The sequence below is a fragment of the Tympanuchus pallidicinctus genome, unplaced genomic scaffold (genome assembly GCF_026119805.1).
Source record: "Tympanuchus pallidicinctus isolate F22 unplaced genomic scaffold, pur_lepc_1.0 scaffold8, whole genome shotgun sequence".
NCBI classification, from domain to species: domain Eukaryota; kingdom Metazoa; phylum Chordata; class Aves; order Galliformes; family Phasianidae; genus Tympanuchus; species Tympanuchus pallidicinctus.
Genome location: NW_026294802.1, coordinates 52,990,903 through 53,129,285, shown reverse-complemented (window position 1 = coordinate 53,129,285; position 138,383 = coordinate 52,990,903). Strand labels below are relative to the sequence as shown.

The window sequence follows — 138,383 nt, the reverse complement described above, 5'->3', positions numbered from 1 at the left end:
CAGAACCACAGTGAGAGTGGGATGGTTTGTTGGTGTCCTGCCCTGATGGAACCTTGCCCAGGTGTGAGCTGATAGCATCTGCACAGATGTGCAGCACTCAGGGCCTGCTCCAAGCCACAGCCCTCAGCTCACTGCCTGTATATGGAGCTCCCTGCCATCACAGTCACACTGCAGCCAGCTCCCAACACAAATAAAAGAGAATACATGTTGATGTAGCAGCAAACATCCAATGGTTACGTTGCCCAATGGGCTAAACCTGAAGGCACCTTGCAGGAACGGTGCTACGTGTTGATTGCTGGTAAATACTACATGTGTAGGAAGCAATACTTCATACCGCCTTGCACAAAGAACAATGGATGAGATCTTGTTTTCCAAAAGGTGTTTTGCTGAGCTGCACCCTTAGGACCCCAGCACCAAGCCTTGCTTTGTCCCATATCAGCTTTGCCTGTCATGGACTGGATTTACCTTAGGAGAAACAGCGTGTGTCCCTCTGCAAGGGGACAAAGGGAACCTCTCCAGTGAGCGGTGGGGAGCCCAGGGGCCTCACTGCCTTCCATATATCAGGCTTGAAACACTCTTTGGGTCTGCACCACCCATGCAAGGCAACAGAGCCCTGCATCCATGGAGCCTGGCGCTGAATGAGCTGTGCCATGGTGTGAGCAGAGAGAAGGAGGCTCTGTGTGTGCAAAAGCATCCATCGCCCCTTCCAGCTGCTCTGGCAAGTGCTCAGCAGAGCTCTGCTTATGGGTACCCAGCTCTGCAGGCAGACGTGAGTATAAACAAGCTGATGTTTGTACTTGTTTCGCTCTGCCACGCTTGGAGCCGAATCCACCTCGTCGCTCCAGCGAACTGCTTTATTATTAATTTATTAATAAAAAGAATGGAGGGGAAATAATTCTCCAGAGAGAGGTAGAAATTTTAATTTAGCAGCAAAGGATTTGGCTGCGCCGGCTGGAAATTCCTGCTGTTATGAACATGAGGTCATTCTGACGTAGGTGAGATGTGAAGGTGGAGCACGTCCTCGGAGAAGGGTTCAGAGCCACCCTGGCACCTCAGGCTCTGCTCTGCCTTTTTCACTGTCCCCACATCCAAAGGAGCTCCATATTGGATCCATGTTTCTGGAGCTCAGCCCTCCCACCTGCGGAGCTCCAGGTCATCCACTAGAGTTGTCCACCCAGCCCACACTTTATTTGGGAACAGAACGTGGCTCAGGGGCAATGATGGCTTGTGCTGCAGCGCTGCTCACAAGACATCTGGTTAAAGGACTACATCTGAAACTTGTTCTGATTCTGATGCTCTCTGCATGACCTTTATCAAGCTGATTTCTGCTCCATGCCTGGGCTGTTTGGCTGTAATGTGGGCAAGTGGCTCTTTTCGTAATATTGTACACTATCCCAAGTTGGAAGGACCCACAAGGATCATCAAGCTCATTTCCTTATCAAGTCCATCACTCCTCTAATTCATATCAGATTTTGATCTAGCAGCTCTCTGTCCATCCATTCGTGGCTCTGTGGGTCCACAAGGAGCCCTCCAATTTCCCCTAAAAAAGAAGAGCAGCAGACAACTCACCTGCAGACAAAGAACCTCCCTTGCTTATCTCAGCAAAGTAGAGCAGAGGAGGCACAGCTGGGGGGATTTGGGAAGGGCTCAGGATAACAGCTACGTGGGGAGAAGAGCTTTTCAAGATGTGAGTTAGTTCTGGCATAGAAAGAAAAGGGAGGCACAAATAAAAGTCACTGGGAAGTTCAAAGCAGCTGAAAATGATGAGATGGCATTTGTGAAAGATTGGGCCTCTTTTGGCACAGTTTCCATATTGTGCTCCTTGACACTGAATACAAGTGTTGGTAGGATCCCAGGGACTCATCCTGGCATTGCCCATGATGGAGCAGGCTGGCAGCTTTGGAGGGGACAGCAGCAGGGGGGAACTGGGTACATTTTATTTTCATAGGATCACGGATTCATTAAGGTTGGATGAGAACACCTAGTCCAACAATCCACCCGTGATTAACTGAGAACCCTCTCTGGTGAGCCAGCAGCGAAGACTGCACTTACATCCAAAGTCCATTGCAGAGTTTATACATCTCAGCCAAGTATATGGATGTACTTATATTTGTACACATAGTGGTACAGAGCAGCGTGGGATCCTTCAAGTGAGGTTTAGGAGGGGCTGAGGGGTCCCAGCCTTGGAGACCTCCAGCTGCTGACCCACGGCTGTGGTGTTCCCACTCGTGCATCACTGCTTGGCACCAGGGAGGCAGCAGCATAACCTGCAGCTTCCTTCTCTCTCCAGAGCTGTGTTTTCCATTTACTACAAAAGCATCTTATCTCCTGTAACTCTAGTATAATAATCCCCAGGAACACCGTGTTTGTGACCGGCTGCATTGTTTGACCTTGCGGTACTTTCAGTTTAAGCTGATTTTTGGTAATAACACTTTTCTTTCTCCAACTATTCCCACGTTAAACCAAAGCTTCTCCACTTCTCAAACTGCAGCATGTTCTTGAAAACCTTTGCCCCAGGGTCCACTCCAGAACCCATTGGTGTCAAGGGGAGCTGACCCCTTCTGGGGTCCTTGCTTTGAAGCAGAGGATGCAGCCAGCCTGACCCAGCTTTGTGAGCTGACAGATGGAGAGAAGCATCCAGTTCTTGAGGAAATGAGAACCAAATAAAGCTTAACCACCAGTGCTGGGTCCAGGCTGAGTGTTTGGTCTCCAAGAATACCTACTGGCATGCAGAGCGGCCTGGCAGCTTTCCTTCCCGTATAACACGCAGCTTGGAAGTTGACAGCAGTGATAACATGGGAATCCTCAGCAGACAGCAAGTGCCAGGAGGGAGTGGGATCCACCCCTGTGACAGCTCAAGGGGTGATGGAGCAAATACAAATCGTGTCAGCTTGTGGCTGCTAGGTGGAGCTGGCACCGTGTGCCATCTATGGAGCACAGAGCCACAGACAGCACGAGATCAGGGCTCAGCAGGAGAGAATTGTTTCTGAAAGAAGTTGCGTGTTACATTCTCCTCGCTTGCTTGTGAGCAGCTTAAGGAGAAGAGCTACTTGAAATTGGATATGATGAAGCAGCACCACTTCCCTATTTGGTGTTGCTTCAGGAAATGTGATTTCTTTTCAGCCTGAAGAGGTGCTAGAAGAGAGAGGCAGCTCCAGCTGATGGAAGCCCCATCAGAAGACTGAGCGGTTGGGAAAAACTCCGCAGTCACACATCTGCACTGGATCCTAACGGAGCAGATCCAGCTGTGCTCACCCACAGAGCAGCTCCTGACTGAGGGTTTGGGATCTGCAGCAGTCAGAGATCACTGCTGGTGCTGCTTCCAACGCGCTCAGTGCTACGTGGTCCCAGTACAGGAGGAAGGATGCATGCTTCCATTAGCTCTTATGGTTAATTTTTGGCTATTACCCAAACACAGTGTTTAGAGAGCACCTCTGAGCATTCCATGCACCAAAACAAAGCCGCCCAAGTGCCGAGTCCACAACACAAACCCATAAGAGTCAACCCTCACCCCAGCAGAGATGCTTCCTAAACAGTGAGCTTTCGGCTTGCGTTGAGCCTTCCTGAATCTGCTTTTGCCTGTTTTAGTGGTGCTTAAGGCATCCCTTGGCCCATTCAGCATCCTGGTATGATGCCGAGTGCCCTGACAGCTAAAAGGACCAGAGGCAACATAGGAAAATAGAAAATGCTTTTCTTTGGAGAAAACAGAGGGTTTTACATGCACTCAATGCGGCAGCACAAGCAAGCAGTGCAAAATTCTGATTTTGATTAATTGTTGGCTGGAAATAATCTCAAACTATTGGGGATTAGGGAAACGGTCCTCCACCACTGAAACCTTGGAAGGGAAAATCTGCCTGTGAGCCAAGAAAGCTCAAGCAGCAACTTAGAAACAAAACAAAGCCAAATCGCTGTGGACAGAGTCGCCGTTGGTGGCAGAGGCATTGAAACCTATGGGGCTGTGTGGTGTCTGCATCGCACTCAGAACAGCTGAGGGTCAGTGCCACGAAGACAGGAGAGGGGAGGATCTCCAGGGATGGTCTCCCCCTGCAATGAGGTAGGGATTGGAAGTGAATAATGCTCATACCAACAGCCCAGTAACAGCTGCAGGCTTGAAACGATGTGCAAACCAGCAATGTGCTGGAGAGGAACCCACCGAGCAGCTGGAGCAGAGCAGAGCAGAGCTGAGCTGAGCTGACCGTTCGGAGCAAATCCCAGGCGGCACAGCGCTGCTCCAGCAAAAGGAAGGAGCTGCTGCAGCCCACTCTGAGGCTCCTCCAAGCAGCCAAGGATGCATGATATCCCTGGGGAATCTGTTCCGTGGTTTAATTGCACTCACTGTGAGTCGTGGATGCGTTTTTTTTTTTTGATGTTTATTTTCTGTACGCTCTTCAGGGCGGTGCAGTGAGGAGGAAGACGCAAAGTGAAGACCAGTGGGGATATACACAGAGCCAGGGCCCGTTTCTTCCCTCTTACATGAAAGTGCCTCGTTGAGCAGCACTGAGCTCCGCTCAGATCCTCAGCGCCGCGCTGACTTCAGCTGATTGCGTTTTCAGACAAAAATCTTTGCAGAACCACGTGCCTCTTCTCACCGAGAATCGGGACAATGATTTCCCTGCTGCAGCTCCCTCCCTACAAATAAATCAGCACGCAGTTCTGCAGAAACATTTGCTCACCCTCTCCCAAATACCTCTGTGATGACAGCAGCAGTGACAGGTAGTTTTAGTTTTCCGGTGTTCTTTCTTCAGAAGAATACAACCACCAGCAGCAGTGCTGGTTCCAAGCTGCCTGCCTCACTCCTGCACACCTTCTCTATTGGCTTCATCTGTGAACCCTCTCCAAGATGCAAACACTCCTCAGCAAAGCTGATCCTTCCTCTGCCTTGAGGAGTCTCACACAGCTAAGAGGGAAATTTGCTCCTTTGTCTTCTTATGCACCCCCAGTTGTAAAGCTGCTGCTGATGGGGCTTCTTTAGCTCGTTAGCTATTCCACGATGGCTAATAATTGTGATTATGGCTGCATATATTTGTGTTTAAGAAGGGATCCTTATATATTACTTTCCTTTGCTTCAGATATTAAAGACATATGCTTCTAAGCATGCAATAAATGCCTTATAATAAGAGAAGGACCAGATTTAGTAGCCTAGGTTTTATTCATTTCTTACAAATACCAGCCAATTATTGAAAACATGCTTGCTGAAACTTAGCAAATCTGAATGGAGTCTCTACCTACAGCACAGCTAATCCCTCATCCGTTTCTTTAATAACCCATTGACATACGTGCAGCCCATGGGAGCGGTGCTGGGGTCAGGCAACCAGCTGGGCTGCGATGCTGGCACTGTGTCCATCTGTCCATCTGTGGCTGTAAGGGGTGCTGAGGGGGTGCTGGTCTCCTCTCCATGCAGATTTATGGCGCAATGCCACCGCACCCAGCACAGCTTTCCAGCATTCACAAGGGACCTGTTCTCCCGTGTCACCTTTGGAACACAAATCTGGAATTATGGCATTAAATGGGCATCAGCTGCTGATGCTTCTCTCCAGGGCAGTGATTTCCATAAGGGCCAGCACCTGGTTGAGCTCAAGTGTTGCAGTGAAGTCCCCTCTATAGGAGCTCCATGTCCAGCAGTGCCCACAGCAGCAGGGACATATGGGGCAGAACCAGAGCTCTTGCAGCCACCTCTCCCCCTGCACCCAGCACTGCAGAATGGGCTGTGCCCAAAATTCCTGCGGTGCGCACGGATTTATGTTGGCCTGCTCAAAGCAAGCAGCAAGGGCCAAGGTAAACAAAAGGGGAGAAGTGATTCTAATTATTTGATGCATTAAGGGCAGTGACACTTCCAGAAAAAACACAAGAGGTGAGATAAGGCTTTTTCTTTTTTTCCCTTTCTCCCTCCTGTGTTACAATGCACGTCTCTTGTTTCTTGCTCTGGTACAAAGTATCACTTTGTGAGCTCCAGTGGAGGATGTGGGCAACCAAGGCAGAAAGAAGGGCCGACAGCTGAGGGAATGAGCACTGCTTCCAGGCGTGGCCAGGCGTGGGGTGATGCAGATTGCTTGGGGACCCTGAATTGACAAAGGAAACACTGCTCCTCAGTGCTGGGGGAAACGTGCTCTCAAAGCTGAGTGCTTTGAATAGGGCCTCTACAAAGCCACCATTAGATGTGCATCAGCAGGATTCAGCTGAGCTGGGGGTTTCCCATATATAAGGGTAGAACTCTACCTGTTGCAGCTTCTGGTGGGGTTTCAGATGCTTCTTTCTGCTTTTCTTTGCAAATTTTAGTGGGCTGCTCCGGCACTGTGTGAAGGAAGGGCATAGTGGCCAGCAAGAGCAGGTCCAGAAGGCAGAACAGCAGCCTGTATCTCCTGCAGTGCTCTGTTGTAGCTCTGTCTGCATTGCCCCAGAGGAGCTTATGCTGGAGCAATTACTTAGCAGAAGACAACGCTAATTAAAAGACTCATGAATAGGGTTAATAGAGAATCACTTTACAAGAGATCTCCCTTCCACGCATTAAGGGAAAAAGACAGAAAAGAGGTCTGAGAGCACCAAGCCCGTCCCTGTGGGTGCTATGGAAGGAAGGAGCTGTGGAGAAACTTCCCAAAAGAGGTCCAGGTGCCCCCATCAACCCTGCTGGACCACAGGATGAAGCAGAGATGGCTACAAAACCCAATCAGAGCCCTGAGAAGCAAGCTTAAAGAAATCCTTAATGCTGGACTGGTTATTAATATCATTATAAAGTGCTGTAGGCTGGAGGAGAAAGCATTAACTGGAGCTTTGCCAGGGGAGCAAGCATCAGCTGCTGCAAGAGACGGGTACAGATCGCCCTGTTCTGCATGCTGGAAACTGGGGAATTGGGGCACGATGCAAATAAAATATTCAACTGTTCTGGAAACAGGAAAACCAAGGAGAAAAAAAGAAAAAAAAGAAAGAAAAAAAAAAAAAAAAGGCTGTACATTGAGTTCTGCTGCATTGAGGAGCGTATGGTGGCTGCAGTAGGGAGATGGGGGTGGCCAGCTGGGCCCCAGCCACTGAGGAAGAGCTCACAGTTCCCTCGTTGCTGTCCCACGTGCTGGGTGAAGGCAACATGTTGAGCACGGAGGGAGGAGGTTGCAAAGTGCTGTTAGGGACACAGCTGGCAAGCCAGCGGGCCATGAAGGCTGACACAGCTCATTTTCCATGCAAAAGGGCCAGGATGCATTGGCCAGACAGCCCTGCCTGCAAGGAGCTGGGCGCAGACTTGAAAAATATGGCCTGAAGTTCATGGGGAGGTCATGTTTCTGGCATGTTGTATGGCATGGGCTGTCCACAGTGCCTCCATGGGAGCCAGGAACATGCATGCTGGAGCCAGAAGAGGAGACAAATCCTTGTGATGCTGTAACAATGCAGTGTTATGGAAAAGCGCTACTGCAAACGACCCTCCTGGGAGGATTTCCCTTCTTCCTGGGCCCTTTCTTGAGATGTTTCAAACTTTGGGAGATGGAGAACTTGGGAATTGGCAAAGAACAAAACCATAAGGAAAAAAAAAAAAAGAAATTTTTGACCATCCCTGGTTAAAATTACTTCTTCCAGGTTGCTCGATTAGATTTATTTATCACTGTTTCACTGTTTACATGGCTTCAAGTTGCTTTCTCACTCACATGCTTTCTCATTCATGACAAACGTGCTCCATCCTCAGTGCAACGAAGAGATGAAGTGGTGAGAGATCCCCACCAGCCCTCTATGCTCACATCCCACGCTGGCAGTGGAGGGAAGTGGGAAGCTGGATCCAAGGGAATGGGACAAGAAGGGGTGGAGAGAAAAGAAAGGGAAACATTGGAGTGAGAAGAAGAGCAGGAGAAGCAATAGGCAAGTCCCCACGTGCTGGAGGAAACACAGCCATCTCAGGTTTCTAAGAGAAATTCTGCATCATCTAAATGCAGCTTGTGCTCAGCTGAACTTTATCTGAGTCAGACCTTCCCATTTCTTCCCACAGGGAAATGCAGAACAAACAATTTGTCCTACAATGATGGAGACCACCCAAAGAGCTGCCATTGCCTGGCTCCTGTGCTCCTCTGCTGGCCCAGCTGTCTTGTGTGGGCAGAGCTTTAAATCCCAGCACCGTGAATAACAGGCACAGCCCTGAAGCTGGTTGCAATGCCCTCTTAACTTCCTATGTGCTTCCTGGGAGAGAAGGCAGGAATGAGAGCAATGTGCATGCACAGCTAAGTGGTGGGCAAAGCCAGAGCCAGCCTGTGCCACAACAGCATCTCCTTCTTTATAGGGGGCTAAGAGCAAATCTACAGCATGTTTTCCAGCAGAGAGAAGAAATCTGGACTTCCCTTAGGTTCACCCAATCGTGCAGGTGCCCACGTACTGGAAACTGCTGGAGAACCAAGGGTGGATTTTGTCCCTTCTGCTTTTCCCAGCTCTCATCCTATGGTACCTTCAGGAAGAAGCAGTAGCAGCATTAGCTCCGTCACTTGGATGGGAGGGAGGCTATAATTTTGCAATGACTTTTTCATGTCTAGCCAAAGGCTCACCACAGGCAGAACTCTTCAAGGGTCAGTGGTGACTCAAAGCTGAGGCTGCTCCTCCCATCCGCTCCCACACCCACCAGCAGCACAGTGAGATGCTGGGGCAGCTGTTGGCCTTTTGTCCTGCTTCTGCCCAAGGACAAACTCAGAAACCCTTTAACAAGATGCTGTTCTACAGATTCCTTCCCACCTCACAGAACAGAAGAAATGCCCTCTTACCAGCCTGCAGTTTGTACACCAAACTCACACCCCTTATTCTTCCAGAGGGGCTCCCCATCAGAACGGCAATGGGACCAAAGCCCCAAGCTGCAGAGAAAGCAAATAAATTCCCCTGCAATGGCATCACTGTGGGGACAGGCTGGGTGCCAGCTTTAGTTTTGCATTATGACTGATGCAGGGCTTTTCTCTCTGCTGCAGCCCGGTGTGCCCACATGCAATGGGTGCAAGCACAGCCCCAAGCAGGCACAGGGAGCTTGAAGGACTCTGGATCAGGCCTGAAGCAAACAGACTATGCTGCACATAGAAAAGCAGACATGCAGATTGAGAGGCAGCTTTTTGAAGCCTGGCTCTAAGGGCACCCGAAGAAGTAGGAGAAAAAAAGAAAATCACAGAGTTTGTATTTCATTGCTTCTGCTTGACTCTTTCACCTCCATGCTTTATTGGTTCACCAAAACTTTCTACATACAGTTAATAGCTGGAGTGTTTATCTTTGCAGTACTTATGTTTATGAAGGAAAGGCTCCTTTTTAATTTTGGCCTTTTCGTTTTCCTTCAGCTGGCAAGCAGCTCCCAGAAGCTCATACAGATCCTGATCAGATGTCTAAAACTTTCCACTGAGGATGCCAAATTAACATCACTAGGAGCAGAAATGGCTGTGGACAAACGTGTGTACATCTAGGAAAAACAAATGCTACAGAAAAGATACCCAGAGCTGTGCATGCAGGGGGTATGCCTCCACCAGAGCCTTGCAGAAATGGGAGATGGAGGGAGCAGGTGGGTGGGATAGATCTAGCCCTGTGCTCATTGCCCAGGGATGCCAGAGGTGTGGGAAGGGGAGAAGCCACATAGTGTGAAGGGAGGTCAGTGAGCTGCATCTTCACGCAGGCTGACACCGGGCTGCTGTTTCCCGAGGAAATAAACGTAGAAAACTCACCTGGAGCAGCAGTTAAGTCATAGAGTTAAAAAGGAGATATTTCTGAACATCTGTTACCTTTGAAAACACGTCCTTGGATGATGCTCTCTGCGTAGGACTCTCCGAAGCCCTGCTCTGATCCTGCTTGAGGAAGGGAACTGCAGTCAGGGAACCACGGTGCCAGGAGGACAGAGGCCATCCCCAACACTTTGTGTCCCTGTGAGCATCATGGAGAAGCTCTCATGGAACCTGCAACAAGTTGCACACCATACTCAGGAGCAAAGTAAATAGAAGCAAGGAATAAACCCTAACACAGCTGACCTAAAGCTGCTTGTTCCCCTTCTTATGCTGTGCCCTCTTATCAAGCCTCCACCTGCATCTTATTACCTCCCATCAGATCTCTGAGCTGGGATTGTGACAGTGCCCCTGGGTGCAGAACCAAGGCGGCTTTGTCACTGTTGTGCTGCTGTGTGTGATCTGAGTCTCACCAGTTCCCTGTGTCTGGGAGCCCAACTCATCCTCCTCTCGCACTCACTGCTGCTTGGCCAAGCAGGTGTTGATTAAACTGATGCACAGTGGGGAAATGTTACTCATCCAATGCTTGGCACCTTCCACAGAATGTCTCGTGAGGCTGTGGAAGGAAGAAAGAAGGCCAATCTATGCATGCAAACAGCAGCATCTCAGGGATGAGACAATATTCAAACTTGCACAGGCTTCCGCTGGAGGTGTTTGCTCAGCTCTCATGCTCTCAAAAAGAAAACCCTCTTGTTCCTGCAGAAAGTGCTCAACCCACAGTACCAAAAAGTCCTCCCCCTAACGAAGTGTACTGGCCCAATTACATCACTGCCTGCCTCAATCATGGCCCCACAAAGCCCCGGTGTGTGCATCCCTGGCTCCCAGCCGTGCCCTTTTCCCACTGTAGGACAGCAATGCCACGTCCCCAATGCGTCACCACTGTGCTCCATGTGGCACCTGCAAGTCCCAAAGCTTCAAATCAAACTCTGCATCCCTTCCCCTTCTGAGCAGCATATGGTTGGGGCAGAAATGCTCCGCAGCCAAGGTTGCCATCTGGGCTCCGTCCATCTGCACTGAAGTATTTTGCAGCAGCTGATGAAACACGAGGGCTGAATTTTCCAATATCTCATCAACATTGATCAAAAGTTCCCACTCTGTGCCATGCATTTAATAAAGGTTTGGGGTTGTTTGTTATTATTTTTTGTTATGTTCTGCATTCAGCACACAGCCTGATGTAGCATACAAACCAGCTCTGCTTTGAGTTATTCTGGATTTCTGGAGGCCATACCCCATACTTCTGCTTGTGCAGTACAAGGAGAACATGGCATGTCATTTTAATTATGGTTTAAAATGTATTTGCAAGTGGGCTGAGTGTCTGCTGAGTGATGGGCAGGTGTTTCCCAACATCGCATTGCACGTGCAAACACAGCAGAGTTCTTGCACTCAGAGTTTAGCTGGGTATGCAGAGGAAAGCAATGAAACCACGTTCACAGGGCATCCTCTCTGGAGAGTGAATAAAACATGCCTGTACCACCTGGTGCATTTAGATGCCCTCTAAAATCAGCCAAACCTGCCCCTTTTTCCTCCACCTCCAGGAGCAGCATCCTGGGAGGCACCCTGCTGGCAGCTGCAGATGTTTGCAGAGCAACATATCAGGGCAGCCTGTGAGGTGCTCGTTTTGCTGCAGTGATCTTGATGCACCAAGGCGGGATGCCCCCAGCTGCAGAGGCAGCTTCACTCCATTCACCTCCTCTGGTCCAAATTCAAACTGGAGCCAGATAGGGCAGAACTGCCCAGAGGCTGTGGTCAGGGTGAGAGAATGAACCTCCGTGAGGATGCTTTCATGGAGTCAATTGGAAGCTGGGGGCTACCTTTCAGCAACTAAGGATGCTGTTCACCCCGGGTTTGGTCATTGCATGCCATTGACTCTGTTTTGGGTGATTGCTGCTCCCATTGCAGCCCACTCTCAGCCTCCTGGATAACGCAGCACCAACTGTGCCGAAATGCACAGTGCACCCGCAGGACCCCACTGCAGCATGAAGGCCATAAATCCACTCTGCCCCCATTTACAGAGCTTTTTCTTCCCTCCACCAGCCCTTGCACTTTTCAAAGCACCCAGACAGCATTCCTCTGCCCCGTGGATGAATGAAGTCGCCTTTGCCACTGGCTGTCTGCAGCCCAGATGCAGATGGGGGGACAACTGGGCTCCTCTTTCCAGGAGAGCCTTTGATCTCTCCCTGAAAACGGACGCGGCATTATTATTTCTTTTTCAATATGCATTGCCATCTATGGGAGATGCACAAGGCAGAAGACATTTGGTTATCATAACACAGTGGTTTCAATTAGCCAACCCCCCCTCCCCAATTTTAAATCAAGGGGCCTGCCTATCAAAGCTGCTGTGATGGCATCTGGGGCACAGCTTGCGACTCTGAAGCTGGAGAGGTTCTGGGGAGCTTGCTCTTCCCCTTCTGCTCTGGGACTGTTCATTTGAAAACATGCTGTTTTAATATATTCCGAATTAAAATGTCGTTCAATCAAAGGCCTGATCATTATGGATGCCAGGATTTTTTTTGTGTAAGCAGAGGCCAGAGAAGGGTCATGGAAAACATTGTGGTTATGTTTTGCTTTGCTTTTTTTTTTTTTTTTTTATTTGTGCCTTTTTCCTTTCTTTTTCTTCACTACTATTGATCAAGAAGCTGATGCAGGATAACTCCTAAAATGCACAAAACCAGAAAAGAATGGAGCCAGCCACATGTAATGGCCATGCCTACGTTCCTGAGTGCAGAGCTGGGCAGCGAGCAGAGCCCAAAGGCTGCAATGGGATGCTGAAATGCTGCAGTGGTGGGATATTGGGATGCTGGGATGTTGGGTTGTAGGGGTGCTGGGATATTGGGTTGTCGGGATGTTGTGTTGTTGGGATGCTGGAATGTTGGGATTCTGGGATGTTGGTGTACTGGGATGTGCTCCATGCCAGCCCTTGGACCATCACCCACGTGCCCAAACCCAGTGCGTTGGCTGCTCAATTTCTCTCTCCAGCATATAGTTTTTCTTGCAGAATCTGCTTTCTTTTCCCTATATTTGACTTGGCATCCAGGAATTTCCTCTCCCTGCCCAGGCGCACCGCTCCCCCTGAGCAAACACCCGTATCAGCTATCCACAAGGCAATTTCCTCTCCAAACGCTGCTCTCTGGAGGGGAAGGCCACGCTGCCATGCACCAGCCTCCAGATGTACTCCTCCTCTCCCTTCCCTTCTTTACGCTCCTCTCAGGACCCGAAACAAGCCTCTTTAATCCCAGTTCCAGTTCCCCTCTTGCTGCAGTGGTAGCAGAGAGGAGAGCCCCGTCGCTCCCAGGGATGCGCTTTCAGCATCCAGGAGCCCCTGGAGAGGGGCAGGAAATGTATGGCCATGTGCTGCAGGGAAGCAGGGATGGGGAGAGGAGGTTCCCTAAATCAGTGTTTGCTTTGCAGCACCTACGTGATGCAACCACAACCATTCCACAGGCACATTTTTAGACTGTGAGTCAAGTTGCACAGAGGTTTTGCAATCGTCCCAGAAGCGCGTTTGATTTATCGTTCCTTTCCACCAGCGCACATGGAAGGACGCTCCGGCTCTGTTAATAATATCTGGAAACAGAGGCATTATGCAGCGAGGGATTCTCACAATATAAATTAAACCCAACGTCCACTTCACGTGCCTATTGCTTTCTGGAAATTGGAAGAAGTGGTGCACGCTGTGTTTTCCGTGTTACTTCCATCAAAAGGCCCTCAGACTCCAGTTAGCATTCATGATAAAATAGGAGACGGATAGATCCAGCCCTCAGGTTTAACTCCAGTCTGCTCAGAATGCAAACTGCCTTTATGGGGATGTCTCCCTGAATGCAGACATGTGCCTGTTGCTCTAATTACACCAGTTCAGCCTCTATTTCTAGGGAAGAAGATCTATTAAAAGTAATATGTCATGTTTACAGCAGGAGAAAAAAACGCAGCAGAATGCCCACCTCTGCTGGATGCAATCAAAGACATTGATGAATTGTTAGAATCAAATAGGAACATGACCCTCCCTTACTGTCCTTTCCTTCTGGCTCTAATGAAACAGACCCTGAAGGGCAACATGCTTACTGCACTATACAGAACCTCTCTGCATGCCCCTCCAGTGCCAAGCAATGGCCACTTTGTGTTTAAACAAAGTTAAGGGTGGATTTGAATACCAGACTGTAACAACCAATGCTGATTTGGCTTTTTTGGCAATTCAGAAACTGCTGGAAAACAATCAGACCTTGTTTTGAATACCTCCTCCTCCCCAGATGGAACACATCTGCCTGGCTTTGAACAAAGCATCCAGGTTTCATTCCAAGATTTTCTCTCTTTTTTCTTCTTTAGAAACTGATCCCAACCTAAGAGTTCTGGTATTTTCAGCCCATCCCATATATCAGCTTGCTGGTTCTATAGGTGCATCTCCAGCTATTTCAGAATAACTCGTAATGTTTTGCTTTCTCTACCTGATGCCATAGGTGGGTTTGATACACACTTTCTGAGCAGTCTGGTGTCTTTAAACTTGAATTTTGCAGTAGAAAAAGCTTTGTGAGAAAACATCACCTCCCTCTGGTAGCAATCCAATCAAATGAAGAGCTAGAAAACAGCAATCTAATGGGTGTGTGTGCTGCATGTGTGCATCTGTACGTGCAGGACATCGTGGGGGTGCTTTCATAGCTGGAGAAGTGGAGGGATGCTTCTAGGAAATCAAGGCACAGACCGTAAGGAACGCTGCTGTGAAAGCAGAGTGAAAACAAAATGTTGCACTGCAAAGGAGCAGTGAGGTCCTACCAGCATCCCCAGCTCCCATAGCAGGAGGGGGAAGCACCGGGTCCCCTCCACTCACAGCAAAAGCAGTGGAAGGGCAGAGATGATGTGTTTACAGAAACATCCCCAAGCCTGGATCATTTCCAGCGCATTACTCGGCACGATGGAATGTATGAAATAGCTTTTGGAAAATGTATGTTGAAATGCACAGCTCCATATGTCCTGTGTCACCGGCCCTATGCCATCATGCAGCTGCAGTTCCAGGTCTGAGTGGCAGAGCAATGTGCAGCCCTGATCCTGCCCAGTGCTGAGCACTGCAGTCTCCTGCTGCCTCTCCTTAGTGAAATTCAGCCCCAAGAGCACTGTATTTAGCAAAGTGTAAATGCAAACCCATTGGGATGCTGCTTCTGCATTGTGTGGACGGGTGTTGCTTGCTGTTCATGAGCAGGAAAACCTGCATCTAAGCAGCTTGGCCCTAGGCCTGCTAGAACAGGGTGGGAATAATTAAGGCTGTCTCTATAAAAACAGCAGAAGAAATGCAAGTCAGAAAGGTAAAGGAGCAGAGGGGATCCGAGCTGCCGAGCACACAGCGAGGCACCCAAATCGCCTTTCATTCCTGATGTGCAGCACCGTGCTGATGGACACGTTGCTCAGGGGCTGAGACACATTAAGTAACAACAGCTTCTTGCTGCGTGGCCTTTTTGCTTCATTAATTCCAGGTACTGGCTGGGTCAGCTCAGGTCGAGCAAGTGGTGCTGGTTAACAGCTGGCACAGGGAGCAGACAGCCATCGAGACACAGACTGGTCCTGGTGGGGCTGCAACATAGGGCCAGGATCTTCTCACCCTGCCCTGCTCTGGGAAGCTCAGCATGGCATTGCTCTGTTTTCTTCCATCAAGGCTTCATTGTACGCTTCATGCCGAGGTCCCCTGGATGGCAGCAATGTCCTGATCCAACCGTCCCCCACATCCCTCCATGGCCCCAGAGCACATGGGATGGGGCTGTTAGGGTCACAGGGACAAGCAGCACGGCTTTTATCCCAAATCCTGGGGCAAACTTGGACCCAGGGCAGCCACTCTTCCTTCCTGTTATTTAAACAACAGCCTCACACTGAGATCACGCCGATGAAGTCAAGGCGATGCTTCTCCAAACAGTGAGATAAAAATCCCTTCTGAACTTGCAGCATCTTTAGTTATCTGCTGCTGCTTCAGAGCTACAGACAACTTCAAATGGATGGAATTACAGTGCCTTTACAAGTTATTCCTCTGTTTCTTGACCGCAGAAATAAATCCCTTTGTTCTGTCAGCTAAAAATGTGCCAGAAAAGCCAGTCCTTAATGCCAGCTCCATGCATGGTTATTTCCCCAAGTAAACAAACAAAAAAGACGTTAAGGAAATACTTGTTTTCATTTTATATCTCATCTCTATTCACAGAACTCCTAGCGACGGCGATATCCTATTTGGTTTTGAGGGTTTCTGAAGATGTGTGCCTGCACCACACATCACAGATGGTGGCAAATGATGGCTCCTTGGGGCACAGACCCAGAGCACGGGGTGCCGAGCCAGGCTGTGTTTGACTGCTCACACACCACAGCCGGATTTGGGGTTTAAATTCCCAATCTGAGCTTTGCTGCTGGAAGGGTGGCTCAATGCAGAGCCCCACCGGGGTGCTGGGAACGTGCTGGGGGTGGCTGCAGGGTGTTTATGGGCAGCTGAATGTCAGGGGCTGCGACATGAAAGCGGTGAGGAATTTTCCATCAGGAACTTCTTTTGGTGCTGCTTTCTTTTCTTTCTCATCATTAAAAATCCTGGCAGAAATGTCCGCCCTGCTTCTTCCCTCGCTTTCTGCTTTGTCATCCTTTTCTTGCCTCATCAATGGGACAGACAGGGAGGGAAAGAGCAGTGGGAAAATCGCGATGAGAAGAAAATGAAATGAACCGTTTCCCTCCAGCTGACTTGTCAGATCCACAGCAGAGATTAATGAGAGCTGGCAATTCCTGAGCAGCCCATGGCATGACGTGTCCAACTTCCCAAGGAATTTGGGTGTCAGATTCCCCCCAGATTCCTGAGCAAATCACAGCCCGTGTGCCCATGGAAGCAGCTCTCCTCCTATCCCAGCAAACAGCAATTCTGCCCAAGGGTTAACGAGTCCTTAACTTCTACCAGCCAGATTGCAGCTTCATTTTACATTTCATCTCCATTCGCAGAACTCCTATTGATGTCAATATCCTGTTTGGGTCCCTTTTTTTTCCTTCCCTTTTGGTGTTTGATTTTCTCCTGCTGGCTGCGTGCATGTACAGAGGCTGATCACAGCCGATGACATGTATTTTAACGAGAGAGGAAAGGGAAAGGGATGTTTTGTCTTTCTCAGCACCCCCTGCCTTGTGGGACGAGGTGGCTGTCACAAGACTTCACGCATTTCACACATGGAGTGCACAGTTCCTTGGCTAACAACCGAGCTGTTAATTGCTGAGCGGTTCTGGGGGGGTCAGTGTTGAGGTGCTGAGATGTGGGACATGGCCCAGCCTGGAGTCAGCCACTGGTCTGTGCAGAATGCCACGTCACAGCTGTCTGCCTGCAGCAGTGCTTTGGAGGCTGAAGTCATCTCCCAGGCATGGGATGCTCCCAGTTGAGGCTGAGGAGAAGAGCTGCCTGCTGCTACAGCTTTGCTTTGATGGGTTTCCCTTGGGTGAGGACGATGTGCTTCGTCCTTGTACAAACACTCCATAAAGTCCATCCTTGCCCCTTTTTCCTGTGGCACAGGCACAGCAAAACACCACAGAATTCTTTTACAAAGCTGATATTGCTGTTGGCACGAGCTCTATGCAGGCAGAAAGAATCGGCCATGAAAAACTTCCTGAATTTCGTCAGGTTTCTTGGTGCAAATATTGCCAGCGTCGGAGCTTGGAATTGAAAACTTAGCTCCAGATTTCCTTGGGCAGTGAAATCTTCAGCTTTGGATGGGCTGATACAATGGATGAATGAGGGCTCACACTAAGAACATTCAGATTCAGCTCCGAATCATCCACACGTTCAACCCATCCCACTGCAAGAGATCCCAGCTCGGCCTGTGTTCCTCAAGGGCTGCTGCCTGTGGGGACAGCCGTGCAGCAGGGCACGTTCTAGGCATGCATGCAACACACTGCTGGTTGACTGTGTGCAACAGTGGGTGTTTGTTTCAGCCCTGCTGGAGGGGCTGAGGCAACCTTCCCAATGGCAGCTAAGCTAATAATAATTTAACAATGTGTAACTGCTCTGCTTACGGTAAAAAAGAATGCTGACCACATTGGGCACGACGGTTTTCCGTGCAATGTACCTCACTAGGAAAAAATTGCAGAAGCCACGAAGAACAACTGTAGTCTGCAGTTTTCCCAGTCCTGAAAGTGTTTTCCCCAGTAGCAGGAATGTTTCTGATGTGGCATTTCCAGGAGCTGCAGGACTCAGGGCTTCATTTGGGATCCCCCGCTGCAAGACATGCACGTGGACCAAAACCTCTCCTCTCTTGATCACAAAGAGAGATCTTGATCTCCCTACCCTGCACTGACATGGAGGAAAACATGACCCTTTAAATAATAATAATAACTGCAATGAGTAATATGAGAAATTGCTATGCAAATCTGCCAGCCATCAGGAAAGAATTTTACCGGATTCTTTCCACATTATGGGGTTTAATTAATGCGATCTATGGACAAACATGTATTTTATTTCCAGAATAGGAGCTGTAATTTCCTGGGGCCTGGAAACCCAGATGTTTTTGAGTTTAGAATATATAGGGATTTGTTTTTAAAGAGTATTTCAGTAAATGTTGGAGGAGGAGGGGCTTTCATTCAGTTCAAAGTTTACCTTCTGTGCTTTCAGATGACAGAGATGCTCACCGGGAGCAGGGAGAGTGGCGGGCTGAAGTATGCAGACAGCCACAGGTCAATGGCTACGGAAAGCTTGTCTGCCTCCCAAATGAGCTCCCCCATGAGAAATGCGACCATCCCCAGCTGGAAGAAGTATAGGATGCTGAAAGCTCGAAAGCGAGACCCAGATGCAAAAATAAAGCTCTCCTCAATGGCCTGGGCTGCCCTGCCCACAGCAACACATTGAGGTTCTGCTGGTTTAGAATGATTCCGCTGTGATGACAGAGGCAGAGAGCTCAGAGCAGCCACCCACAAGCAGAATGAGCACCTCTCATGTGCTCCCTCGGGTCCTGTCACCCTCTGAGGGTTGGAGCAGTGACTCACATCTTAAATGCATCGGACCCAACGTAATGGGCGATGGATGGAGAAGTCATTAAGGAGCTGACAACATCTCTAGCTCAAAAAAGTACTCAGTTCCCGCGATCTGAATGCAAACCACTCTGCTGTATCTCTAACCCAGTTTCCCACCCCCTTTCTGCAAGCTTGTGTTTCTCATTAAGTTTCCAAGTCCCACCGCCCCCACAGAACCGCTGTGAAGTGTTATTCCAGATGCACGATGCCATCCTCACCCTGATCCTGCTTTCACATTCAGGGGATGAAGTCCTCCTTAAGAAAGAGGCACTAAAGCTAATGGAATCGAAATCTTTTCAAATCCAAAGTCTTCACTTTTCTTATCCTGTCACCTTTTCGATACATCTGGTCATGGCAACGATTGCAAAGGGCCAAGAAGGTCCTCCAGTGTTGCACTTACAGCCCTTTTAGGAGTTCGTTCTGAGTCCATTTTCACTCGGTTGGTGTCTCCCTTCCTTCTCCTTGCTTCAGTTCCCCAGAGCAGAGAGCCTTTCCAAGCAGCTCGGTGGAAACCCGCTGCCCATGGTCCAGCACACAGCCCTGCCCAGCAGCTCCCTGCCTCGTGGCACTGCAGTCTGCTGCCACAGGACAAATACATTTCGGCAGAAGCAATTTGGTGCCCAAACAGTCCAGTACCTCTTTTCTCTGGATTTCTTCAAAATACATCCCAATGTCGCTTCCTGTTTTTGGTAGAGTCAGAGGGGTTTCAGTTCCTCTTTTCCCAACAAAGCCAACATTGCCTATCAAATGTGAGGGCAACAGCTGTAGAGTCCTTCCATCACACTGCGTCTGACAGTGAGCTCGCATTGCTTTGAGCCTTTGGAGCCAAATGCATGGCCGAGTGGTGCAAATGCCAAAAGCATTGGAGCTGATTGCCAGAGCTGTGATGGCAGTGGTTGGAAACTGCAGGCTCAGTGACAGCTTTTAGCGACAGGACTCTTAGGGAGCTTGATTTCCAAATCAAGCCAAGCACCAGTGATAATTGCAGTGGAGTATATGTGTGCCCAAGGCCTAGACTAAGCCTTCAAAAGTCATGAGGTGGCTTAGAATGCCAAACTTAATATCGTTTGTATGGGCCTCACTTGCTCTGCAACCACTAGAAATGAGTATTTCCTATTGTCACAGAAAAAGAGTTCTTCCATAGCCACACACGTAGCTGCAGTCACTAAATGTCCTGAGACTGCAGGTAAAAGTGAAGGCTGGCTGTGCCAGCTGTCTCACCACCATCAGAAACAACGGGTCAGATGTTGGAAACACTGTAAATCCCTTCTTACCTCGGTCCTCTAAATTAGGACTTAAAAAACACAGAAGGCTGTCTAGACATATTTTAATCAAGAGCTCATTCTCCTTCTGCCTGCTATTTAACCTGCAAGCACCATGGCTGAAATTTTCCAAACACAGAATTGCAGGGAGGATCTGCCACTGTCTCATTATCTTCCTAGTTAAAAATACACTCCATACCATGCAGAGTGCAGTGCCAGGAAGGGCAGCAGCTTCCAGAGACTGCCAGCAGCCAGAAGGGCTCTGCCCAAGGCACAGGCAGGCAGCTATGGGACTGCTTTTCCATCTTTCTTTGGTATTCCCTGAGCAAATGCTGCATCCTGGCTGAGAGACTTTGAGACTTTGAGACTTGGGCTGAGAAGCACAGCCCTATACATAGCTGTTAATTAACACCCATCTGATGCAGGCAACCTGAAGGATGTAGGTGATGTCCTACACTTGTGTAGCCAAAGCACAGACGAAATGCTTGGGGTACAAAATTCCTGGCTCTGTTGGATCAGAGCACACAGAGATGGTGTTGGGGCAAAGAATCTGATGGATTTTAAAGTTTTCTGGACATGTTTGCACTAAAACTGCCCCCAGTTTGCTGCTGCCAAGTCTTTGTGATGGATACAGCGGGGCTCAGGGATGCACTTATGGTGGTTGTGTGAGTGCCCAATGCCCTGGGATTGTTTCCTGCTCCCTTGAATTGTCAAAGTGAAACATGACAGTAAACAGCTCTATTTCTGCTTCTATTTCAAGCCAATGTCAGCTTGCTTCTGCTTATATTCAGTGCTGGAGCCTCAGACCATGAGCTAATTTGGCTTCCTGGAGCAGAGGCAGAAGCCAGATAGAAAGAGCATTAAAATGGAAAAGAAATAAAAAGCAAAGCAACAAGCTCTGCATTCTCCATAGCAGAGGGCTACAAGTGGCACCCGCCTGCTGCTTCCACCTTGTCCCATAGCAACAGCACCCTGCACTCTCTGTGATCGCTCCCTGCTCCAAATCTAGCGTGTGTCTGGCACAGGGCTGGGGCAGCTGCTGAAGGCTGACCACAGCCAAGAGAGTTTTTGTGAGTTTTCAGTCCCCTCTGAAGGATGCAGTGCTCAGGAATGAGAATATCGCAGCCTCCGTGAGCTGCTGTCTCTTCTCCCTCTGGAGGAACATTGCATTTGAGTGAGGTAGGATGCATTCAAAGGCAATGTGAGTGCAAGCACCCAAACATACAGCCAATTTTCCGAAAGAAAAGTAAAGCCTCAAAGACATTTAAGTCTATTTTGATGGGTCGATGTAGGGATCATCTGGCTTCTGCCTTCACTGCAGGCCATCTGAACATGGAAACTCCCAACATTTCGAGCAAACTTGATCCTTAATTCCCATTGAGTCATGCTGTGGAACAACTATGTTAAGAACCAGGGCTGAGAAAAGATAACCAGGCATGACAAAGGCAATGGCCACGCCAAGAGGAGCTCCTGGTGGAGGAGCTGTGCTGAGCCCCAATTCTCTCTTCATGCGCTCTAGTGGACAGACTGCGAGGAGCAGTTCAGATCCTCCCATCTCCCCGCATAAATTCAGCCTCAGCCTCTTGCCCAGGAGGGTTTCATTAACCATCAGCCAAGATCTTTGCAAGTTCTCGTTAGTTCTGCAAATTGGACTATCATCAGTTCCCAATGCTGGGAAAACATCAGCCCTGAACTGATGTGGCTCTTTGCTGTGAGGTGTTGGACAGCTGATGGCCATTCATAACTCCCAATGTTGCAACACAATCCCTTCTTTTCTATTCCAGGATGATTTAAGAAAAAGAGAAGAAAAAGGAAGGGAGAAAGTCTTTTAGTAGAGACATTTCAGCAATTCCCTTACTGGCTATATAAACAGGAACAAAATCAAACAGCAATTAGCCGTAATTATGCTTTAGCCTAAAAAATCCCACACATATGAAATGATTACCGTAGCAATTACTGAGGGCTTCTGTGCACGTTTGGCTGGCATAATTACACCTAGTGTGGCCTTTTGGAGAGAGCAAATTCCTTCTTCCCCTCGTGGTTGCTGGGTTTTCCTCCTCCCTCCAGACTTGCTTTTTTCTTTTTTTATTGCAGTGTCAGGACCTCAGCAAGCAGAGTGGCAATGGTAGCAAGGAAATAAGTAATTTGCAGCCCCTGTGTGCTCTGGTCCCTGGGCAATGGATTGTGCACCCTGCATTGATGTCAGGTACTTGGGAACCGAAATTTGGTTTATTCCACCAGGAAGGTGGGAGCAGAGCTGCAGGGAGAAGCACTTCTTGCAAAGACAATAGCAGTGCTGGGAGCAGGGACAACGTGGATGACAAGTCCAATGGAAATGTGTTCTCAAGTCAGCTCAGAGCTTTTCTCCCCTCAGGGGTGAATCAGACTGAGGCTCCTTCTTCCTCCAAAAGCAGCAGAAAAGCCTGCAGGCTTATTTCTATTTGGACCAGCACCACTTTTTAATCTTGACTTATGGAGGAAACATATGGAATGTATTGAAAAAAAAATATTGCTGTCTTTTCTGCAGCTTCTCTCTCCCTCTCTTCAGAGCAGAAATATGAAACATCTGCGACCCTTCAGCTCAGGCTGGGGCAAGCCCTCACCTCTTGACCCACTGAGCCCCTCCAGCAGCAAACACACGGGGACGTGGCACACGTTCTGCTCAGAGCAGCCCCAGATACATCACCTGGACAGGGGAAGCATAATCTTCTTCCTCAAGATATGGGAGCTGGAGGTGGAGGCAGAAACCATAGCTTCCTCTGTACCTTCCCTTCCACTCAGCCCTAGGAGCATGGAAAAACTCTGAGAAATTAAATGGAACTTCAGCACTGCACACAACTTTGCTCTACCTGCTTGGCTTTGATGAGCTGCAGCAGAGAAAGAAGAGAGAGGTGGAGATGAAGCCCACACTTCTCAGCAGCTGCCATAGGACAGAAACCTGCTGCCCACAGACTGGAACAGCAAACATCCTACCTTTGTCTCTCACTGAGATGCAGAGCTCAGCATTATCCCTCTTTTAACCCAGCAGATTTATGACTTCAGCATCAAATCTCCTATTTCTTGAATTCACCCAACAGATCTTATGTCAACTTAGCATCATTTCTGAAGTGCCTGCAGTGTTTATTCAGCCTGGCCACTGGTTTATTTGAGTTAAATATGTCTCGATTTGAAGCAGGTTCATTGCAGGTTAGTATTTCCCCACTGTGTATCATTAGGATAAAAAACCCACTTGACAGCTGAGTAAATGGCACCAATATGAGCTCTGGTTGGTCCATGAAGGAGCTGAAAGATACAGAGCAGAAAGCTCTGAGCTAAAGATGCTCCAATCTGTGTTCATTGTTGCTGTCCTGGCATGGACCTCTGCTGTCCTATGGCTTGAACTGAGGGTGAGCTGTACAGAATAACACATTTTAATTGGGATTGCTGCTCAGCATGAGGCATGAGACCCTCAGGATTTATCCCATGGAAAACATATCTGCGCTCCCTCCTGAAAGGGGGATGAGTAAAATTTTAAGGCTTAAAAAATGGGAGGACGTAGGATCCGGAAGGTTCCTTCATGACGTGATTGATTCTCCTGCACAGTCATTTCTTGGCTTTTAAGTTATGGAAGAAAAAGACACCAAATGCAGTGTTTCCAAGGACTTTGGGAAAGGTTTGGGTTTCCTTCTTGTGAGACTACCTGGGGCCACTTGCATCAAGATTTGGGGTGTGCTTTCAGCCAACCTAACTCAGTAAGAGACCTCTGAAAGCTTCTCCTAAGCCATGAGCAGGCATTGGGCTCAGCTCGGGCTGGGAATATTCAAGGGGAAGGATTTATTGAAGGAACGTTCTGTGGATGAAGCAGACTTCCAGAGCATGTTGATAGAAAGTGATTACCAACCTCATAAATATGAGCATTTGCGCTGGCAAGGGTGAATTAAGCGCGGAGTGCATTAAGAGTGTGGGTCATCTGAAGCCAAAACCTGAGGAGCAGAGCCTTCTAGCTCCAAGAAATGCTCGCATGCTCTCCATCCTCCCAGCCACTTGCAACACGCGCTGATGTGGCAAAGGGAGCGGAGCCTGTGCAGCTCGGGGGAGCTTTAAGCACATCAGCAGTTTTGTATGCAGGGGTAAAGCTGTGTTGGTACTGGAGGAGTGGGAGAGGCAGGGGAAGCCCCGGCTCAGTGCACAGAGACGGACAGCCCAAGGGATGGGGGGCTGCTCCCACTGCTGGGATGCTCCTCGGCCTCGCATCAGCTGTGCCAAACACTGAGTGGAACCATCTGATAAAAGCTGGACATGTATCAAAGATGTGCTGCGAGCGCCGTAACTCAGCTCTCATCTGCAGTCCAGGATCACCATCTGCTCGACATGTCCTGCCCTGCTTCCTCACTGCATGCAGGGCTCCGTGCAGCTCAGCACCGGTTATAAAACGAGCCCAGAAACCTGAGCCTCACCCTGCTGTGTGCCTTCAGGCTTTTATTTGTGCAGGGAGGAGAGATGTGAGCCCAGGAGGAGCCACACAGCCCCTGGAAATCTCAGAATACGGTCAGGGCCTTGGAGAGACTGATTTATGGAATGGGATTAGAGCCTGGGGGTAACACTTGGGGAGATGAGTTGGGGAAAGGGACACGATAGCAGCCTGGAAGGGTTTCAAGGCTGTGAAGACTGAGGTTTGGGATGGAATATGTTGGATGGTACAGCAAAGTACGAGTCAGAGCACAGAAATGATGTGGAAGAGCTGTGCATTACAAGGTGAGAGGGATTATCTTGTGGCCATGCTATCCAGGAACGGGTTGTGGGCAACCTGCACCTCCTGCTGCTTGGGATCATGCAATTCAACCCAAACACAGCCCACAAGCACTGCTCCACCTCCTGCATCCCTGCCACGCGGCCGCAGCTCTACTTCCAGCCCCTTGACTCATGGGCAGGAAGGAGAGAGGACATGGGGAAGAGGACAGAAAGAGAAAGTAAGGCAAAGCAGGCACAACTTTCATCCTGAAAAGAGAAAAATGGGCAATTTCACATTGTTCCTGTGAGAAACTGCTCTGGGTGTAAGTATCAGTTTTTGCTCCATCCCTGCACAGCATCACACACTGCAATTCTGGGAGACTGAGGCTCCTCTCTCAGTAAAAGCAAATACAGACACTAAATGGGATGTACAAAATAAATTGGGAACAAGACAGGATCCATAATCCATAAGAGTTTAGTCTTCAGCGTGTGCGACTGCAGGATCTCATGTATTTTTCATCTAAGACTGCACAAATCTCCATTGGCGTATGAAAAGAACTATCAGAGACAATCTGAGAACAGCAATATTTTATCTTAGCCAAAAGTCATTCATTTAAAAAAAAAAACAAACAAACCTCCTCGTATCCTTGCATCATGCATTAAGAAGCTATTACTAATTAGGGACAGATGAATCAATTGAGATAAAATTAAATCCTATTTCAACTTTTGCCCCAGTTTCAAAACCAGACCTTCTCTGCAGTTTGGAGAGGTTCTCCTGGAGGGCTTGCTGTCCTCCTCCCATGGCTGTGCTGTGCTGTTGTTGGGATGGGATGCCGACTGCCAGCACCATGCTTATGGTTTCTGCACCAAATCTGGGCGCTTGTGGTCAAGGAAGTGCGTGCCTACAGAGCTGCATCCAGGGGAAGACTTGTAGTGCCAACGTAAGCACATTTACTGCTGATTTATCATCAGGCACGTAAGCGGAAAATCAGGTTTGCAGAGATCAGATACCAGCGTTCCTTCCCCTGGCCGAGCTGAACCCCCCAGCTTTCTGCAATTCATTTATCACTGTGCTCCTTGGGAGCTGCTCTGCACTGAGCAGGGATGGTTCTGTAGTCCACAACTCTGCTCACCCGCTGCTGAAAGTGTGTAAAAGTCCTCCAGCTTGACCGGGATTTGCTCTTCCCCAGACACGAATCCATCAATAACACAGACAGCAATCTTTCCTTTTGGACAGAACGCTGAGGGCTCCTCACTAACGATGACCGCAGGTGACAGCCCTGTGACAAATCAGTGCCTGAGTCAGGCTTCAAGTTTTACAAGCTGATTTCCAACCCATTCATTTTCTAAGCAGGGCAGCTTGATATTTTTCCCAGAAAAACATATGCAAATCTCATTTTTCTGCTTCTTGCTAAAAGAATTATTTTTTGCTGCGTCACCCTCCTCAGAGTGTTAGCAGCTTGGATGATTTCAGGGGTTGAGAGGTAAAGAGGAGGACTCAAAAGAAGAGCATATCTATGTGCATGTCCCAACATACCCATTAGCCAAATCTTGATTAGTGCACTGTTCAAAACTGAAACGACTCTCAAACTCATATGGCCAATGTATTTCCTGCCATGTATTTCCTCTTAGGAGGACATCCATTATTTGTGCCATTGGTTGAAATATCCAACCGGAGCAAGACGTGAAATCCCCAGCTCCCACCAGCACAACCCCAGCTTGAAGCAGAGCATCTTTCCTAGGGCTGTTCTGGACCATAGCAGTCCTGGGGAATGCCTTCAGGAGCCCAGCAACCCATTTCTGCTGTAAAACAGAGTAGACCACCCTGCACCACCTCATTTCCAGCCACATCGTGCACTGATGCATCAGCAGGGGAAGTAAGAGCAGCGAGGTCAGGGCAGCATGAGCAGGGGCTCCCCTGCAGCCTGATGTGAGTGCAAGAGCAACAGTGTTCAAACTTACTTCAGAAGCTACCATGTGAACATGCAAAAAGAAACAGCAGCAGGCTGCTGGGTTCATCCATGTAATGTTTGCAGCTCAGCCTCAAGAAGGCAAAGGGAAAACAGTTCTGCTGAAAGGGCCAGAGATGTTTCTAGCAGTTCTCCACTTCCCATCTCATATGGGATGCACGCTGTTTAGGTCATCTCTAATGCTGGAGCTCTTCGTCCCCTCCAGCTGGAATCTGTTTTTCTAGGAATAGCAAGAATATTCCCAGCCATTGTGAGTCCACACCAAGGCTCCAAACAAATCTGTTTGCAGGTTCCTCACCCAGTAGTGATGAATCAAAGATGGAGGGAAAAATCATGATAAGAAAACTTTTTTTTGCAGAAATACTGTCTTGCAGTTATGTGGAGATTTATTTTACGAACACACTGGGCTTTAGAGGTGTGTTCATCTCCAGTTTGTCTGCAGGAATCAACATGCTTTTCCACAAGGAAGATACCAGAGCCGTTGCCAAAGCTTTCATTCCCAGGCTTGGCATGGATGACCAGCAGCAAGGCAGTGCTACCTGGACAGAACACTGCATCTCTGGGGGCAGCTGGAGGACACTCATCCATCCCTGGGCACAAGGAGGGAACACCTTCCTGCCCCAACACAGCTATGAATTAAATCAAGTAAAGCATTCTCAGAACAGCCTCCCCATGATATCACCTCACTGGTGAGTCAAGAGGAAGAGCACACAGAGCACATGGGAATGGGGCCACTACCACAGCATTTGATTCATTCTGCTGATGGCTTTTTTTGCACAAAAAGTCTCCCACGCAAAGGAAAGCAACAAGCTGAGATCCTTGCCTGGGTTTCTGATGGAGCAGTTAGCAGCTCTTCACGCAGCTATAGGGAAGAAATCCAACCTCTGAGTCTGCAGCTTAGGGAGAGGCACCATGTGAGCTCCTCACCACTCATGGTCCTCAGCTCGTGTCACCCTGAGGTGATGCTGGGGACAGGCAGCAGTGCACAAAGAAGGCACAGGGCTGGCCCTTATGCACAGTTCTGGCTGGGTGTTAAATCCTTACCCATTTTTTCTTCTCCATCACTGCCTACAACAGCGGAGAACCCATAGGACTGTACAGAGACGTGTGGAATATGTAGGGTTAAAAGCAGCCCCAGTTCTATCAAAAGCGATTGCAAAACCCTTCTTGGCTCGGTGAAGCAATTTTCCCACCACCATCACCCATTCTTCTTCCCAGAAAGGTACAGGACATGACGGGAAGTTACAGACAGAGCTGGGCAATGTGTGCAGCTGCTTTATTATGAGTATGTGTTGGTATTTCTGCAGCAAACCCAGGCCCGTGGCCCTGCAGTTCAGCTTTGTTTTTGCAAATACTCCTGGGAACTAATTTATAAAGCAGGTGTGCTCACCAAAACGTGACTGGTGCTGGTCCAGTTAGCTGGGAAGTGCAAGGTGGGAATGGGAAACTGTTGAGAAAAAGCACAGACATCAAGTGCCAGCAAAGCTATCCTTCTTTGCAACAGAGCAAAGGCTTTACCTCTGGACTTGCTTCTAGCTCTCCCCTGATGCTCTCCAGTTATCCTATTTTTGGTGAGGGCTGCAGGCTGCCCCGCTAACGTGACGGCATGGAGAAATGGTAATGAATGCAGAGAATCCTTCCAGCTGAGAAACAGACCCAAATCCTAACGCTGCTGCAATCTGGGAGGTTGTTTGTGCAAAACATCGCAGGGCAGAAGGGTTTGAATAATTTTGGTAATTAAGAAATTAGAATAATTATGGTCTTTCCTGAGAGAACTCCAAAATAAATGCATACATCAGTGTGAGCTTGGAGAGAGCAGGTTATTCCTTACCGTGATCATCTCAACAGCAGGAATTGGACTCGATGATCCTTATGGGTCCCTTCCAGCTCTGGGTGTTCTATGATTCTATCAGCTTCTGCTGGGCTTTCTCTGCTGTTTGTTGGGAAAAGCAGGGTGAGTTGTGGTGGGGAGATGCCACCAGACAGGAATGAGGGCATAGGAGGACAATTCTGGTCAGCTAATGCATTTATTCAGGATGAATAAACCCCTTGTGGTAAGCAGAGCTCCCTAATCTCCCTCTCCCATGGTGTAACGACTCCAGTAGCATCAGCTCTTAGCTGCACCCAGCGATTTTTCCTACCAATTACCCACTGGTTCCAGTCCATCTCCCTCTGAAATAACAGACAGGTCATTAACATCAAATTCCAGCCGGATGATAAGGGAATTTGTTGCTGAGATGATCACCAAAGCCACGATGATGAACGGGCTCAGAGGGAATTTAAGGCATTATTTCCCAGTGCTCACTGCTGGTTATCTCCTTTGCTCTGTGCTTTGTCTGCAGCCCGTAGGCCGACTCCTCAATTGCTTTTCAGTTCTCCTTCAGGGGTTATTTCTGTTCAGGGACTTGCATGTGTCTCCAGGCTCTGCTTTCCCTTACCACAATTCTTGTTCAAGGGACAAGGCAACGACAATTAGCCCCATGGAGGTGATGATGCTTTGGACTGGGCTTGTTGTACTTGGCACCCTGTCAGCAGATGGCTCTGCGATGAGGAAGGTGCTTGTTCAAGGGACTTCAATCATTCCTGGGGTGCAGCTCACTGCAATAAAAGAAGCTCCTTTGCTTTTGAAGCCGGTGAGGTGATGCAGTTTTAAGATGGGTTCCCCGCTGCTGCTCAGCTCCAAAATTGAGGTTGCTCGGCTTCCCCTCCTCGACGTGAGCTCGGCGGTGTTATCACAAGCTGTTTAATAGCAGAGATGGATCAAAGAGAAGGATTCCCAGCTGCAGCCCAATAAATTCTGAGTGCAGCTGCTGCTGAAGCAGGTTATCACCTGAAGAGCTGGGGCAACCCATGGCTGACTCTTAATAGACCCAGCCACTAGGAGCAGGAAGATGTGCAGCCTCTCTCTTTCACCCAGTCCCAGCTGGTCCAGTGGCTAGAAAACACAGAGATAAGGAGAAATCACCAAACTGCTGTTTCTGCTGAAGAAAAGGGAGAATCTGATCACCTTTAGCAGACTGACCATGCCTGAAAACCTACCAGAAAGCTCCAAACACTCCTCAAAGACCTCTCTCCAAGCCAAGTTCATCAGTGACCTTTTCTCATTCAGAATCTTCTGCCAGATTTGCAGAGGAGCAGTGATGCACAGAGCAGCCCCAGCAAAACAGACCACCCAATGTTCACATGCCATGCAATGGAAGAAAACCCAAAATGTAGCTGAGGACAACAGGTGCTCAGTTTTTGCAAAACTGTGGTTTTAAGATTTGGATCTCAGTGTTCCAGCAAGGAAAGGCAGGGCCACTTCCCAGAGATTATGACCAGCTGGAAAGTTGACCCCTGGCTGGTTTTCTCTTTCCCAGCAATACAATCACAGCTAACACAATTCCTTGCTATTGCAGCCTGTGTGGATTTTCTCTCTTGGGACAGAGAAGACAATTTCCCAATGAGAATGTTGCCCACTCCCCTCATTCTGACCTGGCCTGGTAGACTGCAGCTCCTGAACAGCTGAGCTAAAGCACAGGCTGGTTTTTACAGAGTTGCTCCAAAATTCTCCTATTCCACAGCAGGAAGGAACAAGAGCTATGCATGACAGTTATTTTTAGCTATGTTTTGGCTTTATTTTTTCCTATGTTTTAGCTGATTTTTGCTTTTGCCTCTGCAGTGGCACCATCCAGCCGCCTTGGCCACTCCATCCTTCTGCTCTCATGCTTTTCCCCTATAAAGGGAGCAGAACTTGATCTGCTACAGCTCTGCTCCACTCCACATGAAAGGCAGAGGGAGGAGAGCGGCCCTGGGATCAGCCAGCCCTCCCTAAGCAGTGGGATGCTGATGGTGAGGAATCATCACTCTGATTGAGCAGGGCCTCATCTATCATCTCTCACAGCAAAAGTCCAAGGTGTTTAGCATTAAGAGCCCCGGCTGAGTTTATATGGAGATGCAGCCTATGCTACATTTAAGATTGACCAGAGGGTAAACGTTAGATCTCCTTTCAGCCTTCCCCCCCCCCTTTCTGAAGACAATCACATTTGGGGATCTGAAGTCTGGATCTAATATATAGCACAGTATTAATAGTTGTTGGAAGTAGTTGCTACAAGCTATTACTGAGGCAAAGTAAAAGAAATCAGATGTTTACGTACAATTATGCCATTGTGCAGATCAGTGGCCAAGAGAGAGCATGGACAGTAAAAAGGAAAAGTGCCTTTTAGTATTTTGGGATGGCGTCAAGATGGACAGATAGGGAGGGGAAGGCATGAGGGGAGCTCAGATTTCCCTGCCATCCCTCTTTGTGGAGATGTGCAGGGGAGGAATGAGCCCCAGTCTGCAAGGAGGGTGTTGTTCCCCAAGCACGGTGGTATGGATGGAAGTGCAGCAGCACTGTGTGCCACCAGGGCCACGGTGACAGCAGTGCTTGGAGCAGCGTGGCCAACTGACCCCACTCTGCACTGATTTTAGTTCCAATAAAACAATGATTAGAGGTTTTGCTCCTGTAATCAGCCAGCTCTACGATCTACCCTACAGACACCGTGATTTCCTGCAAGCTAAAGGAGTACTTCACCTTCACCTTGACCTCAGGGCAGCAACACCTCTCCAGCCTAATTTCACTCCCAAGAGTGAACTCACACACATCAGCACCGTGCTCTGGGTACAGCCTCTCTCCAGACCCTCTAGCAGAGGGCTCCCCAGGCAGCTGTGGTGCTCCTCCTTGCATGATGCAATACCTCAGGGCACCCCAGTGCCTTTTGTGGGCAGCAGGACCTTAAGTGTCACCCAGCAGATGTGGGGACACTTTGTCCCATCCAAAGCTCAGCCCTCATGGCAGTCTGCATGCAAAAAATCTCAGCCAGCATCCCAGGAAAGTTCCCATCCTAGCCATCCACGCGGCCCATGGGAGGATGAAGGCAGCAGGGGGATGGGGGGGGAAGATAAACAGTTTTCTAGACAGGCATGGCTCGAGCCCATCTTACAAGAAACACATGGTCTCTGACACAGTATTTAGCCCTACTGTAACGTGGTCCATTTGGAGGCTGGTGGCTGTGTGGAGAGCTGTAGTAAAACATTCTTTGCTGGTAACACAGAGAGAGAGAGAGAGAGAGAGAGAGAGAAACCCACCCTTAGTAATAATAATTGTTTTAACTCCGTAAGGGCTGGAAGAAAGGATGGCACAGTGCTTCTCCTGGAGCAGGGATGTGGTTCAGCGCCAAGCAAAGTACCCAGCACTGCTCTGAAGCACTGCTCCCAATGGGCACTGACCCCTTGGCTCTGCCCCATTAGACCCAGAGGAGAGGAGCCAGCATCTTTCGGGTCTGGATTTGTTCTCTGAGCAGAGGAACAGCTGAAGGAACAGTCCTGGGAAGGATCGCAATGTTAAGCCAAAGAAAAAGGCTTTTTTTTTTTTAGTTTTATTCAACTTTTCTGCTCATTAGCTCAGGAACTTACAGTTGGAGCTGTCACTGGGCTCCTCCTGCCAATATAGTGCAGGGCTTCGAGCAGTTACATCATTTGGCTCTGCAGAGCAGCTAAGTGGAAACACATTTGCTCGTGCTCCTTCTTGATTCTCCCAGGTCTCACAGAGCATCAGAAGGCTCACAGGGCACCCAGCACCAACCTGGGACCATCCCAAACTACCCTGCAATGCGCCCAGCCCCACAGCCACCCCTGCTCTGGGTGAAACAGTGAAGGTTTGGGTATTTAGCAGCACCCTGGTTCTCTCTATTAGCAAACAATCCTTTCTGCCTCCTTATGCTTCCCCTTGGATTTCTCCTAGACCCACGTATGTCCTTCCCCACCCTGCAGAGCCCCACGGCCAGCACTCCTGACCCTTCCCACTCCTTTGTTTTCTGCTCTGATTTGCCCAGGCAGAAATTCTTTTTGCCTTCAGTTTAATCAGCTGCCTCGCTCCTCCCCCAGGAAGGGCTGCAATTAACATCAGCAAAGAAATAGCTGTGTCCAGCATGGTCCACTACTCTGGCCCTTGTTACTGAGACCAGGAGGAGGAGGAAAGAAGTCAGGGGCAATAAAGAACTGCTCCAGTTCCCAACTTAAACAAACTTAACTTTTTTTTATGTAACGTAACCAAAGGAGAAGGAAGTTCAGAGAGTTTTGCTTTTAATCTCCCCATTCAAAGAAAAGGCTTCTCATTTACAATGAACATTGGTGCATCTTTTACCTTACAGCCTCAGGGCAGACAGCAACGTGCATCCCAGCCCTCAGGGCATCTCTGGTGGGTTGTCAGCAGGGCAGCAACACATCCTCCCAGGACTGGTGGCTAAACGTAGTGATGGTCATATTCCAAACAGTGGGATGTGAATGGTGCCTGGAATCCAAGGAGAAAAACTGCTGCTGGTGGCAACTCACACCTGCTGAATGGGAAGAACATGAATGGCTACAGCAGAGAGCACCACGTTTCTGAGCTCCCAGGTTTGTGTCAGGTCCCTAAAGAGGCAAGGCAAGCTCCCAAGCCAACAAACAATGCCCATCAGGACCTGCTCCTTACCCAGCTGTGCTTCATCTGCCCAGCAGAGGCTGAGTGTTAGCACCTGGGGGGGGGGGGTGAGCACAGCTTCAGTGACCATCTGCAGCCCAGGACAACAGGGCAATGCAACCACACCAAGTGCTTTCCCCTATACTTATTATCAGATCAGTCAAAACTGCAGTGTCCATTTATGCCTTTTTCTTCAGAAAAATACCAATTGAAAAGAATGCTAACATCAGCTCAGTCCTTTTACAACCAAGGGCAAATAAGATGCTGCAGGAAAAGAATAAAAATAAATAACGATGCAGCTGAAACATTTCTGGCTATGACAGGATTGTGCAGTGTTCATGTTACCTACCATGGTTCCATTTGCTCCTCTATTAACCAGAGGACAAGGGTGGCTGGCAGCCAGCCATGCCTACAAGTACTCTGTGCCTTGGTGTCCCTTAGGCACAAGGATAAGGAAACTGCAGAAAGTTGGATGCTCTTGGACAGGAGATGTGTCTGAGCAGAATGCCCCAACACGGTTGGACTCGATGATGCTGGTGGTCTTTTCCAACTTTAAGGATTCTGTGAACACAAGTAATCGTTCTTCTTGCATCTCTTTCAGGTCATGACACCCAAACCAGATTTTCCCCTGTGCTGAGGAGTTGGTGGCAGATTTTAAGTAAATTTCTGATCTTCCTTCATTCATTCTCTATGCTGACATTTAGTCATGAGAATGCAATTTCTTCACAGAATGTCCTGAGATGCAGTGTGGCTCTGTTTGGGAGATGTGGTGCAGGGATGGCTGCAGTGACTCACAGCACTGGGAGGTGGAGGAGCCCAGTGCAGAGGTTGGCACATGGCAGCAGGGCACATCGTCCTCAGCACCAAGAAAGCAGCCACTTGGGTCTTCTCCTCCTCCTCCCTTCCTGAGCTCTCGCATGGGCCATCACTATATTGCTTCCATGGCTGGAGCAATGGTGGTCTGAAGGGTGTTTTTGTAGAGCTGGGAGGAAAAAGCAGAGAATTCAGTGAGCTGAAGCTTTGGCTCTGCTGCAGGCGCTCTGCGTCTCTTTCCTTCCAAGCAGAGCTCTCTGGAGACTTGAAATATCCATTGTATTGATGCCCCTTTTTTTAATTCTGCAAGAAAAATATATTTTTAGATGCATTTTTTCTCCATCTCTCCATCTATACAGAACTGAAACCCTTTGGGTGCCAGGCAGGGCGTGTGTGGCTCTTACTGAACACATTGGCTCTTGCTGGCAAGCATCCTTGGCTGGAGTTGATCTCCCCACTTGGGAACGGCCACAGCCTGGGCTGATGCCATGGGAAGGCACTGCCAACTGTCCCCCTGCTCACCCAAAACATCCCCACTCAGCACCCCTGAAGTGAACCAGCTCTATATGCTGTCCTCCAAGGGATGAGGGGCAGCTTGGTTCCCAGCTCAGCCCCGTGAGATATGGAGGTCTTTGTGCCTGGCAAGCAGTAACACACCATTCCCAGACACATTAGTTTAGTGTCTGGCTGTGACTGCTTATCAGCACTGAGTCAGCTGTGTGGGTGAGACCTTCTCATTCCTCCTTGTGCCCCTGCACCTCCTCAGGGCCATTCCTGCAGTGAGGAGGGCTTCTGTTCAGCCAGCTGTGCTTCAAGCCATGCCTCATCCATCAGGTATTTGGAGCGGGGTTCCCAAAAGCTGGCGAGCCTTGCATAAGAAGATCCTCACCACACGACATCTCACCCAAATGCCCAACCCCAGCAGTGACCTGAAAAATGTGTTTTTCTGCTCTGAGCTGAGTACAGGGATGTGTGTCCCCAGCCCATCACCAGCACAAGGAGCACCAGGAATTACAGCCACTCACCGCTACCCATGTGCAGATTTGATTCCTTGGAGACAATCAACCCACAGGCTTAAACCAATGCAAAACTGATACAGTTGAAGGAATGCAATCCCTGTGCCCCATCCTAGGCTCTGCACCCCTAAAAAGAGCAGCAGTAGGGAGGGCATAACACTGCAGGGACATTGCAGTCTGCTGAGCCTGGGTCTCTGCCCCTAGCTAGCCTGCAGACAAGCCGAGAGATGGGAATTGCTGCTATTAGTAACTGTGGCTATTAGAGGCTCTTGCCAAGGGCAGGCCAAGCATTGCCCCAGTCCATGGGTGCCCAGAAGGGCCCCCAGCATCACTCCTCAAGGTGCAGGCTGCAGGGTACCAGGCTGAGGTGGGGAAAACGCAAGCATTAGCACCATCTAGTGATGCTGGATGTAGGTTTGGTGCTTCGGGTGCCCTGTCCCAGGGAAAGAGTACCAGAGACTGGGAAACTGGGAGATCCCAGCCAGGGTAGAAACTGCAGGAACCGTGCTCACTGGGCTCACCACAGCACCCCATTCAGCTCTCATTCTTCTGCATTACAGGAGTCCCAGCTTTTATTGGAAATGTTGAAAAATAAGAGCTAAAAGAGCAGTAGTCCCTTGGAAACACGAAAAGCCAAGTGAAGGGCGCACGGCAGACACTGAATTTTAAAGATGGGATGCCAAAGGTCAACTCTACTTAGTAAAAGTTTGCACGGTATCAGTGGTGAATGCAGCCTATGCCATACCAAAACCAAAACAAGTTACAAGTCAGGGGATTGCCCAGAATAACTTAGAATAAGAGTGAGCATTTGGGAGAGGAATTTTATCCTCTCTCTTTAGGGTTTAAGTTGATCAATTCTTATTATAGATTGAGATAAAACTTTCTAAGGGAGGGGTCCCCTTCTCAAGCCCTTGCCAACAGCTCCACGCTTTCTCTCTCTGTTTCAAGGAATACACAGTGTGTTCCTGGGCTGACAACCAGTTCCCCCATGGCCAGGGGCCCACTGGCCCTTTCCTAGGTGAGGTAAGCAAGCACAAATGTCCTTTTAAACAACAACAGAGTGCAGACAGCTGGATTCGAATACACGACTCTGGTGCAGGCTCCCTTTCAAATGACTCATAAAAGTTCCTTGGCAGCTGCCTCTGTGTATCTAATTGGGATCAGGTTAGGGGCAATGTGGATAGCTGAGGATGGAAAATATGTGTCAAATTTACTCCTCTGTCCCACCACAGATCCGAAGGCTTGGGAACGCTCCTACTGGAGCCCTGCGCTACGCACCAGCTCTGCTTTGAGCTGCTGAGGGTACGGGGGCATGTTCTTCCCACTCCATGCTGGAGGCTGTCCCTCTGCATCCTAAATTTAACCCCAGGCAGAAGCACTGCTGTGCCACGTCGGCCAGGCACAGAGGCAGCCCCGGTGCTGGAGGAGCAGAGGAGGACAGCACGAGGGAAGCAGCCCCGGATGCCCCAGGCGCTCAGCGTGACTCACATTACCCAGGCCACAACAGAGGCGTGAGGATGGAGTCTTTTCCATCTCCTTTTTGTCTGGGATCAGCAGCACTGCTGAACAATCCCTCTCCCTCTCAGCAGGCAGAAGGGAGCAGCTGCAGCATCCTCCCATCCTCGTTCAGAGCTGTGCTGGTTAACAGAGACTTGGCAGAGCTCTGGCTTGTACAGAGCATGGCCATTCCCCTAAAGCAGCCCTCTGGTGCAAACCCATTAGAGTCTCTGCCTCTTAGAGACCCTAGGCTGACACAAAGTGATGAGCTCTGCCGTTTGCCTGCTCAGTGAAATCATTGCAATGGAAATGGGATGTGAGCATCTCGAGCACAGCATCACTTGGGTCAACGGGAAGCAAACCCAATGAAAAACACTTGGAGTTGTCTCTGGCTTGCAACCAAGCAGCAGGACCAGGAAGAATAACCCTGTCTGTGGGACCTACACATGGTGCCCATCACTGTGCTTTGCAGCTGGCTGAGAGCACAGCTCCTCTCCTCCTCAATGTCCCCAATGCTCTCCCCACACCCCCGCCCCGTGGACCCACAGCAGAGAGAGGAAGGATCAACACAAAGCTCTTGGAAGGAGATTCCCAGGAAGTGGATACACTAAATAGCTTCTGAAATCCTAGCAGAAATGGAGCTCTTGGCAGAGACCAGAGCCATGCTTTTTAATAGATCTGTCTTTGGTTGAAAGAAAAGCCCTCTTGAGAGCCTCTGCTCTCAAGGCAGAGGGCAGCACCCTGCTTTGAACAGAGCCTGAAGGAAAGCAGGGCAATTCTACAGAATCCTCCTCAGAGGCTGCAGATTCCCTCCTGCATGCTCTACCCAACCCCATAGCACAGCAGCTCAGCTCCAGCCACCTAACCCTGACCTTCACATGCCACAGAAAGCCACCAAGCTCTGATGGTAGCTTACCATCACCACCAGTAGGACAGACACCCTTCAGGCCTGTGGCCAAAGGTAAGAGCTGATTGCTCTTACAGCCACCAAATTGTTAAAGGGTTTGAGCAGATGCTCAGCATTTGTTTGGAGAGAGAGAGGATAACCATTTGGAACAAAAAGGACTGAAACAAATGCAGGGAGGAGCCACAGTTCTCTTGCTTTAGGACTGGAACCTCAAAGGAATGGGAATTTCTCAGAGGCAATGGGAGGTCACTGCTGCTTGGGCAATGTGGGTCATTGAATTCATCTCTGATCTGCTCAGCATTTGTATTCATTGTAAATTCCTGAAGTTTCACAGTGGAAATAGCTTCATGTTGACATGCAAAAGTAGAACTATTGGTTCTGTATTCTGGGGGATGAGGAGCACCAAGCACTGACTCAGCCCCCTGGGTCAGCACCAGCTCTCCAATGCTCTTCAGGAGCTATTTTGAAAGCATGGAAGTCAATAAATCTTTGAAGTTATTTCAGGATGTAACCCAATGATGTTTAATCAGAAGCAGATGCCAATGAAGGTCCACGTGGGGGAGGCATATGGGCTTTAAAATACGGAGATTATTGTTATGATACGTTAACATCCATGGCTTAGAAGATATTTCAGCCACGCACTTGGATGTGTCAGGGGGAAGCTTGCACCAATGGCAGGCAACGACTAGACATTCCAGAGCAGTTCAAAACCAGATGACAACACTGCTATCTGTGATTTATTTAGGCTCCACGTTCTTTCAAGGCCTGCTGTCCCAGGCAGACCCCATGGATGGATGGCAGGCAACAAGCAGTGGCCTTCTCTGTCCCTGGTGTCTTTTGGCTCATCTCCCCACCTGCAGAACTGAGCCGCATATTTCTAAAACCACTGCTCTGAACTTCCCATTGAAGGCAAGGAATAGGGGGAGATTATTTTTCCTACCCATAACATCCAGTAGGTGAGAACACTGCTAGCACCCTACTGCCACAAATTTCACTCTATGGAGCCACTAGAGGGCATGAGCTCGATATTTTTCCCCATTCGGAGAAACCCAAGGCAATTTCTGGCTGATGTTCCGCTTTGCTGTGCCCAAGTGTTACTGTGGGAATATTACCCCATGAATCCTAGCACTGTCAGAAGATGGCTTGGCTAATAACAGCAAGCCTGGCTTTCTTCTCATTCCTGTCATTGGGCTTTTTTTGTCCCCACCATGAGTTGAAATGTTAAAAACCCAACATGCTGCTCCCAACTGTTCCTGTGGCCACCTATCCTTGCCTCCAAAGCAGCTTCAGCTCTCCAGCAATACAAGTATTGAAATGGAAGCAGGGAAATGCAGCAATAGAGACCAAAGCATGTAACAGTGGGTCTGCTGGATTGCTTTGTAGAAGAGGAAGGCGCTATTGAAAATGTTACAGCTGCTACATCCATTCAGACTTGAAAAATAACATTTGGTCTGTAAGAGGTTGTAAAGCAGAACCTTAAAAAAAAAGAATAGAGGAAAAAAAAGAGGGGGGAAAAAATGCAATCTGGGGGCTCTCATTCACTCCCACTGACCCCAGAAAATGAGGGGATGGAAATATTGTCAAACCTGTCCTTAAGCTAATTAAGGACTGACGAATGAGCAGCACGGAAGTCAGCCCATAAGAGGGGTGAGTGATTTCCACCTCATTTCCACTCTGCAATTTAATATTCATGAAAAGGCCAACAAAGAGAAGTGACATCATCTCTTATCTGAAGTCTGGCTAGGAAACAAAAATTAACCCACGGGATTGCTCCATAGCAAATGGTCCAAAAGGCACTGAACCATGCCTGACCATGGGACCAATGTCTGCACCATCAGATGAAAGCTGAGATCTCTCTACTGAATCTTCTGCAAAAGCAGGGAAAAGGGAACACCTCAGGGTGCTCCAGTGCCACCTCTTCCCCTCTATCACAAATGGCCCAGCCGAACCATGGACTCAATGATCCTTACGGGTCCCTTCCCATGTGGGATATTCCATGGTTTTATGACAGGAGCTCCCCTAGAACTGCTCAAATCTCATTAAAACTGAGCAAATCTCTTCAGCCACAAGAAATTCAACCGCCAGCACCGCACACACGCCTGAGTGCATCTGCAGGTGTCTGGGAGAAGAACAGCACTGAATTCTCCCCACGAGAGCCCTGCAGTCATGGGGGAGGGCTGGGAACTCTGCCTCTCTTCCTTGGGGGATTTGATGTACTTCCAACCGATGGGGAGGCTGCCAGGTTCTCCAGCTCAAGGGGAAACAACAACACCACGCGTTAATCAGATGAATTTCAGATTCCTGCTGTCAGAACGTGGCTGTGGGACATCCACTTCCCAAGCTGACATCTGCCGTCATGCAAAGGTGCATGGATGCCAGCCACAGATACCTGCTGCAACCATCCCACCCTGAGCACACTGAGAGAGGAGGAAAAACCACCCTCAGCTCTGCAGAGAGGAAACATCCTGGTCCAAGGGCAGTCATACCTATAGGTTGTCCTTTCTCTCTGCCACCATCCATCCTGCAGACTGAACTGAGTGGCACAGAAAACCCCAACAGCCCTACGGTGTTGGACATGGGAGCCCTTGGTATCTTTTGCACTCTTCAGAGCTTCTTTTTCTCCTTAATATGATGTATTCTGAAGGCCAGATAATAAGGCTATTAATTCTTTGGCTCGTGCTGTGGACTATTTAATGGAACATGACAAGAAAACAGTGTTTCTTTCCTGGGAGTAATTATTGTTTGACTTTAAGTCTTTACCTACGGCAATAGCTGCAAGGAGAATAGCCCCATTAAAGGCAGGTGGGAACTCTAAATCCTTAGAAATGAGGACAGTTTTTTAACCTGAAAGACATCATAAATGACCGTAGCCGGGCCACTTAATTTATATCTCATTTTGGAACATTTAATGGGGTTTCTCTTCATTGCAGAACCAGGCAATCGGTGACTCTAATAGTCGGTGTTTTTCCACACTGTGCCTCTTCCCACACCTGGAGCCAGACCGAGCAAGCAAGCCATCCCTCATCACAGGGCTGCTCCTGAGGGCTGCCCTATTTTCCCAGTCATCCTTGGAAAGCCAGAGACCTCCCAGGCTTTTTGCTCATGACAGAGGCAACTGCAGATACCTAGAGGTTGTGAAAAACCTCTCCCCAGCCCCATCCAGGCCCCAGGCTTTCTCCTGACACTGTTGCCTCCCTCCCTTGGCCAAGCTCTAGCCCAGAAATCCCATCTCGGACCTGAAAAGCCCTTTTCCAAATAGAAGTGCAATCAGCGCCGCTTTGTAGCCACAACAAGTTTTCCTTTCCAAGAATCAGCGCGTTCCAACAGCAGTATTTCAGGCTGAGGGACTTTGCCAGGACGGAGCTATTGCCCCTTTCCCCTCCCCCTCCAAATAACAGCATTCAACACACATTCGAGTCCCATGGAGGGGCTTGATTCACAGCAACCCCACATGGAAGCACCATCCACACAAGACTCAGTGCTGCAGTCCTTGGAGGAGAACAGAGCCCTGACCCCAAGGCCACATCAGATGAATTCTTTGTCTCTACTTTCTCTCCTCATACCTCATTTTTTCTACCCTGGAGGTAACAACAGCTTCTGGAGGCCACTGAGAGGGCACCCCTCAGCATCACCACGATGTTACTGTGTTTGCTTTCCCAAAGCTATAGCACACTAATAGGGCACTGGGTGGCTGTTTGGCCACGTCTCCAAGCTGCCCAAAGGATGAGCTTCTCCCAGTGAGCAACAGGTAAATACAGCTGAGCTAGTGCCCTACTGCAGAATGCAGTGCAGCTTATGAGAGTCACCAGGATGGATGGACAGCCACAAGACAGGGGCAGCAGCAGGAGCTCTCCCTTCCAGAGCCACCCACAGCAAACAGGGCGCAGTGTTGGATCAGGATCCACCCATTTAGTGCCTTGTTCTGGAAACCCAGGATCTGGAACCAATCCTCCCTCAGTGAACAATTCCCAAATCTTCTGGCACATCCTTTCCCCGTAATTGCAGACCCTGCTGGAAAATCCTCATCAAACATAATGAGGCTAGATGGGTTTACTGCATAGGGTTATGAGAGCTTCTCCCTAGGTTTTATTATGGTAGGGTTGCTCCCGATTGCTAGGCTACATGGTGTTGCTGTTGGCAAGGAGCAGAGCCATGGTCCACATGCGAGCTGGGGGTGACTCATGAGAGCTGGCCTGAGCAGCTCCTGCTGCCTCTGCAGAGCCTCGAGAAGAACATTCCCTTCTGCTGAGGCACAGCCCAGATCCACAGGCATCAGAGAGCCCTGCGTGGCCCCACTGGGGATCCCAGCACTCACTGGAAGGCAGCCCCATAGGGACAGCCATGTGCACCCAGCTCTGGGGAATGAGGCGCCAGCTCTGGGACTGCCCTCTCCTCATCCAAACCTTTGCATTCTGCTGCAAGTTCTCATCAAAGCCCCAGTTCAAAGGAACGACAAAGAAAGAAATTGGGCACCCTCAAACGAGCTGCCCTTTGCTCACACAGCCCAAAGGCATGCTTTTGCCACTTTTCCTTATTACTTTCACATTGCTGCTTTTGGCAACCAGAGTGATGCTCTGTACTGAGCTCACGAAGTTCCTCTCTGCTTCCAGCCAGCAGCCCAGGAGCAGCATCACACAGCTCCCATCTCCTTCGCTTTAGCCATGTTTTGCTTCAGAAATCAAAGAACGAGTGGGAATCACAGCTCCCCACAGCTTCCCATGCTTGCTGACAGATGCACACCTGAAGCCCAGACCTCCGCAGCTCACTTCCCAGCTTTGCTGCTGCACCAGGCAGCCCACGGAGACACCGAGCGGCTAAAAACCTGCACTGCACATGAAGCAACGCTCATAAAGCTTGGGAGCTCCGTGCAATCCTTCTGCACCTCACAGCCTGCGGTGTTCCATGTGAAATGAGTGGTCCAGGCTCACGCCAGCCCTTCTCAGCCCAGTCAGTGAGCAGCTGCATTGCACAGAGCAGATGATGATTTGAAACTGGATGTACTAAGCTTTGTGCCACATCATTTGTCCCGACCTGGTGAAGCAGCCTGGAAACAGCAAACAGCAATGGGACTTGCTTGAATTGCAATGAGAGTGCAAAGATATACCTCTCATCCCATGGTCTGTCTGCAAGGAGTCCCTGCATGTCTCCAATGAGCCCTCATGTGCCTGCTGGATCCCTGGAGAGTAATAAAACTGGGATTTCAGCTTGCATGGATTTAATAAAAAGAGAAAGGAAAAACAATTCCTCAAAAGTCATCTCTCAGAAGCAGCTGTTTCTGCATGAGAAATCTGCATGAGAAGCCCCAGATGGTTCTGGGTTCATGAGGTGTTGCAGTGCAAGCAAAGCCCCTGAGGATGTCTGGAAGATGGCTGGCAGGGGGGATTTGGGGATGCATTTTCCTGCCCCGTATCCATTCACGTGGCTCTTTCCAGCTTGTGCTCTGCAGCCCAGAAAGGACTCAGGCATGGAGAAGCACAGGGGCTACACAGAGCTGAGCTGGAATTCTCTCTGCCTAGCTTGCAGCCCAGATCTGTGCCCATACAGTGTTCAGGACACGATGCACACAGTACACTGCACACATTCAGAACACAATGTTGGCACAGCTGTCAATCCTCCTCTAAAACCTCCTTGCCAACTTCTACTGAATTTGGCAGAGACCCAGAGCCCTGAGGGAAAGAATTTTGAATAACTTCTATGAATACACACAGATGGATAAAGCAGGAAAGCTCCTATATCTATCCCATCCCACAGAGCCAGCCTGCAGGGTGAGCACAAGCCTATGAGCCATCAGCGATCGCCCATCACCGCGCTGCGGGCTCTGAGATGGTATTCAGGTGCAGCAGCACAGCCCCAACCTGCCATCTAGTGTTTCCCTCCTCGCTATGGCTGCTTATCCCTGCAGCATCACCAATCACTCAGCCAGCTGCTGAGCGATTCCCAGCACAAAGTGCAGATGCAGACCCTATAAGCACACCAGCAGCAGCACCCGTGGGCAGTCGCCCATCTCCTAGCTCCTATAGAGATGCTCTACACCCTCCTCAGTGCTCCACTAGCTCCCCATGCTGCTCAGCATCCCACAGCACTGCAGAATCAGGTGCACACACCAGGCTGGGACTGGGCACCCCATGCCAGGAGGTGAGCCCTGCTTCCCCCCAGTGTTGACAGAGCACATGCTCGGCTCTGTCCTATGCTTGTCCCTGCTCCCGGCAGCCCCGACAGCCGTCAGAGTCCCCAGCTGACCCCAGCCCAGCATCTGGAAGTGCTCAAAGCTGCTCCTGCAAATGTTTCAGCAGTGGGACCCACACCGCCACGCTACTCCTTGGTCAGCCAGCAGGCAGGGTGAGCAGACAGCAGGGTCAGCGCAGAGGCTGAGGTCGGAAAAGGGCTTCTGAAAGCTGCAATGAGTTTCTGCCTTTACTTTCTTTCCCCCACCCCTTTGCTCCCCACATTCACATTTTTCCTCCCTACAGCAGTGCCCACCTACATTAGCAACAGGAGCCTGACTGTCACAGCTGCCCACCCCACATTCCTCACAGCCCTTCACCACTGCCTGCACCCTCAAGACAGAAACCCCGGTGTGATGCACATGTCACAGGGACACTTTTGAGGGACACTCCTTGCCACACTTACAGCTGCCATCCATCCCAGGACTTCTGCCAGCTTCTCACCCTGCTCCGTGCCATCAAACCCATCAGCTGCAGGCACCTTTCTCTCCCATGGAGGATCTGAGTTTTGTTCTTGGGAACACATGGAACTCGTTGCTTCTATCTGGCAAGAGTGAACCTGATGCTTCTGCTATGCAAAGGGTTGACCTGATGCCTCTACCACACTCCAAACTCCCTCAAAAGCCTTTAGCACAGCCACAGTGCCAGTATTTTAGTCAGCGGCCAGAGGATAATGCTGGCTCCTAACTCACTCTGACTGTTTACAACACTGATGCTGCCTGCCCTATTCGTTATGCTTTATTCCCAAGAATCTCAGACCCAAATTTCTTACGGTTACAGAATTGTCCAGATACAGCTTTCACATAGCGTTGTTGGGCAAGTGCCATACTGAAAGGAAACAGAGCATCTAGCTTTGCCTCGTGCTTGAAACTGTTTAGAAAAATCAGCAGTTTTGAAAATGGAAAGATTAAAGTAGTCCAAACAAAAAGGCCGAGCCTAAGCACTGCAGACCGTGCTGGAATGATGTCATGTAAACAGGGAAGGGGCAGCCACAGTCCTTTGCAGATGGAGCTGCTGAGGAAAATAATCAGGGCTGAGTTATTCTGCCCTGTGAGGATTTTATGGGAAGGGGACCAGCATTCCCAGTCCTGGCCCACATTGGGTGCAGGCTGCAGCCTCTCCATCCCTTGCCCCACAGGCAGAGGATTGTGCTGGGTTTGGACAGCCTGGGTCAAAGGGGGCTGAACCAACTTCCATTTGTTAACACCCCTCTCAAAATGTAAGAGTTTGACATCAGGTGGTAAATTATCCCTGGACCCTTTAGAATAACAGATTACCCATGCTTATAAGCCACAGTGGTTTATTTGTTTTGTAAACCAGGGCCTCTCCCACTGCTCCAGCACACATTTCCTCTCCAAGCTGAAATCCAAGCCCCCCACTCCAAACAGAACTGCTATTCATTCCCTGCCCCATCAATCCAGCCTGGGTAGAGACTCCACTGTTCTGCCAGCACTGCTCAGACAATGCAGACCCAGAGCACCCAGCCCTGTGCAGGTATTGGGCAGCTCTGGGGCACCCCAAGGAGAAGGGTGTTGGGCACACAGTTGAGGTTGACAACCAGTACTTTCGGATGCAACCCTTTGTGCCTTGATGAGGACACGGGTTGTTGACATGTCCCAGGGCATGCATGAGCACATAGACAAGGGCATGGACATTTGGCACGCCCCACGTCATGGACATGAGTATGAGCACAGATAAAGGCATGGGCTGTTGGCACGTCCTTGCTCTCTCCAAGTCATGCAACAAGACTTGGGGGAAAAAACAGGCAACCAACATTCTGCAGCACACAGGCAGAGAGAATGGCAGCCCAGCCAGCCATACCCACATTCCGGTGCTCTAGGTCTTGAACTGGAGCATTTCATGTCAGGTACACAAGGCCAAGGTTTTTCAGTATTCCATTTTGAGCATTTCTCTGCAGAAAGACAGCAGGACAAAGCTCCCTTGTCACCACACTCTCCCTCACAAAGTGGATGGAAGGTCACCAGGGAGGAGCAGAAGCTTTGTAGGAGATGGAAATCAAAACCAAATGGAAAGCAGCCTTACAAGATGCATTTCCCTCCTGAAACACTGATAAGGAAGGCAAGCAGACTGCAGAGCACAGCATATATTGAGACAGGGAGGACATCCCTGACCATGAAGCAGTAACCAGGTGGAGCTTGATTCTGCTGCAGCCAGCTGCCCCAAGACCTGCTTTCCCCATTTCTGCTATTGCTTCCCCTCTACTACTTCACCTGCATTCAGTACCAGCTTTAAGAAAGTCAACATCACACAAAAATCATGACTTTATTTGCCTATCATCTCCAGCTCAATCAACCTCCATCACTCCCATAAAGTTTCCCTCCACGGGGTGAGCAGGTTGATGTAATACTTTTGCCTCTTCCCACCCATTGCATCAGTGCTCTGTGCTGTGCAGCATCACGACGTGGCAGCTCCTTTCTGTGCAGTTAACTCTGAGCCCAGCTGGGCTCCTCACTATCCCAAATGCATTCCAGATGGCTGCAGAGCAGAGCGCAGCAGAACCCAGCTTTGCAAGGCTGGTGTAGCAACACCTCCTGCTAACTCTATGGTCAGACAATCACCTTTATGGATAGAAGATAAGTAGTGTTCAGCTTCCTTCTCACTTTCTGGTGCATGCAGCACTGCAGCCCATGCAGGTGTACCTCCCAGCACACATCCTCTTGCCCTAAATGCCATGGCACACCACCATGGTCTGCTGGCCACAGATGGGTTTGCAATCTGACAGGAGAAAGTGAGGAAGAAAGGTGTTCATACCCATGCAGCTGAGCAGAACCTGCACCATTTAGCAAAACCGTGCAGAACTGCAATGACTGCACTGAATGCAAAGCCATGTGGAGAGCTCTTTCAGTTCTTGCAGTTCATCAGCCAAGCATCTGAGCCATTTCTAACTCCAGCATCTCCTCGGAGGCTTTGCGCTGTGCAGCACTGTCATGCAGCCACAAAACAGAAATCTCAGCTAAGCTCCATGTAACAACAACAACAACAACGGAACGGGCTTACAGCAAATGGCCCATCTCACTCTGTCAAACTCCACGAGAAATCTGCTACCCACACCAAACAAATACAAATAGCCCACAGAACAGATGGGAGCAGCTGTCTGAGAAAATTGGTACTAATTGCTGCCTTGCTCAGAATTCACAGCCCACATTGAGCAGTCTGAACAGCCACCGACGTGCAGGAGCTGAGCCCTGAGAGCAGAGACCCAACCTCTCCAGCAGCACTTTGTACTGGAGCAGCATCACAGACACTGCTGGGGTCTTTTGGAGCTCAGGAAAGAGAGATATTATAGCCTCCTGCAAACAGCACAGAGATGACGGCACATAATTAAGGCCCTAACAGCAAGCGTGGGTTTAACCTGCCAAAAAGCCTCCTTTGTAACCTCCCTGCAGAGGTATAAAGTGCTGAGCAAACCTGGAAGAAAGAAGATGGGGCTCTTCATTTCCCAGACTGATTTATGCTGCACAAACAGCACCTCACGCCGTCGCTGACGATTTCATGCTGAGTTACTCATGCTGCCTTCCCAACACAGCGCAGCTCGCAGATGGGATGGAGATTCGGTACGCCTGAAAAAGGAGCGAGGGAATATTTCTGTTTGACAGCTTGTTTTATTTGGTCAGTGCATGGAGGGGGGTTTTAGTTCATTATTTCATGTCTGGGCACCATTCCCAGCCACCAAAGGGGTGGTGGAAGTCAGAGGTTTCAATAGAGACTGAAATACTTCTCCTGATTCTGCCTCAGCCGTGCAGGATGCGCTTTGGGATGGGGAGCCACTTAATCTGAGTCCTGAAGCCCTTTTCACTGGGTGAAAAAAAATACAGGAATTCAGGGCTTTTTGCACTTTTTGAGGGCTAGATGTCCTAAGTTGAGGGGCACTGGCAGCACCCATGGGTGCTCCGTGGGATCTGCAGCCCCAGGGAGGAGGAAGAGCTGCAGAGGGTGCAGGAGGAAGGAGCAGAGCAGCAGTGGCACCAGTAAAAGCACGCTGTGAGGTGCCCTGGCTTTCACCCCACCTGCCTAATATCCACTCATGATTTAGTACAAGTCTTGGCTTCACACCAGGAGGCTGGAGCTGTAACATGAGCTGCAATAGCACAGGGCAGTAGTCTGTGCAAAGAATAGAAGTGAAGGAATGATATTCTCACCCTTTGGCCATTAGGAAAGATGAGGTGGGTACTGGGGGGTGGTTATTTTTGCAGAGGTGCCCAACATTTGCAGTTGCACCAGGGACAGTTTGTCACCAGATTCTTGGGGCGACCTCCTGCCTGACAATGCAGATAGGTGGTTGAAAGTCCCGAATGCAGAACTGGGCAGTTTATTCTCCCAGCTCCTGGCACAGCCCTCACATCACCTGGTTGCATCCCACACTGCACCAGGCAGAGCTGCTGCCCCACAAACCACATTACAGAAAGACACAGACTCTTCAACAACTCTGCCTGTTGTTACCTCCTATACTCCTGTGTTCAACCACAACCTGATCAGCAGGAAAACATTATCTGACTGCTGTCACCCAGGTCTGATGTGTTGCACTTAACACTCAAACTCGTGTGACTCGTGTGCTTTAATACCTCTTTGGGGCCATTGGGACAGGAGGATCCCATGCACAGAGGGGGCTGTCAGCACTCAGTTGCATATTTTCACTCCTGTCTGCCCCCAAGGATTCACAAGAAGCCAGCAAAGCCATTCAGGATGCCGTGAGCGAGGCATGCTGGCTGTTTATGGCATATCACCAAAAGGCCAAAGCTGACTCTCTCTAAACATATCAGGAGAAGCTATTTACTGCCACAGCTGAAAATCCTGCAAGGCTTGCAGCCGTCAGCCCACAGACAGCTTGAAAAGGTCAGGCTGATAGAAACACACGTACTCAGAAGGGCTGAGGTGTGCACTGTACACTGGCTGAGATGAAACACGTGCACGTGGGCACTGAGCACGGACTGAGCTGGTGCTCAGCTCAATGGAAGCTGCAAGCAAAAGGAGACACCCAACATTTGCAGACCCCATTCCTCCTCTGCACCCACAGTGCCCCACTGCACGCCTTTGCTTAAACCCAGTACAGTTGTCACTGCGCCCATGTTTGCAATCCTGATGGATTTGCTTTCCAGGAACATTTGTTTTGTTGTTTCCAGCATGTAAGGAAATTGGTTTTGGCACTAATAACCTCCAAAAGCAGCAGAAATACCATTCCTTAAGAATAAGCCTGCTGGAGACAGTGAGAGATTTGCATTGGCTTGAGTGAGCTTTAATGGGGGGGGCTGGCTGTCTCCTGTAGTTACAGCACACTGCAAGGCATGGGGAAAGCACATCCAAGTGGACTGGTTGGGTCTGGGCTGCCTTGGTGTGCAGCATCTGCTTCAACACAGCCCAAAAGCAGTGCCAGAGGAGAGCTGGGCTCTGCAACAGTTCATGCCTCGTTTCAAACAATTGCACTTGAGAAGGAAGACGATGCTTTGCAAAGGCTCTGCAGAACTCATGAGCTCAGTGACTGAGCTTGCAATGCTGCTTGGCCTCAGGAAAAGCAAAAGCAAAACCAGGGATACCAAAGCCATGGAAAAGTCACTGCTTTTTGCAGATATCCTTTGCTGCTTCTCTCTCTCCTTGAGAAGAAAGGCCCTGGAAATGCTGCGTCCAGGCCCAAAGTTATTTTTACCTTATCGTAGTTTAATAACTGAAAAAGCTAACAGTATTTGTGACTGTGATTATCATTCTGGTTAAAAGTTCAGCCAGGACAAACGATGACACTGTTCCACCTGTCCAGAGATTGCTTTCAGCACATCTCAAGCACTGAAGGAACTCAGCCTGGTCACTCTCCCTAACCTTGAGCAGGTCATTTTACTCCACGCTTCCATCTTCCTGCCTATTTTGACCTCACTCTGGGCCACTCTGTGCTGGATAGGCAGGGTGCTGCCATCCCATAACATCCCTCAGGCTTCACCAACCCCATGGGAAGGCAGGAAAACCTTGCCTGAAGTTCAGGCAGGCAGGAGGTCTGGGGATGGATCCAAGGAGGAGCGGTGGCCCTGAGGCTCCCTCCCATCCTTGAGTTTTATGAGCTCCTGGATTTATCACCAATTCCCTCTGCACAGCCCAACTCCTGCCAGGATCGCTGTGTTTCAAACAGCAAAGAAGGAAAAAAGAAATGTGACAAGACAGCAGAGCAATGCCAGGAGAACTCCAGGAGGACCAAAGCTCAGCAACACCTCCCTGCATGTGAGCCAGGCATGGAGAAGCGAGTGCAGGAAGGACAGGGAGACACAGAGCCCTGGGTTTCCATCTGGACTCCCTTTGGGATTTTTTTTTTCCCCCTATTTCTCCTGATAAAACCCACGTTTTCACATTGGATACTTTCTTCCACACAACCTCATTTATTAACCGAAACATTCCTTGCCTTCAGTGTTGGGGAGCTGAGATATTTCAACCGAGCATCAGTAGCCAAAAGATTAGGAAATAATTCTCTTTCTCCCCCAGCCAAACTGCTGGATCATCTCCTGTGCTCATTTCTCCCAGCACATCACCCCAGAATGGCTCTGTGCACCTCTTTTGGCACTGACCTCCCCCTTTATTTGCTCACCTAATTTCTTCCCATGGGAGCTGCAGTACTTTTTCTATTATTCCCAAGCCTATCTGATGGCAATTTAACCTCCGCCAGCTGAAGGCCCAGCAGCCTCCAATGAAAAGCCCATTAAATCTGACAGCAATATCCTGATCTGCTCAGAACAGCTCTGTCCCATCGCTGGGCCCAAGGTTCCACTTAGACCCACATCCCCAGCTCCTGAAAGCAGCCCAGGAGGCAGAACCAGACAGGAACAGGGAACTGGAAGCTGCCTGGAAACAGCAATTCTCATGGTAAATAACAGCAAGAGATGTTTGTGTTGGGCTCCTGCAGACACAGAAGGCACTCCCCCCTTCCTAAGGGATCAGCAAGGCACATCCAAGCCTAGGAAAGCAAGGAAGATAAAGCCCATCTGGTTGCTGCCCTTCTTCTGATTCACAGCACTAAATAAAATACCAGAAACCGATCCTCTTCTCTCTTTTTTTTTCTTGTGAGCAGCCAGTAAGGCCTTCATATTTTCCCACTTACATCATCCAACGTGGTTTGAATCTACAGTGACTGGTAAAGCCTCAAAGGTATAATTGCTGTTGTCTTAGGAAAGTGAAATCATATGGTGCTCCCAAGATCCCCTCCCCCTCAGCTTTTTGCCTTCTCCTCTCTTCCCCTCCTTTTAACGTTTCTCACTCAGCTTCCAGATGTTTCCTGGGGAAAAAAAAGAAAAAGAAAAAAGCAAGATGCAAAGCAAGGCAGACAGAGGGTGCTGCAGTGGGAAAGGCCACGTGGCAGCAAGAGCTCCTCGACTTGGAGCAGCCCTGCTGCTGGACCATGCTCTCCATCCATCCCAGAACATCAACTCCCTCCATCTTTTGCTGTCTGAATCCATATAGCTTCACAGGAGGCAGTTCCATTACTTTATTTGGAGACCCATCTAGGTGCTGGTGGCACCTAAGCCCCTCCAACCCTCGCTTGTGTTGGAAGCTGTAAGTTTCTGACTGAGCTGCTGGTGACACAGCACAGCTCATCTGTCCCTGCAAACAGCCTCACTCCAAGCAGAAGTGCTCACCCCACAGTTCAGGCAAGCACAGCCTAGGCATGGTTTCAATTAGGGCTGTAATTCACTGTGTTGGATGGGAGGAGGGTAACGCAACCTCAAGAGGAGGTGCCTGAAATGCTGCCTGCTCTCTGCTGAGCTCCCTTCCCCCAAAGGGAGAGGAGAAGGAGTCACACCCTGCTGGAAATGCCTCTTCCTCTCCAGGAGCAGCCCATGGGGTATGGCAGGGCTGGGAAAGCAACCCCAGGAATGCCATGAAGACACCGTTTGACCAAAGGAACAGACCTTAGGGAATGGTTCAAATATGGTTTACCCGAAACAAATCAAGCACTTCCCAGGGACTGGAGAGTCCTGTGAACGAATAGCATGGGAGGGACAGGAAGAGACACAGCCAGCCAAGAATTGCTGAGAGTCTGGGTCAAGCTCATTTCTGAATCAACTTAAAGACCTCAGAATTAAGACTCATTCAGTGTCTTCAGAGCCTCAGACTCCTAATAACCAGGGGGTGTTTTCCAGCCTCTGTTGAGAGTGCAAACACAGCTCAACCAAACCCATTCCAGATGCCCTGCCCTTGATGGAGGGGAGGGAGGAAGCGCAGCTGCACCCTCTGGGTTTATTCCTGAGTTGTTTCAGGAATGACAACAAGTGCAATGCATGCACCCCCCTGCTCCAAACAGGTAACAGGCTGAATGATCGCTTGATTGCATAAAAGTCAAGTCAGACAGCACAAATGCTGGTGCAAAGGGAGAATTCAGCACACAGCAACCTTTGGGTCTGACACACCATGCAACTCCCTCCATAACAGCCCAGAGCATGAGGAAAGGAAAGAAAAAGGGACAGAAAGAGAAGGAAATAAGGAGAGGACATGCCTGCTGATCAGAGCCAAAGCACTCAGCCTGGCACAACTCTCTCTGCATTACATTTAATGTGGCTTTGGTGACTGTCTCACACCAGCTCCCCTGCTGCCATCTTACCCGACCCACTCAGGGCATGATTTTGAACACGTGGATGTCTCCCTGCCTCTGCCGATCCCCCAGGACAGAGTGCACGAACGGCAGAGCAGGGGAAAGGAGAGGCTCTGTTAGGCCCCAAAAGTGATGGGAGCGAAGGGGGGGGGCGGCACAGGATCAGCGACGCCGGAGCGACGCGCAGCACAGCCGATGAGAGGGGCGCGGCGGCGCTGGATGCGCGGTGTTACGGCGCCACCTGGCGGGCGCCTGGAGGCACGGCACCGTCGGAGCGCCGCCCCGGGATGGTCCCGATCACGGAGGGGGAGGAAGCGGAGCCCGAACGCCCCGACTCACCCATGGGCTGAAGGCACCCCCAGCAATCCTGCCCTGAGCAACCCCGTGCAGATGGCTTGTAAGGCAAAGCTTCATCCTGAAGCAGAAAGCAACATTTGTAAGAACCCAACTCTCTTCCTTAATCTCAACTGAGAACGGGACTTATAAACCCACCAGCTGACCATCTTGTTAACAAGCTGCAGGTTTCATCCATCCCTCCCCAGACTGCTCTCAGACAGGTGCAAGCTCTAACTTGTTCGCACCTGGAATCAAAGCAGATTGCTGAGAGCTGTGCTGTCACTGTGCTTCCTGAGAAACCTGCCTCTAGCTCTCACCCTGCTTTCCAGTGCTGCCTTCCACTCTGTTATTCCTCTTCGGCTCATGCAAATCATGTAAACGCACTGTTACCACGGAGGTTCCCCTCCCATGTGGCACCAATCTCTGGATTTTTCCTTTCAGGTTGACCTTTTCCTGTGGGAAACTGAAAAATGCTCTTTATTCAGCACTATCAGGAGTAGAAATACCCTGCACACACGCATACTTCTGGAATTAAGGAAAGGAGAACCAAAGTTCTTCGGGGGGAGGGGTTAAAATGTACAGCAATGGGCAGGCACAAAAACATTTGGACTCTCAATAGAGCAGAAGGCATTAGTGTAGGTCAGGGCTGGTGCAGGTGAATAAAGGAGCTCCTGTTGTGAAGTCTTAGGTGGGAGATAACCAGGTGTGTGGGCACGGGGAGGTGACTGGCAAAACAGAGCTCTAGAGCAGAGGGTTTGTATTTATGTAAAGAAGATAAGGGGAAAAAAAGGTCCCCAGCTGGGGAAGCGTTCTTGGACAGAAAGGGAGGCAGGTGATGCTCAGGGACCTCAGCTGAGCGCAGCACTGGGGGGAGCAAGAGAGTCACAGAGCGAGCCGAGTTAAGCAACAGCTGAGATCTCACTGATAAATAAAACTCAGCATCCGGAGCTGTCGTGTTTCCCACTACAAGATCGCGCAGCTCTGCTGTGCCCTTGTTTTCTGTGCTCAGAGCTCGTGCAGCCCCATGTACTGCAAACACTTCATGGTTTCTGCTCCCATGGGGGTCAAAGAGCTCCTCTCTCTTGCTCTGGTTTCCCCCCCCCCCCCAGCCCCTTGTCCTGGTTCTGTGCCCGGTTCCTCCATCAAAGCCTGAGCTCAGCTGTGGGTTTGTGGGATGGATTCATCAAGAGGGGCTCTGGGTGAAGATGCTGAGGCAGAGATAGCAGAACGAGGGCTCAGCTTTTGGTTGAGCTCCTCGAGGACCCAGATTTTGACTTTTAAAACACTTTTACAAAACTCTATAAATAAATCCCATTCTGTGCACTTGAGTCAACATTAGCCTAAGCCTCCTCTTCCCCCCCCCCTCCCCCTTCCTCACAGCTCGTGTCAGGCAAACAAGACAGGCTTGATAGCTGGAGAGAGTGATTTATAAAGGCACCATATGGGAGCTTGTCTAAGAGTTATAATTGATTAGTGAGCAACAGAAATATTGCCTTGGTATGGAGCACAGACACTTCAAGGTTTGGCTCTTTTGGGGAGAATGGTACTGTGGCAGCTCCAGCATTAAAACTCCCCCAGTCCTCCCAGCTCACCCAGGGCCGGACTGAGCATGAAGCTGCACCTCTCCCAGCACAGCCTGAGCATGAGGAGTGCTCTGCTTCAGATGGAAAGCAACAAATGCAAGGCTCCATCCAGCCAACGTGACCAAAATTCATATTTCTAGCAGCAGGCAGCATCCAGTGCGCCTTAGACAAGAATTGTTGAGTTAATTAGAAATGTATATTTGATACCCAGCCCGAACAGGGCTCTGCACGTTGCTAAGGTTTAATAATTGATTCGTAATTTATTTGCCCATTAGTTCTCCCTCTTTCAGAGCAAAGCCAAGAGCTCGTCTGCTCGTCCATCATCCCGGCCAGCAGCACTGCATCCCGGCACCGCGGAGCTGTCGGGGTGACAGACTGGAGCCTCATGCAGCCCGTAATGAGTTACTTACTTCAGAAGCTTTTTTATAGGAGCCTGCGTGCCTCTTGAGAAAGATTAACAAAGGGTTTATTTCCTGCGGGCTCGGGCCGCGTGTCAGCAGAGCGGAGGCTGCAGGAGTTATTGATTCGCTTTCCATAAGGTTTGCATTTTCAAGGTAAGTGATTTGGCTGTTACAGGCAGCCCGGCCCCAGGCCCCATCCATCACACACACAGCGAAGCGCCGCGAGCAGCTCAGGTTTAAACAGAGGCTGCAACACTTTCTCTTGCCCTGACCGCAGGAAAAAGGGTTTCCCATTCCCAGCTAATCAGAGAGAAACGTAATTAGGATCCCCAGGTGACCCGAGGCTCCTGGTCCCTCTGCTGTCATGGAATCAAGGGGTGTACAGGATTCCTCCTGTGCTCTCATTCCTTTTATTTGCCATGTGTTTTCTGAAGGCCGTGGTCTTCAAATGTTTCACCACAAAGCAGCTGAGAAGTCCCCATTGCTTTGCAGAGTTTCCCAAATGGAGATCCCATGGTGTTGGAAACCGGCTCTGTCCCACATGGACCCGAGGTACAGAGACACCCAGGAACAGCAGGACAGGGAAGGGCTGCACAACAACAGCTGGCGAGCAGACCAGTGTGTTGAATAGTCATGGTGGACATGCCATGGAGATAAAGATCTCGTTTTGAATAAGGAAACATGCAGATCACACTGGTTCTTGAGGGCAGATGTCTGCTCCGCTGCTGCAGGACAGAAGCAACTCCCTTCCCATCTCAGCGTGGAAAGCTCTGGCTGCAAGAAAATGGCGCAGCAAAGCCCTTGGGAGGGTGATGGGGCCCAGAGAGGATTTTGGCAGGAGTGAGGCTGTGGTGCAAGCCAGGCTTCGTGTGTGAAATCTCACAGAGAGCTGCTGCTATAAATAAGGCTGATGGATTGATGGCCATAAATCTCAGCCCTGCTGACACGGCAGGCAGTGGGGAGGTGCTGCGGCTGGTTGCTCTCCTTGGCAAAGGCAGGAGGCAGATTAGTCACCCGCTGTGCTTCCTGAAACCACCTCCTCCCTCCCCCACAAGAGGAGAAGGAAGGGTTTGACGATCAGATCCTTGTGAGAAAGACTACGATGGGTCTTGATCGTTGGGCTACCAGAACTCACAGGGCCAAGCCCTGGTGCTCCGGGGTGAAGTTGTTGCCATGAGCAAGGCTACTGCTTATTTTAAGCAGAAGAAAATGAGAATCCAGATCGTTTTGAAGTTAAAACCTCATTTCTGCTGTTTTTACAGTGAGTACGTGGCCATTCTGTCCGCTAGCCCAGACCAAGGGGACGTGCCTGGGCTCAGCCTGGGCAGCAACGAGGTCCCAGCAGCCCCATCAGTGCCCCCATCCAGCCGAGGGCAGCTCCCCTCCCGCCAACCCCTGACAGCCTCCTCTGCAAATGTACTTTTCATAAAGTTCAGAACATTCAGGGCAGAAATCCTTCTCCCTTCTGTGCTGCTGGGACTTTGCTCCTGGCTGTGTATTTTTAGATTTCAAAAATGTCACCCTCAACTGCTCGGAGCGCACGTAAGTACTGTGAGAAACAAACCATATAGACCTCTTGTCAATAACACCGGCCTCAAATGGACTCCCTGCAGCCCTGACGGGGTAAATTATAGCCTTTCTCCCCCCAAAATGATGGCTGGCTGCTTATTATTGGCTTTCATCTTTATTGCCTCTTAAGGTAAAATGGTTGGAGTGACAACAGCAAATAACCAGCCACAAACTGTCTCTCCTGCCAGCCTTCCACAGGCAGAGGTGTTTGGAAACAGCATCACCCACCAACAGGGTTGCAACAGGTTGTGTGCGCCCAATGGAGACATCCAGGGGACAACCCCAAATCCCACCCAGCCCTGGACACCCCCTCCTATCACAGTCCCTGCAGGGACAGAGCTCTCAGGTGAGAGCAACCCGTGTCAGACATCGGTTTATCTACAGCAGAATGGATGATGCAAATGGCTCTGAAGGTTGGGAACGATGCTCATGCCACCCCATTCCTTCCACCATCAGCAGAACAGCCTGGTTGGTGCTTGGGGACACTGTGCTGTGCAGCTTCAGGGCTAGGCTGAGCTGTACTGGAGGCTGGAACCCATGGGGAGCACTTAGGAGCTGCCTGAATTCCCCTTCAATGAGCCTCTTCCACGGGGCAGGGCTGAGGATGTGGGGCTGTTCAGCTTAGTAAGGTGGTTCCCTTCAAGGAAATAAGATCTATCAACGTGTGAAGAGCAGGACATCCCAGGCAGGGGTTAATCCATGGGGTCTTTTGGGACCCACCTCCACCCTCCAGATAGCAGGAAATTGTGCACAGCGTGTTCTTTGCCATAAGGAGGGAAACATTATTTGGAGCAGGAACAGACAGGCCGGAGCAAGCTTTTCCCATCCAAGTGGAGTCTGACGGGAGGATCCGGTTTCAAAGCATTAGGTAATGTCTTTGCATCGCCCAGGAACCCACGTCCTGCTGTGGGAAGGGAGCAGATGTTGGGGGCTGTGGACACAGCAGAGCAGACCCTGCAGCGTGGTGCTGCTCAGAGCTCGGGGGCACTGGGGACGACCTGCCCTGCATCCCAGCAGAGCCCTCCTGATGTCACACTGTCCTTGGGGACCTCCCACTCTGCCCCTTGCTCACCCCAACCCAGTGCAAAGCCACTGCTGGAGCAGTGGAAAGTGGTCAAGGAGCCCCAGGAAGGGGCTGCAGAGTGCAAAATCCCCAAGCTGAAAGCAGAACCAGCGGAGCTCCTGCTCTGCTCCTGGCTGCCCAGAGCTGAACGGGGCCACTTGTCTCCCACATGCTGTCCCATCCTGCTGCCCTGGCCCTGCTGCACGCTCCTTGCACAGAGAGAAGGATGCTCTGCTCTTCCTGAGGAATACGATGAGTTTATGCCAGAAATTGAAAGATCCAGACAAAATGAGCGCTGAGCGCCGTGTCCTCAGGAACCACAGTGACTCAAACAGAAGCTTTTTAGAAGAAAACAAATTAAACAATTGGGCTGTTTTACTCAGCACTCTGTTCTACCTTTACTGGTATCCTAGCAAACCCTTCTGCCTTCATTTAATTTTCTTCAGCCTCACCCCCACCGTAAAAGCAGAAAACCCATCCGATAGCAGCAGTGAATTTCCATCTGACCCTCCCCCCGGGTTTTGGGCTGAGTGTTGAGTGAATGAGCTTTAAAAGCATCTTTTCATTTAGGCCTCCACAGCAGAAAATCAGCGAGCCAAGAATCATACCTCACTTTGTCAGTAGAAAAACAAGATGTGGGCTTAGTGGAATTGAGTCGCGTTGGAGCACGGTATGGAAAATCTTGCCTATAAAGCCAAACTAGGTTTCGCTGCCAGTGCTGTAAGGGGGGGGGAGGGATGCTAAATTTTTGTGGCTAGTATTTCTCGCCTGTGCCTTGGGATCTCGAGTTCTTTGGGAATGAAGGATGCTCGTTTGAGGCAATGCTTTGCCTGCAAGCGCTGTGTTAACTCTTCATCGGACCACGAAGGAATAAGAAGGCATTTAGATGGAAAAACGAGTTAAAATCTTGATGGATGAGAGGGAGGTGGAGGGAACGGCGGGCGGCGGGGCCGGGAGGGGGCGGCAGCACTTTGCTCTTGGGCTCGGCTCGGCACAGTTCGGCACGGCACGGCATGGCACCGCGTTAACAAGGCACAGTTCGGCACGGCACGGCATGGCACCGCGTTAACAAGGCACAGTTCGGCACGGCACGGCATGGCACATCTCAGCATGACATGGCACAGCTCAGCTTGGCTCATCATGCCTCAGCACAGCCTGGCATGGCTCAGCACAGCCTGGCGCACCCCAGCTTGGCACAGCTCAGCTGAGTTTGTACCCAATACTCACCACACTTAGTTGTACACCAATAGACCCCAGACCCCACATCCCCTGAGCCATCCATGTGCTGCTGACCTCCCAGCACTCCAGGCTCTCTGCTCTCACCCAGCCCCTTTGCACCCATGCGTGGCCAAGGCACCACAAAATGCCATGCAAAGCCTCAGGAAATGCCAAAGGCTGAGGTGTCCCCTGCAGCCCCAGCACGAGGCAAAGGCTGCCCTGCCCCGTGGGGACCTGACCCAGCCGTGGGCCCAGCTGGGGTGAAAAGGCTTCTTTAGAGAGGTCAGGAGGAGAAAACTAACCTGCTTTTCTTTGGCAATTATGAAGTGACAAATGACCAGTGAAAGAGCTCATCTGTCTGTATTTATTTGTAGAGCCCCTCCTTGCTGCAAAGCAAAGGCATGGAGAGCGCTGGGATCACAGCCCTTCTCTTAAGGATTTCAAAACCATCTGCCGACACCTCACTCCATCTCTGTCAGCTCTGGGATGCGCAGGAATTAAGCAGCCAGCCCAGTGCCACTAAATGAGATGCATCTCTAAGAGAAAGCTCTACACCAGCCGGCACAGTATCCTCCACGCCATGCCCAAAAAGTATCTGGAGGAGCAGAGGAAGCTGAAATCCCTTCCTGGTGCCACCTGTCCAAGAGCTCGGGCTGTAAGCAGATCTGCCATTAGGAGATTAGAGAGCTCTGCATCCCTCTGTGCCATCCCTGAGCCCCATGTCTCCATGCTGCTCCCAGGGCAAGGACCAATCCTGCACACACCCAGCCCTGCTGCAAAGCAAAACCCCAACTACTGCACGTGCAAAGCATTCCATCTCCTTACAGCCACCTTCTGTCATCACGGGATCAGGAGGGGGGGAGCAGAACACACACCTCAACTCCGGTTGAAGCAGAAGAACCAGGCATGAGTTCACCAAAGGGCCATCCTCCTCCTCCTCTGTGCCACCACGGAGGGGACAGTGAACAGGGCAAAGAAGGAAACATCGGGCAGCTTGGCTTTCCCTTTCCTTTTCACATTAGCTGCTTTAAATGGAGAAGCAAGCCCCTCATGGTTTTGTTGCCAATGGGTGGTGGCACGAGGACGAGCACGGTGGGGAGCCTTGGCCACGCATCCCAGCTCATCCACCTCGGGAAGAAGGGGCAAAGAGGGAAAAAAAATAAACCTCAGGGAGGGAGGAGGTCAATATTTACTCTCCAAACACAAACTGCTGCCTGGAGGTTAACAAGACAAATAGCCACTGGAACAGCATCCAGCCCATGTGCGAGCGCAGCGCCCAGCGCCTGCGGGTGCTGCCCACGTGGGTCAGGAGGCATCAGGCAGTGTCCCACAGCATGCAGCAGCTGCCACCTCCCAGCACCATCATCCCTCATGTCCCTGTGCTTCCCAAACGAAACAACGTTGTGGCAGAGCTGGCAGAATGCAGATCAGCACTAACTGCATCGAAACACCCATTTGCCATCTCTGTGTCAGCGCTGGGGAGTTATCTCTGCTGTAAACCCAAGAGTGAGTTCAGGCTCATTTACACCTGGCAATGAGGGCAGGTGACACTCAAGGCACCCTGGTACCATGGCACTAGGAGGGGAGGGAGGCTGAGAACAGTGCTGTGCCCCAATGCATGGGAATGGCATTTTCACTGCGCCCGTCCCCATGGCTGGGTGCTTGCTGCTGCTGCCTGGGATGTGCCATGACCCCAGGACATGCCATGGGGCCTGGGGCACCCCCAGCACTGATGTCCTGCATGGCTCTGAGCTGTCCCATGTCACCAGCAAAGGAATGTGGAATTCTTTCTGCAGGGCTGAGGTGTGCAGGAGGATGCTCACCCCCCTATAGTGACAGAACCCCACAGGGGACAACCTGGGAGGGACAGAACCCCTCCAACGTGAGGAAATCCCCCTGCAGAACAAACGAGGACTTGCACTGGGTTATATTTTAAAATGCTCATATATTTTTTTTTTCTCCTTTTTTCTTTTTTTTTTTTTTCTCTTTTTTTTTTTTTTTCTTTTTTTTCTCCACAATTCTAATACAATTGTTCATCAAAATACTGGCGTTTCCAGCAGCAATTCTTTTTTCTTTTTTTTTTTTCTTTCTTTTTTTTTTTCTTTCCTTTTTTTAAAGTGAATAATAACATACGGTAGTGATTTCACAGTAAAACAGACCTGCAGGAACGCCAGATATACGTGTGACAAAAGACACCCCCAGACCAGCCCACCTCTCCCCCCCCCCCCCCTCCTCCATACACTTTCCCCCCCTCCCCCCAAAAAAACCATTTTTGGGAGTAGGGGGAGGAGAGAGGGGCAAAAAAAAAAAAAAAAAAAAAAAAAGAAATAAAAAGTTCGTTGCAAACAAATGATTTCAAAAAAGAAAGAGATCTGATATAAAGCCTTTAAAACACGGGCAGAAGTTCCTCCCTCCCCTATGAGCGCTGCCCCTGCGGCCGGACAAAGTACAGAAAGAGAGAGGGAGAAGGGGAGCAAAATAGAGACAGCCTTTATAACAACCTCTGTAAAAGAAACAAAACAATCCAGGAGGGGGAAAAAAAAAACCCAACCAAAATATATCCAAGAATACGTCAGGGATAAAATTACATTTGTACAAAAATAGATTTTTTTTTTAATTTTTTTTTTTTTTTTTTTTTACTTTTATTGACGCTTCAGATATTTTTTTTTTCCTTTTTTTTTTTTTTTTTTTTTTTTTTTTTCGTTTTTGTTTTTGTTATTCGAAATTTTTAACGTGTTTCGTTTTTGTTTTCTTTCAGCTACGCGACCCCCACAGCCCAGGCATCCATCGCTAAGCATCGGGAACGGCTAAAGCTATTCTTCCTCACCGCCACCTGCTGCTCCGAAGGGAAAACAACGGCAAAAAAAAGAAAACACCGAAAAAAAGAACCAACAGAACAAAACAGAAACAAAAAAGGCATCTTAAAATAGATGCATCTCCTTTGCGGCGAGTTATAAGGACTCAGGTTCGGCTTGTGCCAATTGGGAAAGGGGTTCGCATACAAAAACAACACGCAGGGGGAGGGAGGGGAAGAATCAACTTAAAACAACACCAAAAAATAAAGTCTGCCATTGCTACAGGTATAATATATGTATATGTGAGTGAGGCTATTTGTACAGTGTATATATCTACAGTACATACATGTATACACAGCACGTATCCGTGAGCCCAGGCCGTCTCTGATGGGGACAGCATCGCCTCTGAGCCCGGATGGTGGGGGCTGAAAAGCTGATGTTTGTGCTATCTTTAGAAAATTAAAGATTGTCCCACCAACAGCAAGAAGAACGAAAAAGAAAACGTAAAAAATACATATATATTAAAAAACAAAAATAAAAATAAAAAACGATCACCCTAATGGAAACCAGATGTTGGCGAGAGTACTAAGATCTGCTTAAATGAACGTCCTACCTTGCTAGTGGATAATGTGCCTTTTTTTTTTTCCTTTCTTTTACCCATGTATCACCTCTTCCAAAAAGCACGTAATACAGTCAGAAGAACTACAAGGGGGCAAAAAAAAAAATTAAAAGCCAAAAAGTGAAAAAGAATACAGATGAAAGAGCCAAACCCATGCAAGAGCAGGTTGCTTTAAGGCTGCTGTGGCAGGTGACAGCGAGGCACGGGAGCTCATCCTTCTGCTGGGGACAGCTGCCTTGGTGGCCCTGCATGGGGGATCAGGGCTCATCTCTGGGGGCTGAGCCCCAAAAGGCTGCTGCTGTGAAACAGAGAGCTATGCTGATTTACAGCAAGGTGGGAGCTCTCTTGACACCAGGACAACGCTCAGCCTTTCCCCAAAGCTTCCTCTGTAAGGGGCAGGAATCCCAGAACTGTGCTGCTCCAGGGAAACCGAGACACGGAGATGTGTCCTGATTGGGAACCCCAGCATGAGGGCTTTGCACCCTGCTGCATGCTGAAGGCAACCCGCTGCTCGCAGCATTTGTGTTTGTAGGGGTCAGACAGGAACCAGGGTGGGATGGGATGAATGGGATGAATGGGATAGATGGAAAGAGTGGGGTATGAAAGACGGGGTGGGATGAATGAGATGGATGGGACAGGGTGGGGTAGGATGGGAAGGACAGAATGGGATGAATGAGATGGATGAAATGGGATGGAATGGATGGGATAAGATGGAAGGGATGGGGTGACAGTGAAGGGATTTGACTGGATGGACGGGATACAGTTCGGTGGGATTGAAGAGATGGGATGAATGGGAAGGATACGATGGACAGGAAGGGATGGGAGGGGGGCACATGCTCAGCCATCCAACAGTGCAAACCAAAACAGCCCCTTCCAAGCAGTCAATCATTAAAAAAAAAACAAAAGCAAAAAAAGAAGTGGTTCTACCCAAGGGAGATAAACAAGGGTCCAGGTTTATTATAGTGCACAGCTGACCGACCCCCAGCACGCTCTGACCTCACTGCTGCCAGCCCCCAGCCTCACACTGGGCAGGCACCGAGCAGCCCCGTTTATTGGCACTCTCACTACATCTCATTTCTCTCGCCTTCTTTTCTTGGCAAATTCTTCCAGGGTGAAGCTGTTTAATAATATTTTCAGCGGCATGCAGGCTGCTGGAGAAAGATGGCCAAAAGATTTTCCCCACCTCTGTGGATTTGCCAGCAAGGAGATGGCCTGATGGGGATGGAGCTGGAACTTGAGCTGCCAGTGGGGTGAGAACAGGCAGGTGACAACTGTGTTCCCCAGGCACAGAGCAGCTGGTGGGATGCTCTGCAGGAGATTGCATTCTTTTTGGGACCACTTTGCTGTCTTACAGCAGACATAAAAGCCATGGGGAAGCCCTCGGTCCAGGGCCAACAGCAGGTACTCAGCCTTGGTTCCCCCCAACCCACGGTGCGTTTGGGACGCTCAGTCCTGTTATGGAGGGAGAAACCTCCAATGAGAGACTTCACTCTGATCTTCTCTCTCATTTTCTCCCCTGGTTAATGCAAGAGGGTGAGGTGAATGGCACAGGTCCTCCACCATTCCAATGAGGGATTTTCAGGGACAGTGAGCTCCATTCCTGCATCGTTGCCAATGAACACCCCAGGGAGCAGCACGGCTGAGAGCTCCCTCTGACTGCTGCCTTGCACCACAGCTACTGAAACACCACGCATGGGCTGCCGGTGGTTGCAGGGCTGCTGCTCCCTACAGTCTGCACATGGGGCATTTTGCTGAGCCCACCTTCTGGCTGGAAATGCCCCTGCATGAACTCGGGACTACAGAATCCAACAGGAGCACTGCTGAGCCATCAGATCCTGCTGCTCCAGCATGACAGCTCCTGCAATAAGGCAGCTCCTGTAGGGCTGTGCCAGGACCTTGGGCACAGCAAGAAGGGCAGGGGGCCCAGCAGGACCTCCGTGAGCTGCAGAAAAGTGGAACCACATCCCTGGCAGCCTTAAAACAAGCACTCCAGAGCTACGTGTCCCAGAGGAGCAGCATCACTGGGGACAGCAGAGGGGGACACAGGGCAGCCCCACGTTGTTCAGAGAGGGATTGAGCTCAGTCCTAAACCCCTTGCTTTGAGCAAAGAGGCTCCGTGCAGCCACGGTGACTCACTAATAGAGCCCAGTGAGAGCCACCCCTCCCCACAGCCTCTCCCTTTCGCAAAGGAACTGCTGAGACTACTAAGAATAGTTGGAAACCAAAAATAGAAATAATTTTCTTTTTTTTTTTTTTTTTTCTTTTCTCTTGTTCAAAAAAAAAAAAAAAAAAACAAACAAAAAACAAAACAAAACAAAAAAAAAACCAACCTAAAAACACCACCAAAAAAAAACCTCCATCCTCTGATAATAGCCAGCTGCAAATCCGGTGAGCCGAACCGCTCCCCCTTGACTCGTCCAAACCCCACGGCGGGGCTGGGATGGCACTGGACCGTCCCTGCTCCCATGCCACGTGCCAGCCAGCACTGATGCGAAGCCATCCGTCCCCACTCCTCTACATCTACCGCAGGGAAAAAAACAGCCATCAGAGGTCTTTAGATGCAGCAGTGACAGCGAACGGACAAAAAGGTCAACGTGATGAGGCGGCAGGGAGGTGCGGGTTCGGCCCGGGGACCACGCGGAGAAGCTCGGACGGTGCCTCCAGCATTTGGGGAGCAGAGGGAAGGGGCTGGGGCGGAGGAGGAGGAAGCAGAGGACGGAGCCCGCATGGCCCTGGCCGGGTGAGGGACTGACCCAGCGGCAGTTCTCTAAGTCATTTGATGGGGTGCTTCCAGCATTTCCATCAAGAAGGTGTCGATCGGCGTGTCGCCTATTAGCTTGAAGAAGAAGAGGTGCTCCAGGCATTTGAGGCCGATGGACCGCAGGGCTGGCAGGCGGAGCAGGAGCTTGGCGAACCTGGGGGTAGGAAATACGGTACAGAGTTAGAGGGCCTCAGCTGCACCGCGCGCAGGCTGGGAGCTCACAGGCTCTGCTGCTCCCAAAGCAAAGAAATCACAATGAGAAATCATTAATTACGGCCCTAGCTTTGAAGATCTGGTAGCGGATATTTACAGCAAACATCTGCTAAGCTGAAAGAGGAAAATAAGGCACGAAGGGCCATCCCTGGGCTGGGTGTGCTGTATCCATGCCATGCTTTAAATGCAGGGAGCAGCCTGACTTGTTTATGGGGTCCCTGCGGCAAAGAGAGTGCAGCAGCTCTCAGCTTGCTCAGGCAAAAGGGAAAGCAGCTGAGGAATTAAAAGGGGTCCTGTGGGGGTCAGCAGGACCACCCTGGGAGCCCCCACACTGCCCACCAGAGGGGAGAAAAGCCCTTGAACTTGGCTTTAATGCAGCACAGTCAGGGTTTCAATATGAACAGAGCCAGCCCAGAGAGAAGGGGAGCAGGAAACACACAGAACCACGCACGAACACACTGATGTTATACACGCATGCACACTTCTCTCTTCTGTTTCTTTTTTCTTTTTCCTTTTCTTTTTTTTTTTTCCTTTTGCTGAGCTGGCAAGAACAGCGGGAGCAGAGCCAGGAAAAACAAATCAGCTCTACCATCCCATTCAGGAAGTTTCACTTTAAACCAAACCAGATGATGGCTGCAGCCCTTGGAGATGTTTAACTGTGAGCACACCAGTCTTCAGCACAGCATGCTGGGGGGGGGGGGGGGGGGGGGGGGGGGAAGGACAGCCCTGCCTGCTCCCTGCAGCACGCACAGCCCGTGTCCTTCTTGCAGAGCAGCAGGGAGCATGCAATGCTCCACCACTTGATTCCAGCCCCAGCTGGGGATCACGCTGTGCCAGGAGCACTCTGAGAGCATTCCCTTAGGGGCTGTGTAACCCCAGACTCTCAGCCCAAGAGTTAACCCTGCTGAGCCCCCTGGGGCTTATTGCAGTGGGTCCTGTGTTGGGGCAGGGCTCAATGCTGGCCCTTGTGGGCAGCCCTACAGGTTTACCCCTAGAGGTTTTTGCAAAGCAGGGTGTGCAGACAGCACAAGCAGGCCCCCACATCTATTCAAAGCCAGCAAACCAAGCTCCAGAGTCCACACTGGTGCCAGCACGACCCCCGCTGCAGACTGTGAATGCCTATGCAAAGCTCAGAGTGCTTCCCACTGGGGGAGGGCCTTTATAACACCACAACCCAACCACAAACACCACAAAACCTTTTCACAGAACGTCTTTTTTCATCCGCCAGCACAATGATATCCCATAACCAGGTCCAATACACTGCCCACTGCATCCACTGCTGTAAGAGCATCCTTTTTCCAATCCACCCAGACCAGGAATGAAGGTGAGACACAAAGCCCAACAGCTCAGGCTGTGTTTCCCAGCACATTTTCCCCAGCAGCACTTTCAGTGCTCTGCTTGGTTTCTCAAACGACTGTCAGTCTCTTAACTGGCAGTTGCCAGCTTCAAGGCTGTAACTGGGAAAATGCGCCCACTCAGCTCCAGAGCGGTCCAGGAAAGCATTCCTAATTCCCCCTCCCATTCCCAGCTGGATTGGGGGAGGAGGGGAGGAGAGAGGAGCATCAATTGAGGCTTTCACTTCCCAGCAATGATGCTCATCTGCCACTGAAAATTAACTCCGTGTGTGTCTTGTTTCAGCTGTGGTTTGCTCTCCGTGGTTTCCAAAAGGGAAACGATACCCCTTACCTCTGTGGGCGTTACAGCAGAGCCAGGGCTCCTCAGGACCGCTCCTGCTGGGCTGTGGGGCGATGCCTAGCGGGGGGGGCAAGGACTTTCCTCCACTTCTCAGGGGGCAGTGTGGTAGGGCAGTGCAGCAGTGACTCACCTCCCAGGCTGGTCGGGGTATTTGTGCTTGCAGTACGCCTCCAGCGACGCGTACACCTTCTCCCTTAACGCCTCCACTTCAGCCGGGTTGGAGAGACCTTTTGAGTCTGAAGAGTGAGAGAAGGAGCATCAGTTACCAGCCCTGAGATGGGCACAAGGTTTCCCCTGTGCAGTGTATCACCACACTCCATTATCCCAACCCCAAACCATTTGCCTCACACCAGTGGTCACAGACCCTGAAAGCAAAAGGTTTGAAGCCTTCCAGGCATCAGCTTGGGGGATTTCTCCCTCCAACACCGAGCCCTGCAGCAGGGCTGTAAGAAAAGCCCCTGCTCAGGGTCCTCCTGATGTGACAAAGCCTGGCAGGGACAAAGTCACTGTACCCAAGCACATGCACGATGGGAACCTCTCCAGATTTGCCTTCTTTTACCAAATACGGCTAATCCCAAATTGCAGGCAACAAACTGCTGGTGATTATAAGAAGGGGAAAAAAAAAAGAAGAAAAAAAAAAAAAAGTGAAGCTGAAAAACGAAACCAAGAGACAGCACTGAACTCTGCTGAAGAGCCTGGCGTGGGATCAGGGAACAGGGACAACAATAATAACAACATGTTCTGACTTTGCCCTGATCCATACCTTTGTCTCTCTTAAAGACCCAGATCCACTGTAGCTCTTGTTTAGCAACACTCCCTAAAGCACCAGAACTCTGTACAGCTGGGATGCTGGGAATGGGGAGAAGGCGTACATGGATCAAACCAAACCCCTCCAGAGAGAGAGGGGAAAATGCCTCTTGGAAAGGAGAGGCACCGGGGGAAACGCATGGATCCGGACCCAGGCATGGGACATGTCTGAAAGCTGGCCCTGTTCTCAGCAGCGCACACAGTGAATTGCAAGAGAGCTCTATGGGTAATGAAAGGATCACAAAGAGCATCAGCCACAAGAGGAGGTGGCTGTGTGTACCGGGGTTGAAGAGGACGATGGCTCGCAGGCAGCCCAGCTCTGTCTTGTCCATCTGCATGTCTCGCATCTTCGACACGAGTTCTGTCAGTACTCTGCAAAAGGACACAAGAAGCGCAGGTGTCAGCATTAACAAGAAACAGGAAAAAAAGCAAGATCAGACCCAGAGAGAGGCACGTGTTTAATAAAGTCACGGGATAGGGCTCGTTTGTACCCTCATTTTCCTCCTGTATCCAAAACTGCTTGTCAGGAACATCGGTGGTTCCTGTGAGACAGAACAGAGATCAGCAGGACTGGCTTTGTGCACTCACTGTGAATTTGGCACCTGAGAAAGCCACCTAAAAATAATAATAATAATAATAAAAAAAAGTAATAAAAAAATAAGGCAGGTATCTAAAAGCAATTTCCTCTGCTGGTAATTTTTATTACTCCCTTTGCTCCTTCTGCAGGTGCCGGTCTTGAAATATTTTCCAGTGATTGCCCAGTGTTTCCTGTTGGAGCCTGCAGTGAAGTCATGCGCTTGCACTTATGACCTCACAGGAAACAAATGATGTCACCCAGCACCAAAGAGCAATTTCCTTGCTAAGTGAGAAAGCATCGGTGGTTTGGTTCCAAGTCAGTGCCTCAGGATGAGGCTGGAGCAGAGAAACCAGAATCATATCACAGAATCATAGAATGGCCTGGGTTGAAAAGGACCACAATGATGATGTAGTTCCAACCCCCTGCTCTGTGCAGGGTCACCAACCAGCAGCCCAGGCTGCCCAGAGCCACATCCAGCCTGGCCTTCAATGCCTGCAGGGATGGGGCATCCACAGCCTCCTTGGGCAGCCTGTTCCAGTGCCTCACCACCCTGCGTGAAAAACTTCCTAATATCTAACCTAACAGCCATTCCCCCTCCTGCTTATACACTCCAAGTACTGAAAGACCACAATGAGGCCTCCCCAGAGCCTTCTCTTCTCTAAGCTAAACAAGCCCAGTTCCCTCAACCTTTCTTTATAACAGCCACAGTGTGAGCGATGCCCAGAGCCACGCTGTTGCTCTAGAGCACTTTCCCAAACGACCGAAGAGCTGCTGGGATGTGCCTGTGGAACCCACTGTGTATTTCTGGTGCTTTTTCACTTTGACAATAAAACCACATCTCAGCCCAATTAGAAACAGAAAATAAAGAGAAGCCCCTCTTAACACTGGGAGGCATCTGGACCCTGTGGCAGAAGCATCGCTTTGCAACGGGCTGTGATCTGTGCGGCTATTTTGTGCTGCTGGCTCTGCACACCGAGGAGCAGCGACACGACGCGCTCATAGGATGCGCAGAAGAGATCCTCTACCAGGGGACACGGAGCACAGGGACAGAGCTGGGATTTCCCACTCTCTCCATTCTCCCACCTGTCAAAGATGGCCCCGACGCCGGCGCTGTGCGCGCTGTTGCGGTGCACGTGCAGCCCGGTGGCCAGCAGGATCCCATCCTTCACAGCTATGGAGCGGTGGGAGAAGGAGGCGATGAGGAGCTCATTCCACCCTGCAGAGAAAACAACAGCAAGGTTGTGGGTCAGAGCCACGCGTCCTCACAGTGAGGGAATCAGCTGCATCACTGCCCTGGCATCACTGGATACAATGGCTGAGATGCACGGCTCCTGTAGCTCAGAATTTGCACGAGCAACACTGTTCCATGGGCGTCCCATGTGGCCACAACCATGCCTTGGAAATCAGCTTGACCTTTATTACCAGAGAGGCATCTTTGGTAAGACGGCTCCTCTACAGTCCTCACATTTGCTGTGTGCCTGATTTACCCAGCCCAGACATCCAGAACACAGATTTGTACAGCAGGGCCCAGAATTCTCCATTTATTTAATTTTTCTATTTTTTTCCTTTTCTTTTTCCAGGCTAGAAATGCCATGCAAATACGTCTTCCACCTCCCCTCCTTCCACAGAAAAGTGCCTTTTCTCATTGTATGCAATAAATACAAGGTCCACGCGTGCTGTGTTTACCTACAGCTGCAGTGATGGGTTGTGCCACTAGAAATTGTTACCAGGGAATAAAGTTCACTGTTTCTTAAGTGGCCACAGGACGTTTCCACCCCAATCAAGGGACCGTTTATTTGGTTACAGGTTGGGTGAGGTCTGGCACTTGCAGAGGGATTGCAACACCAAGAAAGCCAAGAATGGAGAGTCTGCAGGAAGCTGGAGGGGACCTGGAGAGATGGTGTCTCATGGAAAGGTGCTGTGGGCTCAGCCCAAGAAAAGGAACCCCAACCAGGCTCCTCCTCTCAGCCCTATAAAATGTTACTGCTGTCTCAACCATAGCAGGTTTGGCACAAAGGAAAGCCAGGCAAAACAGCTGAAAAATAGTTGGGTTTCCTCCTCCAAAAAGCCCAAGGAGGGAAGATTTTAAATGATTCAAGACTGCAGAGGAAAGCTGCAGCCACCACCCAGCACCGCTCCTCCATGCGTGCTCCACTTAGTTTTGCCTCAGAGGATGCATGAGTGCACCTGAGGCTCTTAGCTAAGTTTTAATACTTAAATATTTCATGGGCAGCTGTTCTCTCGCCGCTCAATAATAGATAAAGCCACAGCTTAAAGGACCTGGGGGAGGTTATCTGAGGCCCCTGCAGAGATGCTGGGAGCGGAGAACCAGCGGGAGCTCCTCGTGCTCAGGAACCCATGACAGAACCCCACGATGGGGTCTGCAGCCCCCACCCTCCCCTCACCAACACAGAGACAGCATCAGGTCAGAACATCTCCAGTTCAGCCTTCCTCAGCCGCCTTCTGACAAACAGTTGCAGCAATTACAGAATCACAGAATGGTTTGAGTTGGAAGGGACCCTGAAAGGCCATCTGGTCCCAATCCCTGCAGTGATCAAGGATACCCACAGCTCCACAGGATACTCAGAGCCCCTCCAGCCTGACCCTGGCTGTCTGCAGGGACGGGGCATCCACCAGCTCTCTGGGCAACCTGTGCCAACGCCTCACCACCCTTAGGAACTATTAGGATTCACTCCAAGTGCATTTGGGGGAAAATATGGAAACATTAAAACCACTGAGGTCCTTTCCTTTCCAATCCCAATTTCATCCTTCCCACTGAGTTTGTCATTCGCTGGAAGGGATTTCCCACATCCCACCAACAACTTGCCTGCCCCTCTGTTTCAAGGAACAAAACTGCTGCATTGGCTCAAAGCCTTTGTACTCACTTCTCTGATGACGGGAGCTATGAGAAGAGCTTCGTGCCTATAATGCACCCTCACTGAGTCTGCTTGTAATTTCCTGCCCCTCCCCAGTCCTTGTGCAGGACCTGCCAGCAGCTGAGGCTTGCGTTTACTTGCTGGAAGACCACCTCCATCCCAGTTAACTGCCTGTAACCTCCCAGAGCCCCCGCTCCTCCACACCCCCTGCAGCATAAGGAAATTTAAAATAAACCCAAAGAACTTCATTTTCATCTTGGTGGGTGGGAGAGGGAAGGCGATATATATTTTTCTCCCCTGTCTGCTTTTAATTATGATCAAACATTGCAGTTCTATGACATTTCATACAGACCCAAACCCCCTTGTCTTTCCAGTCCCAGCTCAGGAGGATGCTGGCGCATCATGCCCTTGATTTCCTGAGCATCTCATTCATCACACAGAAGGCCAGGCCATTTTTCAGCCCACTGGCAGCTGGTGCAACATTCTGGATCCCATTCAGCAACACATCCCTTGGGGCTTTTTCAATCCTACTTAGCAATTGAACGATCTGAAGTTATTCCTCAGAAGCAGCTAAAGGCTCTCCAGTTGCCAGCACCCAAATCCCAGCACGACGGTTGAGGGATGCAGTGCATTGGGGCTCACCTGCTCGCAGCAGGATGACCTGGTCATCCAGGGGCAGCTCTGAGAAATGGGGGATCCTCTTGGCCCACTCCACCAAGGTGAAGAGCTGCTTGTCGGCCGCCTGGCAAATGTTTGTCACCGGGTCGTTGGGCTGCAAAGAGGAGATGGAAAGGTTTGAAGAAAGCAAGGAGGAAGGTGGGAGGAAGAGGGAAGGGGTTGCTGTCTGCTTGCTCCCCGAGTTTGGGAGCAATGTGTTCAATCTATGTGGGTATCATCTGCAGGGACCCTGCAGCGTGCACATTCCCATTGCTAGTACCTCCTCACTGCACCCCACAGCGTGGAGAGGGCATCACAGTAAGGAGAAAAACCCTCTCCTTTGAAATATTACCCAGTAACACAAACCATCTGCTCTCAAGGAGGACAGTCAGCCTAAACACACCAAATCCCTGTTTAAAGGAACTGCTAACAGCTCAAGTGGGCTTGTGATTAGGAATGGGAAGAGACCGTCTAACCCCAGCAAAGACAGACCCTGCCAGCACAAGTGTGTATATATGGTTTACCTCTCTGGACAGGGATGTATGAGCCCCTTCACATATCCCTGCAATCTCCACTGATACCTAGCAGCTTTGATTGTACAACTATTTCTCTTCTATGTCCTTAAAAGAACAGTTTCAAACTCAGAGAAGGAGCGTTTGCTGCACCTCTGCATTGCATGGGGCTGGGGCACGGGTTCCGTGCAGCCAAGGCAGGAGCTGCCCCATATGCACATGTCTGTGTCCCATGGTGTGCTCCTTCCTTCTCTCCTTTTCACCTTTCTGCCACCCACACTGCTGACTTCTCACTTTTCCACTCCTATTTCCTCAATACTGTGGATTTTGAGGTACCTGCCTAGCACACTATGGGATTCTGCATGCAATGCATGCCCCTTACCCAGTTGCATGGAGGGAGCAGTAGGTCGACAAGCCGTAAGGGATGCATGAGCCCCAGGAAATTGAAAAGGGAAAAGGTCAGAGAATAAAACATCGTGGAAAGAACCCTTCCTCTGCTGACTGCAGAGCTGACCAAGTGCTCACAAACCAAAGGGAGGTGAGAAATGCTGCTTTGAGAAAAGGAAAAAGCCCTACAATCCTGCCCAGAGCCACCCCTATATGTTCCCCTGTCTGGATGGCTCTGCTGTCCCCTGGCAGCAAACACCATTCTGTGTCTCAGTGGCCAACATCTCTCGTCTCCAGGCTTAAAATAACCAGCATATGGCAGGAGCAGGAGCACCCGGCTTCGAAGTATTCTCACCTGTTGCTCACAGAGATGGATGGGGACGGGCTGGCACTCAGCTCCACGGGTCAGGGGGGAGCATTACATGGAAGGCCCCCCAGCCCTGGTGGCTGCTCAAGAGAGCTTGGGCAATGCCCCATCCCTGGAGATGCTCAAGGCCAGGTTGGATGGGGTCACGGGCAACCTGGTCTGGAGCAAGCAGCTCACAGTATGAGTTGGGGCTGGATGTGCTTTAGGGTCATCCCTTCCAACCCAAATTCTGTGACTGTATGAACTCCCTGGGGAATGCCAGCACCTAGCTCTCACAGGTTGAATGCACCATGGCTGCTCTGCAGGCAGCATAATCTGCACTTGGCTTTTGGTGCTAATTCTGCTTCACACTGCAGTTCCTGGGACCACCACGGTGCTTCCTGGAAGAATTTTAATGTTGAGAGGCAGCTGAAGGCATCACCCCCTGTGGGCCAGAGTTCTGGAAGGGCCTCCAGGGGTCTGGAGCCCTCCAGGAAGGGCTCTGCCATGCAGTGCCTCAGAACTGTCCCATGCATGGAAAGCAAATCTCCCCCTGCAGTAAATAGCAAAGGCACAGTGCCAGAGTGTGACAGAACGAAAGGACAGGAGGGCACCTGATCCTGCTGGAAAACCAGAGCTTGGAGGCATCTTCCAGAAAATGGTGACTTGAAACCAGCTGCTAAAGGCCGGTTAAGAACTCATAGGGATAAAACCTCTCAGTTACAGGCTTTGCCTTTCAGCAGTCAGGAGCCCATCCAAGGCAGTGCTCAGGCTGCTGGGGTGCAGGGGCAGAGCCAAAGCCGCCCCTCCCCACCACAGGCTTCATAGCACGACTGCACCTACCTCCCCTGGTGCCAACTAAGGTGCTGGGACAGAGCCAAGCATTCCCCCCACTGCCCCCCCTTTAATCAGCTCCGAGAGCTGTGCCAAAGCCCTTGTGGCTGGAAGGTAAAACCACTGCCAGGCTGCAAAGCAAAGGTACCTCTGCTCCCAAAGCCACCCAGGGACGGCAGCAGGAAGGTGACAGCCACAAGCATGACAGCACCTAGCAGAATTTCACCTGGGTGCTGCTCCTCCAGCAGTGCTCAGAGATGCACCAAGGCGTGGGGCACAAACACAAGGACCCAACCTGCCCTGCTGAAGGCAACAGCTTGCATGCATCTATTCAGGACTGAATGTGCACCTTCGCCTCACAGTGGAGCACTGGAGGAGGGTAACACCTCCATCCCCCCTCACCATCACCATGCTGCTGATCTCATACAGTCACTAAACCTGCTACAGATGTCACCTCATCGGCAGAAGCCCGACAATAACAGGGCATTTCAACAAGCCTCCTGCTTCTATTTAGATGCAACACACATCCTTGTTCACAGTAATGCGTGTTGAATTATGCAGGAACCAGCTTCCAATTTGCTACAAGAGGCTGAGGAGACGCAGTGCCAGACGAACCCATTTATTTCACCTTGCTCTCTGGGGTTTGTTTTCAAGCCAGCACAATGCTGCCTCCAACTCCCCTCAAGTATTTCCACTCCTGAGAGCTCCTCCAGCCCTTCATTGGCCATGGCAGTGCTGGTCCCCCCAGCCAAGCTCCTGGCTATGGGGCAGCAATGCCATGCTCAAGAAGCTTCTGAAGAGTTTCACTTAGAAATCAGCTAAGCAAGATGCCTTACACGTCACTTAGCAAGCCACAAAGCACTCCTGTAGGTAAAAGCTAAAGAGAGCATCCCAGGCCTCACGTGCAGAGCAGTAGGAGATGTAATAGGATGTTTCAGCACATGTTCCTGCTGCTCCGGATGAAGCAGATGTGTGCTCCAGAACTCCAGCTGGAAGTTAAAGGAGGGTTGGACAGCCAAGAGGTGCCCTACAGATAGAGGAACATTGCTTCCATGGGAACTGAGGGTACTGAGGAATCAGCGCTGCATCCTAACTGCAGGGCTGTGAGTGCTGCTCTGCAATAAGGCTCTTTTTGAGGGCTCTGTCCTAGGAACCAAATTCCAGAGGATAGGTTGGCTCTCACATTTGGAGGCAGCTGTTTTGCAGCGAGGCTTTCTCAAAGCAAGGATGCTGATAAGGGAATTATCTAAGAAAAAGCACCAAGACAGTTTCCCTCTGACAGCTTCTCACTCTTTACTCTCCTCCTGCCAGCTCTCTCCTGTTTGCACAAGGCCCTGTGAGATCCCCGCTGCTTCCAGCAAACCCTACTGTAACACCGGCTTCCAATGGGAAAGGGATTTGAGAGCCAACTTCCACAGCTTTCCCCTTCTCACAGCCTCCCAGCTGCGTAATTCAGCACCCAAAAAGTCACGCCCCAATTTTGCAGCTCTTATCTCTTTGCACTTCAGCCACAAAGCTCTGTTTACTGCCTTGATTGGACTACGAGCTCTTCAGAGCACGGAGTGCCTTCCTGCTTTTAGCGCTAATGGCTGTTAACTAAAACAAAATCTCCGTGAGCCCTTTTAATTACACCTTGCAGGGTCTGTTCCTCTCTGCAGCTGTGGATGAGCATCATTCTCTATGGCCACCAGGCAGCAGAGCACCAGTGCTGCCAGTCGCACTGGGCAGAGGGGTTTGCTTTCCTCAGGCTTTCACCTGAGCTCATCTAGCAGCTGCATTGCAGAGCTCCGGTTCCCACAAGCTAACCTTGCCCTGACCCAAATACAGACCTGGCTGGGTTACTGCCATGCCAACACCAAGCCCCAGCTCCCTGCTGCGTCCCTGTGCAGGGACAGCAGGACAAAGGGACAGGACAGAAGGACCAAGGGACGGGTGCCTCACCGAGCTCGGCGTCAGGCCCATGTTTGCCTCAATGTACGTCTCTGTCTTTGGCTCCACAGCGAGTTCTGCTTCCAGGATCTTCTCCACAGGCATGTCCTCATTGGCGCTACTTGTGGACTCCACCTCGTTCTCGTTGCGGTCTTTCCCCCGCTGCCTCTCCTCCTGCACAGCTGGGGAAGGGAAGAAAAGGACAGCATCAGCCCAGGGCTCTTGACCACGGTGCCAGGGGTGAGCTGGGACCCTGGAGCTCCACGGAGCCTTGGACACCTTCAGCATCCCTACGAGCTGCAGAGCACACACACCTGCTGCCTTGCTCTCCAACCTGAGCTTGCCAGCAGTGTGCTCAGTGGGTGCGAGGAACGGATGGGCGCTGCTGCAGGGGGAGAAAACGAGGAGGTGAAGGGACAGCAGTGAGGAGTCCTAAAGAAAAGAGAAACGGGTCACTTTCACAGATAAGCCTACAGTCAGACCATTTCCCGAAGCTGCTGGTGCTGGATTCCCACGCAGGCCCCTGGAGCAGCAGTGGGGTTGTGCCATCACGCGCTGCTTGCAAAGCAGGACCCAGCCCTCAGTTCTGACCAGACGGGACAGACCTGCCCCAGGTCCCATGCAGGAGAAGCCACCTAGCCAGAAGCATGTCACATGCTGATGAGTCAATGTCTGAAGAGTACACAGATGAAAAACGCTCGTTAGATGCTAACAGCATTATTATTAATCATCTCCTTTTGAAGCCTGCACAAAGCTGTCGCTAAACCTGGAAAGCAGCTCCACGCAGACAGTTACACTGGTAACTATCTCTGTCTCAATCACAGCTCTGCATGCCCTAAATCCACAGTTCCCACAGGACACAGCTCGAGCGACAGGAGCTGCCACCAGGAGAGACCAGGGCCTGAACCTCCCCAGCTCTTTGTTCAGGGCTGAATGAGGCACTCAGCCACGCCAAAGCCTGCTATTTATTAACAATTACCCCAACACTTTCCCTCTTTGCTGAATCTGAACCTGGCTGTGCGATGTGAGGAGCAGCAGCAGGGGCGCAGGTGTTGCAGCAGTGAAACCAGAGCTGAGTGCAGCACAATCAAACCCTTCAGGCTGCTAAACCAACTGCATCCCAAGTGCAAAAAAAATACAAGCTAGAATATAAAACTTCTTCTTCAACAACAGGAAATTAAAGCATGTGCTATCCTATACAGATACTACTCCTATCAGCCTGGTTTGCAGTGCCTCCCTGCTGCCCAGCTCTGCATGCCAACAGGACATTTTGCTTGCTGGCTGAAATCTGCAAAAAGCAAGAGGTTATTTCTGCAAATTGCTTTTAAATGTAAGAGCTGCAGAGGCTCCTGAGGTTTGCAGTGTTTTCTGCCTGGCTGCCCAGGGCCAGGTAGGCTGCTGCTGTTAACACTCAGATTTGTGCAGTGCCTTTTGTCCATCTGGACCTCGTCTGGTTCTGGTTCTTACCTGTCCTTTCCCAAGCTAACATCACACCTGCTTAAATCTCTCCTCTCACTCCCATACGTTCTTTTTCTCAACCCAAATTCTCCCTGGTGACACAACCAACATGTATTTAAGAGGAAACAACCATGTTCAGCTCTGGAGACCACTTCTGCTCCCATCTAACACGTCCTGCTATGCAGGTGGACAAGAACAGGGCATGCAGCTCAGGGACCTGGAGGTCTCAGGACCATTCCCAGCCACACTGACATGAGTGGCCATAGCACAGCACTTGCTCAGCACTAAGAGCAGGAGGTGAAGCAGGATTTCTGCTTGCCATGCCTCAGTAACACTCCTGCGATGAAGAGCATCTGCCCCAGCCCCGTCTGATGGCTGTGCCAATGCTTTTCTTTTTCTTCAAGGAGATTCATATGGTTGAGAGGGCTTTTTTCTTTTTTTTTCCATAGTGTGATTTTAACAGAAGGGAAGGGCTTAAAACTTGCAATCCACTTGAGGAGAAAAAAGATATTGCAGTCAGAGCCTCGCCTCCTCCAGCTATGTCTCAGCCGTGCCAAAGACAGAAGCCTGTGTTTTCCATGGCACCTGATGAAGATGTGCTCGTGTTATTCCGCTTGATTTGGCTTCTTCTTGCCTATGGCTGCTTGCTGTCGCTTTGCATCTCGCAATCCCAAGCCCATCTGCACTTCCCCAGGACAAGCACAGCAGTGTATGTGCTCAGACCACTTCTTGGCAGCTTCTCCCTTGGAAAGCACCAAAATGGACTGCAGACAACACTGAGCTGCTCACTTGCCAAAAATGCAGGATCCATCCGCCAGGCAGCAGCCAGCTGAGGTGCCCCCAGCAGCAGTGCCATGGTTTGGGGAGGGCTCAGTGCCCTGTAATTATGGCTTACCCTGAGTTGATACAGATGGGCACACTTCTTTCCAAGATAGAAATCCATCCTTCCAGGAACAACACTGTGGACTACTGGCTGAACTCAATTTCTCTTCTTGAAGGAGAATAATTCCCCAGAACTTGACCTACTGATCACTGACCCAATGGGATCTTCTCCTTGGTCAGATGCCACAGGTGGGCTCTGCAGAGCAGGCAGCTTGCTCAACCCATTCCTAGGCAGAATAAAAGCCACAGACAATAATGGACAGAAGAGACACATGAGGGTGGTGAGGCACTGGAACAGGCTGCCCAAGGAGGCTGTGGATGCCCCATCCCCAGAGGCATTCAAGGCCAGGCTGGATGTGGCTCTGGGCAGCCTGGTCTGCTGGTTGGTGACCCTGCACACAGCAGGGGGGTTGAAACGAGATGATCATTGTGGTCCTTTTCAACCCAGGCCATTCTATGATTCGATGGCAATGACCCCTTCCAATCCGCTGCATTTGGGGTGGCACTGTGGACATCACCAGGGCACTGGGAGATGACACTGCCCTCCACCACGCTTTGGGATGCCCTTTAGAGACCCAGAAGGTCTGGTGGCTTCCAGGACTCAAAAGGTTTGTCATAGCCTACAGTGCATGGCTGTTTACCTACCAGGTGCTCAGGGAGGGTTTACTGGGAATATCCATTTCACCAGCAGTGGAATTTATTGGGCTCTGCTGTTTTTTTTTGTTGTTGTTGTTGTTTCTTTTTTTGCTGTATCTTAGCTGTGCATCTTGAAGTGCTTATGCCTCAGGTACCCATTTATAGTGAAAGTGCTGCCATAGGAAATCAGCTCTGAGAACATTTCTTCTGCTTTGCCCTCATGCAGCCATGCTTCCTTTTTTTTTTTTTTTCCCCTATGTTGCAGCTTCTTATTACTGTGAACAACCTCAAAGGCTGTGATACAGGAAATCAATGGCGCCGTTTTTTTCCCACATTTACTGAATCCCACATTTGGTTATTTCTTAAGATGGGCGAAATTCTGCTGTGATGCTACGAATGTAATGCCATGCAAATGGAGTGTTAAAAAGTGGATTGAAGTATTTGCATGAAATCAATCCGTGCAGGAATGGCTTTGGAAGACCAAAATCTCCAGGACACTTCACCCTCAAAACGTGACCACAGCCCTGCCAAAGCAATGAGAGAAAAGCACAAACCAAACCCTTAACTCTCAACCTTGGAGCATCCTCCAAAACAACAAACAAACCCAGCATCACTTAACCAGCTGGTTTAAAGAGCAGCTCTTTAAAAGGACAGAAGAAACAAGCTCATTAAGCTGAAAAGCATTTCCCGTCCCAAAATTACTCCTAAAAATAACTGTTGCTCTTGAACTCTGCCCCTTCACTGGGCTGTGGCCACTTGCCTGGTTCAGCATTTGTTCAGAGCAGTGAGATGGAGACCCAATTCCTGCTCTTTCTTCCCATATTCCTGCTCCTGACCCCCCTGAGGATGTCGGGGCGCAGGGATGGTTCTGTCATACAGCACAGCAGGCTGTGAACAGAGCCAGGCCACAGTGTGACATCCAGAGAGCAATGCCAGGGGGCAGATTTCTGTCTCCAGGTGTGCTGAAGGTTCCCTGGCGGACCAGCACCCATCCCATCAGGTACCATTACACATGCAATTAGTGAGGGCTGCAATTAACAAAGCTGCCTGGAGACTAGAAGGAGATGGAGGGTTGGGCTGAGCTGTGCTGGGTCCTTGTGGTGGCTCAAAAAGAGCATGGGAAAGGGCTCCTGGACAGCATATCCTGCTGTTGGCAATGCAGGGCTGGGGCTCCATATGGTGATCTGCAGCCACACAGGGACCCCAGTGCATCCCACAACCAACCTGTCCTACTAGCATTGCATCTAATTCACTTCCTACTTTTTCCCTTGAAACAGGAAGCTGCTGACACAGAGCTTTAGAGGCTCTGAAGCTGTTTAGCGAACCAAGACTCACCTCAGACCCTAATGGTTGCCAGATCAACCAGAGTTATACCTGTGGATGCAGACTGCCACCCCATCACAACAGTCCTTGCATTAGTCAAGGATCCTGATGGTAATCTGAATTTTGTTGTATTCACTGGGAGACAGCACAGAAATCAAAGGCTCACAAAGCTGGCAGTAATTTACAGTGGGAAAATGCTCCTGGTTGCTTATTTATCAGAGCCTCAACACCTCCAGAATCCACAGGGCTCGTACAGCATCAGGATGTGCTGTAATGTTTTTTCACAGGGAGCAGCCAGAAATGCAGACTCCAGAAGGAATCCTTTTCCTGCTCTAAGCCTGGATCCCCCAGACATGGCTGCTAAAGCCTCCACCCAAACCTGCTAAAGCCTCCACTCCCTCTGTCCTGCCCCTTCCCAGTACCAGGGTGTAGAGCAGTCACTGGAGAACCACTAAACAGTGACTCCTTCACTACTTAATTTAGAGGGTTTTGCTGTCCTTCCACGACATACAAACACATTTGTGCTACAAAAGAGATGCTTCTCAGCAGGAGTCTGCTCTGCATTTATGGGGCTATAAATTAGGTCTCCAGAGTGAGGTATTTTGTGAGGAAATGAGGCCCATTACCTCAGCTCTGTTACTTAAAAGAGGTAACGGTTTACACCAGAGGATAACAGCCAGCTTTCCTGTAAGCAAGCACTGGGGCAAAAGGAACCATTGTGCAGGATGCAGCCCAGAGCTGCTCCCAAAAGAGATGCTGTGGGGACGACTATGGCCAAGGCTCGGGGCTGCCAACAAGGGAAGGACAGCAGCAGTGGGATGGGTGCAATGGGACAGAGATCATCTGCTGGCAAATGAGGTGGATCAGCACTAATGAGCTGCTCAAAACCAAAGCACAGGGAGCTCCAGCTCCTGGGGGTGTGCTATAGCAGTGGGACATTTCTGCACTGCCAACCTTACTGCGACCTGGGGAGCGAGGCACCGAGCCCAGCTCTGCCTGCTTAGGGATCATACCTTATGCACCAGCAAAACCCTCTGCGTGCCATGCCAGCACCGCCTGAGCACGCTTGGAGAGTTATGAAGCTCCCATCTGTCACACTTTTAAATAATTGGCTGATCGTTATGAATTCATTTGCTATTCACTGCGATAATGTTAATCAAGATGAATTAATAGAGCCCTCGCACTGTACGGGCGCTCCCCAGGGAATTCCACCACCGTTTAGAGATTAATTAATAGAGCTGTAACTTCACTGGTGCTGCCCGTGCAATTGCTGCTGTTGGTGGGCACGGAGCAGTTCCCTATCACTGCTCACAAACCAAGGGGATGGAAAACCCAAGGGGATGGAAAACCCACTCCCCTGAACCACACTCAAACGAGGTCTCTGCTCACAGCCGCACCGGCCACAGCCACCTCCATGGTACAACCCATCCCTGGTTGCACCAGAAAACTCCAAAGTTTCCAAACACCAAAGTTCTGCAGGACCAGGGAGGGCACCTCAAGGGCTCTCCAGAGTGATGCCAGCAGGGAAAGGGCTCTGCCTGACCCAGTGAAGGTGTAAGGGGAGAAGGCAGCAGAGACCTGAGCAATGCTGCGGGGTCACTTTCCCATCGTGCCTGCTAAAAGCCCATTCTGCCAGCAGTTTCAGAGAGATGCAGTCAGCATTTAAAAAGAGCACTTCAAAGAGGCTCTGCCAGGGAGTTTTAGAGCCTTCATTTAAATTCCAGTAAGGGGAAGGGATATCTTTTTACAAGACTGAATTTCTTCTTTCTTCCCAATAAGAAAAAAGCAGCCAACACTGCCAGGGAACGCTCCTGGGTCAGCACGGCCCCAGCTATAGGCAGACAGGGCACAGCGTGTGCCTGTCAGCCCCGTGTGTCACCCCAACCACATGGCCAGGTGCCCACAGGAAACACAGCACCCCAGGGGGGCTCAATGCCTTACCTTCCCTCTTCATCCCCATGGCAAGACACTTCTGGTAGCGGCAGTACTGGCAGCGGTTGCGCTGGCGCTTGTCGATCAAGCAGTCCTTGTTGTCACGGCAGGTGTAGGTCAGGTCCTTCCTCACCGTGCGTTTGAAGAAGCCTTTGCAGCCCTCGCAGCTGTACACCCCATAATGTTTACCTGCAGACGGGTGAAAGGGCTCAGCAAGGGTGCTGGGTGCCTACAGATCCTTTGCTTTCCCTCGTCGTGGACCTGCAGATCTTCTCGAAAGGACCCTCCCAACCCAAAGCCGTTCCATGATCCTTCCCAGGGCAGCATTTGGGAGAGCCAGAGGCTCCTCGGAGTATCAGCAAGGAAGGCTTTGCCTTCATTCATCTCCATAACACCAGGATGCTCTGTGGGGCTACAAACTGCCCCAAGCACCCCTGGTTATCCATGCAGCAAGACTGGGGGCACCTCGCTACGACCCTCCCCAGCCCAACAGGATGAGCAGGAGGCATCCCCCAGGACCACAAAACTCAGACAGCAGGGCAGTAACAGAGCTGAAAGCTTTTAAAGCTGCGTGAGAATAAAGGGAATTAGCACATCTTTATCTCCCACCAGTGGAGAGACTCCACGAAGCACATCTTTTTATCTGGTGCTATGTGATGAGCCCAGCCATAGATCAAAGGAGGCAGAGAGAGGGACACTCAGCTAATGGCTGGTCCTCCCTGCTGGGGGCTGGGGATAAAGCACTGGATTGGCTCTACCAGGGAGCCTGACAAATTGTTTACTTCTCTAGTTACCATTAGGGCAGTGTAAAGGATGGGGAGGTCAAACAGCTGAGCTGTGCACACCTCACCTGGGAGAAAGCAAGCCTGGGGAGGCTTTTCCTTTCCCATTGAGCACTTTTGTCCCTAAGCAGGGGGATGATGCTAAGCTCCTATGTGCCTTGGCATCCATTGGCATCGTGCAGTGCAGGAGGAGCCTTACCTGAAGATCTGTCCCCGCAAATGGCACATATGTGCTTGGTGAAGGAGGCCATTGTTCCTGAGGGATGTGCTGGCACTTTGAGGACTCCATTGAGCCCCAGGGGTGGCTTGATGTCTTCTGAGCTGCTGACGGGGTTCATGGGTGAGTTGAGCTGTGAGAACACAAGCAGGGAGCACATGGGATCAGGTACAGGCAGGGAAACGTATGAAAGAAGGGACAATCCTCAAATGGGAACAAACAGCTTAAAACCCAGTGCTGAGCCCAGAGGAGGATGTGGGCACCTGAGCCCAAAGATCAGTGAGCCAGGTGCATCAAGGCCTGCCTTTGCAGAACTGCAGGTGTGGAATGCTTCCCTGCCATTCACAGCCTTCAGCAGAGTCCAAGAGAACTGGGAAATAAAGCAAAGAAAGCTGGAACAGAGGGGCTGGCACGGCCCCATCTGCAGCTCTGGGATTTCAATGAAACATTCCTGACTTGATTTCCACATTCCTGGCAGGACAGGATGGTGCTCCCCTCCTGCACAGAGAGAAACTGAGGCACGGAACTGTCAGAAAGCTCAGCCCTGGCAACGGAAACAAGCTCACAGCAACCTGTGCTCTGCTACCCTGCCCATGGCTGCATAGCCCAAATAACTCACTGAGGCGTGAAGGAAAGGTGTGAGGACAGAGCTGCAGCCCCAGCCTGCAGGTTCCAGGCTGCTGTCCCCATCACAGCAGCCATCTGCACCTTCAGGGCCTCAGTGATTTTCTCTGCAACAAGATTTTATGCTCAGTGCCATCAGAAAAACCCCTCTGCAAAAATGCTCTGTGCTGGTGTCACTGTGCCCTCCTGCATAGTCCTATCAAGAGGGGACAGGGATGCAGGAGGGACCCCACAAGGACCAAAGCCTAGCCCAGGGCAGGTATAATGGGGTCCTGCGTGGGCAGCCAGGCTTCTGCAGCTCCTGCCAACTACTAAGAGAAGGATTTGTCCCAGCTTGTTGTCTTTCTCTTCCTTAATAGAGACAGTGGGCAATTGCACTTGTCACAGATTAATTCAGGGAAGTTCTGGGGCTCGCGTTCTGTCCATTAGAAGAATATAGCCACTCCTCTGATTTTCAAGCCTCCAAGCTGGTGGCAATACTTGGCAGCCAGAGGGCTGATAACCACAGCACACAGCGAGGCAAACCCACCCCAGTGAGCAGGGGTGCAGCAGGAGCATCCCTTGGTGATGTGACACAACACCAGGGTGAAAGGCATGAGCCACACTAAGCTGCAACACTGCATATGGCTTTGGGGTCACTGGCTCTGGCAACACCCCCACAACACATTTTGGAGCTAATCATCAGGTCCTGCATCAGAGCTGGGGCAGAAGACTTTAGCTATCTGCTAAAATAAGCTTTTCATCATCAAGCTCCCCCCCTCCCCCCCAACCCCAAACTCCACGTGAGAAGCATGTGAGCATCTTCCCTCTGAAGGGTACCAGGACATGGGGGTGCCACCACCCCCATAACTCAGCCCCGCTGGAGCTGAGTCAGCCCCAGGATGGGAGAAGTCACCAGTTCCTCCTGCAGCCCCAGCCCCACGTGTGCTGTGAGGTTCCCACACCACTCTGGCGCCAGCCCCACTCCTTCCCCTATAGCTGGCGCGGAGCTGGGAGCACGTGCCATGGGAGTGCACCATACACAGCATGGAGCAGGGACACAGAACTGCTGCTCTGCTTCCCCAATGACGTGGCAGCCCCACGCGCCGGGACTCCTCGGCTCCTCTCTTTTCCCTTTTTAGTTCATTGCACGGGGGATCAAATCCCCTTTGGTCTAATGGCAACCAGAGCTTTCCTCTTTTTCCATCCATAACACACCCACATTCAAAAATCATTGTGTAAAGGCTCTAGAGGAGCCTAATCCTGCTCCTGATCCATTCCCCCGGTGCCTCAAGCTGCTTCCAGCGATGCCTCGAGCAGCACAAAGCAGGAGGGAGGAAGAAGCCTCCAGCACTGGAAGTCCATCCCTTCCATTTCTTACAGAAAATTATGCTTTCTTTGTTTTCACAGCAATTTTAAGTAAGACAGCTTAAACACGCACTAAATCCCAGCAAACAGACCTCTGGGCAGGCTGGGACTTTGCTCACACTGCTCAGGCTCTCTGCCAGCTCGTGCCCAGCTCAGTGCTCGTGCCCCCTCCCTCCCCACAGGGTCCCCAGCAGTCGCCTGGGAGCCGGTCTGCGTCTGGAGGCTGCGTGAGATCCCAGGCAGGAGGAGATGCTCGAGGTCAGAGCTGATGTCTTTTGGCAAAGCTCAGACCGGGAGGAGCTGGGTCAGAGCTTGCATGGGAAGAAACAGCAGAGGGAACGCAGCCGGGATTTTGGGAGCTGACATCTCCGTCCCACCCCGGCGCGGCTGCCCCACACCCTTCTGCTCTGTTGCCTTTCCAGAGGCAATGAGGCATGGCCTGATGGCAAGTGGCATCTGCCATCTGATGCAAACCACCTTCCATCAGGGTGATCCCCACCCGGCGGCTGGGGCCGCACGCCTCATTACCCCCGGCGCTTTGCCGGCCGGTGCACAATGGGGGGGACTGCACTCCTTTCTCTTCTTCCTCCTCCTCCTGTGCTCCTATGCAAGCCCAGGTAGGTGCATACTGCAGGGCCGGAGCCCTAATGCGCCCAGACAGGGGACAGATGGACAGGAGCCATTAGGCTGGAAACCTCCTCACCATCTCCTGAAGGAAAACCACTTAAGACAAGTCCGTGGTGCCGGCACTGTGCCGCCAGGGCTGGGAGACACTGTGCCGCCCGCTTGCTTCCATGCACCATCTGACCATGCTCTCAATTCCCCTTTTTACTCTGTGGTTGGGTTTTATTTCAGTTCCTCCAGTTCCTACGCCGCATCGTGCCTAGCAGCAGAGCTTCCTCGTTCCACCCCTCCCAGCTGGCGGCTCAGCCCCACCTTGCTTCCCACTCCTTCCCCATCACTTCAGAGCTGGCACTGCCCATTCCAAAGCACCATTTCGGTTCCCCTTCCCTTTGCCACGGGATAGGAGGCAGCACAGAGAGCTCCCCCTGAACCTACAGGGGCACGGGCAAACCCTACGCTGCCTCTCCCATTGCATCTCCATTGGGGATGGCTGACAGTGCCCGCACGGCACGTCCCTCCCCAGTCAGAGGCAAAAAGACCCCGTTATTGCTGGAAATAAATCAGGCCAATATTTAAAAATAAAGGTGCTGGCAGGTGCTTGACTCCCAGCGAGGGCTTGGGATAAATAAACCGGCACTGAGTGGCAGGTGGTAGCCAATTCCTTAATCTGCCCTTTTACTAAACATATATCGTGCAAGCAGCCAGCAACAGGTGGCAGGGGCTGGCCAGCTCTCCCCGATCTTGCTATTTTTAAAAAGAGCTTATCTCTTGCTAGTTGGAGTTTTTTTACATAATCTTCAGCCAACCAACACCAGTTCCTCCCTCTGTGAAGGGAAAGAGGGGCAGTGCGCAGGGAGGGGACAGCTGATGGATGGCTGTGGTCCTGCTCTACACCCCAGCGGTCCCCCATATGACATCGGAGCAGCAGGAAGCCCCGGGCTTCATTTCCCCCTTTGGGTTCTGCTTTTTGCCACCCTGTGGCGCCTGCCTACATCCCCATGCTGTCTGAAATGGGCTTTTGCTCCCTGTGCTATCTGCAGTGGGGTTTCAATCCTCAAAACCTGGCAGAACGTAACCAGAAGTGGGACTGGATCAAACCCCAAAACCACGGCTCTGCCCCACCAAACCAGCAGCGACATCCCTGCCGCTCTCCCCTCACCTGTGGGCTGCTGGTGCCGAATCCCAGGCTGGGCGTGGAGGGGACAGACATCGAGTGTGGGCCCATGGGGGAACTGATAACGGAGAAGGGTGGCCCCATGCCATTGATGGGTGAGCTCAGGGTGCTGATGGGTGAGTGCAGCTGGCCTGGGGAGCCCAACGAGGAGCCGATGCCCGGCCCGATGGACGGGTGCAGGGATGGGGTGGCCATGGGGCCTCGGCTCGTCGGGGAGTTCAGGGATGTGGAATTCACTTGGTTTGAGAAATCTGGAAGAGAGGAGAAGAGAAAAAGGCTTGAGTCTCATCTGGTATCGCCGCCAGACCTCTAGAGGCTGCTTTTCAACACCCCCAACCTCCCGATGCATTCTCCTCCACCAGCACCGCTTCCGAAATCCCATTTGGTTTTGGGTCTTTTTGGTGTAGAACCCAGAGATCACCAACACGGAGAGTTCCCAACTCCAGAGCTGTCACTGCCCTCCTCCCTCCTTCATCCCCTGTACCCAGCAGCATCACTCCCCAAAGGGTGCAGGACCAGAGGGTGTAGAACTAAGGGATGCAGGACCAGGGAATGAAGGACCAGCGCCCACCCTATAGATACCACAATTCAGATTTCAAAGGGATGCTAAAGGGAAGGTGCAGAGAGACAAACCATGTACGAGGAGCAGGGCTGGGGAGCTGTGCAAGCTGAGCCGTGCAGAGGACACAGATTGCTGCAGGCAGCACTGGGGGGGCTGCACCCGCTGTGCTCTGAGCAGCTCGGCTGTCCCAAGGGAGTGAGAGAGGGGTGTTTAAAAATAGCCAGCAATTCTCCCGAGAGGAGACATGGAGCCATTCCTGGCACGTTTCCTCCTCATCCTGTCACGCTGCTTGCAAAACAATCCCAGGCAAGGAAGAGGCAGGCTCGTGGCCCCCAGGCTGACTGCAGGGAGAGCAGCCGGAAGGCTGTGGGGTAGGGCTGTGGGAACCCCCCCAGGACCCCCGAGCTGCCTTGGGCTCACAGCAGCAAACACAAGGGCAGCGAGGGGCAGATGACAGCAAAGCCCCTTGATTGGAGTGCAAGGCTTTGTGGTGGGGTCTGAGAGCCACTGCCTTCAGCTGCAGGCTGCTGAAGTTCATGCTGTCCTGGGAAATGATGGCTTCTGTCACCCGCATGTGGTCAGGTGTCTCTCCAGTCCCACTTCTTCTTGCCTCTATGGGCATGTAGAAATGATGCAAAGGTAAGCAAGGCTCCGTCTCATCACTGCAATTCCATGGCTCCAAGGATGGGGTGGGGGAGGAAAACTACAAGCAAGCCTGCTGCCCCTAAACACATCTCTTGCCAAACAGATGCAGACCAGAAGGTTTTTAAGCAACAGAAGCATTGCACAGTGGGAAATGTGCTTGACAAACCCACAGCAAACCCAGCCCCAGCCGGCTCCCCCAGAGAGCACCAACTGAGCAAGGAAATCCCACCACGGGGAAGCGTAGATCCCCAGCAAGACTGCAATGCTCCTCTTGCAAAAGTATACTCAGCATCACACCACTGCACCCAGCATCCTACCTTGGACACACAGAGGGGACACAGGCCCTGACCGTATGCCCCAACCCAACGCCACCACCAATGGCAAAGCCCAGCCCTGGCACACATCCCCATGTGCTCCCTGGGGTCTTGGCCTCCTGTTGGCTCCTGCAGGATGTTGACTTAAAATAACCACCAGCCACTGCGTCATCTGCGGATGAGAGACACGAGTGCTGCACAACAGGAACCTCGGGACATTCCTCGAGGCTTCAGGACTGTTCTTCCCAGTTCTCTGCTTTTTGGCTTCTTTAAAGGGGTTGGAGTAGGGCTTGGCACCACAATGTTCTCTGAGGACATGGGATGAGAGCTATGCCTTGTCACCCTCCTATCCTTCACTCTCAGGGTGCTCAAAGCAAAAGGAGGTGTTTATCCTGCAGCAGGTTGTGCATTTGGGCACGGAGCCCTGCTCTGGAGGAGACCCAAAAACCGCAGCAGCTGGGGTCCAAAATGATGGATGGGGATGAAGATGTCCTGAACTGAGGACCAAGGCAACGGGTGGGGATGTCTCAAAACACAACCGAGGATGCACTGGGCTCACAGCCCTGAAGCAGCAGAGTGGAACAGGGCCCTCGTGCTGGCAGTGGGGCGAAGGAAGCACACGCAGCCCTGCCTCCAATGGTCCTGGGAATTTCAGGCGCTGCCGAGGCGAGGTCGCAGGCAGGTTACTGGCGAGCAGCCCGTGCCGACTGCAGCACGTCAGAGAGCAAAGCACGTGTGGGCTCGACTCGCCGTCCCAGCCCCTCTCCTGAAATAACCATCCCCAGGGCACAGAGCTCCCCAGCACCCATCCTGTTTACTTCGTGCTGAAGACACAAATCAGGGAGAAGCGTGTGCAGGCACAGCCACGCGTTGCGGTGCGTTCGCACCCAAAGCCCGTCGCCATGCACACGGAAGCAGCGTGGCTCAAGGCACCGGGAAGTTTCCACTCCTCCCCACACTCTTCCTTGTCTGCAGAGCAACAAGCAAGAAGGAAACGTTCGCCTCTGGCACAGGCAGAGCGTGCTCACCCCAAATCTCACCCAGCTGCAAGGAAGCAGGCAGGGAGCCCCGGGATGAGCTGTCTAACGAGCACAGCCCGAAGTGTTCATCTCTCTATGTTGAAACCCTAACACCCAGATTGAGGAAACATCCTTCAAATAAACAACTCCAAGCAAATAAACACCTACAATGAAGGATACATCTTTGGCTAAGCAAACTGGGGAGGTCACATCCCAAAGGCTGCTTTCAGTACAAGCAGCGTGAGGCGGTTCATTTTTCTTGCGTACTTTTGCCATTTAAAGCCACCGTGTGTGATTATCTCCTGACCAAAATAAACTCTGTGTCTGTTTCTAAATACAAGAAAGAAAAAAAGAGAAAAAAAAGCAGTTCTCAAAGCATTTCCCCTCTTGCCGCACCCATAAATTGCGGCTATTTTCTCTATGTGTCCTTTGTTTAAACACAACGACCTCTATATATCCTATAAGATGCCCCATGGCAGTAGGGAGAGAGAACTGAGAGATGCTCAGCAGCTGAAGAATGTGCAGCGAAGCTCTTTTCTCTCTCTAAATTATGAACCTGCAAGCCACAGGATCCGGAGGGATATTTTCCCAAAGATATGGACACAGAGGGCAAGGCCACGTGGCATGGGGAATGCAGCAGCCACACAGAGCCGTGCTTTGGGCTCTGCTCCGTGCGTCCCAGCATAAAGCATTGCACAGAGCAGGCAGGTTCTGATCCAACCACATGATAAGGAGCCTCATTCTGTCACAGGCTGGGGTTTTTAGGCCCACTTTGCTCATCACTGCCCTCCACTCATGCAATGCATCCTTTGGGTGCCACTGTTGTGGTTTCATGACTGGGGAAAGCAACACATGGAAGAGCCCAGTTGGGGGAAACCAACATACAGAAGAGCCCAGATTGGGTGCACAGTACCTGGCTGGAGAAAGTAAGGCATACAAGAGCCCCACCATCTTCCCAGAGTCACGCAAGAAAACAGAGCCAAAGCTGGGAAAAGTTCCTGGGCACAACAAGACCCTGGCAGTCTCTCAGCTGCTGAATCAACTTCACTTGTTGTTGTTTGTTTGTTTCTTTGTTTTGGCCTGATGCCTTTGTGCCAAGCAACGTTTATTAACTACTATTAGTTTTCAATAAGAAAACATCACTATAAAACATTTGCCCCCGTTCTCATCCAAATACATTAAGTCCTCAGAGCAGACCAGACAAGCACAAAACATCCCTCTGCAGCTTTGCACCTCTAATTTCCAATCCCTTTGGCACTCCCTGGGCCAAAAGCCCAAAGCTCCCAATTGCACCAGCAGCCGCCTGCAGGACGCAGCTTTCAGCCCCCAGGTTTGCTAAAGCACCTGAGCAAGCCAGCATCACTTCCTCCCGTGCACCACTCCCCCTCTGCATTCAGCGCTTGCATTCACCACCAGAGCTGCATTTCTCAGCGCTGCTCTGCCCGGTGAGCCCCAGCAGCCCATCGGCTGCTGACACAGCAACACCTCGGGCTGTGATTTTAACACTTCTAAACCAGAGCAGAAACAATTACAACAGCGCAGGGGCGATTTTTCCCAGGATAGCTCATTTGTACCAGAATAAACCGTACCAGCGTAAGCTTTCACCAGTATAATCTTCATTGATGCTTAAGAGGCTTTGCCAGTAAAACTACAGTGACCTAGCTCTGCTGGAAACCCTTTTCTGGTCTATCCAGGAGTTCACTGTGCTGCTAGCAGGGGGGAAGCCCCATAGCCCACCTCCAGCCCCCAGCCCTGCTGTCCTGCAGGTGGTGGCACAGCCCAGCATCCCCAGCACGACGCCCGCACCCCCACGCTTCCGTTATTTGCTTTTTTTTTCTTCTTCTTCTTTTTATTTTTTTTTTTCTCAGCACCTCTTCCTCTGTAATCAGCACGCAGATCAATTCTGGGTATTGCACTGCAGGAAATTCTAAATTTGGGAAGCCGCTCCCTTCCGGAGCGCAGTCCTTACACTGAAGGGCTGCAGTCAGAGAGGAGTCAGGACCAGCAGCAGGGATGGGGCTGTCGGAACGCTCGTCCTGCTCTGCTCCCAGGGATAACACTGGGGTTGGCCACGTGCAAAGCTCCCGCAGCCAAATTCATGTGAATCCACAATGCAATGCAAGACACCGAGTGCACGAGCACTCCTTGCTTCTTTTGGTGACTCTGCAGGTGGCGAGGTTCCCTAACAGTACTCAGCAGTGAAAAATCACTGCTCGTTTCTCTCGTGCCTCAAGAGCACAGCAGAGCCCCAGCAGGCTTTCCCCTGAGGAACCTGGGTGCAGAGATGAGTGCCTGCCCTGAGGCATGGTAGGACCCAATGGTTCGACCCCAGCTTTCACCTGGAAACTGCCATGGGAGTGGTGACCACCAGAGGTCAGATCCTCGCTTCGGTCCCTGATGAAAGAATTCAGGGAAAAGAGCACATTTGCAGTGCATGATACTCAACAGCCCTCAGCCTGGAGCGAGTTTGCTTTGGATTTACACCGGCACAGCAAGGTCCCCATCCTGCAAGAAGGCATGGCATGAGGTCCCATCCTGCCACCTCCAAGGAGGTGACAATCCCAAGCACCCAAGTCACGTCCAGCTTGCACCCACCTCCCCCAGAGCTCCATAACCTCCACTTACAACTTGCAAGAGAGAGAAGCCAATCAAGGGTGGCACACAGCACCGAACACACCTTGGGAAACCCTCCGCTCAGCAGTGCAGCACCCGTGGGACCAAGGAGCAAGAAGCATCCTGTAGCCAATGACACCAAACCGCACAGCATTCACAGCGCTTCGCCCAGCGAGGACAGGCGGCCCATCCCCCAAAACCAGGCACGAGGAAGTCGTGCGGTTTCACCTCCCCTCTCCCCCCCCCAAAAAAAAAAAATCACTTTTTTTTTTTTCCCCTTTCTCTTTCAGGCCCTCCCTAAAGCTGCACAGGGGAGAACGCATGTAAATATCTCTTCTTGTGGGTGTTAAGAAATCACAGCCTGCATCTGCTCCTCGGGGAGCCATCTCCGCAGCCGTGCGGTGCTTTCCCTCGAAGGGACGGCGAGGAGCTCAGTTTCACTGCTCACAGTGGGTTCCCCCTCCCCACAAGTTTTCACTTTGACCGAACTAAAACCTCAAAGCCACACAGCTCTGCTCTCCCATCTCCCCCACTTCCACAGGACCAGTGATGCCAGATGGGGGTGCAGACACGGTTGGGGTCTCCTCCTTAGCCAGAGGCTCACAGCACCCACCCAGGGTGCAGCTCTGCCAACCCAGCCCCTCTGCACACATCCTGTAAATGCAAGACGTTGCCTCCAGCCCACATCTCATCTTATGAGGCTGCAGCATTGAATCACAGCACCCGTGGGCAGCTTCTCCCTGGCACCCTGCGCATCCCCAGCCTCAATCCCTGGCTCTGCGCAGCCTCTGCTCTCCTCCTGAACATACCAAGGGCAGGAAGCGCAAAAGCACTCCATCCCTTTCAGTCTTCTCTGTCCTCTAGGCACAACTTCGTGGATAAAATCAAACCTCCCCACCGCCCTTGGAAGCACAACTTGCGGGGGTGAGGAAGGGCTCATCAACGTTTGTATTTTCGGCAGCCCACCCTAAAGCACCACGGGGGCCCTGCTGGGAGATGCTCAACCCGTGAGCACCCCATGGATTGCCAGAGCCCCGAGTTCTGGTGACCCCACACCAAAGAACCCACAATCTTGGACTTTCAGAGTTGGCATCCCCCTGATACCCCAGGGCAGGCTTGGAGCCCTCCTCGCTGTGTGCAGTGCTATGGGTGGAGGAGGCAAAAGCAGGAAGTGTGAGCAAGAGGAGAGCATGACCTATGGGAGGGGGGGAATGCTGCAGCAGGGCCGGGGGGAGAGGGAAGGGGGCGGGGGGGTGCACCCGGGCAAACAAGGATTCTGCTGATAAAGCAAATGTGACTCAATCACACGCTTGTGCAAAGATGTCACAACAGTCCTGAGAAATTACAGGCTCCTATTTCATCCCTCAAGGGCCGGCGCGGTCCCTGCTCTCACAATGCACTCTGTTCTGCTGTCAGCAGCTCCGAGAGCGCCCCTGATTTACAGGCTGGGAACCTGCGGCAGGAATAGGCGAGGAGAGGTGCGGGGTCCTGCTGGCAGCCAGGGCTGCAGGGCTGGCAGAGCGCTCTTCATTCTCCTCCTCCTCTTCATCATCATCCTCGTCATCTCATCATTAAGGTCCATTCCAACACCGCCCATCCTATGTTTCTATGACTCTGAGATCTCCCCATGCCCACGCTGACCTTCGCATCCTCCCTGACTTCATCCCTTTCTCCAAAACCAGCGCGGTGAGAGCAAAAGCGCAGCGGTCCCGCAGGTTCCTGAAGCTCGTTATGGCCTTTTAATTACATTCAATTGCAGTTTTATGAGCTTACGGGCAAATTGGAAGTGATCTAATTGTCCTTGAGGGGGTGCTACGCTCTGAGCGATGGAAAACCAAGCAGGAGGCAAAGAGATGCAAAAGGAGCTGGGAAGTATTAAGCTTGCTTTAGCTACAGCAAAAGGAGAAGTTTGGGGCTGTGTGCATGGCAATAGCTGTGCAGCACCAACACAGCATCACCTGCATCCTCAGTGCCCTTCCTACTATCCTGAGCACACAGGTCCCATCCCCATGCAGGGTCATGGACTCCCCTCCTGTCTCCATGCTTTGGGGAAAGCTACTTCATCAAGCCCTGAAGTCTTCCTCCAAAGCAGGCAAGGAGACAAGCAGCAAAAAGAGTGCAAGGAAGCAGCGCTGAGAGTTCTGGTTAACGAGAGCTTGCAGCTCCATCTCCAAAATGGGGCTGACGACCCACGTGTCTTGTTGGAGGGAGAGCTGTACCACTGCTCACAGATCATGGGATAAGACAACGCCGAATGCAAAACAGCAACAGGGAAAAGAGAAACACTCCAAGTTCATGTGGGTGGAAGGTGTGAATGGAAGACCTGGAGATCCAGTGAAAAAATACCTCCTCCAGAGCATCCAATGCTTTGCCAATGGCCGAAGGGAAGGATAACGCTGGTGCTGCAGTCAGGTTCTGCAGTCAGGTTCTGCTCAAGACAAGTTTGCACACCAACCTTGACCCAACAAACCCAAGGCAAACCCAGACCAGGTCTCCTGATCCCCCCCACTGCCCAGCCCTGGGCTTGGCACAACCCCTCCCTTCCTGCAAACAGATCTTACATGAGCAGAGGTGAGGACGCATGTGGGTAATGTGAGCACTGTGCAATCTTAACCCTTTAACAGACTGCCCACCCAGCCCAGACCCCAAAACTCTCAATATCTTCCCCGCAAGGATCAGACAAATCCTAAGGAGTGACTCCTGCAGCCCTCCTGCCCAGCAGCTCACCGTCAGCCAGACGGATTGAGTTACGGTGCTGCGCTCGTGCATTAATCCAGATTTGAGATAATTACAGTCATTCGTTTGGCATAATGGGCTTTAATTGATCCAATGCGGCTGGCACCGGTGCTCACCACCAACTTGCAGCCGGCATTGCAACATCACCAGTCACAACGTGGGCAACAAAAAAGCAATGCTGCAAAGTGGGTTTTCAGCAGCTGGAGGCGGTTTGGGGTAGCAGGGGAAGCTGTTAACAGGGGATGGCAAGGACAGAACTGCGTGGGTCTTCCAGGTGAGAGTCAGCACAGTGATGCATAGAGGTGGCCTTTGGGTAGAAGACATCAGAGCAGCCTACGAACAGCATTTCCCTTGGGCAAGTGCCCACCTCCAGTTCCAAGGGGTGCCCTGGGGTCCTTCCCCATCACCATTTCCGTGTGCCTGACAAGCAGCCAAAGCTGGAAATCCAATGCAAACCAAGGACTATGGGGTCCGGTCCCCACACTGCTGTCCCCAAAGCACAGCAGAACCATACTGACCCCTTTACCTCATCCCCACATCTCCATCCACCGCAGAGGGAGGTCTGGAGCAAGGAGCCTGGGAACTGGGTGCCTACGTGCTGCAGGAAGGCCTGATGAGATAGGGAAGGCAGCCACCAGAGCCAGCACGCCTTCAGTAAAAGCAAGTTCCTTCTGGACGCCAGACAGCACGTGCTGTTTTTCAAGGGAAAAAAGCTGCCTCCGGTTTTACATGACCCCCAGGGCTCAGCAGCAGGGGCTGGGCAGCAGGGAGGTTACCCCCAGATTGAGGCTTTTCTTCCCAGAATCAGCTGGCATGAGGAACAGATGGACAGACGGACAGGTTGGGGAAGGCTCTATCTTCCCAAGCTAAGAACCCTTTCTCAAGGTGAGCTGTAAGGAAGGATGCTACGCCTGAATTTGGGTTTCAGTTCCTGGTTGGAGGCCAAAGCTAATTAGGCTGCACACAGTCCAATCAGATAGCCTCGCTAATTGAGCTGGGTCAATGTCCAATGGGTCTCCACATTCCAGGCGTTTTGACAGCCCACAGATAACAGGGAGGGCCTGGGAAGGGGAATAACCCTTAAAAAAAAAATAAAAGTGTTCCTATCATGCACAGAAGGGCCAGAGCCTTTCCACCACAGGGAGCAGCCCCAGGTTAACCCCTTGGGCACCCCCAGCACTGCACCCCAGGAGCCCCAGCAGATGGAGGGGTAACACGGTGAGCAGCCCCCCATCTGGTGTGCACCTCTCAAGAGAAATGGGCACTGAATGACAGATAGAAGACATCAGAGGTGCCCCTTCCCTGCACAGGTTGCTGCTGTCTCCAATAGCAGTGCTAAAGCAAACCACATTAAAAAACCTCTGCTTCTTCCAGCACAAAATTCTATTTGTGATCTCTCCGTTTGCATCCACGCTCGCATTGTATGTTTATCTCAATTAGATATTCCCTTATCTCCTTCACTACGTAAACCACAGAGAGGGCTCTGGGTTTGGGTTTTCTCCTCCCTGCCTGCTCAACTCTCCTTGCTAAAACAGCAGTGAGAGAACATGCAGTGAATGAAGCTGCAATGAACCCCAGCAGCTCCCCAGCTCCTCTCCCACTACAACAAAAAGCAGTGCAGCCACCCAGCTCTCCCACTGAGCACCCTCACTGCGCTTTCCAAACACTTCCCACTTAGGATTTACTGGGAACCTCTCCAGCCCAGCACTGGGGCAATAGGTGAGGAAGTATGGCTTCCCATAGCTCCCACCACGGCCCTCTGGCAAGAAAGGCAACTGCTTGCACAGAAACCAAAGGTGCTGTGGAAGCACTGAGTCATTTTCAGCTATTCTGCTAGTGGCTGGGCTCCCTCCCCCTCCCACATGCCAGCAGCCCTTGGCAGAAGTTGCAGCTCTGGGTTCCTCTCCTCCCATGATGCCTTCATGAGGAAGATGCTCCTCCACCCTCTGCCCCAGCATCTGGCAACCTCGGTGCTGAGCGGGCAGCCAGCACCCAGTGCAATGTCACCTACACTGCTAGCTCAATGACTGTCACTGCAAGATTCTGGCATGTCCTGGAGCACACATTACACATCTCCATCCTTTGCGAGTCCCTGCAATGCACAAAAGCCCAGGTGGGTGAGAGCACAGCAGCAGAACTGTGATGCAGAAACCAAAGCATGTGGTTTCTCCACTTTGGAGTAGGATGCCCTCAGCAGCATCTTGATCCTGACTGCACCTAGCAGAGCAGGAGCCCACCACAGAGAGCACCAGGGAAAGCTATGGACCGTGAGAGCTTTGCACCATAGAGTTCTTGGCACTGTGGAGAGCTTTGCATCACAGAGAGCTCTGCACCATGCTCTGTCATCATGGAGAGCTTTGCATCACTGCAAGCTTGGCACCACGGCGAGCTTAGCACCTCAAAGAGCACTGCAGCACAGAGAGTTCTACACTAAAGGAAGCTTTGCACTACATGGAGCTTTACACCATGGGGAGCTTTGCAGAACCCCCTTCACACCTTCTTCCCTTCCATAGGTGCAGGCAGCACCCCCAGCCCCATTCCCACGCCTCACACTCCCAGGCTGTGCCTTTAAGAGGTGAGCAGGGAGCACGCGGCCGGGCCGTTTTCCGAAGGAACATTCATTTGCCAGCATCACATGCTCCGCAGCTGCAGCCTGGCAGTGATTTATACGCCTCTGAAGTTCATCAGAGGGAAAAGTACTTTCCAGGCTCTCTGTATCCCCCCCCCCCCCCGCCCCTCTCCTTTCCTCTGCCCATGGCCACAGCCCAGCTGAAAACCCGCTCCCATCCATCACCTCGTGTGCCACCTCCTGCCCTCACCACCCAGCCCAGGCACCCCTTACTCCTCCTGGCATCTGCAAGCAAAAGAAAACTTCCTCTGCCTTCCTCGCCTCCACAACCCACCCATGGGACAGCCATTAAGAAGGGGCTCTTCTATGGGGCTGGGGGCTGGTGAGCTTCCCCCCACCCCGTGCACCCCCAGGGCCCCATAGCCAAAATAAACGGCAGCCAACAGGCCGGCGACCCCTCCTCCTGCTGCCACCACCCACCCCCTGCACGCCGTCCTCCAGGGAGGTTCAAAAGTTCAAGATTTTCACATTTCCCTAACGTTATTTCAGGAAATTGCTGGAGAAAGGAAAGACGGCGCTGCCGAAAAAGCAGTCCGCGTGTGGATACAATAACACACAGCAACCTCAGGCTGGGATCACAAAGAGCCCAATTCTCACCCTGCACGGCCCCGCTGTGTTCTTTGGGCCTTGAGCTCTTTGCACAGCCCTGAGTTTTGCAGTTATTCCTAAAGCAATGCCCAGGCTCAGCCCTGGCTGCTCCAAAGCAAAGCCACAGCGGTGAGCGATGCAATGGGACGGGACAGCCCCATGCAAACCACTGGCGCTCCCTGCACAGTGATGGATGTTGAGTGGGCATGCTCCAAATGCAAACCAAAGTACAGCATGGTGCTCACAGTGGCTGGAAAACACCCGGTGGCACTCACAGCTTGGTGGGGGCTGTGCTGAGCCTGCTCTAGTGGCTGTGTGTCCCCATGGAGAAAAGCAGCTTGGGCCCAGATGTGTGCAATTTGGCTTTCCTAGAGCATGCACAACGCTCTGTGCAAATGGGCTCAAGCTCCAGCATGGCACAAAGCTCCAGATTTGTTCAAAAGCAGCAGAGATCGCACCTGGTTTTTCATCAAAAACAGCCTAAGCTGCAGCCTTTGCCGAAGGTTCATGGGAAAGGTTCATAAAACGACTGAAACCCTTTGGCAAACCTGAATTTGGGGTTACAATGAAACGTGAAACTCAGCTGCTTTCATGTGGTTTGGGGTTTTTTTCGTTGCAAAACGTTTGGCACAGCAGCTTCTGGCGAGAGCGCGACAATCAAATCTGCGACAGCACATCTACAGGAGCGAGGAATTCAGATACACCCCGATAGCATTCAGGCTGGTAAATGATTAACTCTGATTTGAAGCCTTCTCATTAGCACAGAGCCTGGCCCCGTGCCACCACGCGTTATGGGACGTGGGGCTGAGCCCTGGTTGAGGCGCAAGCACTGCAGCGACAGAGCCCAGCAGCACAGCAAGATGTGCCCCCATACAGGTGGGGTGGGAGCAGGGAGAGATGCACCGGTGGCACTCCCAGGCTCTGTGTCATCCCCACACAGAGCATCCTGTGCTTTTTTCCCTTTCAACAGTGGAAAAAAACAGAAAAAGTGCCACTGAGCAAAGAGCTCAGCACCCCCTCTATATGAACTGCCCTTCTTCTGTATCCCAGGGGATGGGTCCCCACGCATGCCATCAGCCAGCTTGTCACTGAGAAGCACACTGCTTCACCCCTTCCAAGCATGCAACATAAATCTTGGGGTCAGATTGGGGTCTTTTTTTCAGGTTTGCTGAGCTCCCAGGGCTCATGGAGTCTCATTTGGGTCCAGCTGGGGTTGCGCTCTGCATTCCCCATTCTCCTGCATCTAAAAATCACTGAGAACATGGGAAGTTCCTACCAACATCATAAGGGGGAGAAGGAAAAACGAACGGCTCAAAGCAGCCCCATCACTTCCAGTTGGGATCTATAGGCGATGCACACATGTGTGGCCACTGAAACCTACAGCCAAGGGCCCTGCTCACACCAACCCACGTCTGCACACCCAGCAGGCGCGACGAAGCCGACCCACTGCAAATTAGCAACATAAGCATCCCCGGATTATCGATTTCCTCGAAGGAATGCGATTTTCCCTGATGAGCTCTTGGCACGCATCCATCACCCCCATCCTCCATTAACCCCATGCACTTGCTATGCAGCAGCAGCCAACTCCCCCTGAGGGCTGCTTTCCACAATGGAAGTGCCTTCAGTGCTCTTCCTGAGCCATTGAGGGCACCCAGTTGTTGGGTACTGGGTCTACTGGGACTGCTGCAGCGCAGCACATCCACAGCAGTCCCATCCATTGGAGAAAAGGAGCTGCAGGAGTTACCCACGTGCATGGGGGGGAACACAAAGCTGGGCAGCCCGTGCCGCATGGTGCTGCTTGGGAGCTCACACAGAGCAATCTTCCACTCAAAGCTATGGCCCAGAAGGAGTTTGTGACACCGGGAATCGGGTTAAAAGAATGAAAGCCACCAAAATGAAGAGTGGGGCAGCTCAGAGAGCCAGCGCTGCGCATGGAAAGGGATGAAACGCGTCCACATCCAAACAAGAAATAATAATGACAACATCTGTTTCACACCGCAGTGCTTTCAATAAGTGCTGACGACTGCACTTGCAAAGAGCAACGCTGAAGATTTTGCGGCCATCTAAGGAGAAGGCTGCTTCCTTCCCAGAAATGCCCGAGTCACTCTGGAAAAGGAAACGAGGCCTCCTGAGCCACTTCAGTGCTGCGGAAACACTCCCCAAGCCTCTGCAAAGGGCACAGAGCAGAGCACCAGCAGGGACAGGGATGGGGATGCACAGCAGGACAGCGGGTGCCAGCACAGCATGGCAATGCTTTGCTGATGGGTTCATGCCTGGCATGCCCAGAGAACAGTAACCTCATTATTGATTTCTGCTCATCATTTTCATAACCTGAGCAGCACTCAGACTGCAGGCTGTGTCTAATCCCACTTTTCCATGCATTACCCTTTTAGCAGAGCTCCTCACTCTCCTCCCTTCCACCCCTTCCAGGGAACACCCAGGCTTGGGGACAAATGGTACCACTGCTGTAATGCACAGAGACCACTGCATGGCAGTGGGGTCCGTGGGGGCTTTGCACTGTCTCTGCTTCCAGCAGAAAGGCCAGAGTTATGGATCTGAATGACCCACACTGATGGCAATGGGGAGAAAAACAGGGCCACTCATAGGGAAAAAGCAGTGGGTGGCTGGGACCCATTCTCCTTCCCTGCTCATCCCAGAAAGGGGTCAGGAACAGACTCCAAGAAGGGAAGGTCCACTGACTTAAGTGAGGCAGATGCCATTTCCGAGGGGTGGGATACAGGGAGCACCATCGTGACATCTGCAATTACAGAAAGCCAGATAAAGAAAATCAAATCTCATGCTTCAGGGCATAGGCTGATGAGCACAAGGGTCAGGAAGGAATTTCTCTCCCCTCACACAGCAGTGCACAATTGGGTCAGTGAATTACCGGGTGGCACAAGCCCTCGACTGGTTTTCCCTTTTCTTTCCAAAGCCCTCACTTCTCACCCACGTCAGACAGCAGCATTTGAAGGTGCAATGGCTTAATCTAGTGTGGCAGGGCCAATGCTTCCCCTATCACCTACCTCGCTGAAGATCAGCATCCCCATTTCAGCTGCAGGACCACATGGGGACCCCTCCCATGGGCTGATGCAAAGCCAGCCCTCTGCCTCACAGCTCCGACACCAACCTCAGCCCTCATTATCACTGCTACACCCCTCTGAATGATCCCAGCCATTCCCCTGAGCAAGGACCTTGTCCCTCCCCGTGTTTGCACGGCGCTGTGTACACCTCTGGAGCTATTTAAATAATAATTGGCAGTAATAAAACCTGCAATGTTGGCTCAGAAAGTAACTGTGCTGGAAAAGGGGCTGAGCATAGAGAAGCAAACTGAGGAGTGCCAGTGGTTTTGTTCACAAAGGTCGGAGAATGCATGCAGTAACAGCAGTTGCTCCGCATCCAGCATCCTTTCCCTTCCTTAAGCAACTTCTGTATGCACAGAGCTGCTTAGCTGGGAGGATCCAACCACAGAGCAGAGGCTTCCATTTCCATCTGAAACCAAGCAAGCAAACAAATGCAAAGATTGCCCAGAACGTGTGTCTATCTGTGTGCAATCCTCCCTAAGCCAAACCACACGCTTCATAAGCCACACAAACAGTTGCTGGGCTTCTCCCACTGCCAAGCAGTATCCAGTAGCAGCTTTACATCACCAAGGGTTGAGTCTGTAGATGTACTCTGGGTTGTAGAAGAACCCAGGAGAGCAAATCCTAGCCAAAAAGGTTGACTGGCCCAGTTTGGCTTGGTTGGTTGCACACCTATGATTGGTGTGAATGGAAGTTTGGAAGTTTTGTTCAATGAATGCTAAGCACTGCCTGGCACCACGAATGCCCCCAGCTCTACTCAACACAACCATCACACAGGGCTGCACTTGGGGATCCTACAGCCCTAGAGGTGTCTTGGTCAGATTGCATGGCTTGGACTGTTGGCTAATCCCACTCCAACTCTAACCTTATCCCTAACTCTTAACATTAACCCTACCCAAGCCTATCACTAACTCTAATCCAACCCCTAACCCTACCCAACTCTAACCCTACTCCTAACCCTGCACCCAGCACCCAGCCATGCACCAGGCCTGAAGGCAATGACTCAAATCTGCAAGTTGCCCAGGATCCAGTCCCAGGACTGCCAGGGGAAGGTGAAATCAAAGGTACAGACGTGTTCTGAGCAGGGATTGGCATGCCCAGACTCAGTCCCTACAATCCAGAGGCAGAGCCAAGAGCAGAAAGCTGGTACATGGGGCTGGGATGGGGCAATGGGAGTTCAGTGCTGAAAACACAATGCAGAGAAGCAGGAGAACAACTTTGGGGGGAATATTTGAAGGAGCCTGTGGTGGCTTGCTTGGGAAAATGGAAAAAAAAAAAAAAAAAAAGGAGAGGAACAGAAACAAAAGGCAGAAGAGGGTGGCAGAGGCTGAGCACTGCGGTCACCAGCAGCACGAAGAGCACATCCTGCCCACTGTGCACTGCCAGCCTGGTGGTCACGGCTCCTAAACACAAACCAAAGAACTGGAAAGGAGGCCAGGAGGCTGTGGGAAGTTCCAACCACGGGATGGTGTTGCTAAAGGATGGGTCTCACCCCTTGGCATCATCACTTAGGATTCTGGCCATCTGTGTGCCTCAGCTTCCCCTGCAGTTGAAGGAACTGCCAAGCTCCATCCAGCTCCCCGCACCTCTGCTGCAGCACTGCCGAACCCCACCGAAGTGCAATGCTTCACATCACAGCACCCATTGCCACCACGTCCCAAACCCTGCCCAAGCAGCAGGGACAGCCCCATCCTGCTCCAAGATTCCTGCACTGACAATTCCCCAGCACAAACTGCAGCTCTGCGTGAGCTGGGGACAGCCCCAGCCATACTGGGAACTGAGCACAGCTGCATCACTGGCAGAGCTGGGAGTTCCATTTTTAAGCAGAAGGGATTGGGGCGTTTGGGGTTTTTCGTGGCTTTGCTTTTTCATCTTTAAACAGAAATGCCAACGAAACCAAGGCTGTTCCCAAGAAATTACACAGATGAATTTATTTCGTGTTTAGAGGGAAGGAGGGGGGGAAAAAAACAATGGTAATTGTCAAATGATCCCATGCAGACTCTTCTTTTTTTTTTTTCCCCAATGCAGTTCTGTACTGAAACAAACTCATGTTTTAAAACTGTTCCTCTGCAGTGCCGTGAGAAGCTTCACAAAGGTTGAAACCAACCCAAAACGTCCTGATTGCTCCTTTCTGGGTATGGGTCCTGCTCATTGCTCTGCCCTTCGTGCATCCCAGCACCCCCACTGCTGGGGAGCCCTGGGCTCCTGATTCCATGGGCTGGGGCAGAGGAGGTCACACATTTCTCATGTTCCCGTAACATCACCCAGGTGAGCAGCATCACCCAGATGAACTACGGTCTCAGGGGCACCAAAACGTGGATTACTGAGGTTCAAAAGATGAATGACCACAAAGAGAAGGGAGAACAACAAGGTGAGACCTGAGGCAGCCAAGGGTCAGCTGCTGCCATGGGGACAGCTTTGCTGCACCACTCCAACCGCATCCCCAAAACTGCATTCTCCTCTCTCCCACCACTCCCTGGTCCCCATCCTGGGTTCCTCTTAGAGCCCTCCAAGCTGCCACTCACCACAAACACTGAATCTGCTTCCAATTACCACAACAATGCCGGGTCCAAAACGGACACAGAGCACGCCTCCAATTCACTGTCATTTTAAGCCACCCCTACAACTGCACAGACATTGCTGCAGTATTTCCTCCTCCTTTCAGCCACCCCAGGAACTCTGCAGCCCAATAAGGGCAGGGCTGGCAGTGAGAAGGGTGAAGGCTGATGCTTTATTCCACATGCAGAGTCCCATTCGTTTTGCTTTGGGAAGGAACACATCCCCACCAGCAGCGCCCGCACCTGCGGAGCCGCTACAAGAATTAATTGATCATATAAGTACAGTAATTGGAACTTGCAAAGCGTAGATAATTACCTTTTATTAGTTCCTACAGATAATCCATTATGCACTGATTAGGCCTAAGTAAGGATCTTACAGCCCTATTTTGATTAATGGCAGATTATGGATATTAAACTCAAACTGCAATAGACAACTCACTCTTCTCTTCCTCGCCTCAGGAGAGCATCACACTGAATTACACCCAGGAGTCCTGCAGGAACCTGCTGTGCCCAGAGGGAAACTGAGGCACGTCTAAAATCCCACCTGCCCCCAAACTGCTCCAGTGACAGCAGGGATAGCACCCAGGGACACCGCTCACAGCCCCACACTCCATCCTGAAACCCCATAGGACAGGATGGCACGGGGGGACTCCAATGCTCCACCAATGTCACCGCACCACGGTCCCTCACCCGTTCCATCACCCCAGCACAGTGACAACAGCTCCCAAAGCCTCCAGAGTGATCGGCTTAAATCCCATCAGCTCACTCGCCCAGAACAGCTGTGTGTCACGCCAGGCCTGATTACCTCCTCAACAGGGTGGCTTTAGCCCACAGCAACTCATCACCGTCCCTCCCCAGCACTCCTGTCTTATCCCTTCCGCAGAAGGTCACGTTCTGTTTATTTTCAGTTCTTTTTCCCTGCAAGACAAAATATTTTGTGCCTGCTACCACTTGGCTTCGGGACTGGGCAGCGGGTGCTGGAGGAAGGGGAGCTGGTTTTGTTAAGAAGCAAAAAAGTAATGCATGGTGTAATGAGCTCAGCTCTCCTCCAGCTGCTGGGGTGGGGGGGGGCAATTTTCAAGTGAATAAACAAACCCGAGCAGCGAGCGGATGTGACATGCAGAGTCACAGGGACAGAGCCCTCCGTTCTTCCTGGCCAGATAACCCTGGTTATCAGCACGGAGAGGGGATTAAGGAGAGGAGGAAGGGAGGAGAACAGCGATCGTGGGCAAAGGAGGGCAACAGGGAGCGGGGTGAGGAGGCACAGAGCCCCTCTCTGCGATCCCATTAATCCCGTGTGCTCGTGACTGCCAGCACTGGGATGAATGAGATTTACTGCCCATTAAAATAAAGCCCTTTCTGTAGTTTATAAACAGCGCTGGCGCTCGGCGGGAGGTTGGACGGTTGAGTTCATTAAGCAGTGCATAATCTCCGTCACTTTTTATTTTATTTACAGGTGAGGCGTTCACCCTTCCCCCCTCCTCTCACCCTCGCTGGGGGATGCAGTGCTGGAGCTCCGAGCATCTCCAGCTAACATTACTGAGGCATTACTATTTGAAATAATCCTGTTTACGTATAAAACACAACCTGCATAGCAGAAAGAAAACTGTACCCGAATGTCAGAGCAGCACTGCCCAGCACAGAGGGGCTCAGGGTTGTCTGAGATAGAATGGAAGCCTGGGGAAGGGCAAGGGAACAGCAGGGTGCCCCAGCAGCACCATAGCACCCAACAGCCACGCAAACCAAAGCATCTGCCCAACGCTCCCAGCTTGAAGAGGCAGTGAAGACCTTCCCCTGGGCATCACCATAATACCTATGGGATGCCAGTGGAAGCTCTGGGACCACCTGCCCAGAGATGACAGCCCCATCAAGGAGCTCCACGTCCAGGTAGGAGGTGCAGGCCAACACGTTCTCACCTGCTGGCACGTGCAGCAGGGCTGAACCATCTCTTCCCTGTGCACAACCCCCACACGAGGGAGGGTCTCTCCTGTTACCTCAGTCCTAAAGCACTCCAGCAGCCAGCGAGTGCGTGAGCCTCTGTATCATCCGCCAGTTATCAAAAGCTTGCACAGTGGCACTTAATTACAGCCCCGGAAGCACAGGCTTCCTTAATAAATCAAAGAAATAAAGTCAGGGATGATGCACTGAACAGAGGGGGCAGGGTTGGGGGGGGTGGAATAAAGAGCTTACAGTTTCCCACTGTGTGTCCCCTTTAGATAACAGATGCTCTCTTCTTAACCTCTCACTTCATCAGATCAGCTCCAGCTGTGTTTGGATCAAGTGCACAGCCTGGCCCACTGCCAGCCTGCCTGCTCCCCATGCTGTGCCAGCTCCAGCCCTCAGCCTGGGGCCCGCCGAGTGTGTTTCACTCCATTTCTGCCATCCAAATCCATCCTAGGAGCATCTCTGGGACACGCTCAGGGTGTTGAATGCCAGGCTCACCAGCAGCTGGCCAGGCTGTGGATAAGGGTGCAAACAGCCCCGGAGCTATGAGACTGGAGTGATGTTCCCTTGCTCCCCATGCCAGGAGGTGACACTCAGCAAAAAGCCTCCAAAGGCCATGCTAACAGCTCCGCATTGCCTAGGCCATAAATCATGAGAGAAGACACCTGGGAAGCCCTCTGCCACCCACCTCCCTGTTTATTTGCAAGAGGCACCTCTTCTCCTCCCTCTGGCTTACAGCAGGTAAGAGAGACGCACAGATTCATTGTGCTGCACCAGCATTCGGCACTGCTGAGCTGAGAAGGATGCAAGGAGCCATCACAGCCCCAGGGCCTTAGAAGAGATAAAGCTCCAAGAAATCCCTGCTGCTCCTAATCCCTCCGCAGCACAAAAATAATGAAGCGTTATCCCATCAGGCCTTAACCTAGTAATTACCCAGGGGATGGCTTAATAAGGACGGGACACCCACCTGCCATACCCCACCTAAGCCTGCCATTACACAATGTGAGGGCATCTCTGCACGGGCATCCCTTGTGCTAACCCCACCAGGAGGGGACCAGTAGCAGCCTTGTCCCCCCAGCTTCTGGGATTGGGGACCAAGGGCATTCCCCTTGCTGCCAGAGCCCAACCACCATCAGCTCCAGCAAATCTCAGCCACAGGACTGCGTGCCCTGCTGGGATAGCAGAGCTGGAGCGTGAAAAGCGATCGGAGCACAGCGCTTGGGTTACAGCCCCACACAGCAGCTGCAGGGCCAGGCTGGACTCTGACAGCTCCTGGCTGCTCTCCGGGCAGTGATATCTCCAGATCTTTTACAAATAAATATCACTGCTCATTATCTCCGCATTAAAGTTACATGCTGGGCGAGATGGGCACCGAGCTTTCTCTTGCTAATCTCAAACGGATGCCAATGGTTCTATCATCAACCTCCCAGGTCACAGGCTCATCACCAGTCACACTGTCAACCAACCCAGACCCCACAGGAGCAACACTGCAGCCCTTCCCCTCTGCTCTCACTTCAGATGCATTGCCCTTGGGGAGGCAAAACCGTTTCCCTGCGTGAGGCCAGGTGTTTGCTGAGGTTGGGTATCACTGAGCCAGCAAAGGTGAGCAGGCAGCAGTGGGTGGGGATGGCTCCTTGTGCTCAGAGCATCCCTGAGGGCTGGCATTGAGCCTTCACTCCAAAATGGGCAGTGCCTACACACCAGCTACCCTGCTGTGATTGGGCCCCCAGCTCAAAGATAGTCTGAAAACCATTTTGCTTGTGCAAAATCAAGACCAAAAATCACTTGGTGCTTCCACTCAGAGAAGCAGGCCGGCCCCAGAGCCCTGATATCCCCAGCGGCTGTTTGTCAGGCGATGTGCCCTGCAAGGAACTGAGACATTCAGACCCAGCAGACCCACATCCTACACTCTGCCCTGTCCAAAGTTCCTGCCTCAGCTCCCAGCCCACCCCTTTACACCTTACCATGAGAGGTGCCCAGAGAAGGACCCCATGGGGATGCTCTCACCCATCTCAGAAGGGGATCTCCCCAGGCAGGGGCTCAGAGGGGTGGGACATCTGCCTGCAGCATCACACTGACTGAGAAACAAACGCAAGTTTCGACATCGTCTGCTCATTTCAACATCCCTGCTGCAAACCTTCCTCTGAAAGCACGCCCTGTCACTCCCTCGCAATCCTTCTGCTAACTCTGTTTTATCCAGAAGAGTATTTGTCACCTCCGAATAAATATTTATTAACCAAATTGCAGGTGTCTTGGGCTTCCCACCTCCTCTTCTTTCAACCGCACGTCTCGCTGACACCAGAACTCGGCTGCACGCCCAGATGTCAGCTGGTAACAGCTCTGGGGAGCTCTGCTGCCACTTCCTTTGAGTTTGCAGTTCAAATGAGTGCTCAAATCTTCTCATCGTGCTCAGCGGGAACACCCTGGTTAAGAGGCACCCAGTGCGAGCAGATGCAGGAGGGGAGGGATTAAAAAGGAGCCTGTGTTGGGTCTGTTCTCACTGTAAGCCTTGCACAGATAGAGGGGAGCACACAATCCAAATCCAAGGGTGAGTCCCAAAGGATGAAGGTTGGGCAATATTGTCCCAGCCAAAGATTGCTGTTACTCCCCACATACCCCAACCAAAGCTCCTCAGGGCAATGCCTCCTGGTGCTGGAGCATCATCCTCTGGGCTGTGGGATGCATCCACTGGCTTAAAGAAATGCCTACAGCTCCACTGCAGACCCTTGGTAAGGCCCTTAGACGCTCAGTAAGTGGACACTCACAGACAAAAGGCGTCTTGGATGTCCACACAGACATCTTTTGGAAATATAGCCCTGGATCCCATGAACAGCACAGGTAAAGGGAGATCCAAGCACAACCCAAAGGACTTTGGGGATTCTCTGCGGTGCTTTGGGACACTGCTGCAAGGTGGGAGCACCACCAGCCTCCAGCTAGGGAAGGGTTGCCCACTGTGACATGCAGCCCCTCCAGTCTGATCTTTTTTTGCTTTTTATCACCATTTAGTCCCAAAAAGACCCAATGACAGTAAAGAGAGCATCAGTCCTGCCTCTCCACCAAACAGAAGTTTCCCCTCCTGTCCTCGCCACCAACAGTCACACAAACACTCCGCTCATCTCTCAAGAGGCTCAGGTCAAGTATTCCTAGCACCTCTGTTCACAGACTGCCAAATAACAACTGAGCCACTCACGACAGGGAAGAGTTAAGCAGGTCAGCACAGTGCAGTAACCCAATGGAGCCAGGACCATTGCCTGATCCACCTGCAGCCCCAGGAGTTTCGTCTCCCATACACCTGCATGTGCCTCACAAACCCCATGAAAAACATCTCCCTGCAGCACTCTGCTCACCCAACGCCACGGCAAAAGCCCTGAGCTGCACAGAGCAAACAGAAGAGCGAGCGGGTGGGGTGCATAGCACAGATGGCTCCAGCCCAAGGAAAATGCCCTGGAATTCATATAAAAGCCACAGGATTTAATTATCAACTTGCTTTACTGAGCAGGGTGCTGTAAGCCTGTTCCTGTTCCCTGCCCTTTGGCCAGCCTGGACTTTGCCTCCCAGCTCAGCTGGGCTGCAAGGGGGAGCATGGGGATACCTGAACCCCCGGGGCACCCACAGAGCCCAGACCTGAGCAACAAGAGGAGAACAGGATGCAAATCCCCAAGACTTTAGAGCCAGGAGCATCCTTCCACTCACATGCTTTTGGGGGAGCATCGTTACCGGCACTGCTCCATTCCAGCAGCACAGAGCACAGGACAGCAGGGTAGATTCCAAGGGATACCATCACCAACTTTCCTCACACAAGGACCTTCAGTGCTAGCTCTCTCTGCCAGGTGACACCACCTGGTGCAGGAGGGAGACAGCAGAAACCAATGAGGCAGACTGCAACACCAAAGAGACAGAGGTTGCAACACCCTGAGGATTCCCACGTCCGGTTCCTGCCTTGTAGGGACAGGAACAGCTAATTTTAGCATGCTTAATTTCCATTCAGCCCCCAGGAGGGCAGAGTCCAAGGTCCCAGCGAAACCAGCCATGCTGTGTTTGCCCATCCATTGCCACGCAAGCACCGGGGCAGCAGCCAAGGGAGGGCTGATCCCAGGGTCCCACTCCTGGAGAGCACCAAGCACCCACTGGTGATGCACAAAGCACTGCTGCAGCTCTATGGGGATGGAGGCACCCGTGTGCCAAGCCATGTGCCTCCTGATTTTACCAGCAAACAAGAGCCACCAGGGTGATATTTCATCTCAGTGCAAGAGTGGGATATGTTTCCTTCAGGCATCAGCTCAGGGAACCATCGGGTCCCCAAGGACCAGCAGCCTTGGACCATTCACCACAGAGCCAACACGAGCACAGCAATGTTTGCCCAGTGACATCTCCCATTGACCACAAAAATCAGCACAGGCTTTGAGCTGGATGCAGCTCTGCAATGCCCCAGCAAACTGACCCGGCTGCACACCGATAGCATCAGCCGCTGTCAGTGCTGCTCTGGGAACCATTAGCTTTAATTAGCTGATGATGCTGGAGAGGCCACATAAAACAATGAGTGGGATTGATCCCTCGTGTAACACTATTGACAGTGGAGCTGCATCTGGGATCAGTTTGATGCCGGATGCATCTGTAGGGTCTATAAAACCAAGGCCTGTTTGCTTTTTCTTCTCTTTTTTTTCCCCTCCTCTTTTAATTTTAAATACCATAATAGTCGGCCCACCAGCTTAAAAGAAAAACCCAAGAACAACAACAACAAAAGATGACAAAAGCCAGCAGTCTGGGAACCCCCTCTGATTCCCACTGATGCTGACTTAGGGCCCATTTAACCACTTCCACCATCTCTCACTGCTGAAGACCCCCACGTGCATTGCACACACACCCATTTCGGTGCACAGGCCTGCTTCCAAGTCACTGCTACTTGCCTCACAGAATCATTAAGGCTGGAAGAGACCTCTCAGATCCCCAGAGCCCACATCCCACTGATCACGTCCTCTAATGCCACATCTCTGTGGTTCTGGAACACCCCTGGGGATGGAAACTCCATCATCCCCAGGCAAACAGCTGCTTCCCCCAGCGCTCACTCTAGCATTGAGATGACGACACCCCAATGCCTTTACAGCCCCAATACCCCCATTAAACATGAAGAAACCCACTGGGATAAGCTCACAGCTGTTACAAGCAAGCAGCTGGAGGCACAGAGCATCCCAACCCCACAGTATCTCCCCACAGGAGAAGGCAGAGAACCCCAAGCAGGGGGAGCACATGCCAGCCAGGCTCTGACGGCTGACACCCCGCATAATGCTTTCCAGATGTGGCTGCAGGAAGACAGAAGCAGAGCTGTTCCCTGCTGAGGAAGCTGGAAACGGGCTGAGATAATGTGGAATTCCTGAATGAGAGCCAACGCCTGCCGGGGCAAAGAGACAGCAAGGGAGAGGCAGAGCGCCGGGGCCGATACAGAACTCCTCTCTCTTTTGTGTGTGTGTGTGTTTTATTTCGGGAACCCTGCATGTAAAAGCCCTTAATTTATACACTGTGTGGGTTGACGGCCGTACCCAACAAATGGAACATTTTCTCCATCCCCTTGTGTGTGTGATAAACAGGCGCTGAGGAGAGGCAGGGAACAGAGCCTTTTTCTTTGCCGTGATAAATACGCTCCCAGCAGCTCCAGCTCTCTTGGCTGGCACACTATTAGTTTTTCCTCCTCCTATGAGGGGGAGGCTCAGCCCCCTTGCCAGGTAACTGCAGCACTGAGCACACTGCCCTGCCTGCACACCTCATGCTCCCCAGCAGCAAGGATAACCCTATTCCTAACCCAAGCTCAGCACTTTATCCAGCAGCAGCCCTAAAGCGAGCTGGAGTGAACAATGCCTTGCAACCTCACTCTTCCAGCACTGCAAACTCATGGCCACGCAACAGATACGAACATCTACCTATATATGCACGCCCCTTTCTCCATGCAACTTGCACTCCTCATTATTGAGATGGAGCAGGGAGCTCAGTGCTACCCATGCCTTCACAGAGCTGTGTTTGCACAGCCAGCCGTGCTGGGTGGACAGTTTAACTGGCAATAATGGACTTGCAGAGGGATAAAACGGATGTTTGCCATGAGGAAAAAAAAAAAAAAGACCTGAAGTCAGAGTCAGGAAATTCGCCTCTGAGTCAGCCATAGGAGGCTGACATGCATCAAAACCCACAGGCATGGTTGTTTTTGCAAAATAAAGCCTTACTTTGGCTGCAAGCTCCAGGGCAGCCCATGCACCATGGGACAGCCACCATGCTGCTCCCCAAATCCCCAGCAGCTCAAATTTGCTTCCTCTTGCCTGGGAAATGCCATGGTTGGTATGCACACTGCCAAGGGAATCCTGCTGCAAGCTGAACCAAACTCAGTCCATTCTGCTTCAGGCTGGAGGTGCCCAGCACAGTGATACTGCAATCACCAGCACTTGGCCATGCTGTGCCTGCTTGGTGCTCTCTCCGTCTGCAATTTGGGGTGAAGTGATCCTCACAGAAGCCTGACTGCCATCCAAGACTGGTGGCTTTTTTTCCCCCCCATTCCGGCCAGGGCAGGTATCTCAGACAAGCAGCATTTCCTGTAATATTTCAACACTTTCTTGCCTCAGATAGAGAATCACTTCTGCAATCTGAGAGCAGCTTCCAGGATCTGCAAAAGGCTATGGAGTGAACCAATGAGTGGAACCCCCAAAAGGACCTCTGAGGGTTTCAAGGAGCATCTATAAGGTCTCGGTCACCCAGGAACACCACAAGAAGAATGTCAACCATCTGCAGAATTGGCCACGTAGTGCCCAGTGGCCATTCCTGTTTGTAATCCATTGGAGGGACTCCGGCGCGCACAGCTCCAGCGAGTTGGTGAGAAATGTTTCCAAACCACAGGTGCACTGCTGCTTTGTCACCCACGTCCTTACAATGCTTCTCACATTCCCCAGGCAGCTGTGGCATCGCGATGGCTCCAGGTTGCACCAAGCTTCAGCCCCAAGGGATGCTCAGGGGCCCTCGTGGAGGCACAACTGGAGGTGCTCCAGTGCCAAGCAATCCCACACATTGCTGTTTCCACAGAGATGGGCCATGGGGAGCAGTCTCACCCCCCCCCCCCCAGCAATGTGCTCCTGCTCTGTTTGCAGGAAGCAAGCAGGTAGAAGCGCAGGGGAGCTTAATGAGCAGCTCAAGTGGCAGAGGTTAGCAGTAATGATTTTCCCAACAGATCCCACCACTCCCCTTTTAACCTCTGCTAGTGAGCCGAAGTCCCTGCATTACTCAGCCCAGAGCTCCCACCCAACCCTGCCCACATAACCCCTCCACTTCCACTCAGCCCCATGTACCCAAAGAACCCACACCCCCTGCTCATTCCCCAGATCAGCTCCTCATGTGATGAGAGGAGCAGAGAAGCCCCCGGGACTGCAATTTGGGAGGATGCACGGGGATGTGGGCAGCAACCCACAGCTCCCATTCCTCCCTCACTGCTGTAGAAACTCAGGCATGTGGCCAAAGACCAAGCACACATGTGCCCAGGTGCACAGAGAGCTCCCCATCACCTCCCTTCTGCCATCACTGAGCAAACCCACTGTCTACCCAGGGCAGGAGGAGCAGCTCCCATTCATTGCTGAGCTTCCCTAGAGGATCCATCAGCACACTGTACACCCCAAAGAGAGACCCAATCCTTCCAGACAGATAAAGGATTTGGCTTTGGATTGTGCCAAAGGGAGGGAGAAAAGCCGAGGGGGGTCCTGGCTGGAATGGATTGAGGAGAGGAAATCCAGAGCAGCAGTGGCACATGAGTAGGAAAGGGAAGGAGCCAGCATCCAGCACAGCCAGCCCTAGCCCTGGTCTCCCAACCTCACACAGGCATTAACCCTCTGCACTCTGACCCCAGAGCCAAATACAGCCCCAAGGGAAAAGCACAGGGCCAGGCACAGCCCAGCCCTCCTCCATCGCTGCCCTCTGGAGAGGATATAGAGAGAGAAGGGGGCTCCAGCCAAGCTGCTGTCACTTGTGATTTGTGGCATTAATATTTAAGGGCAGGGGGGAGAGAAAAGGTGACAAAGGTTGGGGACAGCCATCCCTGGGAAGTCAACGAGTGGGTTATAGCTGAAGGCAAAGCAATAATGCTGATGGATCTGAGGAGCTGTCTCTGCAGGAAGAGGAAGAGGAGGAGAACGCAGATGACGAAGGGTGACAAACAGCATAAATACACCCCAGTTCTGCACGGCTGCTTCACATCAGATTTGCACGAGGATGCCATGGGGGTCTGCATGGAGGGGTTACAACCCTGCACCGACACCCACCCATAACCCAGGGGGTTAACACCAGGAATAACTCCATCATCACCACCTGGAGCCCTTGAGCTGCTCATGGTATGGAAATCACCCACAGGTGCCTCGAGATCACTCCATGGCACTGCTACTGCCATCTCAAATTGCCCCAAATTGCCAGCACCATCCCCAACCCGGCACTTCTCACACCTCCCAGCAGCACAAGCCATGTGCCCCTGGCACTGAGCCACCACCAGCCCCCAGCACACGCAGACAGGAACATTTTTCTGGGAAAAGGGCAATTTAATTATCCCATCTTCTGTTTCGTGACAACACAGGAACACGCTGCTGCTCAGCCACAGAAAGCTCCGTGCAGACAAATAGCATCACTGACAGCAACCCCAGCACCAGCACTGCCGGGAGATGGATCCCAGCAGGGGCTGCACGGAGGTGGTGGGGACGACAAGGTTAAAACAAACACCAAAGCTCTGGGCTTTGGAAGGAAAGGAAGCAGGAAAAATGCTGCGCCGTTAGCACATAAGTTAAAACCAACCCCTCGTGTGCAAAGCGGCCACCTGTAGATACACCAAAATACTACAGACAGCATCACGATGGCATCCAGACTGGGAGGAAACCTCACGGGATGGGGAAACAGGAGGAAACATCTCTCACCTTCATAAACCAAAGCAAGTACGCCTCAGGCCTCCCCATACATCACTGCCACAGTGCTGTGTGCTGTGTTTGTTGTGACAGCAGCTTCGTTAGCGCCCAGCTGCCCTCCCCGAGGACGTGGTGGAGACATCCTAATTAGGACGTTAATGAAACTCGTGGGCTGGAAGGGAACAGGTGTGGGGCTGGGTGATGGAGTGTTGCTGCGGGGAGCTGCAATGATGGACACACAGCCCTGGCTGATCCCAAAAGGAGGCAGTTCTAGGGGAAAAAAGTGCATTTTGGCAGCAGCCGTGGCTTTCGGAAGAGTCCTGGATGCGCATGGACAGGCAGATGCCAGAGGGACGGGTTGCTGCGTGCTCTGTCAATGTCCCACTGCAATCCCTGAGTGCCAAAAGCTGCAGGACAATAGCTGTGACAGCAGAAGGGGACTTTCCAACCTGGAAAGTTTTTCCCATTGCAAAAAATGCACAGAAGGAGCATGGATTTCTCCCTGCTCAGCTGAGCCATCCGTGCACACCAGCAGGGCTCACAGCTACGTCCCGGAACTGGGAAGTTCCCATGCCCTGATTGCAAAGCCAACAACACCCTGAGCAACGAGCAAGGGAAAACCAAAACAAAATAACAACTTTTCAAGCGCATCCCTGGTGTGGTGCTCAGCGCAGAGGGCACCACGGGGCACTCAGCCCCTTCTCACACAACAGGAGCAGTGACAGCACCCCACAGTAAAGCTCTGACACCAGGCTGATGACAAAAGGCATTCCTTGGGGAGATCTGTTCCCTCGTGCTGCTTTGGGGCACAGCCAGGTCTGGTTTTGTTTTTTTTTCCACAGCCCTGGTTGGCTCTCAGAGGGCTGCACGGTGCTGCCTGGCACACCACGGGTTAAGCTGTAGGTGCTCAGGGATGGGCACTGCAGGGCGCCCTGCACCCCTACACCTGTTTTGTGCTGTGCACCACTCATGTTAACCTGCTCTGACGGCTGCGGCCGCAGGGTGAGCACAGCTGCCCCTCACCACGGCAGCAGTGACACAGCGAGCTGCAGGGCAGTTGTGTGACACTGCTGTGGGCCACCTCCCTGTGCCCAAGGAGCCAACACCTGAGCTGCCAGCATCCACGGGGGCTGAGGATGCGCAGGTCAGCGCTCCCATCCATTCCCCGCATCCCCCGTGCCATGCCAGCAACTCCAGATGCAAACGAGGCCACCTCACGGCTGGCTACCCAGCCCCAAAAATGCAGCTGTCTGCTGCACCCCCTGCCCCTCTGCAATTAATTATCCCATGGTCTGAACACGCACAGCCCCAGCTCCAACAGCTGCCCTCACTGCAGGGTATGCAAAGGGCAAGGAGGAATGCACCACTCGAACCAGTCCGTCTGTCTGTCTGCACACCCACCCCAGCCAGGCACGTCCCCACGAGGCGTCTGAAGTGGAGATGAGCAACAAGAGCCCAGACTTCAAGGATGTCTGTGCGAGAGGTCAGCTGGGATGTTTTTCTTAATGCAGCCCATTGTCAACATGCAAAAAAATGTGTATCTGATATGCTGGGGACATTTATTCCTGACCCTATCTCAGGAGCAGCAAAAATGCAGATGACTCAGCTCCCAGATTATCTGCAGGAGGATGTAAGCACATCTCTGGCTCTTCCTGGGCAAAAGCTCAGAGCCGCCTTCACTTTTCTCCCCTCCATGTGAAACTGTCAGAGGATATATGATGTCTGGCTTCTTTGCTAGAAATACACTCTTCCCCATCCCAGCCCTGCAAAGAGGAGCTGTTAGGGGGGACCTGGGGACCCCCTGCCTCTCTGACCCGAAGTGAGGACCCTCACAGCACAGTGCTGCTCCCCTTCTCCCTCTGCTTCCCTTCCCCCCATCACCCACAAGATGGTTTCCAGGCTTCCCTTCTCTTCCCTATGGCAACACAAACTCAGCCAGGAAACCTCAACCCATTAAAGCAGCTGCGGCCACACCGCAGGGCTGCCATCAGCCCACTGCCACCTGACACCAGCACGGGCCACGGGGACATCCTTGTGCCATCCTCAAAGCATTCGGGGAAAGGACGGAGCCATGAGTGTCCAAGTGGGAGGCCATCAGCACAAGCCACGTGAGGGAGCATCCTTCCATCTGCCCTGCCCAAACAGCACAGAACAAACCCTTCAAGGGCAGAGCGCAGCACTTCGCCAGTTATTGGGGGTCAGCAACTCACACAACCCCACGCCCTGCTGCCTCAGCACACTGCTGCAGAGGGCTGAAGCCCTGCTTTTCCCCTTGCAGCAGCCAATGCGTTCCTCTGGGGTGACATCCATCCCCTCCCCTCCCTCCCAGCATCTCCAGAAATGCCCACACCGCGAAGCCAACTGTGCGCCATTCAGCCCTCATTTTTGATTGTTAAAAATTCATTAATGAGAGCAGATTGGTATTATAGCGCTGCCTTAATTAAAGAGGGCTACGGAACAGCATTTTAAATAGCAATGTCATTTTCTAATTGACACAGCGACATTATCAAGAAAAATACTTAAACAGAACTTGAAACCGAGCTGGTTGCTTCTGATGGCAGGGCTCATTTGGGCTTCAATTTTTAATCTGCTCATGAAACATTTAGGGGTGAGGAAAGGGATAACGTTTCTCAGGGTGTATGGTTTTCCCCCCCAGCACATCCCTCCTGAGCTGCAGGCTCCCAGGTGAGCACAGGAGCAGGGCAGCTGCACAGAACCAACCCCAGCCCCACAGGGGGATGCCGGGCCTGGGCTCACCCTGCAGCAGCTGCTTCTCACCCCACAGAGAAATGCCCTACTCGTCACTTTCCTCACCACGTTGCTTCTCAGACCCTCTTAAGCCAGCCCCTCTCACACCATTGCCCTACACCAACTCAAATCACTGCTCTGCGTTGGTGCCAAGCAGGCACAGCACCTTCCAGCTGCCTGTGTGTGCAAAACGTGCTGCATGGGAGCTTCCTTCAGACAGCTGCCTCTTCATCACCAAGGGTGTAAGTCTGGTGCAGCAGGGCTACGCAGTGGGACACGGCGTTTATAATGCAACAACGTGATGGAAGGTACAGCTATAGTAGCAAGGTGGCACAATCCTATGTTGCAGAAATAAGAACAAGCCCCAGTACAGCAACCACAGATGCAAAAATTAAAGAACAAATTTTGCTTACCTTTGGAAGGCCTCAAGCCTCCAGGCAGGGATCTCCAGGAAAAAAGCCCTCGCTTCCACAGCCAACCCTTAAATGAGGTCTGGGCAGGGGTGGATCCTGGCTCCAGCCCTTCTGGTCACTCAGTGCATTGAATACACCTGAGCTGCTCTAGGTCGGCCCTGCCTTCCCACCAGGTGCTCAATTGCTGCTACAAGCCCTGACTTAGCATTTCTGCTCCAGCACTGCTCCAGCATTCCTTAGAGCATCCTCTTCAAAGCCATGCCTGGACACCCCCTCCCCACCTCTTCTGTGCTATTCAGGGTTCTTTCCTCCAGCCTACAGCCAATCCCATGATTTAACAGTATATCTCCTGCTTTCCATTCAGAGAAAAAATTACAGCCCAGCACCGCTGCAGCAAACCAGGATGTGCTCCCTGCAAGCCACGTGCCCAGTGCCAGAGATTTTCCACTGGTATTAGTGGAAATGCATGGCATTAGTCCACGCCTGCATTTCACCAGCATAGATGGAGCCAGACAGAGTGAACTCATCTAACAGCCGTCCCTACGCCAAGTCCACTGAAAGCAGCAGTGCTGCGCTTTGGCCACGGAGCTCGGTACAAGCACAGGGGCAGGGTGAGCCAGAGGACAGGTTGCTCCGAGGCTGCTTGCAAGCTTTTCAGTGACCTTTCAGAGCTCAGAAGCAGCCTGAGACCTGCACTCTGTTTCCCTGCTCGCCGAACTGCTCCTCTTCTGCAGCATCCCACGTGGAGCAGAGCTGGGATGTCGAGGTGCCAGCAGGGGCTGCCCACTGCGCCATGGGGCATCACGGAGGTGACAGCGTGCCCAAAGGATAAGGATACCCCACTGCAGGGTGCCAGTCCGACCCCATCTCCGTGCCACCACCACCCTGCATCCCGTGTCCCCAGCTCTGTCACCTCCCCACTGGCGCAGGGAGGGTGAGGCTGCCCAGCTGGCTGGCAGGAGATCTGGCCAGGCTGTTTAATCAGGGAGAGCGACTCGGCCGTAATTTCTTCTGATCAAGTATTACAGATGCTACGTTTGGAGCCATCTGGCAGCAGGCTGCGCTTCCTGCCCCTGCTTCTCGCGCCTGCGGGAGGACAGGGATTGCAGCAGAGAGGCAGGACGGTGGGGGTGGGTGCTCCAGCATGGGCAGAAAGGCAGAAATCCCCCCTCTCCCCTTCCTCCAGAGCTGCATTCTCCATCCCATAGGCAACCAGCCCTGCTGGGGATGGGATGAGGGAAAAGCATGCGAACATCCACAGAAAAAAAAAAAGCAGCAAAGGAGGGGGGTTGAGCCAAGCAATGGGGTTTCCACCCCCATTTCATACCAGGACAAGAACTGCACCCTCCTTCAGTGTGCACATCCCACCCCTATGCTAACATCACTGCTCCAACCATGGGCACACTGACGCTGCAATGGGGTGCAGCAGTGGCTGGGTGCTCCGATACCATCCCATGTGGGAGCAGAAATCCCAAGGGAAGCGATGGGGCATCCCCACCCCACCCATCCTGCAGCTCACAGCCCCTCTGCACCCCAAGCTGTGGTGCAGAGCAGGGGACACAGGGCAGCTGTGTGACCCAACAGCAGCTCGCTCCCATTTACAAGAGCTGAAGCAGGAACCATCACAGTGTTCAGTGCATTAAAAATAACTGAAGGAAAGGACTCTCCTTTCATTGCTTTCGACAGAACTGGGTCTTGGTCACGCCGAGCACCAGCCGAGAGCCATCCGGCACCATGTGCATTCAGGTGCAAACCAAAGCAAAATGGGCACACAGGTAACTAAGGGACCACGGGCACCCGCCTTTCCTGCACCAACCTTTGCCAAACGAGGCAGCCAGGCAGAGGATGCCATGGGAAATCAGCCCTGACCCACATTTCTTTGTGAACCACAGAGAGTTAAAGGCCGGCTGAGGCCCCGAAGCATGAACTTTATGCATATGTAGCTCATGTAATACAATTATACATTAATATATAACTAACAGTCACGGTAATACAACATTACAGTAGGTAGATTATCCCATCTCCTGTAATTTATTACTGTTATTTGTAATCCATTAGTGTCCAGAGCTGAACTCGGGTCAGAGTGCAGTGTCCTGGCACACTCGGTGACAGCGGGACGATGACATCCCTGTGCTGTGGGGCCGCATCCCACGCTGTGCCACCAGCAAGACCCAACCCAATGGGGCTGCCTCCCCATGGCACTGGGATCCCCTCACCCCACGGCTTTGGGGCTGTGACCCCCAGCACCGTGCAGCCCGCATCTGGGACATCGCATCGTTATTACGGCGGAGGAATTCCAGTTGCCTTTGAGGGGAAGGAACAAAGCCTAACTGGTTTCATGCAGCCGCCAATTAATCTTGATCGACACCACCCTCCATAGTGAGTCATCCACCCGAAGTCAATTTACATTTTTATTAAATCACACAGGAAAATTAGAAGCGTTATTACTTCCCTCCGATTCAATACGCGTTCTGTGTTCCCCCACCATTCAGGGTGTGGGAAAACATCCCGACCCTCCAAGTTTAACCATTTCTATTCCTACACAAAACCTGGAAATAGATCGGCACGAGGGCAGTGGAATAGAAACCACCATTCCCCAAAGCTGGAGCATCATCATATCCCCATCACTGGCACATCGATACTCATCACCAACGGATGCCATCCAGCCCCAAAACCAAATCACAACACTGCATCAGCCTCACTGCTACAACAGAAGCATCACAACTCAGCATCAATTGATTTATGGGCTCCACACGATGCAAGCAGATCTGTGCATCAGCAGGAAATGGACCTCCTGAGAAAGATAAAAGAATGGGTGCGTGCCTGCAGATGAGGAGATATTACAGGGCTTCTCCATGCTTGTTGTGCACGTCTCCATGGGTAGTTAGTGGGGTTAAACAAGACGAAGGGTCTCCTCTAACCACTGTAATTAAGATTTGCTGGAACAGAAAGCCCCAAAGCTCCCACCTTCATCCTCCTGGTATGGGGATGGAGAGTCCCTGCACTGGAGAGCACTTCATCTGACTCGGTCAGAAGATCATTTCTCAAGGATGAATGCTCTTACGATGAAAATATTTCTCAAGGATGAACACTGTTTGCTAAGTCCAATCAATTCCGACCGCGTTTCCTGTGGACGGAGCAAGAGGAAGGAGGAGAATTTCCATTTTGTGATTAAAACCCTGAAGTTCTACATTTTTCTTCTCCATCAGTACAAAAGCACTGTTTGAAGCATCCGTGCTTCCTGCCAAAGGGGAACGAGACTCCAAATTCCAACCATGTTCTCTGCAACCCAATCAGCTGCATCCCAAACCAGGACCAAAACCCCGCGTGGCGCCCAGGGCTGCAGAACCCACAAACCCATCCTCATCCCTATGGCAAATCCATCACCACAGCTCTCCAGACTCCGCATGCTGCTGCACAAAAGCAGGTTTTACTGAGTCTTATTAAAATAATAGCAAGAATTTGGAGTGGAAGACGAACAACACGTGGCTGGATTCTGCTGGATCCCACGCTTTGCCCCCCAGCCCCAGCACAGCTCTCCCATGGATGCTGGCTCACACCCAGGGCAGCACCCCATCACCCCACTGGGCACACCAAAGCAGCCTTCTCATGCCCCAGGTTCAACATGGGCAAACTCCCCAGCCTGATTCAGCACTGCCCACCAGCAAGCAACGCTTCAGGAAGCACACGGCTGCTCAAACCCAAGCTGCAAGCCATCAGTGCTCCCCCAGCCCATCCCCAAGGAGTGATTCCCAGCGAGGGAATCCCTTCCAAGAGCAGCACCACACAGCCTGCATTTCCCAGGCTGCCTCCAAAGGGCCTTTTGCAAACTCCCCCCGTGCCCACTGCCTTTCTGAAGTCCCGTTTTTCCACTCCACCACAACCCCCACCAACCCCGCCTTCCTCGTTTTCCTTCTCCGACTGCTGACCCAGATTTCATAATGAATGAATCCACGCAGCGCTCTTCAGACTTTAATTATTTTTTCACTTTTTCTCATCATACATTATGCATCAATAAGAGGGGGGGGGGGGAGTGGGGGGTGGGGAGAGGAGGCCAAAAAGAAACCCACACAGCACAATTAATTTCAGCTTGAACGGTTAACTCCTGCCTATTGCTAATAGCAAAAGTGCCTGCAAATTGCAGTTCTTATTTTAGACCTCACGTTAATGGCGGGGATGAAAACAAACAGTTTTCAAGAGGCTGAAAACAACCAGTGCATTTCTTCACACAAACTGCTTTGCCGGGCTCTTTACAGGGAGAATCCATCATGCGTCAACCCCTTCTTTCCCAGCATCACCCCATACCTCCATCTGAAATCCCAGCCCTGCCCTGGGAAATCCCAGCACCAGATCCCCCCCCCCGGCTGTCATCCCAGCCCCCCACCCACACAAGTCCCAGCAAAAGAAAACAAACACACCAAGAAGGGCCCCAATCAGATCCCTCCGCCGTGTACTGAAAACACCTTTGACCCAAATTCCGGCTGCAGGATGGAATTCCCCCCTCTGCGGGCACAGCGCTGGGGTGACAGCAGTGTGTGTGTGTGTAAGAAGGGTAAGCTCCCCCCACAGCCCCCCACACCTAACAGCACTCGGGTGCCTTCATTGGGTACAAAGTGGCTGTGATTTCATACCATCACATGATCCGACAGCAGCCCACCTCTCCCTCCCCTCCCAGGTGCGCGGTGAAGCTATGGGAGGCGCACGGAAAAGCATCTCCCAGCACAGCCAGCCGCCTCCAGATGAGCTGCAGGTTGCAAACCCGTGGAAATTGGGGTTGGGGAAGGGGAGGGGTGGTTACAGGAGAGCTTTCAACCTGAAGAAAATGGAATCACACAGATTTCTCCCCTGCAAAAACACCCAGAGAGCGACGCTGTACCGGAACGCATGCCTCGCATTTTTGCTGCCTGTCGGTTTGCAAAGCGGCTCGCAGCACCATCCAGCTTTGCTATGAGGAGAACGGCTGGAATTACTCTGCTCTGGTCACTGGGTTGCAGCTCAGGAGCCAGGTGAGGCTATGGGCACACAGCCCCACGGCTCAGCAGAACCTCAGCTGCAATATCCTCTGAATTTGTCAACACCTTTGCAAGAAGTTTCCTGGGGAGCGGGGAGAAAGGAGATTACCAAGTGCTGACAAGCCTGCAGGATGCTGTCAAGACGCCCTGCTCGCTGTCAGCCTGTGCTCAGCATCATCCCAGCAGAGCGTGGATCCTGGCGATGCCACCCAGGATGGGGCACCATAGGGCTGCATCACCTGCACCCACCAAGCTCCCCCTCCTCCTGGCAATGGGAACCAACAACCCTCCAGGAAAGCTGTTTTTGGAGGCTGCTGAATTTTTCTTGGCACTGCTCGGTGCGCTTTGCATTCACTTGAAAATCCCAAGCATTTTAATATAGCCGGAATATTTGCTTGCAGGAGGACTTAGCTACCCACCAAATGCTTCCCAACCTCTGCAGAGCCCCCCCAGCTGGGGATGGGGACACTGAAACAGAGCACGAAGCCATGCTGCCCAGTGCTCCCAGCACCACAGTGGGGTGAGCTCCCCCAGCCACCAGCAGCTCACCCTGTCCCTCTGTTGACTTTGGCTGCGTCCTTTCCTAGGGGCATCCCTCCCTTGGCCTGGGGAAAAGCCCTTTCTCCCCCCCCTCCCAGCGTTTCATCTATTTTAAGATCAGAGACCTAAAATTAGCCCCGCTCACACAATGGGGCCCCAGATTTAATCCCTTCCCAACCATAAGCCACCGTTTGCAACCTTCCTGCAAACTTCTCCGGCCATCCAAACGAAGTAAATAAATAAACAAACTGGAAACCACCTGAGGGCCAAACTGTTCCATTTAAAAATAAATGTACCCACACGACCACTGCTGCCACCCACGGCAACGTGGCATTCTGCTGACATGGCTCAGAGCATGGCCACAACCCAGGCCATTCACCACCAGCACTGCCAGCTCTCCCCTTGCAAACCTTCACAGGGGAGCGGAGAGACGCTCAGGCTGCAAAGCTGCATGTGCAATTTGCTCCTCCACGCTCACCCTAACCGGTGGGGTAATTGGACGGACCTTGCTTAGAGCAAAACAATTAGTTAATATTTGTTAAGTGCCCTGGAGTTAATTAATTGCCATTGACTCATTAGCTACACTTCAGCCTCCGTGCACAGCTGGAAGCCATCCCTGCACGGCACAGCCACGCACAGCTCCCTGCCCACCTCCCTTCCATAGCCTGTATCCCCTTTCCAACCCCAGGGCAGCGGGAGCAGAGCAGCTCCCATCCCAAACCACAGCAGTGATGCTCCTGGAGCACAGTGCAGCCCCCTGGGATGGATGCGAGCAACGCAGGTGTTGGCCAACCCACCCTCCATCCCTCTGCAGAAAACATTATTTCACCCCAAAGATATCCCCACGGTGAGACCCTCCTTGCTTAGCAAACCACCACGCTCCTAGGGCACCTTCCCAGGGACAGAGCCACGTGTGTCCCCATCCCGAGCACCCCAGGGGGCCGGCAGCAGCCCAGCACACAGAGCTGGCCAACAGCAACAAACTCGTGTGCGAAAAAACTCGGTGAGGAAGCAATATTCAGCTTGACTCTTCCCAAGCTCCTACTGTAAACAGCGCCGCGGATGGGTTTGTTTTATTTGTTTTCATTAGGAAAACACAGCCCGGATGGTCCTGCTGTCCTCGTGGGGGGAAGCGAGCTAACAGCACCACAGAGCATGGCAACCCTATGGAAACACAGCCTGCACAGCTCACCTCAGCCAAAGTGCAGCCCCAGAGGTGGCACACAGGCGACCTGCGGCAGCTGGGATGCAAGCAAGCACCTGGGGATGGATAAATCTCACATGCTGGCTCCCAATGCAGCTGTAGCCAACACAGTTTGTGGGTTAGGGAGAAGCCTGCTATCCCCACCTCCCAGCCTGGGCGGGTAGCAGCATTCAGCCCTTCCTCCATCTCGGACAGCACTAAGGCAAGCAAAGCCCAAAGCCGAGACGAGCTTCAGACACCGCCGAGTTAAAAATACATATTTTTCAGACAAAAGTTCAGTCCCCAAATGGGAAGAGAATCCAGGAAAAATGCAGCAGGCCCGGCTGGTGGCCGGCTTCCAGCACCTCCCTTCGGAGGAATCCGCCGAGGAGTCTCTGCTAATCCGCCCAGGACACACCAGCATTTCTTCCTTGTGCACTGGGGCTGGGTTTTCGGTTTTTTTTTTCCGTCTGCTCAGCAGATTTGACATTTGCTGGGGGACCGAGCAGGGGCACCGCGCTTCGTGTCCCTGTCACAAAGCCAGGGGCTGCAGGTAGGGAAAAGCAGCGACAGTGCAACAGCCTGGTGCCACTGCGAGCGCTATACAAACCAACAGTAGCAACTCTGTGCCTCGGTTTCCCCTCCCAAAGCAGGAGCCCATCCTTCAGGGCTGCAGAGGGGAAAGCCTCCCCCCAACTGCTGCTCAGAACAGCTCCTGGAGGAGCACGGCTCTGTTGCACAGCTCTGTTCATCGCATGGCTCTGTTGCAAGGCTCTGTTTGTTGCATGGTCTCCAGTACTTGTCAGGGTTCCAGCAGAAACCCTGATTTTCAGCAGCTCACGTGTCAGAACTCCCTGCTCCACGCCAACTTCTCCAAAAGGATGTCCAAGCCCTGGTCTCATCCCAAAACAGAGGAAAAGAAGCAGCAGTGGGAGCCAGTAATAAACATAAAGATGGTAACAGTGCGGGCAAGAGGATGGAACAAACCTGTTCCAAGCACTGTTCTGCAACTGGATCCTTTATGGATGGTAACGGGACGGGACACCGTTGGCATCACCTCCTGTATAGGTTTGCTCTCCCCAGAGAGACAGAGCAGCCCAGATTGGGGCACACAGACAGGCATGGCCCCAGCCTGGTCCCACACAGCCCTATGTTCCCCCCAGGAGCTGCCGCCAGGCCAGCACTGCCCCCCCTCCCAGTGATATGCCCACGGAGGAATTTGCACTTCATTCTTTGACACCCGCTTTAATTATAGGTCTCGAGTTGGCTTCGGTCTTTCACAAGAGCCTGAGCTAATTTCCTGATCCCCTTTCCACGGGAGGGTTTGTGAGTCACTCGCTCCTTCTGTATACAAACAAAGGCAGGGGGGGGTTGCCAAAACCCTGAGTGCTGTGGGCTGCCCCAGCCCAGCATGGACACCAAACCTCAGCACTGCCTTCCCCTGCAAGGAGAGCAGCAGACAGGCAGATTCAGGGCAGGAGGTGACACCTGACATCCTGAAAGGCTCGTGGCACGCAGGGACGCTCCATCCTTGCCCACTAGTCAGTGCTTCCTATTCTCCAACAGCAGAATGCTGCTGGTCTCTCCAATCCTCAGTCAGAAACCAACTCCTTAACCGCAGCACAGTATGGACTTCAGCTGTCTGAATGTCACCGTCACTCAGTTCGAGGAGGCAGGGGAAATTCTCAGCAGCCACGTGAACCTCTCTGGTCTCCAAAAGCATCCCCAAAGGCAGTGCTGCTCACACTGCACGGTGCAGCTCAGGGCACAGGAAAGGAACTCTGAGCTCGCAGCCCCGCGCTGCCCTTGTGGAGTTTTTTTCACCCCAGTCATGAGACAGGGCGGATGCAGCTCAGGATAAATCATCAACCACAGCAACAGGACAGAAGCAGGAGGCTGTGCAGGACCGCTGGTGCCTGTAGTTCAAAGGGAGCCCATTGGAGTCAACGCTTCCAGCTTTATGGTGGAGGCCTTCCAGGCCCTCTGCAGGGATGAGCATCCATCCTCGCACAGCATCTCCCCTTTCTTTTTCCCCAGCCCCAGAACTGAGGGTAGAAGGGGAAAGAAAATCCATACATGTCATTGCTGAGCTGCAATGACAGCACGAGGAGAGCAGTGGGGCACAGCCTCCCCCCCCAGTCACAGCTCCTCTGAGCCAATCCTCATCCATCCCAAAAAAGCATCCTGCAGAGGGATCAGCCCAAGCTCCGCATCCCCACGGGGTCCCTCCATCCCTAGGGCAGCTCTCAGAGGAGGGATGTTCCGCCTTTCTTCTCTTGCAGGATTAGACACACTTCTTTTCTCTGGTTGCTTTTCAAAGGAGAAGCTTTTTATCACAGCTGATCCCCGGGGGGGAAATCTTTTTCTCTCACTCCTCCTCCTCCTCCCTCCCTCTTTCACAGGGGGGTGAGGGGAAGAAGTTTGCCTTCATCTCAATCTCTTTGCTGACAGGCACTAAGGACGGATGGACGGATGGACAGACGGATGGACGGACAGACAAGGAACTGGGTCCCCACCCCTGCTTGCTGTGGTTTCCCTGAGAACACCCAGCAAAATCCCAGCTCCTTATTTCGAAAGCCCAAAGCCATTGCAAAAGCCACCCAACAAACGTTGGCTGCGCAGCAGCAGCAGCTCCGAGCGGCTGCAGGTGCTCCACGCTCACCTACCTGCTCCCCCCCTGCTTCCCGCGGGCTGCAATTCTGCTTTCCAATGTTAGATGGATTTCTCTCCCCCACCTCTTCCTGACTGCTGCGGAACAGATCAAACCAAAGAGAGGAAACCGACACTTGGAGCTGGCAAAGCTTTAGACATGCACAGCTATTTTTACGGGCTGCTCGCATGCTACAAGTGTGCCTAAGAGTGGGGACTGCAGCACGAGGGGCTCTGCAGACACTCAGGGCTGCCCACAGCCATACACACCCCAATATGGAACCCCATTGCATTGGAGCCTCCGAGCTCTCCTTGCTACCACACCAGCAGCAAACTGTGTGGATTCTGACTGCCGGCCCCACTTCAGCTTTTTCTCTTTATTTTTAGGCATCCCCTTAAAACTATAGAGGAAATCATCCAAAAGAAGTTTCTTCACCCGGCCTGTCAGCTTGAGGAAGTGAAATTAAAGCAGGACAAAAAAGAAAAAAACCTGAATCCTAATAAATCACACATCCACGCACACCAAATTGGAGAAATCTGGGCATGCCTCCAAAGCCAAGTAAATGGATGATAAACAAAACAAACCTAGCTCTACCCAGCAATAAAGGCTTTCACGTTTGGAATGTCTCACCCTGGAATCGCTTCCATTGACGGCACAGCCAGGGGAAGCCACTGGGCTCCCATATGAAGCTGTGCCTCCCCAAATCCACCCGGACCTGTGATGCCAGCCCAGTGCTGAGCTCCGAGCATCAGCATCCCTCCCGTGCTGGCCCCGTGCCCTCGGAGCTGAATGGGGCCTTTCTGCAAAGAGCACTGAGGCTGCAGGAAAATCCTGCCCAGCCTCACCCAGAGTGGGGAGAAAGGGGCCTGGAAATGGCAGCAGTGCCCTACAGCTCGTGGGAGCTGTGCTCTGTGCACCCCACAACATGTTGGGGGATCAAAAAACAAAGGGCAAAAAGATTAAGGGTGAGGATGCTGGAATAACCCCCCTCCACACAATGGGAGAAAGAAAAAGCAGCAGCAGGTCTCCTTTTAAGCTTTAGATGCTGATTCCATTGATATGGATGCAGCACAGCCATGCCCACCTCCTGCCCACTGCACGGGGTGAACCTTTTCAGAGCATGCAGCAGGAGAGCCAAGGGCAACTCGCAGCCCTGCAGCAGGGCGAAATGATGGAGAACAGCCCAGTGCTACAGCTGCAGCCTCCTCGTGCCGCAACCAGACTTTGGGGGCCCAACCCACATGGCACAGCCAGGCTGAGAGCCGAGGGGCTGACAGCACAGCCAGCAGAAAGCAAGATGTGAGACCACGCAAGGACACAGCGCGAGCATCCCTCCCCTGCCTGCACCCAGCCCTGTTCCTCAGCTTTCTTCCCAGCACAGATGGCCACGAAACAGTTAAAGTTTTCCCAGCAGGGCTCTCTGGTTAAAAGTCCACCGGGCATTTTCCCATCGCGGACTTTAGCCCCAGCACACAGCCACGATAACACAGCAGTGCCACGGGGCAGCTGCGGGATGGGTGCTGCCAAGGTGGGCGTCCCTGGCAAAACACAGGGCAGGAAACTGCAAACCAGGGCGCAGAGCAACGTGGGGTTTTAAAGCAGAACGAGGTCGCACAGCTCTGCTGCAGAGGAATGGCAGTGCTGTGGTTGTGGGGTGTTGGACACCCTACCAGAGCCCCAGTGACAGCACTGCTGCGGTGCTGCAGCCTCTCTGCCACCAGGGCTGCACATACCCTTCTTTAAAAGCTGGGTGACGTAATCAATCGGTATTTATAATGCTGAAAACATCCCAAAGCTCCATCTCTTCCAGCTCCCAAGCACACTGTGTACTCTTAATAAAGTAATTGCAATGATGAATAGCTCCTTATAACATTCCTCTTCTGCAGCTACCGACGGGGCTGGGAGTGAGAGTGAAAGCCTTTCTCCTAACTCTCCTCCAAAGCACATGCAGGATTTCACCTTCTCATAGCAGAACATACACTGAAAGTCTGGAACACATGAACTCCTGCTCCCCACCCCAGCCATCCTAATGCCTTCATAATAAAGTCAGCAAATCACTGCACGTCAGTCCCAGCCCTCAGCTCCCTGGTGGGAAACTCAGCCCACCCAATGGGGTCAGTGACAAACGCTGACTCCACAGCAGCTGGGGGGGTACCTGCAGCCCCCAGCCCCACAGCTCGGGGCTCCTTTCCCCAGGTTTTGGAGCAGGGCTGTGGGTTTAATCATTTGCATGGAAGTCCTTGCGTGCTTGTCCTTTCCACACTGATAACTATAGGACAGGCCAATGCTTTATTTTTTTGGTAGAGTCACTTCTACCTGATTAATTTGTACTGTCCCCCCCACCAGCTGAAGTTTCCCACCCCATGCAAAGCCTTTAGTCCCACCCAGGGAATCAAAAGACTTCCTGAGCCCACATCAGACCCTGCTCTCCAGGTGCTTTCCATGCAGCCTCTGCTCCCAACCCCTTATAGCAGAGCAGTGGGAGAAGGGCATCATTCATCCATTGGACTGAGCGGGCGACAAATACAGTGGGTGACAAAAAGAGACCTGGGGCCAACAGGTCCAAGCAGGAGACCTGATGGGAACACAGATCAGCCCTGCTGTGCCTGGGCTCACGGGATGTGGGGAGGTGTGTGTATCACAGTGCTGCTCCCCATGAGAAACCCCTGCCCTGCAACAACTCCTGCACACACCCGGAGGCCTCAAAGCTCTGCTGCAGAACCCAGACGTGGCGTTGCCTCTGCTCTCATGGTGCAGCACCCAGCCGACCGGCCCAGGAGGAAAAGCAACAGCCTTGAGCAAACCAAGCACCCGGGCTCAGCAACCCTCCGGTGACCCACAGCCTCCCGTTCCCACAGGTTAAACCTGCCCTACAGGTGGGGCCCAAAGAGCTCCGGATGGGAACTGCTGGTTTGCCCTGAGCAGAGGCTGAAAGCTGAGCGGGATGCACTGCCCCAATAACCAAAACAGGGCCAGGTCCGACCCCAGAACCCCAATGAATTAAATCCACGTCTCCCAACCCTATAAGCAGCAAAGAACCCCGCTGGGAGGAAGCAACGTGGGGTGCAGCAGCCCCTTGGTGCACACGGGATGCTCTGAGCCGGCTGGGAGCTGTTTAGATAAAGTCTCTGACATTTGCAAACAATGGGTATCAGCTGGCCCAGGGCCAGGCTATCTTGAGCAGGGATCACAGCTAAGCCTCCCTAAGTGCTTAAATGGGGGCCCCCGCAGGTATCCCTCCCTACAGCATGAATTCTTCCCCCAACCACAGCCAACACTGCACAACTCCGCGTGTGCAGGACAGACTGGCAGACAGAAGCCTTCCCTTTGCTAGGACAAGGGACTTAGGGCTGCCTTGTGTAGGACAGCTTCCAGCCTGGATAACTGCATCGTGCCCCACATGGATAGCAGCATCCCCCAAACAGCCCCACGGAGGCACAGGACAGGCACACTCATGGTACAAAGCATTAATGCTGCCCCGTGCAGCACAGCATGCCCACAACTTGCTTAGGTGTGCAGAAAACTTCAGCTTCTGACAGGTTTACCCTAACAGGAAGGGAGCCTGGGTGGCCCGTGTAGGTACAGGAAACTCCTTTCTATCGCGCTCATCGCTCCGTTTCCTCTGGATTTCTTTAACCTTTCACTCGAGCCCTGATTTATGCCTTCACACTGATTTTTTGCATGCGTGCAATTCCATTTCCCCTCCTCTCCACCAGCAAAAAAACACAGCGACACCCCAACGCCCACCCAGAGCAACATCTGCAGAGAAACCTTCTGAGGACAGATGGCAGCGTGCACACATCCCTGCGTTCCAAAGCAGGGACTGTGGGGACACAGCCCTACAGGACACCAAGAGGTTTTTTGCTGCAGCCCAACCCCAAAAAGCAAAGCATGGATTTAAATTTGGATGGAACAGCCTCGCAACCAAGCGGAGAGGCAGCTTTCGTGCCACCTCCATGTCCCCTAGGTGGGGGGGGGGGGGGGGATTAGCAGCTTGTTTCCAGCCTGGGAGAAATCCGGGTGCAAAACGTCAGACAATGTCAGGAAGCATATCAGCTTCCCCGAGCTGACAGAGGAGAACGTGCCTTTGCTGAGGTTAAAGGCTCCGGGCAGCATCCGAGCACCGAGAGAGAGACAGCGCCTGGGAGCAGGGCAATGGATGGGGCAGGAGCACAGTGCCACGCTTCAGGCTGGGAAGCAGAAGGAGAGCTGCAGGGTGAGCCAGGATTGCAGCTCGGTGTCATTGCCACGGCACCAGGCTGGTCTCCTGCACAGCCACCCGCTCACAGCATCCCGGAGCCTCGCGCTGCACAGCAGGGAAATGAAGTTGCAAAGGTTATCGCTTGGGTGCTTGGCTGAGCAGAAAAACCCACGCGGGAAACGAGCAGGGAAAGCAGAGGGGGTTGGGGAGCAGAGGGGAAGGGGTGAGGGCTCAGCATGGCCCCATAGCCAAAGAGAGGGCACGGAGCTCAGCCACACCACTGCGCTCCCACTCCAAAAGAGATCCTGGGAAAATAAATGCTAAGGCTGCTCTGAAAGTTTATCTGTTCTCACGAGAACGGGAGCGAGCGTGCCTGACTCCACCATAGAGATGTCATTATTTTCATGCATCTGCCTTACCCAATTTTATTTAGTTGCTTTCTGCACCATTTCATGCTCATTCTGCTGCTGAGCTAGACAATTGCTTTATAACTCTAGGGTGCAATTTCACTGTCTGTGAGCCACACGCACGCACGGAGCTGCACCTCCCTCCCTTCCTCCCCGCATTTGGGGGTTGCATGGAAATGTTTTAATTACCCAAAAAAAGAAAAATCAAAAAACGAGAGTGAAATTTAAATTACAACACGGATAACTGTGAGGTGTCATACGGGGGGGCGGGGGAAGAAGAGCCGGACAGCAGCAGCTCCCCGTTAGGAAGGAGGATGACAAACCAGAGGATGATTTTCTCTCTCATGCTCAGCGAGGGCCGGAGGGCAGAGAGCTGTGAATCACGCTGGGTTTTACAATCCATTGAGAGCCACACTTGAGCAAGTGCAGGTCAGGAGGAGGGCTGGATCTGCAGGTGCCGAGCTGCCAGCCAGCCCCTTGCAAAGCACTCCAGCTCCTCACCCTCAGCTCCAACCCCACACCCCAAGCCACGTTGAAGTGCAAGGAGTGGGAGCTCCGAACCCAGCCAAGCAACGTGGGGCTGCGCACATCCCCAGCGGCGAGCACCTCCGGCACAACCTCTGCTGATACGCCGCTATCTGCCACCAGCTGCAGCGTCAGGGGCCACCGCTCCTCTGCGCTCAGCCTCCCGCTGCCGATAAAGCCGATCCTCTTCCAAAAACAGGGCACCAAAACGAGGAGCTGGGAGGAGCGGGGGGTTGCTCCAGCACCCAGGGGGGAGACGCAGGGGCTGCTCCTTCTGCGGGCCGCCTCGTGCCAGCCCTTCCGCTCTTGCTTCACCGCCGCCGTTGCCTCACCGCGCTCTGCAATGGGGACGTGGGAGCCGCGCTGCCCACGAGACGAAATCGCAGCTCCGCAGCCCACAGAGTTCACAGCAACAACAAAAAAAAAGAAAAAAAAGAAAAAAAAAGAAAAAAAAAAAAAAAAGAAACTTTCCGGCAGCGCTTCACCCGTCGGCCAAAAATGGAAAAACAAGAATGAGAGACGGGGCTGCCTTCACATCGCCAGCTGGAAGCAGGCACGCACCCGGCCCAGCACTGCTGGCAGCCCCGCTGCAAAGGATTTGCCGTGGAGCTGTGGGGCTGCCCCTCGTCTCTCCCCCCTCCCCTTTTAAGTCAGTGCAATCTGAAGAAAGCCAAGACTGCGCAAAAGAGGAGAGCGTGAGAAGTAAGGAGCAGACAGGAATGCCGTTCCTGTTTTATTGGTCGCAAATACCAGGGCTGCACCTTTTATCTCCTCGCTCCGCAGCGATCTCGCACCCGATGCAACATCAGGAAAGGGTCACAGATCACACAGGACCCAAACTCGAGGTTCAAACCACACAGAAAATTGGCTCTGATGGCCCCAATGCCAGCCGTTGGGAGCTCCTGCAGCCCCACAGGGCAATGAAGCCACCAAAGCAGCTTTCCCTTCACCACCAATGCAACAGTGGAAAGCAAGAGACTGATCCCAAAAGCACTCCGGGGGATCAAGTTCCCAATGTCTCCTCCCATTGGGACGCACGGGAGGGCAGGAGGAAGGGCAGGAGGAAGGGATGCAATCCTTACCCTAACAGAACCAAGACTTGGGGTGTTGCTTCTTTCCCCACTTGGAGCACTCAAGTGAAAGCTTCTCCCCACTCCCAGCCCTAAAAGCCACTTGCATTGGCCACCTGAACCTCCAAGTGACCATGAGCCCAAAGCAGACAAGCACAGCCCGATGGCATCACCACCGCAAGGCCAAAGCCCCCCAAAACCCCCAACAAATCCCACCTGCCTCCATTCCCCACCCAGCCCCATCCCAGCACCCAACCCCACACACCGGGCTGGGGGCCCGGCAGCCCCAGGTGCAGCCTAAAAAACCCAACCAAACAAATGTTTTGTGCTTAAGAGTGGTCTGTTTGAACAGGATTAGTTTTTAACTCCACGTTAAACAACATTTCAAAGGGGGGGGGGAGCAGCATTCGGGTTTTTATGTGAACTGTCTGCAGGCGAATTGCTCTCTGTTTATCCCAGACGACACCTTCTATTTCCAAATGCTCCTAAAATCTCCGGTTGTTTCACCTTTTCCTTCACTTTTTCTAAGCCAAACGCAGTCTGAAACAAAAATAAGGCCAATTCCCAGAGCCGGTTCCCATTTAACAAGCGGGGCATTTTTCGAGGCAAGGTCTGAAAATCACGGTGCATGCGGGGATCCTTCTGCAGGGGTTTTTAAACCCTTATTTGCAATATGATTTCATCTGCTCCGTGCTGCCTTGATGTTCCAGCAGCCTTCGGAGAGACGCAGCCGCTGCTCCTCCCTGCAGGCACAGCTTTGCTTTGAGGAGGAGGAGGAAGGGGGGGGGAAAATAAAAGCCCAGCAAAGAAGGAAACGTCAGAAAGCAGTTCTTCGTGTGCGTGTCAAACGTTCAAAGTTATTCCGGAGTCTCCGTGTAATAAAATACAGCAACTCCTGACAAAATCAATTAGAATAAAACCACCCGGGCTGCCTCCTCTATTGCTTTGTGGCTGGGCTGAAACGAGAGCCAAGCTGGGCCTGGGTGGGAGCAATGAGGGAACTGCCAGCACTGACCCCACATAGAGCCCCGAGCATCCCTCGGCACCACAAATGGAGGACAGGGTGGGGAGATGTGCTGGAGATGTGCTGGGGATGGGATCCATGCAGCAGGATTAATGAGAGCCCCACTAGGTGACTGAAGTCCTGGGGAACAGCCCAGCAGTGCCCTGCAGTGATGCGAGGTGTCCCAGCTGCACAGAGGAGCCAGGTTAATACACGGCATCGCTAACCCCTCGCCAACAGCAGGAGAGGTGTATGATAAAGGCTCCCAGGATATGTACAATAGGAGGCCTGGGATATTCATCACACAGGGCCTCAGATTATTTACGGCAAGAGCAACGCAGAGATTCCAACTTCAAGAGCCTAAAGGGAATCCCCGCTCACACAGCCCGATGCGTTGGGACGCTTTGGGACAACTCAGGACCTCAGGCAGCCCCCACGCCACTGCACAGACACCCTCCACCCAAACCCTGGTTGGTTTTTAACCATCCCACAGCCAAACCCAACACTCACGGCGCACGAGGATCCAGCCCTGCACCCAGGGATATCAACAGAAAGGTTTTTTTTAACCTGTTTCTCCATCAGCGTTCACTTTTGCCCGCCAGATGTGGGTGGGATGAAGGCAGGGCGTATTTTCCAGTGAAACATTTGGATTGCCCCCTCGTTTTTGGGTTTTTTTTCCTTCAACGGGAGCAAAATGCCAACCATAATATTTGCAAGGAATAACTAAAATTCTGCGGCTTTCACTCCCGCTCTCCTTTATACAAACAAAATGCCCCAAACACGAGGAGCACAGATGCTCTCTCCTGCCCAGCAGGACAACACAGAGTAAATTCAGGGACCCTGCAAGGGTTTATTTCACCATCACAGCCGAGATTCTGATAAAGACAACAGTTCCTTCCTGCCTTCTTTTGCATGTGTCAGTCAGGAGAGGTCGAGCCCTGCACTCGGACAGCTCTGAGTGTGTCTGTTCTTCATCTCCTGATCCCACAGGGACCTCAGCACCGTTCAGCATCCCCCAGAAAGGGGCATGGTGATGCTCACTGGGACGCTCACCCAGGCAGTGACACCGTGTGCATTGATCCTATTTTCCCATTTCCCTCCCTATGGGTTTTCCCAGCAGCTGCAAGGAGCAGAATGGGGGACAGCACACAGGTGTGGGTTCCCACTGACCCAACCCAGCACCTTCCACCTCCTCGGGAGCAAAGAGAAGGAAGCAACGTAGGGATTGCAACAGCCATGGTGAGCCACGCTTTTACTCAGAGATTTGGGAAAAGGCTGCTGCCCAAAGCACCGAGCTCTGCTACTTTCACACCCATCACCGACCCAACCTGGCTGCAGCCATAGAACAGCGGGCACCAGGGGCTGCGGAGATGCCTGGGGATGTGGAGCCCTGGCAGGAGCCTCTGCCCAGCGTCTGCCACCCGCTGCTGAGGTGAGCAGCAAAACGAGATCCTACTATTAAAAGTGCCCGGTGCTGGCCACGTTTCCACCCATGACATCAGCGGGGTTATCTGAGTCTAACCAAGGGCAGGGCTTGGCCACGAGCCCCCATGCCGTTATCCTTTTTAGGCCAAACTGAGTTGAGATTTTGATGGGGCCACGAAGTACCAGAGCCCGCCTTTGACCCCGGCCGCTCCAGAAAGGCACCAACCATCCGAGCTTGGCTATTTTTTGCCCAGCTCCCAGCCACTGCCCTGGCAGAGCACCCCAGTGCCATGCAAACAGGAGTGGGCCCCTCTCCATCCCCTAGCTCAGGGCTCAGCACGGGCTCCACATGCTCCTTGCTCTCTCGAGCTGCCCACAAGCTCTGGGGCTCTGCCCGTCCCCAAGCTCAGAGTGAGACCCAACTCTCCCCTTTCAATCTCAGCCCTCAGAGCCAAAGCTGAGGTTTTCAGCAATGTGCGACCAAAGACCAATGGATAAAGTTGGAGAGGCTTTCCTGTAGCAAACCCCAACAACGCCCTTCCATCAACTGCAAGCCACGTTTTCCCCCTAACTTTGCATTTCTTGCTTACAGTCTGTCACCCCATGCTTCACCACTGTGCCCCCCTCACCTCCCTCCCCACCACACACACACTGCATTTAGAACTGAGCAGACCAACCCGTTGTTTTTCACTCACACCAGCATGCAAACCCCCTGCCAGACAGCAGCAAGGTGACACACGCTGCTGCTCCCACCCCCCTCCTCCAACATGACTAACAGCACAGCATGCTACCAGCATCCACAGCAAGCCAGGCTCCCCAACAAAACGCATGCACATCACCAGGGCCTAATCCTGATCACCCCACTCAGGGTCCCTCACCAACAACAGCACTGAAGGAAATGCCATAACTTTGGGCAGCCAGCCTCACTATTAAACCAACAGTGTGGGCACAAATGGACACTATTTGAGGGATATGTGATTCTGCATCCATCTGCTGACCCTATAGCAGGACTGGGCGGTTTTTTTTTGAGGGGGGGGACGGGACCATGCAGAGAGATGGTTTCAGCCCCAGCACCAACTTGGGAGCAGGCAGAGCAGCAGCACTCCGCTATCAGCACAGAGCACTGCACAACCGTGATTCCGGGGGCATTTCGGTAAAAACAAAACCCAAACAATCCCCCTTTCCCACCCCCAGCCCCTCCGTTCCTGAAGCCTCAGCACTGATTTAAAACCTCAGCACTGATTTAAAGCCCCGCCGGCCGCGCTGCGCGGTGGCAGCGATGCGGGCTCGGCCCCAATTCCTCCTCCCAGGGCTCGGCGCCAGGCGACTTCGCTAAAAGTTTGTTCTTCCCCCTCCCCGAGCCCTGAGCTCTGCAATATCGCTTCTGCTGAACGCCAGACGCAGGGAGGCATTCGCCCTTAACAAGCCAAGACTTGACTCCAGCACCGAAACGATGGCAAACTCCAGCTGGAAAGAGGGTTGAAAATGGAACTAAAGAGAGGAGGAAAAGAGAGGGGGGGAATATAATAAAGAGAGAAACGGAGAGAGGAAAGCAACAGCCGAGACAGCGCGCTGCCAGCCTCCCACCCCCCCACCCCCCCCCTCCCGCAGCACGGAGACCGGGCAACCAGGGGCTTCCCCGTTTGAAAATACCGCTTGCGCCGCCTCGCAACACAATAATAATAATAATAACAATAATATAAATCCAACCCGAGAGCGCAGAAAAGCACCAAGTCGGCAGCCGGATGGAGGGGAGGGGGTGGGGGGAACAGCCCCCGGCTTTCCCCGAGAAGGGGCGCAGCGCATCCCGGCGCCGGGGGGGGGGGGAAGGCGGCAGCTCCGGAGGCTGTTTGCGCTCTTTTCTATTTTCTGTATTCCCTCCCCCCCCTTCTTCTTCTCCTCCTCCTCCGCTGTAGGAACGAAGCAGCCGCTCGGAACCCAACTCACCCAGTGGCAGGAAGTGTTTGGTGTCCATCGCTGGTGCTTAACTCATGCCAAGGGGCTTCGGTGGAGAGCGGCGGCGGAGGCGAAAAACACACACACACACACACACGGCGCGCACAGGGGAGGAGGAGAGCGAAATCAAAGCGAAAGGGGAGAGGGAGGGGGAAGGGAGGGAGGGGAGGAAAAAAAAAAAAAAAAAAAAAAAAAGAAAAGAACACCCAAGGGGGGAGGAGGGAGAAGAGGAGGAGGGCGAAGAGGAGGAGGAGGAGGAGGGAGGGGAAGGCGAAGGCTCGGCCCGCACGGCGGCCCCGCGCAGCGCAGCCGCGAGTTGTGCAAACTCCCAACAATGTAACTCCGCCAGCAGCCGCCGCGCGGGGCCAGCGCAGGGGGGTGGGGGGGGGGGGGGAGCTGAGCGCAGCGCCCGCCCCGCAGCGCCCGCCCCGCAGCGCCCGCCCCGCAGCGCCCGCCCCGCAGCGCCCGCCCCGCAGCGCCCGCCCCGCAGCGCCCGCCCCGCAGCGCCCGCGCAGGGGAGAGGAAAAAGGGAAAAAGAGGAGGGGGAAAAGGGGAGGGTGTGAATACGGGGAGAGGGGAAGGATGGAAGGAATTAAGAAAAAAAGAAAAAATGAAAAGGGAGAATTAATAGGCAAAAAAAAAAAAGAAAAAAAAGGAGGGGTGTAGAGAGTGGGGAGGGAAAGGGAAAAACTGAGGGGGGGGAAAGGGTGGTTAAAAGTGATGGGGGAAAAAAAGGGGGAGTTCAAAGTGGGAGTAAGGGAAATTGAAAATGTGGGGAAATGGGGATTGTAAATGGAAGGAGGGGGAAATTGGGGGTGGGGTGGGAGGAAATGGTGAGGGGAGAAATGGGGGAATTGGGTTGGGTTGGTGAAAAGTGATGTGGGAGAAAGGGTGAATGGGAGGGGGTGGGGGAGAAAGGAAAAATGGAGGAGCGGGGGGAAGGGGGAAAGGAAAGATTAAAAGTGTGTTGGGGAAAGGGGAAAAAAAAAGTGGGGAAAAGGAAATAAAAAAAAAATGGTTTGTGAAAAAGGAAAAAAGTGTCAGGAAAAGAAAAAGAAGAAGAAAACAAAAGTGAGGAAAAGGAAAAACTAAAAGCGATAGGGGGGAAATGAACATTAAAAATTAAGAGGTGCTGGCCAGGAGGGAGGCAGCCCCAGGGTGGGGGCATCTGTGGAGCACAGAGAGAACCCCACCAAGGCTCCCCCCCAGTTGTTGCACCCCAGTGGCCTTCAGAGCACGATACCTTGGGGTTTCCATCGTGGTGAGCCAATGAACACCTCTTTGCACACTCTCACACACACACCC

The 138,383-nt window shown here is 52.0% G+C and overlaps 1 protein-coding gene and 1 long non-coding RNA gene across 3 annotated transcripts; both read right to left on the bottom strand.

Annotated features, from left to right (window-relative positions):
* Positions 1-28,206: 28,206 nt before the first annotated feature.
* LOC128073323 (uncharacterized) lies at positions 28,207-33,463 on the bottom strand. Its single transcript, XR_008202676.1, has 2 exons — positions 32,816-33,463; positions 28,207-29,388 (listed from the first exon to the last, which is right to left on the bottom strand). It is a non-coding gene; the product is annotated as an uncharacterized LOC128073323 (long non-coding RNA).
* A 27,533-nt stretch (positions 33,464-60,996) lies between these two features.
* RXRA (retinoid X receptor alpha) lies at positions 60,997-137,423 on the bottom strand. Of its 2 annotated transcripts, none has more exons than XM_052668061.1 (10): positions 137,070-137,423; positions 86,331-86,596; positions 82,559-82,709; positions 81,587-81,766; positions 75,359-75,528; positions 71,324-71,453; positions 68,889-69,021; positions 67,509-67,600; positions 66,552-66,657; positions 60,997-64,667 (listed from the first exon to the last, which is right to left on the bottom strand). In XM_052668061.1, exons 1-10 carry the CDS (start codon positions 137,095-137,097, stop codon positions 64,520-64,522), a joined length of 1,404 nt encoding a protein of 467 aa, XP_052524021.1. In that variant the 5' UTR covers positions 137,098-137,423; the 3' UTR covers positions 60,997-64,519. The 2 variants fall into 2 exon arrangements, with proteins under 2 accessions (XP_052524021.1, XP_052524022.1); XM_052668062.1 differs by lacking the exon at positions 137,070-137,423 and adding an exon at positions 117,107-117,204.
* Positions 137,424-138,383: the final 960 nt, after the last annotated feature.

Coding starts and splice junctions, on each gene's coding strand:
- RXRA (XM_052668061.1), bottom strand. CDS start 137,097: ATGGACACCAAACACTTCCTGCCACTGG. Junction 71,454..75,358: donor TGGGCCTGACGCCGAGCTCG/GTGAGGCACCCG, acceptor TCCTCTTTGCAG/CCCAACGACCCGGTGACAAA. Junction 66,658..67,508: donor CATCGTCCTCTTCAACCCCG/GTACACACAGCC, acceptor CTCACTCTTCAG/ACTCAAAAGGTCTCTCCAAC.